Consider the following 124861-nt stretch of genomic DNA (forward strand, 5'->3'; position numbering starts at 1 on the left):
TCTTTTCTCCCCCAAACAACAACAAAAAACTAAGTGAGTGAACATGTATGCATTATTGTTTATATTTGTATGCTGTGTTTAGCCGTTTAGCTGCTGTAGCTAATGTTACATTCATCAAACTATCTAGAGAAGCTGAATAAAGCAATAAGCCCCGCGAAGCAGTGGGTTACCAGTGCATTTTATAGCACCTAAGGGGCGTTGTTAGGCACGACGTGAAGCGGAGCTGTTATAAAATGCACTGTAACCCCACTGCTTCGCGGGGGTTATTGCGTTTATAAAACGGCTATAAACATATGCATGACGTTAGCAGGATTTGATAAAATAAAACACAAATAAATTGTAATTATATTAGTACAAATATTACTCTTCCGCCAAACAAAGTAGTTCCTCAGAATCAAGTGTGACTGAAACAGAGCGCAGTTCCCAACCAACACAGACGCAGCAAAGACAAAATGAAAATATTATTTAAGACTGTGGTGTTTATTTTATAAATCAACATTTATATCGTGCAACTGTTGAAGTGATGATCAAATATGCTTGGAAGCATGCTGAACTCTTTCCTCGTCAGCGTTTTTTTTTTTTTAAGTTGCCACCCAGTTTTAGTTTAATGCCTTGCAGAAAAATTATCTTCTTTAAATAAACATAAAATATCAAATGAAAGAACAGACCATCCGCTTTCAAAAAAAAAAAAAAGTTTCATCCTACCTTCATTTGTTCTCTTATAACCTCTCAAATTTTCTGCTAAAAGCAGAGATAATTTCATTTTTGTGAAGAACTTTTGTAAGAGATCAGATTCAGAGCCTGATCAAAACACGCTGTTTTTAATGTTGAGTGAATGCGTCAGTGTTAAAGTTTGGTAAGATCGCCACCCAGTGGATAGCGGAAATATGAATTTGAGTTAGAAACTCCTCAGGAAGTGTTTTATCTTTATTGATGAAATGACTCAACAACATTTATTGGAATTTATATGGATATCGCCATAATTGTGCAATTGTATACAAATTAAAAATATGATTAAAGACTGTGGTGTTTATATTCATAAATCAGTACGCAGCAACATTGGCGCAGTGATACTTCTGTAATGTGGTCTGAACCGTGGGTTTACCGGGGTATTTTATCACGGCTTAGAACGCGTTTCAACCAATCAGAATGCAGAACTAGAAATGTCCGTTTTATAATACAGCAATATAAACTAAAGCTGTGCATGCTCTCTTCACGTCGTTCTTGTAAAATAATAATATGTAACGTTAACAAGCATACCACTCCCCCCACCCCCTCTGCATGTGCCTGGTATTTTTTCACATCTGTTTGATGACAAATAAAATGTCAAAATTTAACATATCCTTCATTTCATTAGTCTGTATTTGACAATGTGTTATTCAGTATGCATATAGGCAGTACTATGCAAACGCCACCATGCCACCATTAGATTTGCTGTTTTATTTAAGTTTTTTAAAAAATGAAATATAAGCTAAATTGTTAAAGGCGACATAGAATGATTGAACGGGTTGTTTATCCTTGTTCTGTGATGTGACATGTAGACAAAAATGTTTTTGTTTGGGTCTGTAATGCCTTAGAAGCTTCCTAAAAACCTCTCTCAGATAGCTCTATTAGGGTGGGGGAATTTAAACAAGTGGTTTTGCACATATTTGGCTCCCCCTACTGGCTTAACTTGCAATCTCATTACTGATTGGCTGACTTTGCTGCCACTCTAAAAATGTAGCCAATTATTTTAAAGTGAAGGGGCAGGGAGATGCCTGTGATGTCATAAGCATCAGTTTTTCAGATTGGGCTGTTTTCTGGCTGACATTTCTAAAAGAGGAATTTCTATAATACTGAGATGTTTAGAATGTCTAGAACTTTTTGTATGTTTGTGAATGCGGGTAGACTACCATTATTCAACAAAGACTATTATTCATTCTCTGTCCCCTTTAAGTATTTAGTTATCTCTTACACTTGAGCAATAGCAGATATCTGCAGACCCTCTTTAACCTAAATGAAATGAAATCCCAATTCTAATCTAATGACTTTAGGACTTGAAGAGTCTCCTCAAAAGAGTTCAAGATGAGTGCCAACAGAGATCACCCTAAATAGCACATATTTCCTATATTTATGTTTGTGAGCAAAAAAATACATAAAACAATACTGTACGTTCCAGATCAATAAGAAACCGTTGTGTAATTAAGAATGATTGGTGAACTGTGATTCATGCATTTAGGGGTTAAAGAAATTCATTTAAATCTTTCAATTCAACTTTTCACTCAAACTGTAATACTGAGAATACAAATTATCATGAAAGTTCTTGTAAAGTAGAAGCATGAAACGACCCCTATCCCCCATTACCCTGCTGGACATAATTAAACCCCTAATCAAATTTCACTCATACAGTGAAGAACAAGCTGACCAGGCTTTCAGCCTCAAACTAAAAGTATATTCTCGATATAATAATGAGTCAGATGCTGAGGTGGGCTGAAAATCTCACTTATAGCCTCATTCGATTACTTGCATTGCATCTCTGCATCGTGGCCACAAATTAATGATGCTATGAGACATGTTGACAACGCTACATTATAGCAATCTTTGCCCATTAGACCTCAATCATTTTAGGTTTATACAGTGCCAGAAAGTAAAGTACGCATCAAATCCTGTCATCTTCAAAGAAATTTACTCACAATGAAGTGAAATTAAAGTTTTCAAGGCAGTGTGCGGAGGACACACCTGGGTTATTTGTGCTTCGTCAAATCTGCAGGTTGGACTTGACTCTAAACGGGAAAAAAAAGATGTCCTGACATTTTGTTTTGTCAATGGTGCAGGCAGGAATCTCTGCTGGAGACGATTTTCCCGGATGACTCCAGCGAGCGTGAATAGCCGCCTCAGGCAAGGTCTCTGTGGAAGAGTGATAGCACCTACAGGCACACGGTTTGCCTTCAATGGACGTCTCTTTCCTGCCATCTTTTCCATGAGTGGGAAGATTAAGCTTTTTTTCTTCCTGTCACTCTGCTTTAGTTCTGAATAGGGACTGAGGTCAGATTCCTCAACCGTTAAGGGCAGAGTTTAACTCGATTTATCGAAAGATCTTGGCTTTCTGTTTGATTTTCTCCTCGGGCTCTGTTCAACAATTCCACCCGCACAGACACCACTGGGATGGTTCTAGATGGAGATTTTTACACATTTCATTCAAAGATCTCATGTAGTTACATGCAATAATGCCAGTTAATGTCATTGTAACTCAACACTTTTTTGTTCTATCTTTTCTTTTTACAGTCTGATAAATGTTTTTTAGCACAAACAGTAAGGTTCTGTTTGTTAAAGGTTCTTTACAGCTCGAAAACTAACATTTTAAAACTTTTTTTAAATTGTAACTATTAACTGATTCCCCGCCATTGACAAGTTATCTCGTCAATTAAGAGAAAACATTTGCATGAAAAAAATGAGTTCCTGATGAGTTGTTATGGTAATCTGTAATACCGCGATTATCCACTAGATTATCCATAAAAAAACTGAAGCTATTTTTTTATTTTTTTTATTTTACACTGTGTGTGTGTTTTGATAATTGTTCTGAATCGGATTTTTTTAATCCTTCACGAAAATGCAATTATTTCAGCTTTTTGCTAAAAAAATTATTTGGTAACACTTTATTTTACAGTGTCTTTGTTAAACATGTTACATGTAATTATTATAATAATAACAGATAATTATGCATAATTACATGCAACTTATCCTAAACCAAACCCTAACCCCAACCCTATAGTAGGTACATGTTGTTGATGATTATTACTTAGTTCTTAAATATACAATTACGCTGTAACAGTGACGCTGTAAAATAAAGTGTAACCAATTATTTTATTAAATATCCATATTTAAGAGAAAAAAATTAAGATAGGATGAAACATTTTTCCCGTTTTGTTTGTTTGTTTGTTTGTTTGTTGTTTGTTTGAAAGCAGAGGGTCTATTCTTTAATTTAATATATTTGTATGTTTATATAATTTTAGAAGAACATTTTCCTGGAAGGCATTTTGTGAAACTTTTGTGAAAATCAGGAAAAATGCTGGCAGGCAACTTTTCAAAAAAAGCTGGCGGGGAATGAGTTAATTCATTAAAACCACTGGCCTGTTAAATGCTTTACTCTGATTGGTTGAGAAATGTTCCATGAGTGTTGATGAGTGTTGATTATTTTTCTGTAAAACGCACACCTGACCTGTCAAATGTCTTAAAATAACCACCAGAGCATTTTTTGCGGTAACTGTGGTATAAGTGGAATAATTCACTAATGTCCTTTGAATTTTTTTGAAAATAATGCACACCCGTGATGTAATGGCACTTCGCTTTGCGTCGTGCCCATAGACTGTAAAAAATATGGATGTAGTGTCTGTGACATCACCCATAGGTTTGTAAAAAGCTTTTTTGAAGCCAGTAATTTGCGGGGCCTGCCGTTGCCATCTTGGCATTGCGTCACCACACATCACTCACGGATAACTGAAAATGGGTAAAAAGGTGGGACGTGGGTGAAGCTAAAGTGGCTGGTTGCTGAAACCATGCCCACCTAGCTTAACGGTAGTGACAGCAGTGGCATTTCACCTGTCACTCAAGTGGCCACGCCTTTAATTATGCAGAACTTAATATCATTTAAATGGATGAGTTACAAAAAATAAATCTCCCTCACAGTTGTCATGAAGGGCAAAATTAGTGATATAAGCACACTTTTTGAACAAGGCTGTAAACAAATTTATTTCTGCTGTAAAGTTGGGCATTTTAAGATGGGGGATCTATGGGGGTTGACTCTCTTTTGGAGCACCCCGTTGATAAATTACAATTTAAGTCACTTCCGTGTTGGCTTCATGATAGTGATTGGAAGGTTGCCACCTTGGGTGTGCATTATTTTTGAATATTTCAACAGCCCGTCATCAATTATTCTTTACATAACCCATCTGGTATGATATTAGTAGTGAATGAATGATTGTAATAAGACTTCTTTGGTATATCAAGTATCTTTTTCACACCAAAACACTCGACCTATTAAATTACCATATGCTTTTGTCTGGCTAATTCAAATCATTAATGTCTGCACTTACAACTTGATTTTATCCAGCATCAACAACTGTAATAAACTGAGGAGGTCCGGCACTTGACCTCAATGAAACTTCTTTCAACATTCTTTGAATAAATGTTAACACACTAAACTGTGAATATGCAGCCCACGCACACTTGCATAAAATACTATTTGTTATTAAAAAATCAACAGCAGACAGCAAATCACAAACATGTTTTATACAGCCGATGTTAGTCACATTGGTTGTCATTGCATATAAATGCTTTTAAATTGTGCAGAAAAGACAAACAGATTCTTAAATCAGTTCATAGTTTTTTTTTTCTCACTTTTGTTTAAATTTTGATTATTCTGCATTAACCTTCATGCATTGTTAAAATCAGGGGCGTTGCTAGACATAAAGCTCTACTGGGGCACGGGCCCCCCATTTTTTTTTTACTTTTTCTTGAAAGCCTGCGGTGTGCAAGATACAATTTCCTTTGCTTAACCCACTATTCCAACATTGCAACAAGTACTGGGAAAGACAAACATTTATTTAAAAATATTTAAGTATCATCATCTTCATATACATATATACAACATTATTAACATGTTTAAAGGCATAAAATGTTTGGAAATAATGGCCGGAGAGAAAAAAAAATTATGCACATTTGCATTTTACATAACAATGATTAATAACTTCTTTTGTTATTTTTAAGAATATTTTCATTTTATGACTGCTACTAAAAAATCGATCTTAGTTACTGCTAACTGTTTATGTAATGACCTAGAGCTAGTGAACTAAATATTTATTTCATATCTGAAAATACAGAACAGTATAACACCGTTTTTCTATGTGAACAATGCAATTTTATAGACTATTGACAGAGGTTTTCGCCTCAACTCATGTCCGCGTCTGCGCACCCATTCATGTCCGTGCGTGGACGCGGACATGAATTGAGGCGTGCACGCGTCAGTGCGACTGCTGCGTCGCTTTTTCAAACGTGAATTGGGTACTACATTGCATATAGATCCGTTTTGCCGCGATTGTCTTTGTAAAGGAATAAACTATTTCACTGCTAAAATGTAAACTTGAGATTTACACAGGGGCACAAAAGATTTACACTGGGGCACGTGCCCCAGTAAAAGGGGTCTAGCGATGCCCCTGGTTCAAATGTACTACTTTTTGTGTTGTTCTTGGATGAAAACATCCACTAAATTAAACAGCTGTAAAAATGTTTCTAGTGTATAAAAATGTATGTAAAAAAAAAACCTCTCTGATCAAAACCTCCAAATCTTTACAAAAACTCCATAATTTTAACTTAAGTTCAATTTAACTTTAAGTTCATGTGATTTGGAGGAAAACACATGAAATGACTGATTTTCAAAATAAAAATTGATTGTGGACTGGATTTTTTAAACTTTTTTTACAGTCTTAGGCATGTCAAACATTGAAAAAAACATTGATTTTGATTTTTAGCATCTTGCAGCATCTGATTTTATTTTTTTTCTCCCTCATTTATTGTTCATGGCTGTTTTTGCCCCATTAACTTCTATTATAACGAATTTTTTTTATTGCAAAGCCATGACATATAATCATGCATTCTTGATTGTTGGTGGTTTTTCCTTTTGCAAAGAGTTCAAGTTTGGCATTTTTACTGTTGATCCCATGTGGCACCATTAACCCTTTAGTATGCCTGTGCAAAAAGAGCTTAATTTCTGGCTTGTACTGTACATTGAGTTATATGGAGTATAACTCCATAATAAAAGCATATTATTGTGTTTGTGTGCGTGGATGTGTGTGTGTACATTATAAGCTGTGGAATTTACCTTTTATAACCACTAAAACAATAAAAAAACAAACATGAGACATATTAGGGCAGTTTTCCGGACAGGGCTTATCCTAGTCCCAGACTAAAATGCATGTTTCAGCAGCCTTAAAGCTCCCTTAACACAAGCTGTTTCTGCGTATCTGATGTTAATTTGGAGTAACTATAGAGAAATATTACATCCTTCTTATCTCCGAAGAGATATTTTATAAATAACATATTAGTATTTTAATCAGATTTATAAAAGACAGATCAGCTTTACAGATTCTTTCCAATAACGTACGAAAAAATTCAGAAAGGAAAGTTACGAGCTGCGGGAGGAGCAAGTCACGAGTCATGCAACACTTTATATAACACGGTTTAACTTATGATTCATTACATGTTCGTGTCATTTATATTATATTTCCAATATAACACAGAAGTCTTACTTACTGCATGCAATTCATGACCCAGTTGGGACTTTTCAATGAAATCCAGCGTTAAACAAACACACACGCACAATTCCGCTGCTACCCCGGATAAACAAACTATATCCATTGTTTCCATAATGCTGGCTTTCTTCTCCTTACATCCAAAAACACACTTCTTCTTTTATGCCATTGTTGAGTCTTGATATAAAACAAAGCTGTCGCGTGAAGTGATGCCGGTGAGTTCTAGCGTCCTTGGTTTTCGTTCTCCCGAGATTGACGTGTGGGCGTGGTTTTCCGAGGGAAGTTCCGATAAAAATAAATCAAACGTCAGCTGCTGGACCCATATTCGAAAAAAAAAAAACTTTCCGAAACTTGTACGAACCTTGGCGAAGTGCATTCGGCACAGAGATACAGTGTAAAATGTTCAACTGCTTTTTTGACACTTTGCCTATGTTTAGCATGAGAAAACTATGTTAATAAGCCAAAATGCATGAAATACAGTAAAAAAACCCATTTAATTTAAATGAAATTTATTTTTTAACTAAGTTCGGGAGGAGCAGGATCGCATAATCCAACCAATCAGCATGAAGAGGTCTCTATATATATGGTCTTTACAAATGTCTTTTTGCCATGCAAATTTGCAGTTCGAAGTTCAAAATTCATGACAAATGGTAAAGGATGAAGCTCGTGCATTCATTTCCACTCACTTGCATTTGAATCTGCAGCTGAAAGGAAATAAATATATTACAGTCTACACCTTTTTCAAATGAGGAAGCATTCACGCACAGCCATTTGCCACTATCTGCAAACACAGCTATTCGGTTCGTAAAGATGCACCCTCACCTGAGATGCAGTAAGATCTTCAAGTCAAGCGTGCTATTCTCAAAAACAGCAGAAAGACATTAAACACCTTTAACAAAGGCGCAGATTACACATCACTGTGTTTCAGAGCTCTCATTAGCCACCTGTGCACACACCTATACAGGCTGTATTAACATAAAACCAATTCCACACTCCAGGATTTTACTCTGACATAATATATTTTTGTAGTTATCAAACTTTTCTAATAAGAATGAAAAATAATCCAAAACAGGATCATTATCAGGGTTTTTCAAAAATAAAGTGAGCAACTAAATCCTTAAAGGGCATTTCCACGAGACAATTAGTAAAGTGTACATACAATGACCACCTAGATCATGTTGCCTTTTATCATCATGTAACGCTGGGCTGTGCATCCCTGCCATTGATTTTGAAATTTGAGGTAATCTATTTTTGATGTTACCTAGAATGTAAACCCCACAGGAAATATTCATTACACATCTTCACGTTTGTTTGTTTTCATCAAGCTCTACACAAGGAGACCGTACACACGATGAAGTTGAATTTAAATTCAAAAGCCTATATTGTGCGTGACCCTGCCTGTCAAATTCAAGATAAAGTCTCAATTGAATTATGAGGTTTGGAGAATCAAAGTTAGATGTTTACTTATTGATATCTCTGCCATGACCTTACTTAGTCAATATTAAAGATATCAAGGTTATGTTTTAAAACAATGTTCTTTAAAATATGTAGGATGATTTTATGCAGAATCGAACAAAAAATACTTTTGCTGGGTTTTCACAGGCAGGGTCACATATTTGACCCAAATGTTTTATTTTCTAACAATCTTAGCATGCACTTTTATAACCACGTGAAAATACTACAGTGTAGTATACTTATGCAGTGGTTCTCAAACTGGGGTCCGGGGCACCCAGGGGGGCCCCAGTTTTATGACATTTTTATAAAATGCATTAATTTATCATGAATTCTGTGAAATTAAACCTAAAAAAATAAGGCAGCACTACTTTGTATAATTTAATGTTTTGTTTAATTAAAATGTGAAGTTGTAGAACTGTTTGTTTTTGTCATAAATTTTCTTTGGGGTGCGGCCGCGAAGTAATGCACCGCACACAAAGGGGGCTGCACGCTGAAAAAGTTTGAAAACCACTGTACTAGAGCATTTACTAAAGTAAACTGTTGTATACTTTGAATAGTATATTGTATAGTGTATAGATTCAAAAACACTACTATAGTCTACTATAGTAAATACTGTAGTATTTTTTTTCAAACGTACAAATAAAGAAAGCAATGCCCTCCCACCCTTCAGAGTACTCATTTTAAAGTGCCTTTCCCTACAGAGAGCACAGGTCACGGTGACACTCACTTGCAAATGAAATTTGCCCATTGACATATTTAATGTGTCAATAGTCTTGCGAGGTGCAGCATCAGATTTGTGTGTGTTATCTAGTGTTAGGGAAGGTACAGATATTCTGGCGTTTAATTCAGTGCTCCCCCGGCAGGCCTGAAAGTATGACTGATGATGGCTGGACGCTATTAGCTTGTAATTGTGCAGCTCTGGCTGTAACTCACTCTCATCTTTTATGGGAACTGTAATCAAATGGTCACTCTATCGGCACAATAAATCACACGCTCTCCTCATGGCTTTCCGCTCGTTTTCATTTCATAACCCCATCTGTAGTCAGTGACGCACTGAATACGACAAACAACAATAAAAAAACAAAGGACGTGAAGTGATAAAAAAACTGAAAGAAGTAAAATCATTATTGACAAATTAATTCATGTTTTTAATTTTGCAATAAAAAAGATTTATAATTGCATGTATGCATCTGGCAGATGCTTTTATCCAAAACGACTAACAATCTATTTAAAGGGATAGTTCATCCAAAACAAAAAGATTATTTTCTCACCCTCATTGATTTGATTCCCCAATTTGTTTGTTCTTCAGATCCTAAATTCATATTTTTTTAAAAGTGTTGTTTCCGATATACTGGTTACTATGGGAGTGAATGGTGACCACCTCCTCCAGCTTTAAAATTAACCAAAAGCATTAAACAAAAAATTCCACTCGACTTGTGACATTTATTTTAAGTGTCCTAAAAGCATACAAAAAAGTTTGGTGAAAAAAAAACTAAAATCGAATCCATTATTTGATATGTCCTGCGCTGTATCCATCTTTTAGGATGTTAACGACTAAAAAAAAAACATATCCACAACAAGAAAGTAAAATGTCTTTAGGACACTTATATAAGTCGAGTGAAGTTATTTATTTAAAAAAGTGAAGCTTGAAATATTTAATTGTTATTATGAGAGTGGATGGTGACCACCTCGATCACCATGCATTCCCACAGTAACTGGAAAACAAAAACTTTTTTTCAAATCTGAAGAAGTGTGTTTTTAAGGAAAAGAACGCCTTGTTCAGCTTTCTAAGTAAGCCAGCTTTATGGAAACAATGGATATAGTTTGTTAATCCATGGTAGCAGCAAAGTTTTTGTGTGTGTTTGTTTAATTTTGGATTTCGTTAAAATAAGGGAAGTCTGAACCTTGTCTTGAGTCGCAGGTAGGGCTGTCACAATGATTAAATAAACGTTTCATCATGATTGTTTGACCTCACCGCAGTGATTGCATATCTTTTAAAAAAACACAAGGGGGAGTTGCAGTGCCTGTATAAACGTGACAGTATCATGCTGCGTTCAGACCAGCCGCGGTAGAGGCATCAAGCGCGAGTGATTGCAATGTTAAGTCAATGTAAAGACGCGATTCCGCCCCATTCGCGCTTCTAGTTCGTGCAAATGGCGTGAATTGAGCGTTGCCGCGACAAACGCACGAGTTGAACTTTGGTGGAAAAACGCACCACGTTAACCAATCAGGAGCTTGCTCTAGTTGCGACATGATTAAAGGAAGCGAGCGGAGTTGCAGAAGCCCCTCCTATGACACGAATTTCCATGTGAATGTCTCGATGCTTTTCCGAAAACAATCGCTATAGCTGATCTGTTTTTTATAAATTTTACAAAACTTAAGATGTCTTTGGAGATAAGAAAAATGTAATACTACTCTATAGGTACTCAAGATTAACGTGAGATGAGCATAAACAGTGTGTGTTATTTGAGCTTTAGTGATTTTGGCAAGATTTGCACAACCTATAACAACGATACACCTTTAAAAAAAAGTTGCCAGCCAGCAGCAGCATTTTTCATGATTTTCACAAATGTTTAATGCATTCCAGAAAATGTTCTTCTTTAATTATATAAACATACAATATATATTAGATTGTATATCAGATAACGAAAGAACAGATCCTCTGCTTTAAAAAAAATGTTTCATCCTACTTTGATATCTTCTTATTACTCATCAAATTTTCTAAGTTTCTTCAAAAACACCAAATTTTAAGCAAAAGCTGAGATAATTGCATTTTTGTGAAGGACTTTTGATAGAGATCAGTTTTAGAGCGATCCTTGAAACATACACAGAGTTTCTATTCTTCCACAAGAGTCGTTGCTTCTAGGTTTTATAAGTTGCAGAACCTGGTGGATAATTGCGGTATTGCGGATTGCCGGAAATACTCGTCCTTGGCAGGGAAGCATTTTCTCTTGGTGAGGAAACAGTTAAATGGCTGACTATGGGACCATTGACCATTGGAAAAATTTAATATGTAATGTGTTTGATCGATTTTCAAGGCGGATAAGTACTACTCACTACGTTAAACATTATTAGTCGTTCAACTTTCATTAGATAAGGATAACAACAGCTGATTGTCACAAAACTTTATTTCAACAGTCTTTAACTCAAACAATGCATGTATTGCCTCATCCTGTTTAAAAAGTAGTTGCCAAACAATGAAAATAATAACCTAACTTAAACTGAATATAATTACTGTGCAAATAATCTATTCTAACAGATGACTGTAACAGAAGATGAGTTATTGTTTTAAAATATGCACAACAATTGCAGGCTAAAGAGGTCATTACGTCTGAACCTGAATAATTGCTACTTGCAGCTATATTTAAAAGCTACTTTTGGTCCTAATCTATTCAGGGTCACCCAGAGATGTTTCAGTTATCAAATCCGCCCCGCCGGAGCACAGGATGGATGATGCCGAGCAGATTACCGTAGCATTACCGCAGCCACTCGCTGTTCTGCGCTCTGATTGGGGCCAATAAGCCAGCACCCGTTCAAGTATGGATATTCTGTCCTCTGGCAGTGGATTCCTTTTCCTGGTTGTAATTAGCTTTGATTTAAAGATGGGACACAGAACCTATTATTTAATATAACGACTGCTAATGGTGGCAAATTGTACCAATAATCTCACGGTGGGGAATATGAAGGTCGGATAGGCAGAAACCGATGATAGGAGAAGCTAGTGTGTCACTCAGGAAAGATATTGACACGCAGGCCCTTGAAACTGGAAAGCAATGACAAATCTAAAATGAAAAAGATCAGTAAAACAATGAGCTACGGCGTACATAAAACTACAGAAATGTACTCAAAGAATATTGAGGTACTGAGAATTATTATTCTTATTTCCTTTTTCATGCCGATGCGTAATGTTTTATGTTGTGTTTTTTATTCCTTTCAGAGAGAAATTGGGTTTAAAATAAGATGCTACACATGGAGCCATTACAGGCACAATAATGGAGAACAATTCGGAGAGCATTTTGGGATGCCATTCAGCGCCCTTGATTGAGCGCCGTTGTAAAGACTCAGGTGTGATTGCTTCAATAGCCACATTACTGCTGGAGAAACTCTCAACTGTTTATACAAGGACTTTTCACCACTCCAAGATCATACTGACCTTTTATTTCCCTCTTGATCTTACAAACTAAAGTCAATAAGATATTCATGAATGTACACCAAGGTGTATACATAAATAAATACATATATAATATACATAAAATAAATCTTTTTAGCATCATTTATCTGCAAAAAAAATATGTTTAATGCATTAATTATTTGTTTGTACTCTAGCTGAGTCTGTACAGGTATGCACTCTAAAATGCCTAGTTTATTTTTAAACGGGTAAATATTGGACCGAACACATGCTGGGTTAAAAATATCCAATGCTGGGTTAAAAATGACCCAATGTCAGGTTGTTGTTATGCAATCATGGTTTATAATAATACAGTAGTTGGATTAAAACAACCCAACATTGTCTAATATTTACCCAACATGACTAATTATAACCCAGCCATTTTAGAGTGTGTGACTTATCTGTCAATCATACACCATCTCTTTAAAGCCCCACCCCCCTAATAAACAACCCTGCTTCCCAAGTCGCTTCCTTACTATACAGAATGCAAAATGGATATTATGCATAAAAACTTAGTATGCGAGAAATACCTGGATGTCTACTACTTCCACCGAGATTCTTTTTGTATGCATCAGATGGACACTTTTCTAAGGAGCTAATGAGCCACCAACATTAAAAAGTGAATAAACTCAAGTAACCCCGTTCAAAGGTTTATGTATACTCCCTGGTGACGGTAAAGTATGTCTTAGGAAAATTACTACAAATAAAAAATTGTTATAAATGACTGAATTGCGCATAAAACGCTTAAAGGCAGGATAGGCAGGAATTATCTAAAAAACTTTTTTACAATTATTTTTAAACTGTCTTTAAATACCAATACATAAGTAAAATGTAGGTACTCTGAAAAAGAGAGTATAAAACTCGAGTGTCTGTAGTCCTTTCATGACTGTTTTAAACACAGCTAATTATTTCCATTCGGGATGAAACAAATGATTGGCTTGCGCGACTACCACTCTCTCGCGTGACCATGGCACCACCCCTGTTGCTACGGGATCTTTCCACACATGTGCACAGTCGATTGATTTGAACGTGCACGGGGCAAGAAATCTAGGAAGAGCAAAAGTACGGCAGAGAAAGAGCATTCAGAACTCACAGTACCTGCATATGCAGTCAGCAAAGGCAAACAAAGCAAAAAAAGGAATAAACGAAGAAATCAAACGAGAGTAAATATCGCGTGGCTTTTCCTTGAGTCGACGATGCGGTAGCAATATTGTCTCTGGAGTGTAGTCCTCATCAGAGTCAACAATGATTTCATCACGGAAACTCTTACATGCAAAACACCGTATATTTTATGAATCTTCCACGAAACTCACCTTCATCACAGTGTAACTTGATAATTGATATGCTAGGTTAATAGTGAGTACTAAAAGCCATCCTATTTGTTTATATTCATAGTGATAAATTATTATGACATGATGCTCCGCTCGTCTCAGGTAAATGCTTCTCCCAGCAGAGCCGGTCGGCGTCGTGCGTTCATGTGTTTTGGGGCGTGGCTTTAGAAGAAACCCAGAAGGGAGGGGGTGGAGTGAATGGAAAAATTAGCTGTCTACAGACCCTCATTTTTTATACTCTCTTTTTCAGAGTACTAACATTTTACTTATGTATTGGTATATACAAGTTTAAACAAATTTGGAAAAAAGTGTTTTAGACTTTTTTAGACTTAAACCTGCCTACTCTGCCTTTAATGTAACACCATGAGGTGAAGCCAACAAAGAGTTTGAGCGGCCATCTTGGAGGGCGTCATTGACTTACATTCAAAATCATGAACTAAAATTCACCCGGTTTACAGCGTTTTAGTCACACAAGGTTAATTTTTAGGATATGTGTACATAAATTAATTGTTACTTTTGCTGTTATTTGCCATGTTTATGTTTTAATCGGGCAGGATAAAGGATTTATAAAAAAACATTCAGGGTGAGCGTGTCTGCTGCATTCTGTTAATGACACATGTATAAATAAATTTTTTTGGCATTAAGCTACATGGTCAGCGTCAGTTTTCTGAATAAGTTTAGGTAACTTGTAAAGATAACATAATTACAAAACCAGCTAATTATTTCATGCACCTAAGTTACAAAGCATGATTATTTATTTAGATTTCAGAATGAGCACGTTTGTCATTAATAATAAAGTCTGTTGATTTAATAGAATGTTTGGGCATATCAATATGGCGGCGCAGTGGCTTTACAATTGTGACGTAATGAGCAATCCAGTCATTTATGTAGATCAGTGGTTTAAACATTTTTATTTGTTGTTACAACAAATCCTCTGCTTGTTACAATGAACCAAACCTATGGGGTAAGTTATAAGTTTTGCACTTTTGTCAAATTCGGTGTAATTGTATGATAACGGTAGGTCTCAGAAACAAACTTTAAGTGTTCATTTAGAGATGTGTGTGTGTGTGTTGAATTTTTTTTTTTTTTTTTGAATGATAGATCCATAGCCAAAAAAGCATTACTTTGTGGCCTGCTTCCCCCCACTTTGCTGCCTTCATTTATATAAGCATCCATTTATGTATATAATAGATATTATAATAACATACACTTTGCTATATCCAACACTATCCTATTACAAACAGCTGCAGGGACAATTCTTTGTAGTTTCCTTATTGTTCTGAAGTATTGTAGCGACAAGCTACACAAAACCAGCGGCCTCGCTGGTGTAATAGAATCTAAATGTAATGTGTGGGTCTTGACTCTTTTTGTGGAATCTAATATTGTAGTATGGATTCGGGGTATGCTAACAAGCACCTCTAGAAGTTGATATCTCTGGTTTAGTCCCCGAGTGGGCAGTTCATGTCCCACAGCAACAGTGTCATAATTCAAGGATGCGAGCATGTGTGTGTGGAGTGCTGCGTATGAACCTGATATCCTTTCATTTGCCGGTCTCTTCTCCTCTGAGCTAATATTTGTCCTGTTATGGTTGCTCGCTAAAAACTGTAAGGAAATTACAGTGCTAATAAAATCAATATTAAGCAGTTATTTACACTGAAAATCCATTACATTTCATCAACTTCCTAAGGGAAATCGGTGCACTATATATGAAATGCTTAAATTGCATGTGATGTTTTGACATCATGGGAAATGAAAAAGGAGAATTATACAAACGAGACGTCTAATATTTCAACTGTTCTTTTTAGTTTTTTATATAGACAGCAGTGAGATTTGATAGTGACTTATATCTCATATATCTCATATTTTAAGGAAAAAAATATTAAAGTAATCTCACATTAACTTTACAATTTCATCTACACTGTCAGAAATTTTTTTAAATAAAGAGTCCCAAGCTGTCACTGGGGCAGTGCCCTTTTAAAAATCATATGTATTATGTAGGTACAGATATGGTACTAGTATGCACCAATGAGCTACTAAAATGAACTATTTAGGTGCAAATGTGTACCTTTAAAGAGCGTGACAGAAAATTGTAAAATTTTATAAAATCTCAGCAATGTCTCAAGCAATGTCTGGTTATTTAAACCCAGCATCGGGTCAAAAAGGAACAAAGCCAATGTGGGTTGTAATTTAACCTAATCTATGCTGTGTTATTTTAACCCATTGTTAGGTCAAATATACAGTAAATCAATTTTCTGGACTAATTTAACCATAACACATTTTTTTAGGGTGTACATTTGCTAAAGTCTGCAATTAAAAGACTGTAAAAAAGTAGTTCACCAAATTATGAAACTTTTCTAATAATTTACCCTCCCTTAGGCCCAGATGTATGACTTTTATCTTCAGTTGAACAACAATTTTTGTATTAAAATGGGGCCCATCATGGCAAACCTCCAAAAAACCACATACATCATTATAGTAATCATTTAGTCATTTACCAGACACTTTTTATCCAAAGCGACTTACAGATGACTTACAAATCCAAAGTGTTTTAAAGCCAACAATATGTTTTGCAAAATATTCAAATATGGAGGTACGCTCATGACATCAAATCACAGTGAATTTTGCATGTTTCGAGATTAGTTGTCATATGCATGTTTAATCACATGACACGCAAGACCCATTGAGATATCCTGTCACGATAGCTATTTTTCATAAGTTGGTTAATTGCCCTAGAAATAATAGCGATAGTCGATAGTCTTTTAACTCATTCGCCGCCAGCCTTTTTTAAAAAGGTTGCCCGCCAGCATTTTTGGGATTTTCACAAAAGTATCACAAAATGCCTTCCAGGAAAATTTATTTTAAAAATATATAAACATAGAAATATATCAAATTAAAGAACAGACCCTCTGCTTTCATACAAACAATAAACAAACAAACAAAACGGAAAAAAGTGTTTCATCTTATCTATATTTTTCTCTGCTAATAAACTCTTAATTTTTTTATTAAAAAATAAAAAATAGCAAAAAGCTGAAATAATTGCATTTTTGTGAAGGCATTTTGTTAGAGATCAGATTAAGAATGATTATCAAAACATACACAGAGTTCAAAATTAGTAAAAAAAAAATTGCTTCATTTTTTTAATAAATTGGATAATTGTGGTATTACAGATTAACAGAAAAACTCATCATAAAGGTGATTTTTTTTCATGCAAATGTTTTCTCTTAATTGACGAGATAACTCATCAATGGCGGGGAAAGAGTTATGACCATTTTATGTCACTGATTATATGACAATAAAATAGCGTAATAATGCAAGTACATCCTTTATAAGAACACAACTTAAATTTTTAAGAATATTATGATGAAAAACATGAAATATGAATAAGAAAAAAAAAACATATTCTAAATATTTAAAACATAAATAAATATTATAAAATGCATTTTAAACATCTGATGGTCACTGTTCACTGTAAATCCCAGCTTCATGGGGTTTATTGCTTTAGTCAAGTGTTACTTTGATCGCACCTGTGAGTATCCGCCATTACGTGTGGTCACGTTTATAATAATAGCTACACCTCAGATCTAAACACTACACTGTAAAAAATACTTTGCTGCCTTAAATTTTTTTGTTGAATCAACTCGGATTTACAAGTCATTCAACGTACTATTATTTATCTCGACTAAAGATGAGTTGTTCTAACTACAGGTGAGTTGTTATAACCTATAAAATTAAGTTTACTTTTCTCAACTATATTTTATAAGTTATGACAACTCATCTCTGTTGACATGACTTGTAAATCTGAGTTGATTTAACAAAAAAATTTAAGGAAGCAAAGTATTTTGTTACAGTGTAGATGTTATGGTTATGTTTAAGATGACTTTTTATTTGTATAGCTCATTTTGTTGTCTCTATTTTTAAACCTCTTTAAAACAAATTCCAGGCAGATTTATTTCTTCTAACTGTATGTGTTCACCAAACCAGCTAAAATGCTAAAGACATTCATTTTTATGAAAACAAACACACATGTAAACAGCATTGCAATATACCATCTCTCTCAAAAAACAAAACGACACAAAAAACTACGAGGTCCTGTTCACTTAGCATGCGAAAAGTCGATAAAGTCATCATCACGACACGCTTATTAACAAGTAAATTATTTTCATAATATAATGAACGATTCCTTTAAATATGAACTTCTCAAGACCAAATTTTTATGAAAAGTCTCCTACAACAAGTTGATACATATCAATGGCTGAAATTAAATAAAGTTTGAACATTATGGTAATGATAGTAGTTCACATAGTGAAATGTACTAATGATGCAGTAATGTTAAGGAAAGGCCACCTTATTACCAGCGTATGTTCTCTCACAGACCTCCATCTCATTTAATTATCATTAGGGGACTGAAAGACCTACTCGTTACTGTTAACTTAATTATGGTTAATCAGCCTGCCAAGCCAGGCATACAGCCAAAGTCAGTCATTGATACCTGCCAAAAGCAGTGCAGTACTGGTTAATAAAGATGCCCTACAACCAACCACTCATTTTAGAGTCAAAAATAATGAGCTAGTAAAAAATATATACCAGTCCCTTCAGGCTCAGCATTTAAAAAACTGAGGTCTACACTTTTTCTGATTCTACAATCTGGAAAATGTATTTTGTATATATGATATTATCTCAAATTTGAAAATATCCTTGCCCTGTCCCATTAGGATTAAAAAGTAACAAATGAGAAAATATGTATTAAACATATAAAACTGTGTTGGGGCCAACATTAGACATCATCGAGCAATTAGTATATGGTTAGCTACATAAGAAAAACAAACAAAAGAGGAGTACAGAAAGAGGCTAAACATTTAACTCAAAAAGGATTTAAAGAATAAGAACAATACTTATGCAATACCAAAATGTTGATCTTGACTCATGTCTGCACACATTTAAGATCACTTTCTTTCTGTGCCAAAATGTAAATGTTGATATAAAATGGTTTAATAAACATTTATTGCAAAAGAAAACATTTAAATATACAGTACCGTATAATAAGTTATTCCCCTGGGTAAGTCTGCTGCATAATATTGAAATAGTCATAATAGTCTTCATTTGGAAAGTCTTTTAATGGTTCTGGAAAGGCATGTTTGAATGTGTTTACCGAATTCACATTCACTGTAACCTATTATTCTCCTAAACTTATTCCTGCCTATTTTGTGGCTCTGCGGTGGATCCCAACATTTACAATGGGCCGTAAAGAAAGGCAGTCTGTGTCATAAAATGCTGCAGTATTCTGGAAGGTAAATTATCACTTTGTCTGTTCAGGAAATATTGCACAGTTGTGGAGTAATAACCGCTGCTAAATTATCCATTCGTATTCTGCTCTCTGTGTTTTGCTTTCATTGTGCCTATGAAGTTATTAACGGTTCGCAGGACTTTGCAAATTTGCTTAAAGTGGAGATATAGGAAATAGGAAACATAATTGAGTATGGAGGAGATTTAGTGTAAACCACTTGGAGGTTCAAAGATGGAAAAAGTTAAAACACAAACATTTGAATTTCATTGCATTTAAAGTGTAAAATGAACACTTAGTATTTCATAACAGTGTGCTATAGTTTGTTGGAGAGGCACAGTTTATCTGAAACAAAATGAGTCTGTCGACAGAGTTCCAGCTGCTTCAAAGTAAATAAAACACTCCTATATAAATATCTCAATTTAAGCCTCCGAATTACCCTCAGAATACAATCCATCGCGTACATTGTGTTCGCCAAATTCTGGTCACTTAAATATTCCTACAATATCAAAAGTGTTTAAAGGTGGTAGATCCTTTTCCTACTTGGCCCCTAAGCTCTGGAATGATTACTCAACAATGTTCGAGAATCAGACACAGTTGATAAATTTAAAGTGCCCCTAACCTAGATTTTTCAGCCATATAAAAATAGATTCTGGTATGTGTCTGTAAAGTTTCAGCTCAAAATAAACAACAGATCTTTTATTATACGATGTTGAACATGACCATTTGTGGCTGCAATGAAAAATGCGATGTTCTTGTTTGTTTCTTTAAATGCAAAGAAAGCTTCTGTTCCCATCCCCGTATGCAAAGCTAGTGTTACCCATCACAATGATTGATCTTTACTACATTTTATGCTCCTATGTGCACTGGTCTTGCATAAATGTAATTGGCTAGGATCTGCACTAGGTTATTTGGATAAGGCAATCTGATTGGCTGATGCCTGTGCTGGCGTTTGACAAGTTGAGAGATTTTTAACTTCTTCCGCCAGCAAAGCCGCCGGATCAACAATTCAGTTCGGCGACGCATGACGTCACCCATAAAGTAAATGAGAAGCATTAACGCTGACACCCCGGGTGAATCAAGCGCAAGAGCCATTAGGGGGGATATAAACTTTTGAACATATTGTTCAACACTTTAAACTTATATATTTGTTTAATTTAGTAATGCCCTTTGAAAGCTATCTAAGATATTTACACATTTCCCAGAGGACAATTTTACACTGATCTGGATGAATACATCTGTTATGAAAAAATAGCTTGTTGAGAGCAAACCTTAATTTAAAAACACACTGTGTGATTTGTTTAAAAAATAAGACAGATACTGTGAAGGGTGTGTAAACTTAACTGTAAATGTATTTAATCAATACATACTGTCACAGTGCAGGATTTCATACACAGGGAAAGATATTACCAAACCAAACTGCACAAAATGACTTACAGGAAAAGAGCTTTTCCGATTGGCTAAAAAACTTTAATTATACTTACACATATAGGGCTGCTGCAGAGATGAGTGTGACTATTAATAAAATGCAAATGTATTTCTGTCAGGTTGTAGGGAATGGAGGTAATTTAAATGAAGAAAAACACTTTCAGCACTTCTTATTTTAAAAGACGATTTTAATCACGCAAGTTTGCTCTTAAAAATTGATTTTGGTCCGAGATGACCCAGCGATGGTTTTAATAATAACCACTGCGAGTAGTTTTAATGCATATTCTTCAGTTCTTCTGTCCAACATTAAGTAAAATATTAATTAACTGAATAATTATCTTGAATTTAAAAATGAATCAGTGTAATCCATATGGTGCGCAGTTGATTCACGCTAAGAAATAATGAGATCCATTTCTCAGCATTATGACAGTAGCTCAGCTGTTTTCAAAAGCTATTTTATATTAGTAGCGGTGTAACAGGACAAAAGTATGTCAGATGTGCACAATTTAGCATATACAGAGATGTAGAGTTTAATGTTTAAAAATATATGAAGAGTTAAGACATAGGTGGAGTTGGGGGGGGCAGGGGGGCATTGCCCCCCTCAGAACAGAGCCAGTTATGATTTTGTCTGAACTATTAATGAACTCGAAATATAAGAATTCATATTTTATTTATCTGCTCTAATAGATAGACAGAGTAAGTTAATAGTTTAATTAAGAGCAGTATGCTAGCTGGAGCCATTTACTTCCAGTCTTTGTGCTAAGCTAAGCTAGCGGTGGGTGCTTAACGTGCATCAGACAGAGTTACAGCATGCACGGGGATGAAAAAGGTATGTATGGACTTATCTAACTCTGGGGGTATGGTAAATAAGCTAAATTCCCAAAATGTGGGCGTGTTCCTTTAACAATACATTATAATATCTGATGAAGGTGTAGTTTAGCGTCTTTTGTATCTGAGCTCTTCACATACTGTACTGCCTTAAATAGCTTCAATTGAATTTGTTATTTTCTCAGTAACTTCTAATCTAGCTAACTATTTTTCTTGAGTAAGGTTTCACTAGTTTAAATTAGAAAATGTTTGTAGCTTTGGAAACACAGTTGTAAAGTATCTTTCCCCTACCCTAGGGTAAACATCCTCCCTAATAATCATTCATCCTGATTACAGTAACCACTTGATCGATCCTAGTAGAAAAAACCCAATTAAAGAACCAAACTCTTTCGCACCAGTGCAGATTTTAAACATACACAATGTTTGTCTTTACTTCTCTACTATCTCTATTAGTTGTAAGCATAAATCTGGCACACAGACATGCACATATATTGAGGGTCGACTGAATTACCTCTGTTCGCTTTTAGCCAACCACAGATATCAATACACAATAAATAATGTACCTCTGAACACAATGCTGCTAATTGTTTTCAGTGCATCTAAAATTTAGGGCCTGATCTGGAGCGCAGTTATGATTTCAGGCCCTGTTGGGAGTTTACTCACCTCTGCGGTTTCTGAGTACATCAGATAAGAAATCAAAATGAATAATTCATACGTTTTTTATATCAAGGAGTTGCCGATATCTTTCTGAATATTCAATATGCATGGTCAATAAACTTGACAGTCGGCATCTTGTGTGAGCACAAGTGACATTGTGGGTCACAATGAGAAGATGAGATAACCTAATCCACTTCCTTCCTGTAAGTACAGGAACTCCATGTCCATGAACGCGTCGATTGGATGTCAACATTTACTCAGAGCTTTGTTCCTACTTTCCTTCTTTTTTACCTCTCCTCTACCAGTTCTTCACAGATTGTAAGTAGTATTTTCATCATAAGCGGCAACAAGGGAAATAATCTGTCCATTGTCGTACCAGCGAGTCGCGGCAAATGAAGACGCAGTAATAAAGAAGGAAAACCTCACACGCTGGAAATTAGGTTTCTAATCAAAGGAGCCCACACACCTCACTATTGTTTGTTTAACTAAGCGTGTTAGATATAGAGAGCATGTGTGAGAGAGAGAGAGACTGGCACCAGAACATTACTGCCATTTTTAAATGCCACTCGAGTCATCTAACTCATTTCAGACCATTCTAGTAACTCTTATGTCTTCTGTAGGACACACATGAGAAAGTAGATGCAAACGTTTTACCGTCAGGCTTCAAAAAGTCAAACACGTTGTAAAAATATCCCCACTCTAGCACTGAAAACTCATTCGTAGGTACAGTAACATTCATTCAGACATTTACCACGGAGGTGTATGGTCCCAAACAAAATTGGGAAAAAAAAAACGTTTCATTATATATTTACTTTTTCCACTTAATTTAACCACTGAAATATGGATATTTCTCTTCAAAAATACAACATTTTGAGCAAAAAGCTTAAAAAATTCCGTTTTTGTAAAGGAATTTATGTTAGAGATCAGCCTCAGAATGACTATCAAACATAAAGGCAGTTAAAATCAATCATAAAATCTTTTTAATTTCCGCAATGTGGAAGGAATCACGAAATCCAAACATAAAAATGGGATTTACTGTATAACGTGGAATTTCACGGAATTTGGCAAAGTCATTTTTAAAAACCATTTTAATTTATTTTCAAATGCTAGTTTTTGTTTCATTAATCAGCAAATTGACAGAAATACACTGAAAATGTTTCCTTTTGTGTAATGTTTGACGTAACGAAAGGTACTTCCGTTTCTCGTTATACATTGCAAACAATGACAAGCGTTGACTTTATTCCCGTGTCCACCTTGCTCCCGCACACGTCCGCATGACGCAATGCTCTTCACATCTTTTTACCAGCGTGTATAGCTCGTATATGTTCCTTAGACATGAGGGCTCACATCCGAAGAGCGCATACAGGAGCATCGCCACCTGCAGTCAACACACGTGTGATTACTAAACAACATTTTCTTTCTTGTTTAAGTGAACATAAACAGCTGGATGTTTATCAGTATATTAAAACAGTCTTATACTATGTACACACCAAACGCGTAGCATCGCGTTGCTTGCTCTAGATTACTCTCCTGATTTAACTTTGTGTCATGCAAATTTTTCGTTTGAGTTAAATATTTTCAACTTGCGCGAAAGCACGTTTGAGGCAAATAGGACGTGTTTTCGCGGCAATCGTCCGCCCAATTCGCGTCATTCGCATCGCCACGTGTGAGGATGCGTCTGATCGTGTCTTTGCATTGACTTTGTATGTAATATACTTGCGCAAATCGTTGAACTGCGTTTGGTGTGTATGCCCCATTATTAAAGCTGTCTTGGGTCTAATGCTACGTACACACCAAACGCAGGGCATCGCGTTAAGGGCTCGTTATAGTCGTGTGTAGGTCCTACGGCGTAGCCGCGACGGCGTAGGTTCCGCGTCGGTTTTCATTTATACTTTTGCGTCGTCGTCCGCGTCGACGCGCAAACACGCGCGCAGGCCACTGTAGCAGCGCGAACGCCAAAGAAGAAGAAACTTTGCAAGTTAAGCCACAAACGAAGAAGAAACAGCAACTTGTTGTGTATAATTTCAGAAGACCAGCAATGATGGATGTAAATAATTTTGGCATTAAGGTATAATGCAAAATAAGTTAAAATAAGGTTTTTCAACCTAAGGCCATTGGGTTTTGTACAGATGCAAATTTGTGTGTATAGTATGTACAGTATGAGTGTGACTTATGAAATGTAGTTTTCACAGAGCTGTGTGTTTCACTAGTTTTCTTGCTAATTAATTAGTTTGTTTAGTTAATTTTAACACAATTATCAGCACTAAGGTTTAAAAAATATTATCCGGCCCTCGCCAGTCTTAAAATGTAAGGAATACTGGAGCTTGTTTGGGTTGGTGGTGGGACTGTTCGCGGTGGGCACGGAAAATTTCCCTTATTTTCAAATCCAAAACTTGACAGGTATGGCGAAGACACGTTTGAGGAGAATAGTGCATGTTTTTGCGGCAAACGCGCCGCACATATTGCGTTATTCACAAGGATGTAATTTACTCGCGCAAATCGTTGAACTCGCGTCTGGTGTGAACCCACAAATAAAGTGACAATATAGCCTGCTGTTTTCTGTATCAGTAATATTCATTACACACCAAAAATTTTAATCAGTCACTTCTCTAAACTGAACAACTTTCGCTGCTGTAAATTTAATTTAAACAGTGAGGACTGGGCAGTGTTTTATTTGTATTTATTGCTAATGTTAAATCAGATTGTTGACCGACTATTTTATAATTAATATATTTACAGATTACAGATGCCTGAAAAGTAAAGCAAGTCTTATGATTAAAAGAAAAAAAAACTAAACATTTGGTTGCTTGTGAATAGCATGGTTGTAGTACATTGCGGTTACTGTGACAGGAAAAATACATCGACCTATATGAAATTTTAATTAACACTTTCAATAAATTGCTGTTAACTTTGTTCGCTTAATGTTTTCAGTTGATAAGATATGCTATTTCATAACTGAAATTTAACTTAACCATTAAAACTAGAATCTAGAAAAATGAAAACGGAAAGAAGAAGAATAAAACGGAAAACACGGAATTAATAAAAAAATTAATAAAATGGAATTTGGGAAAAAATCAAACAGATTTCATATGGTCCTACAGTATGAACCTTTGAGGTTTTAATTTGAACTCATTAAGGTGTATTTTTGGAAATGATAGTGCCCCAAATGACAGCTAAGAATGAATCTATAATGAAATTTAAGTAAAGTAAAATTTATGTAAATTAATCTGGCCTGTTTTTATACTGAAGTACAAAGTAGATCAGCTAAAAAAATGTATTTATTAAATTAAAGTTCATTTCTATAATGCTCTGCATACAATATGTTTGAATTGTTGCAAAGCAGCTTTACTGTACATATTGGTAGACCACGGAGACAAAGAAAAATAAAAAAATAATATATATATATATATAAAAGCGCAATGTTATTGCATTTTTTTCATTAGATGTACATTAGCAATTCTACTTTAAATGCCAAAATAATTATCTGTGGGTTCGTAACCGGACCCTTATATTAATAAATCTATAGTATTTTTATAGTATAAACATAATTAAACATATTGATTAAAGTAAGCGAATCCACATCCACCATTTACATTTGAAAATACATTTAGAGCAACTTTTAGTGTTTGGGTGATGCATATTTACAGTAAGCCACTACAGCTACATTGCCCTTATGAAAATGACCTGGTTAGAAAAAGAAACAGGAAGAGAGAGAGAGAGAGACCAAGACAGAGACAGAGACAGAGAGAGAGAGAGAGGCGCCTTAAACCCTGATCTCTGACTTTTCCTTAATCAAAGGATACAGTAAACTTACAACCATCAGTCATAACCTTGCCATAAGTGTCAATTATTTTCCGGAGCAATCCTATGATTGCATACTATTTTAGAGGCCAGAGAGAGAGAGGATGAGAATAAAATGTAAATTTGACCTTTCTTCATTCTCCAAATCTGATCCGAGGTCAGTGGTTTCTCTCTTGTAACATTTATCTGCATTCAGTAATGACCTTCCCATCATGCTGAACCGGAATACTGATGGGACTTAAACTTCACTAGCTGTCAGAGGCCATGAATACTCGCACTTAACATGATCATGTCCTGCAGTATGTAAAGCTGTGAGAAAATCCCGACTAGCCCCCATTATGTCAGCCGGCACACTAGGCTGCATTAACAGTTCTCACCATGCGGTAGCCTAATCTTCAGCAATCTTTTCCGGTTCTCTTTATGAACACTAATGCTTCTGTTTCAGTTCATTGCAGATTTTGTCTTGAGGCTTATTCTCTTGTCATTTCATTCCCTCGCTTTTCTCTCTCTCCGAGTCCACTAGACTGTTTCTCATACTAAGGAATACTTTTCTGAATTATGTATGATATGCAATCTAAAGATGTGACACTTTGTGCAATACATTGAATTAGCTTCGTAAGAAAGTATTTCAGTGTCTGATTGGACAAAATCTCAGTAGTGCAAGATGAGCCGTTGATACTTTTGGTACATTTTTTTTTAAATAAAGAGAATTTTAAATGCAGTTATCTGCACAAAAGGGTTTAAAGAATAAATGACAAACTAAAAGCCATAAAACTCAAAATCTGTTTTCCTGTTAACCATTTCTGCACACAAATCTTCAAATTATAGTTATAGTTAAATTGTGGGTCATTTGGAAATGCACCAAAGCTAGCATTATGCACCTTAATGGTGTATAATCTACACTTCGGTCAAAATGAAAGTAAATTGGTAGTTAATTGAAACCGAGTGGATGACTGAAACCCATCCAATTACATCCTATTACTTCACAGCACTCATCATTTTCTCCTTGTTGGTGTGCAAATTAGACAATAATGATACGTTTTCGTATGGCAGGTATGTTTCAAAAAAGAAAACCAACATGGTTTATGGGAGTAACCTATGCAGTCAATCAAAAGTTGGATGTCTTGTAAACACAGTTGTGCTAGTTATATCAAATCCTTGGCTCCCATAGGACATGGTAATGCAGTGGATATGCTGTTACAAATTATCCATCATTGTTTTTCAATACCCTGAAGAGTACATTCCGGACACGTTATTTCCAAAATGTCCGTATGAAAATTTCCACGAGAGGCATTTCATCACAAAGCCGTGTCATTTTCCACAGGCTGGTTAGATTGTCGTTGATCCGTTCTGTCACAGCAAACTAATAGTGGTTGACAGACTCAATGAAAATAGATTTGTTTTTCTGGCCTTTCTAACCGATGATGGATGTCTGCCCCGTAACACACCTCTCTACCTGACATAACCGAAACTTTACATAAATGAGACTCAATGCTATAAATGACTTTCGTTTGCAAATACACTTACAGTACATGCCACAATTATGCAAGAGTTGTTGAGGCAATAGGCTAACAAACCATAATAACGTTATAACACATACAACAAATATAAGTAGGGTCCCCGTGAAAAACACAGACTGAATCACGGAATCCAAGCATAAAAAATGGAATTTACTGCACAATGCAGTACGGCACATACAGCATGCCGCTTTTCCACTGCATAGTACCCCACGGTTTGGTTTGGGTCAGGTTGGGTCGGTCAGCTCACCTCACTTTGACTTGGTTAGCTTTTCCATCGTTTAGTAACACTTCGGACTAATAGGCGTGTCGTTATATTTGCGCTGCCTACTGCTGTGACATCATACAAGTTCCCAAATTCCCTTGTGAGAGTGATGTTGGAATGCTATACATGTTGGAATGCTATACATCCCCATACATTCATTTAACTTTATTTCTTAGTCTGCCACAAAATAAAAATTGACCACCACAAATTGATGTTTACACATCGCGTTTATCACTACCTCTCTCTCACATGACAGTTTCTGTCCAAACACCGGTGGCATCAGTCGACGTGCTCCGCTGAGCCTCATTTAAGTTGCATTTAAGCATATATGCGGATGTGCGCGTTGCGAATGTACCGCCACAAACTGCAAGTCTGGAAAAAAACGGTTATTGGTGTTCCGTATTCCCAACCTGTGGATGTTTTTCATCGCTAAAAGGGAGTTTGGGAACTTACAGCAAAGCACAGATGAAGCTAGCATGAAGGTAAAGCTAATTTTTTACATTATAGCGATGATGCTGGTAGTGACGATTCTCTCAGACCAATCAGTGATCTACAATGTTTTCGCATCACGTTTTAGTATCAGCTCGGTTCGCTTGGAACCCCAACCGAGGTGGTACTAAAAAAAGTATTGGGTACTATGTACTGCACCCATTGGAAAAGCCCCCAAAAGTAAGCTGACCCGACCCAAACCAAACCGTGGGGTACTATGCCATGGAAAAGCGGCATTAGAAGTGTGTATAGCTCATATACATTATGTTCCTCAGACAATATGAGGGCTCACATCCGAAGCACACAGCTGCACACACAGGAGCTTCAGCACCGTCAGTCAACACACACGTATTAGCCGTGACACAACTGTCCCGTATTTGCCATGACGTCCCATATTTTTATCCTAATTTATTTGTCTACGCCGATCTAACCAGTGACTGATACAACAAGCTCATTTGACTTCATGTGGCGCCACAAGAACCAAGAGACAGATAGCATTAAAACTATCCCACAAGAGCGATCAAAATCCTCTCACGGTAATATGATGTCATCCACCTGTCAGGTCTTGCAGCACCACAAGCAGCAAGATCTTGATAATTATCTCAGACACCTTTCATCCAATCACAGACCCCTTGAAGCACAATCAGTATACGTTTAATCGGGTCAAATAATACGATTTTATGTTTTCTTTTAATGTAGTGGGTTATTTAGCTGTTTGTGCATGTGTAAGATCTGCATAGTTACAAAGCTCAGTTTGTGTTTTAATTACATTTTTTGGATGTTGACTCAGCTCACATAATCTATGTTAGTTTAGTTTGTCACACATCAGATTATCATGAATGGGATAACGTTTTATTTACCTTTAGTGCGGGAGTCACAAGTGACAGATATTAAAGGCAATGTATAAATTAAAGGACTGTGTAAAAAGTACCTATTGTAAATTAAAGGCAGGGTGCACAATATTTGAAAGCCAATGTTGACATTTGAAATCACCTAAACGTCACACCCCTACCCCAATAGAATCTGGACCTTCTTTTGATAGACCCGCCCCACACATACGGTCGGTTAGTAGACACGCCCCTTATTGCGGATTGGCTACAAGTGTGTTTTGGTAGTCGGCCCGACTCCCTTTTCCAAAGCGTTTTTCAAACATTGTGCACTCCGCCTTTAACAAACTATTAATAAACCTGTTGCCAAGGCATAAGAGTTATAAATTAATATTTAATTAAGAGATTAGCTATCATTTTGACAAATGGCTTAAATACACTGATACACAAACCATATTCGCACTGCTGTGGCAGGCCATCTTTTGTCCTGTAAAGTTGGCAACCCTACACGCATGATCACTGAACTAAGTTTTCTTTCCTGTTTAAGTGAACATAAACAGCTGGATGTTTATCAGTATATTGAAACTCTTAAAGTGACAATATAGACTTATGTGTCAGAAATATTCATTATACATCAACATTAAAATTCACCCACTACTCTTAACTGTGGGGCTGTCACGATTATGAAATTTGGCTGATGGTTAATTTTCTAATAAATTGTGGTGATTATTACGATTAATTGCCTGTTTTAGGGTTTTGACGATTATGGTGATTAATTGTCTGTTTTATTGCTTTGACATTTAATTCTTACAATTTAGTTTGTTTGTTCATGAAATAATTTTCGTGGTTATTTAAATTAAATATTTTGCCAGGTTACCTGGCAGTAGATATTAATACACATAACACATATTTAAAAGTAATTATTTAACAAATATATATTTAAAAAACGGCAAATTATTCATATAAAATAAACACAATAAAAATGAATTTTTTAATAAAAATAAAAACTGACTATACCAGAACAGGCCTTAAATAGTAGCCAATCCTACTAAGGTCATATTAGTACTGGACTACATGTCTGTAGGGGCTGCAAAAAATAATTTCTTACAGATCCTGAACTCATGCCCCGCCAGCCATTTTTTGAAAAGTTGCCCACCAGCATTTTTGTTATTTTCACAAAATGCCTTCCAGGAAAATTTTCTCTAAAAATGTATAAACAGACAAATGTCAAATGAAATAACAGATCATCTGCTTTCAAACAAACAATAAACAAACAAACAAAACTGGGAGGGGGGGGGGGGGCGTTTCATCCTATCTATATTTTGGTCTGCTTATAAACTCTTAAATATGGGTATTTTTAATAGTTTTAGCAAAAAGCTGAAATAATTGCATTTTTGTAAAGGAATTTTGTTGAGTTATTATCAAAACATACACAGAGTTTAAAATGAGTAAATAACGTTTTTGCTTCAGTTTGTAAATAAATAACTGCTTTTTTGCTTCAATTAGTAAATAATGATTTTTTTTATAAATTGGGTAAGCCATCTAGTGGATAATCACAGTATTGCAGATTAACTTAAAAATTCACCAGGAATACATTTTTTATGCAAATGTTTTCTCTTAATTAACGGGATAACTTGTCAATGGCGGGGAAAGAGTTAATAATAGCATCATTCACTTCCCTAAATTTGGAATTGCTGTTTTGGAAATGTATATTTTACCTGGCAGTTGATACTACTTATCAAAGTTTTACAGTATTTCTTTAAATTCACTGTATTAATTGGCTTTGTAATGTATTGCGTTACACTGTCAGTCAAGGAGCGCCATCTGATAGGGTCTCGTTTATACAGGCTCTGCAGCTCCCCCTTGTGTTTTTAAAGAGATGTGCAATCATTGCACTGATTTGAAATCATCGCGATGAAGTCAAACAATCTCAATGAGACGATTATTTAATCATTGTGACAGCCCTACTTAACTGAACAACTTTTGCAGCTGTACTTTTAATTCATACAGTGAGGACTGTGCAGTGTTGTTTTTGTATGTTTTGCTAATGTTAATCAAAGATTGTTGGCAGACAATTTTAGTACTCATCTTATTTTATTTTCAAGGCATCTGTATTAAATGTAAATATATTAAAATTTTATTAAAGGTGCAGTGTGTAAATTTTAGCGGCATCTAGTGGCAAGGTTGCGAATTGCAACCAAAGGCTTAGTCCACTGCTCACCTCTTGCTTTAGAAACACATAGAGAAGCTACGGTAGCCGCCATTGCACAAACATGTCATCACCAGAGACAACTTAGTAAAAAAAGTTTGTCCGTTAAGGGCTTCTGTAGAAACATGGCCGCCCAAAATGGAGACTTCCATGTAAGGGGACCCTCGGTGTAAGTAGATAAAAACGTCTCATTCTGAAGTAATAAACACATAACGGGTCATTACGAATGGTCTTTATACACCCCTGATAATATAGTTTTATATATTATTTTGCATTTCTGTCAAGAGATCATTCTAAAAATTACACATTGCACCTTTAAAAGAAAGAAAAAAGTAAATGTTTTGCTGATTGTCAGTAGCATGGTTCATAACTTTTCAGATTTCATAGGGCCCTATATAGGGTTTCAGCTTGCACCACCATAAGACTTGGATTGAAAATATCTCACTCTGAATAATATTTGAGTAAATGCAATTGGGTTTTTAATAGCTAAACATTATAAATGAAGAAAAACTGGATACATTTTATTTGCCTATAGCCATCTTGACTCATAATGCAATGCAAGCTTGAACTCCCCTGTAGTGAAAAATCAAGTTTTTAATGGTGTTTATATGCCTACATTGTGATTTAATATGCTTTAAGACAAACAATGTGCAAACGCAAAAAGGTCAACACCATTGCTGAGTATTTTGCAGTTTAGTAGACAGCCTCAAATAGTGATTTAAATCCGTTCCTGTTTTCTGTGTTACAAGCATGTGAGTGTGTTGATTAAATGGATCAGGTAATCCAAACTGGTGCGATTGGGTGGAGGCGGAGACTAATTTACATATTCATACATCGTGTTTATTATATGAAGCAAGAGTGTAAAGTTACATTCAAGCTATTTTTAGGCATAACTATATAAAATATGTCATTTCGATGATCGAAGATGAGGTTTAAGGGATACAACGATTGACTATGGGGTGAAACAAGACTCTGCCACTGTATTATTTGTTAGAAAGTTTCAGCTATGATGTGAAAGATCCTCACAGTCGCAGTAACAGTCATACTGGCTCCGTCCGCATGTGTGGCAAAATGATGAGAAGCCTCAAACCGGGTTATTTACAGGTAAACATGGCAGTGATGTACGAGCTCCATCTCACACACTCACGACTCTATTCCACATTATGATAGATCACCTCCTCTAGATTCACATTGTCCTGTCAGCTATGACAATAAAAAACGAGGCGCGCCGAAATAAAACAAACAAACCACAAAATCCACATATTCCAGTCAGCTATAACTGTAACAAATGTGCCGTGCCAGGAACACAGTCTCGATCCACAGTTCAAATGAAAATGTAAAAATACTGCCGATAATACGTTACTTTCTTTCTCTACCTCCCTTTGTCATTTTCTCCACGGCGTGGAAACGCAGACGAGAAGCTTTTTGTAATAATGACAGTTCAGAGACGGCTGTTATTAGGACTTTTGATTTGTGGTTGTAATCATAACTGTTGCTATCCACAACCCAGTGTTTGCTATGAAAATGTGTGTGGACATTTTTCATGCTCATTTATGCTCAGGATTTCACCGCACGGCAGCATAAAATAATGAAATAAACTTGACTTCGACATTTCGATGATTTTTAAGACACGTTACCCTATTAATACCATGTTTTCAGAGCAATTCTAAGGTGTTCTTTAAAGTACCTTACAGAAGTGCCATGGTCAAACTTCACCACTGACGCCATAGTATTTTATAAAAGGGACATTTCACATGTTCACTTTTCTTGTCATGCTCACTAGTTGCTCTGTGTCAAATCAGTCAATAAATATATAATTATTCTTGAGACCTTTTTAAGTAATTGTAGGGTTGAGAAGCTTTTAAAGAACTCAAAAGCCGAATTGAATTTTTCTAAGAGCAATTGTCCACTCTTCCATCTTTGCTTCAAATGCGTTTGATGTCCCTAAATAAGCCTATCGGTGCTGGAGTGACTCATTACGCAGTCAGACGTGATTCACAGTTAGGCAGGTGTGTGCCACTGCTTTCACTCATTGACTTTACGTGAATGCAAATTGACAATTCAGGGGAGGTTGAAACGTAACAACAGAGATGAGAGCGAATTGGTTCCTGTACTGTAAAGTCTGCCCTGCACACCTAATCATAGTAGGGTGTCATACAAGAATCAATAGACTGACATCCATTCCCTACCTTTAAATGAACATCTGAATGATTAAAGGCGGGGTACATGATTTCTGAAAGTCAATGTTGACATTTGAAATCATCTAAACAAACACACCTCTACCCCAATAAATCTGGACCTTCTTTTGATAGGCCCGCCCAAGTGTGCCGCACAAGCCCTGAAAAGGGAAGCCAAAACGTCTCTGGCACCCCGCAGTGACTGGTCTTAGTATAGGTCATAAACCCCGCCTCCCCCATGCTATTCAATGGGACTTGAGACCAACTAAACAATTAACTTACACTTCAATTATCTTTTTTCCAAAGCTGGTTTCGGTCATTTACTGTAGCTTTTATCACGCTGATGTAAATTCAAGTGTTTGTTTTTAACTCTTTCACCGCCAGCGTTTTTTTTTAAAAAGTTGCCAGCAAGCGCCAGCGTTTTTCATGATTTTCCCAAAAGTATAATGCCTTCCAGAAAATGTTCTTCTTCAAATATATAAACATACAATATACCAAATGAAAGAACAGACCCTCTGCTTTCAAACAAAAAAAAGTTTCATCCTACCTTCAGTAGTTCTTTTGTAATCAGCTTTTGGATATGGGTAGGTTTCTGCAAAAACACCACATTTTGAGCAAAAAGCAGAGATACTTCCATTTTTGTGACGGACTTTTCATAGAGATCCCATTCAGAGCGATCTTTAAAACAGACACGGACATGCAGCAGCTTGCCATAATACTTCCGATTTTAAAAAGTTGCGGAAGGGCGCCACCTAGTGGATAATAGCGGTATTGCGGAAAGACGGAAATACTCGTCATTGGCGGGGAAGCGTTTTCTCTTGATTGACGAGGTATCTCGTCAATGGCGGGGAAAGAGTAAAAATAAGTTTGTTTTTAGTTAGTTATTTAATACTATAAAAACAGTGGTGTCATGTCATGATTGACAGCTGTGATATGCGCATTCTTTACTTCTTGCTAACTACTGCGCAGAACTGGTCCAGAAATCCCTACTGCGCAGACTCAAGACCCAAGATGTCAGCGCCGTGTCGTAACACTGGCAGTTTCACTTTTCACCAATGGAAGAGAGCGAATGGGTGTCGTCCATCTTTTTTTTACAGTCTATGGACCCGCCCCACACATATGCAACCCAAGCAATGATGTCGGTTAGTAGACATGCCCCTTACTGCTGATTGGCTAAAAGTGTGTTTTGGTACTCTGCCCGACTCCCTTTTCCAAAGAGTTTTCAAAAATCCTACACCCCGCCTTTAAAGCAACAAATATTTAACTTTGCAGCATTAAAACATCGCTCTGGTGACATATGAACCTGTTTTCGGAAGACCCCTGCTTGTGCGCATTTGCATTTTGCTATCGGGGAAACTATCAACCAAACGTTTTACACTGTTTAATACAACATGCAACTTGACACTACTAGCACACGTCATACTTCGCCACCCAATTACACTTCCTCAGTCGGACCGATGGCTGCTTCAGAAGAGAAAAACTGCAAAAACCAGAATAAAACATTTATCTGCTTTTCGTTCAATTAAAGGCTGGACAGTGATCTGATCTGAGCGAAAGCATAAGTGTTCTGTTTGAATGCAGAGAAAGCATCTAAAATAGGAAATAGCTCTTCTGTGACTGACTGTAAAAATAGGTTTTAAAAGAATTTGTAACTGAAAGCTCCAAAAATAAAAGAAGGAAATGGTGCGCTGCAATTCGCAGAAACGACTGCAATCCAAGAATCAAAACATGGATTTTTTTTAGTTTCCATCCTGTGTCAGTATGTTAAGTTTTATGGTAAAATCAAAATGATGACAACAGCTTTACAGTTGCAACAAATAATTTGTTGTTGTATAGGGGGGAGCAGGGGTGAAAGTACCATTTTTCAGAAAAAAAAAAATATTTTAAAAGATAATGTTTTAGACAGAGATATATTTTTGCTGTGGTCAATAACTCACAAGTGTGGTCTATCAATACAGGTGGGTCAAAAGTACCACAAAATAACAAAATAGATTTTTGTGTTACACTTGTTTTTAGTAATATATACATGACTATGACCTTGTTAATATGTAACTGCAAACATATTTTGTTTATTTTTCCAGAAAAAAAATGAAATTACATTTTCATTCTAAATGTCAGTTTCATCAAATGTTTCAAAAACAACCCAACAGTATAGACCCCTTCACGGTTCATGTCACAGGCGGTTCCCACTGCGCATGTCGGGGTCAGAAAAGCCATTACAGCAGATTGAGTTGCGTATTATTCGGTATCGTCAAAAATGCCTACTTACCGCGTGGGCTGTGAAAATCGCACCAGGTCTTCTGTTAAGTTTTCGCGATTCATGCAGAATCTCAAAGCAAAAAATACAACATCTGCGGTTGCAAGCAATTAACGTGCAGACTGGAACAATGCAAATATCAAAGAGGCTTGTGTTTGTAGTGCTCACTTTATTTGAGGTAAGTCATCATTTTTCAGCCCTGTTAGATTAAATTATAAAGCCTGGATGGTATGAACAAATTGACCCCATGCTGCGCGTGCACCCGATAGTCATTCAATGTTTGCAAACCTTGAAGGAGTCTATAGATGGTTTCATCGGACGCACGTGCGGTGACGCAATACGCGTCTAGTCGGAACCTTACTGCCGGTTTCAGTTTTTTAATGGTCTGATTAGTTGCTAAACTGAACTCATGAACAAATACCTCGTCAAAATAACAAATGTTTTGGTTTCCTAGGTAATCTATGTGTTGTTCATCTTGCTTGTTATATAAATAAACTACGTTTAAAGTACTTTGTTGTTATTTATTCTTGGCGGAGTTTACCGGAAGTTTCTGGTTCACCACAAAAGCCGCTTGTTTATGTTGTTACTGCTGAACGGTCCATAAACTTAATTTGTTGAGAATAAAACATTTTTCAACAGTATGAACACTATAAAAATTGAATATGCAACAGTATTTGCAACGGGACAAAAATAGCAAGTGTTACTTCTGTTCCGACAGGATCTCCACACATTTAGCCTAGTCCCATTCATTCATTAGGATCCAAACAGGGATGAATTTAGAAGCCACCAAAAAACATGTTTTCCCTAAGACTATTTAAAAAATGTACAGCCTGGTACAAAAAGTGTTTGTGGTCTATATAGCAAATTTTCCCTTCATGACAACCGTGAGGGGGACAATGTATTGTAACTCATCCATTTAAATTATATTAAGCCTTAAAGTTCTACATAATTAAGGGTGTGGTCATTTGAGTGAAGGGTGAACGTCACTGCTGTCACTAGAGTCGAGCTAGGTAGGCTTGGTTTTAGCAATCAGCCACTTTAGCTAACCCACATCTGTCAACAGAAGGTCCAGATTCTATTGGGGTAGGGGCGTGTTTGTTTAGGTGATTTCAAATGTCAACATTGGCTTTCAAACATCATGGACTCCGCCTTTAATGGCATTTTAAGGAAAATTATATTTGTACCACTGTAGTTGAGGTCAAGAAAAATATTCATGACTCTGTTATAAAACTATTTGACAGAGTATTAGCGCTTAATGGCATTTTAATCACTGGTAAAAAAGTGGTCAGTTATGTTGTCTGTGTAATGTCAAGTTGTCATAACAAAGACATCTCAAACAGTGTCATCTTTGTATTAAAAAGGACATAAATCAACGTATGACACTTAATGCCAGTTGTCATAAACATGCATACAATCTCCTTCATGTTCATGGCACGTGTCATGTCATGAATATAAAGTAGTCATGCCAGTCTAATGAACACCCCTTCAAGTAAAGTGTTACTCATTTTTAATTTTGGACTGTTTAGGTGGCGTTCATATAAATGCTGGTCAAGTAGCATTTCCTTAAGAGTGTTGGCGAGTCAAAATATGTTTTTTTCTTTCTGTTTTCCTGTACCTGTTGTTCTCTCCGACTCAGTGTTCCAATATTGATGTCACCAGGTGACTATGGTAGGGCGGGAACCAAAAGTGGCAGAGAAGAGTTCCGCTTGGACATGGTTTCCGCCCGGACCTGATTTTTAATCATTTGTACTTCCTGATCTCCCTAGCAACACAATCGGGGTTTTATTGGAAACAGGTGCGCAGGATTAAGGGAGCGATCCATGATTGGAAGAGGACATGAGGACGGGCCAAATAAATAGGGCTGAAGCAACGCACAGAGAGAGGTTGTTTCGGGCACGAGTTGCTTTACTGCCTAGGGCAGACCCGATCACACGCTCCGTCCTTAGAGGAGCCGGAGGGCGCCGCTGATCCACGGGAGCGCTTATAGCGCATGGAAAGAGTGCGGCAGCCAAGAAAGGCAAAAAGGACGGAGCGGTGGATTTTTAAAGGAACACTGCACCGGAGTGTGCTTGTGGCCTATGTTGTGTACGTTGTGTTGCTGCTTTGCAGACGGACCACGCTGGTCGGATCGCTCTCCTGGAGAAGAGAGTAAGAGACAGTCAGCGGACGGAGGAATATCTTGGAGCTTACGTGAGGAAGAGTGGACACAGAGCTATCGAGAGCACAGTGAACAGTGGTTATTGGCAACCAAGCGTGAGTAACCGCTATGATACTTCTCTGTACATGACTTGTGTGAAGAGTCGTCCGGGTGTGGGTTCTTGTGTTTCGTGAGGTCCCTGGCCCCACTGGAGAGGAGAGCGTGGGTGAGCCGCGGGTCGACCGGAAGCACGGACGAAGCACCGCCCGCCAGTAAGCCAGTGGCCCTGTGGGAAAGAGGAAGTGCAGGTGAGCCAGGGAAGTGATAACCGACACGCCGGGCCTGTGAATACCACACATCTCTCCCTCATTTGTGATTCAGTTGTTGCCCAACCCGTCTCTCGAGGTCGTCGTGGTCAGGTGGCAGGGACGATCTAAAATTCACGTGACGTGGTATAAGAGTGCTGTGGGTGAGTTTCACTGATTGATGGTGTTTACGCTTGACTTGCTGTGTGTATGCTGTGCTTGTAGCGTTCAAACTGCCCAGCCTCTGACGAGACACGAGATGATGACATCTGTTGTGGCCTGAGTCCTATAGAGAGAGAAAATCAAGCCCTGTGCCCGGGGTGTGACAACGAGAGCTTCGTCTATACACGGTAGCGCAACCAGTAAAGCTCTGTGTGGGAACGAGGATCCCCCGGCTCTGTGAGTAACGCAGCCTGTGAAATAACCTGTTCTGTGCTTATAGCAACTACCTACCTGAACCAGTAAAGCTCTGTGTGGGACCGAGGATCCCCCGGCTCTGTGAGTAACGCAGCCTGTGAAATAACCTGTTCTGTGCTTATAGCAACTACCTACCTGAACCAGTGAAGCTCTGTGTGGGAACGAGGATCCCCCGGCACTGTGAGTAACGCAACCTGTGAAATAACCTGTTCTGTGCTTATAGCAACTACCTACCTGAACCAGTGAAGCTCTGTGTGGGAACGAGGATCCCCCGGCACTGTGAGTAATGCAACCTGTGGAATAAATCTGTGCTGTGCTTATAGCAACTACCTGCCTGCATCAGTGAAGCTCTGTGTGGGAACGAGGATCCCCCAGTACTGTGAGTATCGGCGAAGTATTTACCCTGGTCTGACTGTGTGTGATTCTGCCTCCAGGAGAAGCGGAGCGCGCCACGGATCACTGGGCCAGAGCCCCGGTCCCCAGTCTTTTCCCCAAGTGGCCCTGGAGGCAAAGAAGAGCCACATTAGTTTTAAGTTGCCCTTTCCCCTTTCCCCCTTTTCTTTTAAATATTTAATAAAGTTTATTTTAATTATAGTACACTGGTCTGTCTGGTCATTGGGGTGGTCTTGGGAACCTCCTCGAGGTGGAAGAACTGAGAGGGGTGTGGCCTTTAGTTTATTCGGGTCCGCCCCCGGCCGTGACAGATTTGGCGTAGTCGGCAGTCCACCTCGGGTTGAGACCAAGGTCCCCCAATGACCTACCACGTTTTTTTAAAAGTAAAGTTCCCATCAACCCACTACCAGTCCCCAAACAACGCGTTCTCGGGACGAGAACGGATTGGCGGGGGAGGATGTCACAAGGTGACGATCTTTCTAAGGGCGGAACCAAAGTTAGGGAAGTTTTGGTTCCGCCCGGAAGGTTTCCCCACCGGGCTATATAGGAAGACGGACCTTTTTACTTCCTGGTTACCAGGGCAACGCTGTCAGGGCTTTACGAGCCACAGGTGTGAGGCAGTGATTAAGCAAAGTGTGATTGGAGGCTGGGACACAATGAAGCACTTAAATAGCTCTGTTGGAACGCAGAGAGGAGAAGCGATTGACACGGAGCGATGTACACGAGAGGCGGCTGACACGGGGGAGCTCCTTTGCCAAAGGCAACACAAAGACACGCACCTTCTGAAGAGCCCGAAGGCTCTGTTGATCCGGGGATCGCTAAAGCGAGCGGAAAGAGGACAGAGCCACAGGAGGCGAAAGGAAGGAGAGCCGTGGATCTTTTAAAAGGAGCACCCCGAAGAGTGCATGTTGAGGCTGATGTTATCCACTGTTGTGTTGATCGATGGAAATGAGGACATCGAAGACCTTATAGGTGAAGTACTAGACGGACACTGACATTGGTTGAGAGAAACGGAAGGAGAGGAAAACTTACCGCTGTGAGTATATAGCTGTGGGAAAAGTGGTGTTGGTGGCTGGAAAGCGCCCCGTCTAGATACCTGGAGTTGCTATTGGCATGAAGACAACCTAGGACGAAGAAAGACAGAGATCGTGAGTAACCATATCCCTTGAAGTGAGTGTTTGTATATATTCGACTGATACATTGTTTGAGTGCTCTTAAGAGAGATCGAGTGGCCCTACCCCTGTACCAGCGTGGTGGGCGAGCCGAAGGTTTCGTGGGAAAGCAGCTACAGCAACGATAGCAAACAAACGCTAGGCCATCTACCATCTCCCTATTCTCGCCCAGAGAGACGTGGAAGAGGACGGGTGTCTATTGTGTGCACTGAGCGTGGTGGGGTGAGTCTTTGGAAATTTTCACTTGAAGTGGTGCTGTGTAATGCCGTGTATTGCAGTGTGAGTGCTGTGTCCTGTTTGACGTAATCCCGTCTCCAGTCACTCGTCCCGGGACGATGAAGAGGAAAGAACGGCTCTAGGAAAAACCTGTACAATATTGCTGTAGTGTGCTTTCAGTTCCACAGAATTACGGAGTGGGGGCGAAGAACTGTGGGAGTGGCAGTGTGTGTGAGTATTGCACCCACTATTGTTACCTTACTTGTGTTCTTTCATCGTCACAGAGTAGAGGCAAGAGAGATCCGCTGGCCCGAGGTCTCGACGAAAGGGCGCCCCGGTCCAGCTTTCGATTGACCAACGGGTCTCGAGGAACGGGCAGCGCTCGACCCGGTGTGCCGGCGTGGCCTCCTCGCCCCTCTGTTCATCAACGAGTTTGCCGAGAGGGTCTTGGCCCCCGGCGTCCCCTTTTCAAAGCATTGCTAAATCGCCGCATTGCTGTAATCAGCGCAGAGGTGAGCAAACGTCTTGAGAACGATTCACTGTGTCCCTGTATCCTAGCAGCCATCTGTGGAGAGAAAGAGAGCCAACATGGACACTGAGATATTGAGTTTCGGAGAGAGAGCCATACCTACCTAGAAGCTGTAATCAACGCAGAGGTGAGCAAACGTCTTGAGAACGATTCACTGTGTCCCTGTATCCTAGCAGCCATCTGTGGAGAGAAAGAGAGCCAACGTGAATACTGAGATATTGAGTTTTGGAGAGAGAGCCATACCTACCTAGAAGCTGTAACCAGCGCCGAGGTGAGCGAACGTCTTAAGAACGATTCACTGTGTCCCTGTATCCCAGCAGCCGTCTGTGGAGAGAAAGAGAGCCAACGTGAGCACCGAGATGCCGAGCTGTGAAGAGAGCCTAGAGGGGCCGTTATTTTAAGTTCCCCCTTTTTCCCTGCCCTATTTATTATTTTTAAATAAATTAAATAAAGTACATTTTAATTTATGCCTACCTTGTGTGTCTGGTCATTGGGGTGGCTTTGGGAATCTCCTCGAGGTGGAAAAAGGGGCGTGACCTTATTTACATCTGGGTCCACCCCGACTTGTGACATTTATTTCTAATTTTGTTTTCTTGACCAAATAGAAAGCACAGGAAGTGCAAGCTAAATGACTGATGCTAATAAACAACTGAATATCACACAAGAACTCTAAAATACTCCATTTAGCATTAGGCACGTCATTAGCAACTCTGAAATAACACAGCAAAATAGCAAAACAGACGCATTAGCGGTATTTTAGAACACAACTCTGTGTCAGAGCCTTGTAGTGCCGATTCTTGTAGTGATACTTGGATAGTTTTTTAAAACCACCCCCGTACCAAGACAAGATGATGCAAACATGCATCACAAATAAACCCCTTAAAAAGTTTTAACACGCACATTTTATTTTAAGCCTGAATCATGCAGTACTCATTTTTAGTCTTTGAACCCCCCTGGAGCACTTGACAGCCATGGAAGCATCTGGTGATGAGCCACCAAAACTCTCACATGTAGCCAACAAAGATAGAGGATGTGCTTTAGGGTCTATCGCCATGCCAACCGTGTCTTTTGCAGGATTATCTCAGCATCTGGGTTGGTTTACTCACATGGAGGCAAATCTCTCCATTAATCCACAGAAGCTGAGCTAACCAAAGGTTAAATGTCTAACCACATACTCACTAGATGTTTTTCGCAAATATACGTGTGCTGACTTACAATCCATTATTAAAATATCGAATTGGATTTTATCGCAATAATTGCTTTGAACTGTTTGCACTAAACAACAACATTATTTGGTAACATAAATGCACCAGCAATTTTGTAAATCAAAGTACCATTTATTCCAACAAAACATTTGCATTTTTGCGTTTGGCAGATGCTTTTATCCACAGTGACTTACAGTGCATTCAAGCTATTTTTTATTGTTTTTAATCAATGCGCGTTCCCTAGGGGTTCGAATCCCATGACCTTTGCGGTGCGAACACAATGCTCCACCAATTAAGCAACAGGAAACTCGGTCTTCAATGTGTATCTTAAACAACACACAGTTATATAAACAAAACAGTCACAGCCTCTGCACAATCTGTTTCGGTAGCGTTGTTACTCACACCTACTCCAGATAAACCGAATCTTGTGAGAGTCATCCCAGAAGAGCAAGTTAAGAGACAATGGAGGCTCAAAGCGAGAAATACACAGACAAATCTCAGGATCAGGATGGCTTAGGGCCTACATATAGATGGAGAATAACTAAATAAACAAATTAATAAATGCATAATGAAATAGACTACTTATTGCTGGTGGCTTTGTCCTTTAAAGAGGTGGTTTAATGGTATTTCATGCATTCTGACTTATTAACCCTGTAAATATACATGTACATGTTTTTTTCTCTCTTTAAAACCACATTTACACAACTAAAAAGTCCTAATGTTTAACCCTTCAATGATTTTAAATGTTAGACTTTGTAAATAGGTTTGTTTTCCTGGCCATGAACTTACAAAACCTGCAAACCTGCCTTAAAGAACATGACCTTTTTTACTGGACTAAATAAATCAACAATCACGTAAGTAAAATGCCTAAAATATTTTTTTCTGTGATAAATTATGTGTCTAGATCATCTAGATTTTAAGATACAGCTGAATGTTTTGATTATATCAGATTTTGAGCTTGTTATGTCAATTTTGCAATTTTATAACGTTGGGTCTGAAGGGTAGCAAAATTGACCTGTGCACTTTGCATATTACATGAATTTGCTGTACTTCTAAACTGTTAACAATTTACTTTTTTACTTTTTTTTGCAACAAAAAATAATATTGATGTTAAATGTATTTGATACTATTTTGAGTTTTAATCTAAGTTTTAAGATTATTAAATATGTTTATAGTAAATAAATTATTTATTTCAGAGTTTGAAATATTTATGTGGCAATATTTGAATCTATCTGTATCTTTTTGTTTATAAAATATTCTTAGCTGGTCCTGTTTTCTTGTCTGGGCTTTGTTTGCTCAAATATCTATTTGCTGCACAAGGGACAGGTGATAATGTTCTGGAATGTGGGGTGGGGGGTAAAGGTGATGTTAGTATTATAAATAGAGGACAATAATTACGGGTCCAGCTGACGTTTCAGGGGTTTCTATATGCATCACTTCTTTTCATGGAAACTTCCCCCGGAAAACCCCACCCACCCGTCAATCAGCGGGAGATGCTAGAACTTACAAACATCACATCACGCGACACAGCTGTGTTTAATTTCAAAACTCAACAATGACATGAATGAAGAAGTGTGTTTTTGGATGTAAGGAGAAGAAAGCCAGCCTTATGGAAACAATGGATCTAGTTTATTTATCCGGGGTAGCAGTGGAGTTTGCATGTGTGTTTGATGCGCTGGATTTCATCGAAAAGTCCCTCATGAAGGTCATCAGTTGCATGCAGTAAGTTAGACTTCTGTCTTATGTTGGAAATAGGCACATGCATATTATATAAATGACATGAACATGTAGAGAATCATAAGTTAAACAGTGTTGTATAGTGTTGCATGACTCGTACTCGCTCCTCCCGCGGTAGTAACTCCTCCTTCTTCATTTTTTCGTACGTTATCAAAAAGATTCGCTAAAGCTAATCTTTCTTTTATAAATCTGATTAAACTAAAGACTCTTTGGAGATATAAAGGATGTAATATTACTCTATAGGTACTCCAGATTAACATCAGAAATGCAGAAACAGCATGTGTTATGTGAGCTTTAAATACAATTTTAACAAAGAAAACATAAAAAAGGTTGTGCAGTTCAACCTATGGCGCGCTTGACAGATGATGAAGATCTTGAAAGTTTTATGTAGGGCTGCGGTATATCACAATTTGGTAATATAGTGCTATTTTTTCCCATTGGGATACGGGATAAATATCGATGTGGTCTGATATGACCCTTCATCTTTGCGACAGAAGCTTTGCCAGAAAAGTACACTGAGGTCAGACGTATAATCTTTCCAACCAGCTTGCATGTTGTACAGCTGAATATTTTCAAATGGAGAGGAAAACTCTGTCTTTGAATATTACGCTGTTTTAATAAAACTGATTGTGAGATCTCACACAAGGCTTCGACTTGCATTTATTCCACTTAGGCTAAATTACCGAGATATGAATTCCGATCGATATCGCCCAGCCCTAAAATCTTGGATTGTTGGAGTCAGGAATCTGCTGTTAAAGCCCTTTTCCACATCTTGATGTTTGGTGTGGATCACCGCTGTGCCACTGACATCACCGCGTATGAGTTTCACTCGTATCACATCACTGTCTTGTGGCTGTGATCAATACTACTCATCCGTGGTTGGCCACTTCAGCATAAATAAATAAAGAAATACATAAAGCAGAGAACATAAAACAGCCAAACGCACAGCAGGATTTGGCCTTCGCTGCGGTGTTTACCGGCCTGTTGACTAAAACTAACTTTGACATTTCCACACTGGCAAATACAAGCTTTGTTTGCTTAGAACAACAAGCATTCTTGAGAAGTTAATAATAACCCGACCGTCAAGCCGTAAGAATACAGGTATAAAATGAGACAAACATGGCAAGCAGTAATAAAATGTACTTTTGTGTGAACTGTACATTAGTCCACCATTTCTTGGTAATATATATAATCTTCACTCCTACTGTCTCACTTTCTCATGGGCTTCTGGCGTAACACGGGCTTTGCTTGCGGCATAGCTTCTCTGTTATGGATAAATATATTTTACTTATCTATTAATTGTTGATAAAACCTAATAATGTGTCATTATTAGGAAATGAGTGAATTTGAGACGTTCTTAAAAAAACTTTGACCCAATAGTGCCCCCAACTGGAGATTTGGATATGTCTTCTACAGACAAAGTTGTAATTGATGAACTTGAAGGAAAGGATAAGAAGGTCTAGTTTAAAAAAAGAAAACTTAAAGACTCGACATCAAACAGCAGAAGCATCCCATATAGAGATATAAACGCATGATACACCGGTATGGTTTTATTTCTTTTTCAGTATTTTTCTCCAACCCCAGCCAAACCTGTTAATATATTACAGTAGCAATGATGATGAAGATGGCGGATAAAACAAATAACAATACCCCTGCTAAAAGTGCAGACACAAGCCGAGTTGCAAGAAAGCCAAACCACTACATTAAAAAGAACCGTGTATATAAAAATCAGGAGAGAAATCCAGTTCTGCACAAATAATCTCTGGAGCTGTACGGTTTTCGAACATTTCCCATGGGGTGAATATAAACCTCGTGTTTACAGTATCTCGGCAAAAAACACATCCAGAAAGGTTTATCTTTCTTTTATTGGTGTGCTGTTTTTTACTCGTGCATATACCCACATCAAGAGTGTGTATTACACAGGAAAAGCAATTGGCAATGTAACAAAGCAGTGTGTAAAAGCCCACAGACTGTGTTAATTGGGCCCATCACTGCTCTGAGACAAACATCCATTCGATTGCTTTCTTTTCACTTATTTTTTCATTCAGGTTTATGCAACTGCTTCATGCTTTTATCCGAGCAACATTTAGTTACAGACCATGCGTTGTATTTATCTTAATGATGTATCTGTTTGTTTCAAACCTGTTCATTTCACACATTGCATGTGTCCCTTATTAAGTTGTCATACCTGCTTCTCAGTCATTTCAGTGTTTCCAACACATCATTTATCAAAATAGATTTTTGCACAGCATGTTTTTCACTATCCGTCTCTCACATGACAGGTACACACTTTTATGTAGAGTTGCCGCGCTCAGATGTGACTCTGAAGCTTGGTTTCTACTTGATGTGTCCAGTGTTGGGGTGTGAATCGTCGCTGGTCTCACGAATCAGTTCTACAACTAATATTATGATTGATTTAATTCAATCCAATATCTTGATGCATCACGATGCGTTGTATCCTCAATTTTTTATATCACTGCACAGGTAAGTCTTCCTCACAGTTGTACTGTTGCGTCTGTTTCTCGTCTTTCTTGTCAAAGCTCATTAAAACTCCAAAAATGCTCCAGAGGTGTGTGCTTCATTAAGGAGGCACATATCGCCGCAATGTGAAATCTTTAACGTGTCGCGCGCGTGAGAGAGAAAGAGAGAGATGGGCATGCGAGCACAACTTTTTTAAGAATCGATTATTTGTTTTTATGCATCGATGCAGCAAATCACATTTACATCAAGATGCATCAGTGAGAAAAATGACGTCATTGCGGAGTGGGCGATCTTGCGTGCCCAGTGCAAGACCCCAATTTGCATGGTGGTGTGCACAGGATTAGTTCACTTTGTGCGCAGCTCCACATCCGAAAATTACCAACCTGGCCAAATATTAGTGACCCATTATTCACCCATCTGCCCTGCCGGGTAGTCTTTGAGAAACACAGCACTTTTATTTTTAGGTACCGATTAACCAAAATGGGTTTTCAATGGCTGATATCTGTAGCAGGCTGTATATGGAAGATGTCACATATATCAATAAAAAACCGTTGGGACGACCCACATGGATTGGTCATCTCCACTTTTTTTGAAATTTTCCAACTCCCCTAAAGTGAAAATTTCATTTTTACCATTTGGGAATCCATTTAGCCGATCTCCGGGTCTGGCGGTACCACTTTTAGCATAGCTTAGCATAATCTCTTCTGTAGTTACATCTTGTACAGCGCCCGGAAATAGTCCCCTTGGTTACTTTCAATAGCAGGGGACTATTTTCGATCACTGCGTAATATCATTGCGCCTGCTGCAGTCATGTTACGGCAGCAAAGTCCTTGATTATTACGCCAGAATGAGAGTAGTCCACATATCAGCCTAGAAAATCGAAACTTTTAATTTTCCGTAAGTCGTACACAATGTAACTACAGAAGAGTCAAGTTCTAAATAGGAAAAATATTGAAACTCTTTGATTATTTTTTTTAGCGTGATGCTAATGGTCTAATCAGATTCAATGGATTGTGCTAAGCTATGCTAAAAGTGCTAGCGCCAGACCCGGAGTTCAGCTGAATGGATTTCATATATAGTTAATGCATTTACTTATGTTAACTATTACCACCTTATTGTAAAGTGTAACCAATTTTTGTTCAAAATAAAAATAAATAAATAAACTTCCTTTAGTTTCTTTAAATCAGCAATGCTACAGAAAAAAAAAAAACATTTTGCTCTCTAAAAAACAGTCAAATGTTCATGACATTTTATACAGGTAGCCTGAAGAACTTTTTCACTACAAATTACTTTAGAAAGGTTTTGTAGATGTTGAATGTTCTCCTATGGCATCGCTGCGGAGAACCTGATTTTTTTCCAAAAATGGGCAGATAAAATGCTCCAAGCCGACATATCGGTCTATCACTACTTCTTTAAAAGTCAAATGCATCAGGAATCTTTTCAATTTGTCTTTGCACCATTAGAAAACTCCATCACTTTTCTCCATTGGTTTGATCTATGATGAGAAGATGAAGCGATATGAACTGAAGAAGAGCGCTAGTAATGATAGACTCCTGTAGAGTGCCTGGACATCATCCACCCCACCTCCCACCTCTCTCTCCCGGTGTTGATTTACTTATTATGGGCTCTTTCTCCTTCATTCCACTGTCATTGAACCCTGATTAGATCAAGCTCGGATCGTTTTGGACGGTTAGCATCGATGCGTCCATCTATCATGGTACGTCCATTAGCAGTGGATCGCTACTGCCATCTATAGCCTGTGGTCTAATGCCTGTGGCCCTCATCTCCTTGACCTCTTCCTTCTCGCTTTCCATTCATCTCTCTTTCTCTCTCTCTCTCCTTGGCAGTGTCTTTTTATGCACCCCAACGATCTGGCAAGCCAAGTCAAAAGCGCAGCTCCAGGGGAGTTAAGCCTCTCTCTCTCTCTTTTTATCAATCCTTTCTCCGCCGTCTTTCATCTGCGACACCTAATCATGGGCTCATCACCCTCACACTTAAAGAAAAGTGAAAGAGCGATAAAATGAAAAATAATACTTGGATTGACCAAACAAACAAAAAATGAAAAGGTACGGTGACCAAATACAGTTTGAAATGATTTAAAACAAAGAAGAGAAGACAGGCAGGGGTGAAATGAGAAATGGATATCAAAGGCAGCGGAGAGCCGTCACTCAGGCAGACAGCTGCTTACTCTCTCACACACACACAAAGTAAGCCTGAGGACAATGTTCAGTCTGAAACAGAGAGACGGTGACAACCTTATGCTCATGAGATACACCACTATACCCAAAACACACCAAAAAAGCAATGGAAAATTGAAAATGAAGGTATACTCTCCCTCTCTCACTCTCCCTCTCTCGCTCGCTCTCTCTGTCCCTCCCTCTCTGGCTCCGTGGCTCTTGTGCGCCGTCGGTCCTCCACTCTCTCTCAGACGGATGAGCAGAGTCCGGAAAGAGAGCAGTCACGTACGTAATTCTCCCTCTCGCTCGCCCAATCTAAAGGTTATCGTTACTGTCCCGTTTGGAACGGTTCCCGTGGAGAACATTTTACGCTGGGGGAAATATCTGATTAAAGTACGCCAGAGTCGGATTTTAAACAACTGATAAAGACGCAGAAGAGGGATGGAAAGAGTGTGAGTAGATGATTTATTAGTTTCATTTCACAGGTGGCTGAATGCAGAAGCTCACTAAAGACGGCTATAAGCTCATTCAGTTTCTTTCTGTGAATGTCTCTCTTTGTGATGTTGGCTTTCAAGGACCTTCTGAACTGTGCGTATTGAGGGAGAATCACTAAAGTGTGTTGGTTTTAAAGTGACTGAGATGAATAGACAGAGCATCCTGGTTGGACTTCGAGCTTTATTTAATGTTGTTTTGGTGGTGATATGAGAATGATGAGAAGTCTTCTTGGGTCGGATTGGCAGGTGGTTTGTTTCTACTTTTATAAATGATGTCTGTTCTTGGCTACTGTAGGCTATATGAATTGTTTGTGGAATTGTTTCTCATAAAATAATTAAAACAGCAACTCTATTGTTTCGTCCAGGTACTGATATTCTGGTAAGGGATGAGGGATGTGATTAAAATCATTAATGTTACCAACAAAATACAGTCTGTGAACTTCAGGCTCGGCTGTAATTTGATTTGAATATCACTCTGATATGATTTCTCCAATTATACAAATGCTTTGCTTGATTCTGATAAGCAGATTATTGCCTTGACCTGTGTGTCATTTGGCAGCGGTTTTAACAGTGTAGCTCAGTCCAAAGATAAACTCTCCTTCTCTCGGTGTGTGCGTGTGCATTGGAGAAAGAGATGCTGAAATATTTCATAAATATGTATTGAATTGGACAAGGAAAGATCCTACCCCACATCTCCTACAGTACCTAGTCACTTACTCACTCTTCACAAACATAACACACACACACACACACACACGCACACACGCAGTGTTGCTTTCTTAATACGTCTGATAAAGTGAATCTCTATATTGGAGGGCATTAGTGAACAGTCATTATTGTCCAACACAGATTAACCTCTAAAGTGCCTGTTACATTTCCTCAGCATTTAATGGCTGTTTCTAAATTAGTCGCAGTTATAACATCTCTCCATGCAAAACGATTCACTTGGAAACACACGCTGAAGCTCGTGAACACCGAATCCATCACTGACAACACATGCACCAATAGGCACACATACAGTACGCACACTTGTCTAGATAATTACAGACCTATATAAAAAAAGAGAGTTTTTTATATTTGTGTTTTATACTTCACCAACCAAAATTGGTCTTTATCCTTCTAAGACCCAAGCTTTGGTTTGTCTTTTTTTCCAGATTTCTACAAGCTATTTTGGGGTTAGGAAGAACCAATACATGTAATAACCAAATATTTTTCAAAGAACATGAAGCAGTGTATTTGTCCATGTTTGTGTATAAGAGGATCCAGTTACACAGAATTAAGTATTATGGTGCAAACAACAAAAAAATGTGATGTCCACGTATGTGGACATCCAGGTCCTAGGAGGTTAAAGGAGATAATGTTTATAGATTTTTGGCTAAATTAACCATAGGAAAGATATAAGCAAGTATATAAATTAGATCTCCTAAAATATCTATATTTTCTATATTGAGACTGCAAATTAAAGTTCTGCTCTTCGTATTTTTGAGAGAAGCAACATCACATAACTCCTCATGAGACAAAACAGTCACGAGTGCTTCTTTTGATTTCTTACCAAATTGATCCAAGGCCAAATAATCTGAGCTATGCTATACACATTCATATAAAACAGCGCTTTCAATTTTATAATGTTACTGTATGACAAGAATTTAAATTACTTGGTGAAAGGCCAGATTAAAAAAATATCAAATTCAGATTGTATGATATTTCAACATAAGTCATTATGTCACATTTCCTAAACCATGTCATCGTGCGTTTTCTTAATCAGTATATTTATCTTGTTTTCCAGCACAAATATATAAAGAAATAAAACAAATTTCTGTATAACTCAATATTTTTTCTACTGGCAAATTATTTTGTCTCGAGGCAAAGCTTTATGCCTATAGATTTTTTAATGTAGCCTACACTAAAAACAATATTTTGTGATTTTTCATGTAAATTGACTGTTTTTTATGTTGTTTTTTATTTATTAAAGGGATAGTTCACTTTAAAATGAAATTCCTGTCATCATTTACTCCCTGTATGAATTTATTTTTTTCTGATGAACACAAAAGAAGATATTTTGAGAAATGATGGTAAACACACAGCAGATAGTGACCATTGACTTCCATAGTAGGAAAAAAAAATCTGATGGAATTTAATGGGTACTGTCAACTGTGTGCTTACCATCATTTATCAAAATATTTTCTTAGTCATTTATCACAATACTTCCAAAATATATTTTTCCTACTATGGAAGTCAATGGTCACTTACTGCTGTATGTTTACCATCATTTCTCAAAATATCTTCTTTTGTGTTCATCAGAAAAAAGAAATTCATACAGATTTAGAACAACATGAGGATGAGTATATGAATTTTCATTTTAAAGTGAACTATCCCTTTAATGGACAAAATACAAATTACACATTTAAGAAAATCTTTAAAGTGCAATAGAAAACCATATATATAATTTTGTTTTAGATGAAGACACATGAGAATATACATGAGACAGAGACAGAAAAATAGATAGAAAGAGAGACTTATACTGTACTGTATTCTCTGAGAGAGAGTTAGCTCCACCAAGTGGCACAAAATTCGATGCTAAGCAGCTATGAAGCTGAATGATCTTAACCCTTTAAAACCCCAATAAATCCACAAACACACACACCTGCTTACAGATGTATACAGATGTATGCATTGGCAAAAGTCCAAGCAGATGTTTAAAATAATTTTATTATCAAGTGATGGATGAGGTTTGTTACCATACAGTTCATCTTTAAAACAAACCGTGCATCCCTATCTGACTGCAGCAAAGCCTGTGTTGCCTTGCCAGAATGCTGTCAGATGGTTGTGTAAAATGCATATCAGACTATACTGTGCCTGCATTGACGTTTTCCTAAGGATCTCCACGTAGTAATGAAGTCCTATTCCTTCAAAGCTCTAGGTCTCAAAGATTTCAAGGTCACATAAAACAGAAGCAGAACAAAAAAACTTTCCTCCAGCAATAAGTAAAACAGATGCACAGAGATGAGCTGCTGTACCCCAAATATGGCTTCAGACATTCATCAGAACACAGTCAGGTGTAGACAGAAATAACCCAGATTCCCTAAATGATCCGTGTCTGATATGGTCTAAGGGGGAATATACAAGGGAGCGAGTGGGCGAGGAAGTGAGCAAGAGCGAGAGAGGTGTTTGGAACCAGATAGCATGAGTGAACGAGGCCGAGTTGAACTCCGGCAGATGTATTCCCTAAAGACAACGCTGCCCCAGACTGCTTTTATAAATCTCAGGAGAAATACAGCGGTACCTTGCAGACAGGACTACGCCAATTACATAGACTGACTGTCACGGGCCTGTGTTGTGTGTGTGTGTAGCGGTCTGATCCTGCAGACTTGAGCGGTGTATCACTGTCCATCAGGATGGCAAATTACGAAAATCCTCTTTGCTGAACTTTTGTCATTCGTCCATTGCCACTAGAACAGTGTGAAATGTTTTTCAGTGTCGCGCGGATCAAGAGGTCAGCCGTGCAGAGTTTTCACCGGCACTTTCTACCAATTAATTCATAATTACATACCATTACCCCATTATGCATCAACTGGCTCGCCCAAATTCACATATACACACTAATTAGATGCCCTTCATAGGACATGTGAGAAGATTCCCTGGTTGCATCCCTCCTCATTCGATTAAATGATCCTCCCTCTATGCGTCTCACAAACAACTTATGATGCGCTAATCAAAGTGATATAATGAAGTGACGGTCCTAAACATCTGGCAAAATGTTTGCTCTTTTTTTTCGGTAAGAGGCATTTTAAAAATAAGATACGCTGGACCAATGCTTAACAGGCACGAAGCATCAAAGATTAATATCCAGAATGCTATTAAATCTCAAGGACAGCCTTGAATGATAATTAGAAAATGCAATCATGAGAATCACCACGCATAAATTGGCGTGCACATTTTTGGGCTATTTTTTCCAGAATGTTGTTGATGTGAACAGGCTAAACTAACAGCGCAAGTGATAACAGGAGAAAAATAAACATATCTGGCTTACTGTCAATCTGTAAACCAAAACATCATCACTAAAATACACAATTTCCTTTCTCGGCAAGTCTCAACACTTCAGTGTGAATGTCTCCACGGATATATAAGCAGTGCCTCGCACTCCATTATTATGTAAAAATCTTGTACTGAGTGTGATTTGATAACGCAGATCTCCGGGCTAAATAAAACAAAAGCACCCTAAGGAACAGATTGTCAGTTCTCAAACAGATCGTTTGAGTAGACTTTGCATGGTTGGACAATGAATGAATGCATGGACAACCCCGGTTTCCCACTGCATGCAAAGCAGCGCATATTTTTTCGGCGCCAATGTCAACAAGTTATGGTACATGTCCACTGGTGCTAAATGGGTTTAGGTTAGCAAGGATTTTCAATTCATTCATATGGAAGGAGTACTTCAAGCTCACCGTGTTGCATTGTGGGACTGACAGTGGAATGGAAAAATCGTTAGGGGTAGGCCAGAACTTAAAAAAGTTTGGTAGTGTTGGCGGTGATAGCTCTGTGGTTAGTGCACCGACATTTACCCCCGCAGTTTGATTCCCATCTCTGCGGTCCTTAGCCGTTCCCGCTCCCCTATCTCCATCCAACACTTACCTGTCAACTCTCTTCTACTATACTATCCAGTATCCAAATAAAGGCATACAAAGCCCCTAAAATATGACTTTAACAAAAAGTTTGGTAATTTCTCTACTTTATGCAAATATCAAGGGAAAAAACGTTAGGTGGCAGCCAATCATTGGAAAGAGTAGTCAAGCCAAGATTGTTCATTTGGAAGACATCATATCCAAAGCAATGTACTGTGAATTCAATCTATACATGTCTTTATCAGTATGTGTGGTCTGTTGGGTTCAAGCTCATGACCTTTGCCTTGCACTGGTTTAGCTACAAGAACACGGATGTTTCTCCTAAGAGCACTTGAATTCCCACATGTGCGAATCTTTGGAGTTTCAAGATAAAGAGATCAAGACAATGTTTTAAACTGCTCCCAAGTCTGTAGTTTATACTATAAATGTTATAGCCTTATATTCTTACTGTTTATCAACAAATGTCTGGAAGAAATATGAAAAGAAACACCTGAGACAAAATTGATACAGCTGAGAACTCCAATAAATCGCCTGTGCTATGAAACAGCTACTAGTGAGACGAATGTCAATCGTGAACAATCTGAACCACCAATCATTTGAGCAGGTTTCATCAATGTTGGAAAAAGTTTGGATAAGCACGCACAAATCTCGATTTTATTTCTCCGTCGTCCATGCTCGCCCTTGAGGCAAGACTGCAGATGCAAGACGTGTCATAGAAACCATTAAATCAATCAACACGGTTGTGGACCATGACACTGGCAGATGGATGTTTATCTGGTTCTGTCGGTCAAGGTCACGGCAGAGACTTGAGCAGATTTTTAAAAGCCAGCTGTTGATTACATGCATCTGTGTGGTCAGTAACGTCAGCATGACCATCAGGCCAGACCAAAACGTGGGCGGAGCTTTCCATACACAACCTACCAGTCCCAATCTAAATAAGTGCCAGAGTGTGATTCATACCGGATACCGAAGTCAAAGCCTGTTTCACTCATGTTTCATTCATGAAGACTCGCGGACCTTCTGACTGTCAAAGTTCCCCTACTCGCCACCCCCGATCTGCATTGAAACATGCGCCTAAATGGAAGATTGTGGCACAAAAGACCTCCTCAGCCACGGCTGACAGGATTCATTAGCGCCATTAGCAGAGCCGGCGATTCCAGCGGTAGTCGGCACACTTACGAACGTTGCCTAGTGAATAATTCCTAACTTCTTCCATCTCTCATTAAGTAAATTATTTGATTCGTATTCACAAGATAATGTTCATTTACATGCATAGCTTCAGTCACATCAAACAGAACCAAAGCCCTAATTTGCTCATAGACAAAGAATGGAATCGCTTTGTTCTCTCAGATGGCCCCACTGACACATTGTGTGTTTTATTTCTTTCGTTTTCGCTTCTCCCCTGCCGCCCCTTTCTTTCTTCCCTTTGATTCGGATCGTTAAACAAAAAACGGCGCAACATTATGAATCTGCTCCTCGTTTGCTTGTGAAGCCCCTGGAGATGAGGACCGTAATGAATGCCTGTCAGGCTAACCTGACTCTGTGGCCTTTCCAACAGACTCCTGCAAAATGGGTTCTCGTCAAATGAGGGAGGAAAGATTTATTAGGATTAACTTCCAAAGCCAATAAATTATGCATACACCCTCCAAATTACCTATCAGAACTACTCCTAGAGGACAGACTGTTTTAGCAAGCGGCGCTTTTCCTTTTATTACGCGAGTTTGTGCCGGCAAGGTTTGCGTAATTAGCATTTCGCGCACACGGGGTTCTCTATTGACTCTTTGACTATCCCTGCGTTCTGGGATCCTCCGGGCAAACCACAAATCTAGATCTAAGCAAGGAAAGCAAATGTTTAAAGATGTTCAGGCTAATAAAGTCCATCAATTAAAGACCACCCAGCGTCTGGGGGCTCTTTACAGAGCTCGGGGTCTGCGCAAATTGCTAGCTACTCTTAATTTTGAGTCACTCAAGCCAAGCGTGCACGCTACGACACTAAAGCTAATCGGCCTGCGCCAAAAAAGCCCTGGTGCTTGTCACAGACGCTTAAGAAATGCGCTGCAACTAGATGCAGACTTCTCGTGAAGTGTGCCACAACTGGAAAGAAAGCATAACGTGCAAATGAAACATCTTAGACGTTTCTAAGCAGTTTGTGAGTCTTTCAAATATATGCTGGCCAACACCTTTTGTCTTTGCATCCTTGGCCTTTCCTTTGTGTATGCTATTCAATCAATATTATCGACTCTTTTTCTAGTTAGCCAGAATGACTTTTGTCAGCCACCATGAAAGTATAAAGTGTTGTGCTAATCTGTGCAACTCCACCCCTAAGGCAAACTAGACAAGACAAACTATGCCTTTAATGAAGCTTGCAGTTAATATTGCATCTTAATGTTTTTCCTCTTTCTTTCGCAGGCCTGACAGAATTGAAGCAAATTAAGGATAAGATGTCCCATTTTGTCTGCTCCACCATTCAGCAGTATCTTCAACACCCAGCTCTGTTCCTTAATTGATTCCTTATCGTGAACTCTCCAGGAGTGATCGGATACAATGCTAATCAATCAACTTACTTTCCTCTTGCTGTTCTGCTTGCCGGGCTGGAGCGGTGCACTGATCCGTCCCGTGCCTGGAATTAGCACGTCGGATCGGGATGGACGGACTCTGCAACGCACTAAACGAGGATGGATGTGGAATAGTTTCTTTCTCTTAGAGGAGTGGACAGGAACAGGAAAGCAGTATGTCGGAAAGGTAAGGGCCTTTCTATAAAACAATAAAGATTGAGGGCTATTACGAGGGCTTTTTTACAAAGGCTGCAAGGAAGTTAACATCCTGATTTATAAATTATGATATACATAAAAACTAATTTTAAAAGAACAGTATGTAGGATTGTGGCCCAAACTGATAATGCAATCACAAAACTTGTGGCTAACACTGGTACTGCAATCACACAACTGGTGGCCAAAACACAAAATGACAATATAAACATCAGTTGAGGGCTGTAACTCCACTTTTTAAATGACAATATCCTGGCCAGACCACTGTTGTGAGTGATAAGTATTTGAAATGAAAATGATTTCTTAATGTCTAGTGACATATCAGGGCCATTTTATGATTAATTAATATACATTTCTTACATACTGTTCCTTTAAATTACGATACACACACACACATCCATGTTTCACCAAAGCAACTTCCACAGCATTTTTTCATCAGTACTTTATGTGTTCCCTGCCAATCGAATTCACGACCTTTCGTGTTGCGAAAACCACGCTCGAATTAGTTGCACACCAACATAAAGTGAAAGAGTAAAATGTCTGTTGGACTTCCATTAAAGCAAAATAAGCAATAATGAGCCAAGGGTTAGTTATGAATTTGAATCACAAACATCAAATAAACTCATACCTAGCTGATGATGCTTTTAACATTATAACAAATAATGTATTACAACAAAATCAATAAAGATGTAAGCTATTAGTATTAATCAATGTGTGGGATACAAAGTGCAATAATAACCCTTAATGACACTGATGGTCTAAAATTGAAATGGTTGCGATGGATTAACTCAGAAGCTTACAACCATGACCTGATAACAAGGACTGTAATGTGCATGCTTCCAATATGCGTACACCACACAATTTAGCTGAAAAAAAAAACACTGAAAGGTTCTTAGACAAAGCAATAAAATGGTTAAGGGTTTTGTAGTCTGGCTAGAACAACACCACCAAAGAAGCAATTGATGGGTGTGGTCAAATGGGGTCTTATTTATAAAGCGTGCGTACGCAGAAAATGCGGCTATAAGCCAGTTTCCGCGCAAAGGTTGTGATTTACAAAAAACAAACTTAATGGGAGAATGTGCTTGGAGGGTGGGATCTGAGGATGATTCATGTAGGCACACTTGTAGGTGATCTTTGATTTATAAAGGGAATATTGCTTTGTTTTATAAGTCTTAATATTTTTTGGCGTATGCCATTTTTGGCTTTTGTGCGTACGTAGACTTTTAGTAAGGATCTTATGCAGGTTTTATAAATGAGACCCATGGAGTTTAAAATCCAAAGTCAAATCTGATTTGGTGAAATGTGAGTGGTAAGAGGGGATTTAATTGGTCTTTTAAGACCTGACACATTCGTGATGTCATATAAAGTGTGCAATATTATCTAAAGCATTTTATGCAAAATTTTGGAAAAAAATTATCGAGATATGAATGTTGGTCAATATCGACCAGCCAGCCCTATGTAAAATGTTTATTATTAGTATCCAAGTATATGCTGAAGGGTTTGGGGGCTCAGATTGCCGTACATGTAGCGGTGAGCTGGGCACAAACTAGGGCGGGGTTAATTGTAACACGGCTACTTTACATATTTATTCAGGGCCGAGCAATTTGTGCTTTTGGTTTTACTATCAGAAGATGATTTCCTGTGAATTTGTGAAAGGTTTTTATGTGTTTTGGTTAAGATATTAAACAAAGAGAGTTTTGGAGGCATGGAAGTAAATATCTTCATCTTGTTTTTTTTTTTTCAATTTCTGAGTAGGGTGTGTAAGTCACCAAATCCAACATTTTAGACATTTTAATCAATGTTTTGTTACCTAAAACATAAAACCATTTGAAACTTGTCATCAACTCGTAGTAGCTTACAGCTGGGATTGAAAACATTTTGACACAGTGGGGTTAGTTGTCACACAGTGTAACAATTAAGCCTCAGGTATACAATGATAATGAAATTCAAACAATGTAAATTGTATTAATCAAAATTAAACTGTTAATACAATATCAGAGGAAATAACTCACAATTAATATATTTTTTGTGCAACCTTTAAAAAAACTATTTATATGCATCAATGCATAAAACAATGATGGTTAGATGAAGGATAATGGATGGATGAATGTGTGGATATCTATCTATTATAGATATATAAACAATATTCCCCTTTCAGATAGACATTTAGAATTTTATTGTACTATTTGTGTTTAAACAACATTTTCTAGCAGGTGTTACAACAAACCCTCTGTTTGTTACAATTAACCTAACATATTATGGGGTAAGCTGTAACTTTTGCAATCCCGTTACTTTCGCTGTAATTTTACAATAACGGTAGGTCCCACAAACAAACTTCAAGTGTTCATTTGTAACAGAGATATTTTTGTTGATTGTGTCATGAAATTATTAAACAAACAAATTTTTGGAATAATACAGCCAAAGCCAGTTGCGGATTTAGCAAATTGGGGGCCCAAGGCGAAGGTATGTATGGGGCCCCCTATCCGATCTATAAAAGAGGATGAAAAAAATACTCCAAAAGAAAGCAGAGAACACACGAAGTGTAGCACTACACAAACCAATAGAGAATAAGTTAATGGGGCAAAAACAGCCACGAACAGTAAATGAGGGAGAATTTTTTTTAAATCTGATGCTGCACAGACACTAGCAATGCATCAAACCCAATGTTGTTACTAATCTTTCACATGCCCAAGACTGTGATAAAAGGTTTAAAAAATCCAGTCTACAATCACTTTTTATATTGAAAATGTGTTTTTTGGATGTTTTCTTCACGAACATAACGAAAGGGTTGTGAATTTGCCCACAGTGTATTGTTGAGTTTTTGAAAAATGTTCAAAGCATTTTCCCAAAATATGTGTCAAAATAAGATGTTTCACCAAAAATCATTCCATTTGCTGACACACAGAGAAAGTTGTGGCCAAATAAAGACTCAACAGCACCCCATAGCGAACAAAAACATCCCTAACATAACATTAGAGAGGGCTCCAGGTGGGTGTACTTGAACATTTGAGAGAGGTTGGATTGGAAAAAGGTTGGGAACCACTGAACTAAGCTGAGCCCAATTTTTAGACTAAAGCAAATATTTTCTACAATGCCAGTTTAGAGTTTTTAATCAACGGTGTTACTGTCCTCTCTTCCCAATGCCTGTAATCAAAAGTCAGATACAATATAATAAACAAATCTATGAAATATACTCAAATATACAAATCAAATCCCACCAAAACTGAAGTATCTGACCAATGCTAATCACATTCATTTATCTTAACCTACTTTCTGTTGAAGTATTCTTAGTTTATGTTAGCTCATGCATTACCTAACGTTAACAAAACAAACTTATTGTAAAGCGTTACATATTTTTTAGAAAATGCTAAGACAAAATCGATGACCATTAAAATGATTCATAGCTGAAAACTTTTAAATCCCCTGAGCTCTGAAAGATCAACCTCTGAGAAGTACAACCAGTCCCAATGATCGGGTGCAAAGCAAAACAAATGCTCCTCCCTGTGTCGAGAGTCAAACCTCTACACGTCAAGTACTGTAGCTCGCTTCTGTGCAACATGCTGTTTTAAAGGTGGGCCTGCCGGCGAGACGAGATTCGGTTAAAATCAAGACAAGTGAACCGCTCTTCACAGTTTGCGTCAGATCAGAGGAGAACGCTTGTCAAGTGCACAGACAGCAGTAGTTTACAGCGGCAGCTACAATTCTGCTACGCGGGTGGGGGGGGGTCTGCAAAGGCTGTCGACGGCCAATTTTACGACAAAAATACTGGCTTTCATTGCTGCCTTTATCTTGTGCAAGTAAACAAGTGTCATGTGAGAGAGGGGTTGTAGAGAGCACTGTAGACAGATCAACATCTCTTCTTTATGTATGTTGACTGACTGTGGAGAATTTTGTTCAGAAATTCAACTTACCTAAGACTGTGATACTAGAAAAAAGGATGGGAATCTAAAGGATTTCTGCTTCAATAATTATGGGTTATTTTTACAATTCAAGTTTTTAATAATTATTTTAATGATTTTGATGGAAATTTCTCATTGCCATCAACAGCCTTTAGCCAAATTGGTTTAAAGAGGACATTTTGCAAGACTTTTTTAAGATGTCAAATAAATTGTTGGTGTCCCCAAAGTACGTATGTGAAGTTCTAGCTCAAAATATAGTTAATTTATTAATGTGTTAAAATTGCCACTTTGTAGGTGTGAGCAAAAATGTGCCATTTTGGGTGTGTCCTTTAAAATGCAAATGAGCTGATCTCTGCACTAAATAGCAGTGTCGTGGTTGGATAGTATAGATTGAGGGCAAGTATTTTCCCCTTCTGACATCACAAGGGGAACCAAATTTCAATGACCCATTTTTTCACATGCTTGCAGAGAATGGTTTACCAAAACTAAGTTACTGGGTTGTTCTTTTTCACATTTTCTAAGTTGATAGAAGCAATGGGGACCCAATTGTAGCACTTTAACATGGAAAAGTCAGATTTTCATGACATGTCCCCTTTATTCTTACATGCTTGTATCTAAAGTGACAATATAAGTAAGTACATTCCTGAGAAATAGGGATGCACCGATCTTAGAGTTTTCCACCAGTAGCTAATTATTCAGATTGATATCTACCAATAACAATAGTTTGGTGCATTAACTGAATTCTAAAGATTATATTTTCTGAATTTTATTAATCTATATAATGACCATTAATATCGAACATTAAACTTCTGACTTTTCTTTACATTTTCTATACACAGAGCTCAAATTCATTGCATTATACAGTACATATCGCCAGATACCGATATCGATGGATATCTACTAGTAGTCGACCCATATTGGGGGGGGGGGGGGTAAGAGACACACCGAAAATTGGTTAAACTAAATAAACATTTGTTATGCATAACATTTATGATTATACCCTTTTAGACATAATTGTATATTTTTGTAAGGTGACCTTGGGTGTTCTGAAAGGCGCCATGAAATAAATTATGATTATTATTATTATTATTATTATTAATGTGGATCTGACATCTTACTGTTTGAATTGTGCTGAACTATAGTGTTGTGTGTGACACAACATCACTTTGTTAAAAAGGAAATAATTTTTGATCATTTTACTGTCTGCCAGACTTTGGCTTTGAGTCACACTTTGAGTGTCTTTTAATTACAAACATCAAATTTTAGTAATAGCGACATTTACTGGCCGACTGAAAATATTTATCGTCCGATGCCGTTACTAAAACAAATCCAAATATTGGCCGATATATCGGCCTCTGCAATATATTGACATATCACTAATCTCTACTGAGGAATCAAGCCAATGACCTTGATGTAACTAGTGTCATGCTTTCAGCTACAGAAAAATTAAAACATTTTTGCAATTAAATGCTGTACATGATTAAAACTTCACTATGAATATTTGCTGTAGCTTTTAATAGCAGCATCAAAAATAGCACTGAGTATTTTTAGTACAACATTTCCCATGCATGTTTGAGAGACCGGAACCAAAAGTCATAATAATCAAGATACTATAATATATATATATATATTTTTTTTAAATAAACAATGAGAATGACATCAATACATCAAAAGGCCTGTAATTCAGGCCTCTCGAAGCGTCAAGTTGACGTGACAAGGCAACAAAACAGCCTTGACTGCAAAGAGTCTGCTGGTTAAGAAAGTGTCAAAATCAGCAGATATCTGGATCTCTTCCCAGCTTTCATGCTTCTTTCTCTTTCTATCCCTTCTTCTTTTCCTGGCTGCTGTGTTTCTCTGGCATGACAGCTATCACATGGTTTTGGCCCTCTTCTCATCCAGCGTCCATTCTCGCTCCCAATTAAAGTGCCAGAAAGACACAGGGCTCCCATAAATACTGCAGGAGGCCGAGGGGGAGCAAACGGCCACATGCTGTTTTGGGTAGAGCACTATGGAGCGACTTGATCATTTTTTGTATTCCTTTCCCCTATTTCTTACTACTGCGTATGTGTGAGAGAGATAGTGTGGCTTGTGAAAACTTGTGCAACCCGACGGATGAGTACTTAAAGCCCCAGCGAGAGGCCATCAAGTCCATTGATGGTTCTCCTCATAAAGATAATACAGCACCTTTACAGAGCCTTGTGGGACATCGTATTTATTTTTAACCAGCCACGACCTCCACTGCCCTCTTGTCAAAGACAAGCCCTTAAAGAGGATTTATTTTCCAGGGTAAGGCTAGAAATAATTCATAAAATAGAAAGAATATTTTCAATAAAACAACAGCCCCACAAGGCGTTTATAGTGTGTAGTTTGCGTTTAGAAATAAGGTGCTTAAAGTCAAAACGTTGGACACACTTGAATTGATCTTTCTTGTGATCCTAAATTTTGATCTGAAGTGCGGTTTTGCAGACAAATATTTATGAATGGGGGCTTTATTCTTCTTTAGTGAATCTAAATTAACAAATATAAAAGTAGTAGAGAGACATTGCCCAGCATACATTTAAAACTATTTTAAATGCATCCAATCTACAGTAATTTGTAAACTATATATTTTCTATACTTCTATTTGTGATATTGCATAGTTTTTAAGACTCCACTGTTATTCTGAAACATGTAAAATAGTTAAACTGGGGTTTGTCAACACTTGTGAGGGAATTGCAGGGGGTGTCAGGGTTCCCACAGGTCCTTAAAATCCTTGAACGTTTGTGAATACGGGGAAAAATCAAGGCCGTGGGAAGTTTTTGAAAATATACATACCTATATACAGGTCATTAAAGTGCTTGAATCTATTTCATGCAAAAAGTTTTCTGGGAAAAATCCATATTATTCCCCGTGTAGTGTAGGATAATATCATAAAAATTCTAGACTTTTTTTTTTTTTAAGCACATGTGCTAAACTGTGCGTTTTAAATGGTTATATCTTCTTTATGCGAATTTTTATTAATACCAAAATGATTTTTTGCATGTTTGTGTTTGAAACATGAAAACGTCTCGGGTTACGTATGTAATTGTTGTTCCCTGAGAAGGGAACGAGACGCTGCGTCTCCCTTGCAATACTTCATGCGTCCCTGTAACACCATCTTTGGCAATATTTCAGATAGCGATATACTTCCTGGCTCCTGCGTCACCCTGTCTTTGTCATTGAGCCTCACCATTGGTTGAATTTGATATACACATTCAGACGCACTTACCCCTAGGGGCGTCCCCAAAGTGTCACCACAGTGACGCAGCGTGAGTTCCCTCAAAAGGGAACTGTAGGAATGTATCTTAAAAGGTAACATGATGTAATCTTGCGCTCACTTGAAATGTATCCAAACATTTAGTCCTTGAATTTGAGGGTATTGGACCTGGAATGTCCTTGAAAGGTCCTTGAATTGGTGAAAATGGCTTAATGTGTAGAGTACAGTAGATGTGTCCAACGTTTTGACTAATGTGGTTTGTGTATTTCGCAAGAAACATTATGGTACAACCGAAACATAAATTAATATAAAAAATAAGAAATCTGCAAAAAGAGCAAAGTACACCATCATATATAATTCAGTTAGTTCATGTCATGTGAGAAACAGCTACTGCTTTGATTTAACATGAACCAGCACAAGGCACGAATGCAAAACAAGAAGGATTAAAGAAACAGATTTCTAACAGATTTTTTTATGACTCAAGCTTAATAAACTCATATTTGAACTGCGTGAACATTTATCTATTAATAAAAGAGAAAAACAAAAACCCATTAAGTACTTGTGGCCATCCACCGTTTTTTAGGGTCGTTTAGGAGTCTCAGCTCCGTTATACATAGAGACTCCGACGTCCAGAAAGGCCTTCATGCATTTCGTCAGGAGTTTGATGTGAGGACAGAGACTCACGTGGCGCTACATCAGCTCTATTGATGTGAATAAAATCCTATTAACCTTCTTTGTGCCCCGTAATGCATTGTGCAAATAAACCCGCAAATACTGTCCTTTTTTCTCTCCGTGTTCACTTCCTTTCTCTGCATCGGCCTTTTGATCCCTTTCACGTAAATACTCTCGCTTAATGGAAAGAAATAAACAGACTGACATGATCTCGGTCGTTTCGTGAGCATCAATAAAAAAGCGGAAAATGATGGCTCACATTTGAGTGTTTAAATATTTAGCACAGGTTCATTAGAGCTCGCCAGAATAATGAAGTCATTTGAGCGAAGAACCATGCGATGAAGTGAGAAAGTGAAAACTGCGGAGACTGCGTGCTAATCTGAGAGTGTGGCACTTTTGCAAATGTCAACTAATTACACGATTTGAAACACCATTTCTAAATGATAAATGAAGTAAAATATTTCTTCTTTAAAGCTAAAAGAGACAAGAGACATTTTAAAGTTCAGGTAAGCTTTATTGTCATTTCACCAGATGTGGTGACATACAAATGAATACAAAACATAAAAACTCTCCGTAAGCTTTAATCTAAACTTTAAAGGGGACATATCATGAAAATCTGACTTTTTTCAATGTTCAAGGGCTATAATTGGGTCCCTAGTGCTTCTATCAACCTAGAAAATATGAAAAGATCAACCCAGTAACTTAGTTTTAGTAAACCATTCTCTGCAAGCATGTGAAAAAATAGGTCATTTAAATTTGGCTTCCCTTGTGATGTCAGAAGGGGATAATACCGCCCCTTATTCTGCACTATCCAACCACAGCACTGCCATTTAGTGCAGAGATCAGCTCATTTGAATTTAAAAAAACACACCCAAAAACGGCTCATTTTTGCTCACACCTACAAAGTGGCAATTTTAACATGCTATAATAAATTATCTATATGACATTTAGTGCTAGAACTTTACATATGTATTCTGGGGAAACCAAATATTTATTTGACATCTTAAAAAAGTCTTGTGAAATGTCCCCATTAACTAAAACTGAAATTAACTATGCATGTATACACACCCAATATACACACGTTTAATGCAGTTGTACATGAAAACAGTGCAAAAAGAAAAATTCAGGCAAACAGCACAGATGTAAACAATGCAAAAATGACACAAGGGTATGATGGAAAAACACACAGGCTGTGGTGTACGTAATGTATGTAAATGCAGACATGTTTCCTGCTGAGTCTGTGTAGCAGTGGGGATGGTAAAGTGCCCAGTGCACATAGAGAAAGAACGTTGGACTGCATGCACATTAGATATCTAGTATGCTAATGTCTCAATAAATTGTAATATATCTCAAAAAAATGGGTCATTGTACTTTCAAAAAGTACAGCTTTGCACATAGAGTTCATATTAGTACCTAAAAGGGACATATTGGCACACATATCTGTACCTAAATGGTGCATATTAGGGCATTTTAAAGGGTACTGCCCCATGGCAGCTTGGGACCATTAATGCCTATTTTTACTGACAATGTAGAGAGCTTGCAAGAAAAAAGACATCAGTAATGGCTCCTCTACTTATTTCACAGTTCAAACGAGGTATCATCAATGTGTCAAACTAACTGGATATCAAAGTCTATTGAAAGTCATAGGGGCAGTTTCCCAGACAGGGTTTAGATTAATCCAGGACTAGGCATTAGTTATATTAGGACATTTCAGTAGTTTTTGCGAACATACAGATCTTTTCACACTGCGTGACTATCTGGGGTAGCGTTCAGTCGCTGCTGTTTTCAGACTGCATGATGGATCGGCGACAGGGGGTTTCACGCTGCATGACTTTACCATAGGAAGAATAGCAGACAACTTTGTCCCGGTCCACAAACTACGTCTCACAACCAAATGTACGCGAGAAGTGACGCGAAGGAAACAACGCGAGGTCACGCGTGCAAGACCTGAGTTCTCACGTGAGACTGGGATTATTATTCAAAATGGTAGCCAGCAAGAAGCTTGCCATACAAATTGCTTGTGTGCTAATTTGCAGCAGAAAGAAAAAAGAAAGATTATGATGGAGGAAATGGTTGGAGAGACTCCTCCCCTAACTTCCAGCTGCCCTGTATGTTGCTCTCTCATTGGCTGTAGGTCATCGCCAATGTTATTTTCGGTTAAAACACATTTCACACAGCATGATTTTGAATCGCCGACAGATATCTAGCATGCCAGATATCTCACGCGAATCATCAGCGATTCTCTCAAATCACGTCTTTGATAATTCACACTGTGTGATTGTCACTCGCGTACATGAGCATCGATTTGCCTGTGATTTCGGGCATTTGTCTGCGATTTCTCAAAACCTGTCGGCGAGTCAAAATAAGGGGTTAAAATCGTGCAGTCTGAACTGGGCAAAAGGCAGCTCAAACATGCATTTTAGTCTAGGACTAGGATAAACCCTGTCCGGGTAACCGCCCCATGGGTTTATACATAACCTCAACCAATGGTCTTTACTTAACAATTGTCTAATTTGTGTATTTTACCTAACGAATATTATCTCATTCCCTGTCAGCCTTTTTTTTAATTTTCCCACCAGCATTTTTTTTTTTTTTCACAAGTTGAAAAATGCCTTTGAGGAAATTTTTCTTCTATAAATATATAAACATACACATATATTAAAATGGAAGGGCAGGCCCTCTGCTTTCAAACAAATAAAATGGAAAAAAGTTTCATCCTATCTTTATTTGTTCTCTTTTTATAACCTCTATACGGAGCCGCTAAGGGGACACGCAGCAAAAAATAAATAAAGTTTAGTGTCGCATGCACACGTGAAACTATCGCGTTTAAACTTTTAAACAAAAAAAAATTCTGCACATTAAGGTTTCGTGTAAGCACATGAAAGTTTCATGTGAGCACGCAAAAGTTTCACGTGAGCACATGAAACTAAACTTCATATTTTTTTAAATACAATGTCACTTTAGGGGCTCGGTAACTCTAAAATATGGGTTAGTTTCTTAAAAAATAAAAAAATTTGAGCAAAAAGCTGAAATTATTGCATTTTTCCAAAGCTATTTTGTTAGAGATCAGATTCTGAACGATGATCAAAACATACACAGAGTTTAAAATGTTGTTAAATTAGTTTTTGCTTCAGTTTTTTTTTATAAATTGGGTAAGAGCGCCCTCTAGAGGATAAGAGCGGATTACAGATTATCATAAAAACTCATCAGGAAAGCATCATTGGTAGGGAAATGTATTCTCTTAATTGACAAGATCAATGGTGGGGAAAGAGTTAAATAAAACATCTGACACAAAGTTAATACTTAATTATAAAACAGTTTGTTTATTTAATTTAACTCCATTAAGCTATGAATAGTACGGAGCCCCTAAGGGGACATGGAGCAAAAGTACGTGAAACTACTGTGTTTAGTTTCGCGTACGCAAGTGAAACTATCGCATGCGCATGTGAAATTAAACTTAAAAATAAATTCTGCACATGAAGGTTTCACGTGAGCACATGAACCTAAACTTTATATATTTTTTACTCCAATTTCACCTTAGGAGCTCGGTAGAATAGCAACATACTGGCATTAAAATTCTTATCTAGACAGCCCCAAATGGTAAAGAGGTACAATGGCACACAAAGTTATTACACAAAATGATTCGAATATACAAATCTGTTACAACAATTTCTCTTAGCAGCCGTTCATTGCGAAATCACTGCAAACATTTTCTTAAAACCAGGGGCAAAGACGATATAAGCAAAGACAGCAACGCTCCCCGCGGCAACGTCCCCATCGACAGACGCACACTCCAGTTCTCTACAGCTCATCTGCAACAGGGCTTGAATGATTGTTTTATACCATTCAAATACAGTGCAGAAAATCTGCCGAGGAACACGCAAAAACGTGTCTGCCAAAACACGATAAACATCTTGCAGATGTTTCTTTCTTTCCGTCACAGCAAAGTCAGGCCTCACAGGAACATCCGGCTATGGAAGCAGTTCCACTACGTGTCCTTATCCACTCGGAGTCCACAGCCAGCGGAGGAGATTAGAGAGAGAGAGAGCGTGATAGAGAGAGCTCTGCTGATTCTGAGTTCACGAGCTTTTCAACTCTGTAGAGAGTCTGCATGCGATGAAATCTGTTGTAAACCTCGACATGTGACAGTAAAAAGCTGGCAAGCGAACCGTGCAGGCCTTATGATTAACGCAAAACAGCGAGACGGCAAAAAGGGTTGGGATTTTTGGAGTGACTGCGCGTTCGTGTTGAGTTAGTCAACTTGAGTGTGTCTTTTTTATACTCGGAGTGCACACAAGATATACACAAAGAAATAAACGGGAGGGGGACATAATTATTCTGTATTCATTCTGGGCTTGGGCTCTCATTTCCACAATCTTCTCTCTGCAGCAGTAAGCAAGTGTTCACTACCGACCTGACAAGAATTGTCAATGATTTCTCTCCTGCTCGCCTGACAATCCCACTGTGTGTGTGCAGGGGATTTAATTCCTAAAGCTGCTCTGAGTCAAAGGCTAATTTTGTGCTACGCGAATTAGCAAAGGCAAATGAAAGCAAGGCCGGGATAAACCCACACTGACTTTATATTCAACCATTCTAGCTCATTATAATCAAGAACATCCTTAAAAAAAGAAAGTACAAATAAAGTACGCTTTTGCCTAGAACGCTGGCACGCGTCACACATTTTCCATGTTTCCTCTTTAGGGAGCTGGTCGAATTTTTGACTGGCAGAGATTATTTAGGCAACCTCACACCGGAGAAATGTTCCTGCCAATAAACAAAGGGTATCTGTGCAGGATTGCTGATGCCGCCGAGCGTGGGGTCTTGTGCCAAAAAGTGCTCCCCGAGTAAATGAGCGGGCGATCAGTATTCCCAGCCACGCGGCATTCTCCCTGTAGTGCATTTGAAATGAACAGAGGGACTGTTGAATCAGGACGTCTATAAGGACGAATCAAATCGCTGATATTTTTCATGAGTCACTGTAAAAGGCCTCTGCACGGTCCGACAGACGTGTTATTCTGAAATGGCTTTTAATTTGTCCCTAGAGGGTTTCTTTCATTTTTCTCTATTCCCATTTTTTGTTGTTTTCCTCATTTCTTTTTTTTTTTTGAGCTGGCAGTAATTAGGACACCCCGTGTCTTCCAGTGAGCTTCCAATGAGCAGCCAAATGGAAAGCATTGGCTACGCAGTGGAAAAAACACATCTGGCGTATTGTGATACAGACCTGTTGGAAAATAAATAAATAAATATATAAACGGGGTTTACAATCAATTAGGCAAGTTACTAATGTGCCTGTAGCAATAAAAAATTGTATGTGTGTGGTTCGTACATGACATGCAATGAATTGCGTCCAAAGCTGAAAAACAACCAACAAAGCAATTACTTTGAGTACCTCGCAATGCTGTAGTCGTTTCTCATTTTTAGATTCAATGAAATTTTGATGTGTTAATTGAACTGTAATGTACTGTTTCTTGATAAAAAAACTGTATTCTCAAGGGTACAGTTTGCTTTTAACAAGTCTGCCTGAATTTGTTTGCACTTTGTAACAAGAAAGCGCACAATCCGCATGGCAAAAATTGATATTTTTACGCTTTATATTTAGAATTGTGTTAAATGTGTTAATGATATTAACAGCGTGGGTATATAGTGTATAATGTATATCGCTTCATGCTCTGAAAAACTGCAGATTTAGAAGCATAGTTGAAAAAATGATAAGTTACATATTCAACCTAGCATTGAGTCAAAAAGAGATAAACTCAACCCGTCGGTTTGTAATTTAACCTGTGTTGGGTTGTTTCAATAAAAATGCTGGGTTGTTTTAACCCATTGTTGGATTGTCCAATATTTTTTATTTGGACCGATACAGGTATTAGGGAGTAAAAACGTTGATATTTTATGAATATATTATAGTACAGTACACATATACTACAGTACTGTACATAAAATACACTATATACATTAACATAATATACTGTATATAAATGGATAATTTTTTTTGCAATGATTCCTCAAATCTGGTGATCAAACACTTATAATAATGTGACAAAGATATGTTATATAGGCAGGGTGTTAACAATTTAACAATACGTTATTGTCCAATATTAGTCTGACATCAGTGCACTAAACAGTAACTTTCACTTATTATAAATAACAAAAAAAAAAAATATATATATATATATGTATATAACAATATATACAGTATATACTTTAAAGGAGTAGTTCACCCAAAAATTGTCCCCATTGACTATATAGTAATTATTTTAATTCTACGTCAATGGGCCTCATTTTTAGGGCGGACTACTCCTTTTATTAAATTTTTATTGAATTATTGGCAGTTTTAAGGGAATAACGTTGTATTTGACATATGTTGAATAGATGAAACTTATGGAGTCATTGCTTGACTAAAAATATACTGATCTAATGTGTAATGTACTGCACAACGTTTTTATATCAGTCCTGACTTCTAACATTATAAAACGTTATAAAACTAAAAGTGCCTGCTCTCAGGTGCCTCTTTTCATTTTTGATTCAATATTGCGAGGGTGTGAAAGTTGCGAGAGCTTATTTAGGGGCTGTCCACACGGAGACGCATATCACTGTATACGTTTAAATTTGTTATCGTATTGCGTTTCGTCCAGACGGATCCGGCGTTTTGAGAGAGTGAAACCGCTATTTTTTGAAACCGGGTCCTAAAGTGGATAAATCTGAAATCGACACCCTTGCAGTTTCGTGTGTACAGCCAATCCGTATATTTTGTGAAGCGAAAACGTCATCACATCACGTGTAAGAAGCGTCACACGTAACAGCAACAACAATAACGGCGGACTACGTGATTGTGTTCGTGCTACAGAAGCTACTAAAGCCTACTAGCTTTATTACAGCAAAATCTATTGCTTCTATGCAATTGTGGTGACCAACAAGCGATAATGGACAACACCATACGTTGGTTATGTGCATGCTCAAAGTCTTCTTCTCCGTGTACAGTGTATATCTGTGGCAGAATTACAGCGCCCCATACTGGTCCGGCATATATACTACACCGCTTTCAGTCGGTTTCAGTGGTTTCGTGTTTACGGATTATTTTTTTAGAACAAGGAAAAAAAAAGATCGGATAGAGAATTAGCCTTAATCAATTGGTCCAGTGTTTCCCACGGGATTTTGAGAGACTGTGGCGGTGATGATGTCACACGCCGATTAGCATACATGTGATGTCATTGCGTTGTGTTTTACTCTTTGATCTGTAACATTATATTGCATTTTAACACAACTGAATGCTATTTTTACATATTATTTGTTCTGTTGTCTATAAAATGGTGACTAAACCGGACCCAGTAATGACCCACAACCCAGTAACTCCTTGTTTAATCCAATCAGCTCTTTTTTAACTGCTGCTAAAAACGTGACATCTGACAAAATCATCATACATTTACAATGAGGCTGTACTGATGTTGCTCTTCTCATCAGTGTTGTTGCGTTATGAGCGCTTTTTTATTTTAAATACGAGTGGTAGTTTTATTGTATATCGCGTATAGCGCAGACAATTTGGTGCAAATTCAGAAATATGAGATAATACATGGTTGCTTACACAGAGTTGCCAAAAAGAGAAAGTACACAGAGGAACGCGGAGTTAATATACTTTTCACTGCTATGTGAGAGAGGTGCACTCCTCAGAGGGGAGGGGGCGCACGCTGTTGAGGAGCTGCACGCAACGAGAGAGAGAGGGGGGAGGCACGTTGAGTGCATTTTTGTGATTTTAACAAAATTTTCACAAAATTCCTTGAAGGAAAAATTATTTTCTATAAATATATAAACATACAAATTATATCAAATTAAAGAACACACCCTCTGCTTTCAAAGAAACAATAAACAAACAAACAAACAAACAAAATGGGGAAAAAAACGTTTCATTATATATTTACTATTTCTGAAATATGGACATTTCTCTTCAAAAATACAACATTTGGAGCAAAAAGCTTAAAAAATTGCGTTTTTGTAAAGGAATTTATGTTAGAGATCAGACTCAGAATGACTATCAAACATAAAGGCAGTTAAAATAAATCATTAAATCTTTTTAACTTCCGTTTTTGATAAATTCGGTATTACACTTTTCACTTTGAAATTCGTCCAGAAAGGCATATTTATTAGTTAAATATGAACTCATAAATGACGAGATAACTCGTCAATGGCGGTGAATGAGTTAATTAAGCCATTTTAAATAGTAAATAAAAATGTAAATGGGAATTATGAAAAATCTATTTGTGGCAGCCAGTGTTGATTCTGGCGGGCGGCCACAGATAAATCAATGTATGGGAAACACTATGTCTAATCTGGAAAGCCCCTTACATTTGCATGAATGTGTGCGAAATGAGCATGCTAGTAACAACACAAGCAGTTGTACTCTTACATACTGTAATATTAGTGTGCGTCATTTCTCTCGCTCGCGTTTTAAAAACTCGCAAGTGGACAAATGAGACCAAGTGTAAACAGAAATGTGTCTCTCTCGTCTGCTTATAATCCGATCGACCAAAACACATCTTAAAACCAGGTGTAAATAACCGCTTGACTGCCTGAGCAAGAGACCCTGAAGTGAAGGGCTGGCTAGAGTTACTACCCAGTGACCTAGGTCACTAGTAGCAAACAATGGAGCGCCCTCTGCAGGACAAACTTAAATAATTTAAGCATATCTGTGTTCTGTAAAAACTTTCATAGCGTCTGAATGTCTGCGTCATATATACAATTTCAGCAGTAACAACATAAACAAGCGTATTTCGTGGTCAACACGTAACTTCCGGTAAACTCAGCTAAGAATAAATAACAACAAAGTCCTTTTAAAGTAGTTTATTTATATAACAAGCAAAATAAACATCACATAGATTGCCTAGAAAACCAAAACAGTTTTTTTTTTTTTTGACAAGGTATTTGTTGAATAAAAAAACTGTAACCGGAAGTAAAGTTCCGACCAGACATGTAGTCGCGTCACGGCACGTGCGTCCGATGAAACGTCTATACACCGATACAGATATATCTGCATGGGTTCATATCTGCCGATAAAATCGTCAAAGCTATAAATCCGTCGGGCTCTAGTTTATTTAACCCAAAAGGGTATGTCCCTTTTGACCGAACGCTAGGTTGAAAATAACCCAGCATTTTTTTTAAAGTGTAAGAATTTATCTTATCAGATACATAAGATCTGGCCAAAACAGGCCAAAAAAAACATATTTCATGCATCACCTTCCGTTCCTGCGGAGAATTTCATCTCCACCACAGTTCACCTCAAATTAATGACCTAACGAAGCCCGTCGTTGTGGTTCGAGCGTGTGTTTACCTCATATATTAATGTGATGCTTTTATGTGTCCCCTTTAAGCGAGAGCAGACACTCGCCTGACAAATACCAATTAGCCCGGAGAAGCCGGGGTTTGTATTGCCTTTATGCGGCTGTCTGCTTTCATTGCATGTCTCTGTCTCAGATGTCTTTTTATGGATTTCAAACTCTCATCTGTGTGGGCCATGACAGTGCTGAAGGATTTCTTCACAATAAAGGACGTAGAGAGACTAATTATGGTGCTGTCAAGGGATTTTATACATAGCCGGGACGAAAATGGAATCTACATCTTCATACCGGCTGCTCTGGTCAACACCAACATGAAAGCGAGGTGTTTTATTGATAAAAAGCTTTGTAGGTACGGTATGCTTTGTTCTCGCATGAAATAAAAGGAATTACGCACTGCCTCTTTATTATAATGTGTGATAAATGCGCACATTGTTTATCACAGACACAGCTGAGGGTATAGCAAACATTGACATTCAACGTAAAGGCCTCCAGCTGTTCATTTGTCAGTACGTAAAGACATCAAGGTTATACAAGGGTAGATTTCAGACTGTGGCCAATGTCATCAGTCACAGCTTTCTGTCTGTCTTAAATGTTAGCCTAACAGCACAGTCCTAAAGCAATGACCAAATCATTTCCTTGATTCTGTATTCTTGTTTTGTTTTTAAACCTCCTTTAAACAAGAAGCATTTGCTTATTAGCAATTTTATGTTCGCTGCTTTTCTAACCCCGCTTCAGTTTTAAACTTCAAACCTTAAAAAAAAACTTGCGAAAACAGAATCTCAGTTCAAGATATATTTGACAACCAGTTGCATCATCACAAGCAAACATGCAATCTCTCTCTTATTCTCTCTTAAAGTATGTTTCAACCTTTTTTTACTGCAAAATTAGGCATGTACCAAATGTTCGCCAACAAAAACTATGAACTCTTTCCCCGCCACTGACGAGTTCTCTCGTCAATTAAAAGAAAACATTTGCATAAAAAACGTGTTCCTGATAAGGTTTTATGTTAATCTGTAATACCGTGATTATCCACTAGATGACACACTTACCCAATTTATAAAAAACTGAAGCAAAAACTTATTTACTAATTTTTAAACTCTGCGTTTGTTTTCGTAATTGTTCTAAATCTGATCTCTAACAAAATTCCTTCATAAAAATGCATTATTTCAGCTTTTTGCTATTTATTTATTTATTTTTTAAATACCCATATTAAAGAGTTTATAAGCAGAGATAAAAAATAGATAGGATGAAATGTTTTTTTTTGTTTTGTTTTGTTTTGTTTGTTTGTTTATTGTTTGTTTGAAAGCAGAGTTTCTGTTATTTCACTTGATATATTTGTATGTTTGTATATTTTTAGAAGAAAATGTTCCTGGAAGGCATTTTGTGAAACTTTTGTGAAAATCACAAAAAATGCTGACGGGCAACCTTTAAAAAATGGCTAGATTAAAAAATTTGTTTTGGTGTTTGGAAAGAATGAATAAATTTTATTAAATAATGAGGCAAATCAAGTAGCTACCAACATAGAGTTAGAGGCGCGTACATTTTAATAACACAGCAAACTTCAAAATAAACTATATTGTCAATTCTGCTGTATGTACAAAACATACAGAGTATCGAAATGACGTTCCCTCAACCCAGCAGTGTACAACAACAACAACGTTACACAAAAACAAGTGTCGGAGGTATGGAAGTAAGTGTCAGAGAAAAATGGTTTGGTGCATCCATATACAAAACAAGACAAAATAAAGCAATAAGCCCCGCAAAGCAGTGGGTTACCAGTGCATTATAACAGCTAAGGAGCTTTGTTAGGCACAACATGAAGCAGAGTGCCTAAAACCCCCTTAGCTGTTATAAAATGCACTGTAACCCCACAGCTTTGCGGGGCTTATTGCTTTTATAAAACGGATACTTCATATGCATAGCAGGATTTCATAAAATAAAACACAAATAAGTGATAATTAATTATAATAATACAAATATTACTCTTCTGCCAAACAAAATATTTCCTCAAAATCAAGTGTGGCTGATACAGAGCGTAGGTCCCCAACCAACACAGACGCGGCAAAGACACAATGAAAATACGATTAAAGACTGTGGTGTTTATTTTTATAAATCAACATTCATCTAATTTGTACATTAACATTTATATCGTGCAACTGTTGAAGTGATGATCAAATATGCTTGGAAGCATGATTAACTCTTTCCTCGTTTTTTTTTTTTTAAGTTGCCACCCAGTTTTAGTCTAATGCCTTACAGAAAAATTATCTTATTTAAATAAACATACAATATCAAATGAAAGAACAGACCATCCGCTTTCAAACAACCAAAGTTTCATCCTACCTTCATTTGTGCTCTTATCACATCCCAAATTTTCAGCTAAAAGCGGAGATAATTCCATTTTTGTGAAAAACTTTTGTAAGAGATCAGATTCAGAGCCTGATCAAAGCACAGTGTTTTTAGTGTTGAGTGAATGCGTCAGTGTTTAAGTTGGGTAAGATCGCGACCCAGTGGATACCTGAAATATGAATTAAAGGTAGAAACTCCCCAGGGAACGTTTTCTCTTTATTGACAAGATGACTCAACAATATTTATTGACATTTATCTGGATATCGCCATTAATTGTGCAATTGTAGACACATTAAAATATGATTAAAGACTGTGATGTTAACAGTGGTGCAGTGATACTTATGTAATGCGGTCTGAACTGTGGGTTTATCAGGGTATTTTATCACGCGTTTCAACCAATCAGAATGAAGAACCAGAACTGCCCATTTTATAATACAGATTTTTTTCAATAAATAATGTATAATCGTATGTCTAACAACTGGGAGCATAAAGACTGAGAATAAAGAAAATTATTCATTGTTTATTCCTACTGTATGTTATATCTGAGTGTGATCTTGGCTTTTCATTAAACAAACAATTCTACATACTGACCTAAAACCAATTTGACATTTTCATCATCAAATAAATTAACAAAATGCAGCTTGTGCTGTCATTTTATTCCAAATACAGTCTGTTCCCCTCACATCAGTTGGGTCTGAAGTTATTTTCTGTAAATATGTGGAAAATAATTAGATCTTATCTTGAGCTATTTATATCTAGTTTGGCTTTACGGCATGCTGTGTCCCTCAGTCGCGTTGTCACTCAGGAGGACGTGGACCCGCGAGATAGAAACGCACAAACATTTCATTAACCACATGCTAATGATCCGCATGCTAATGTTTGCATAGATTAGTGGCTTTGAGCCGAATGCAGACACTCCCCCAACCCATTTCCTTTCTGTGACTGACAAATTCTGGATGTATTTATTTGGAGTTTTCTGTCGTTCTCTCAGTGATGGTAAACACTGTGGCTTTGTCACAGCATTCATAGGGTTGATTAAAAACACTGGCTTCACAGCTATAAAGTCCACGCCACTAGAGAGACAAAGGCTGTTGTCATAAAGTGCGCCATGCTATTTTCATTTAACATTTTATATTGCTATGAGGCCTCATAGTAATAACGTTTCAACATTTCATAGTCTATCTACAGCAAAACCATATACAAGCAACATGTTCTTTTCTATTCAGTGAGTCCACAAAAGCTGGGTGAAGTAGGATTTATAAAGAAAGATACGGAGGAGAAAATATTCTTTAAATAGACCGAGTGAACAGCATGTCTATGAATCATGTGCCCATGAACTAGTATTACAATGAACACTGACTTGAGTGATCTAAAATGTAACGCATGTTTTTTTTTTGTGATTGACTTCTTCATAAAATCATCCATAATCTAAAGAACATTTTGTGAAAATATAACCTTGATATATTTAATATTGACTGAGTAAGGTCATGCCAAAGATTAAAATTAATATAAAATTAATGAAATCAAAAAGCTTCAGTTTCATCATAAGGTTATGAGACTTTAAACTGGATTTCACAGACAGGGTCAAATATGCACTTTGTTTGGACTTTAAAGGTTGTATGTGTTAACATGCATTCTGAACCAACATGAACTAGCAGTATATTTGTGACCAAGACTAATTCAATGCATATTAAAAATATTATTTATTATTATTATTATTATTGATACCTAGTGCAATAAATAATTTTAATGTAACTTACCGTGAAGTGTTGGGAATGACAAAACAGCGCTGTCTAATGAACACATATTGTTATAATGATATGTAAACCTACAAATATGTATGAGCACAGTAAAATGTTTTTAAAAATATCTGGGCAAACAAAGTTGGTCTGAAATTGAATCTGAACTTCAAGCTTTCATGGTACTCCTACAAGGCAGGCTATACAAATTTTCGCTCATGAAAAGTTATAATTTACATGACTGGGAAGTCCAGAAAGGTTGTCTAGCAGCATAAGCATGACTTTATTAATATATAAGAGACAGACCACCTGATGTGATGTCACAAAAAGTCCATCACCACAATTTTATGCGCATTTTGAAGTAACGCATAAAAAGTGACGTAAAAATTTCGGATAAAAGTTTTCACGCTTGGTTGAGGTTGTTTTGACTTAAATGCGAATAATGGGAGATGGTAAATGCATTTGTCGAATACATTTTGATGTAGCGAAATTATACCCATTGGACAGTCAAGCTGTTTCTGCTGAAGTTGTCTTTTCCATATATGTGGCTCGACAACGTCTTTATGCCCTTGCTGCTAGTGCCTGCATCAAAAATGCTGCGTTCCTTCTACTGTGCACAGCATTCAGTTTGACAATTAGAAGGTAATAAAGTAATATCTTGCCCCATTTTGACTACATGCAGTTCTGTCTGCATTTTCCACATGTGCCTTATTTTGTTTACTATTGGGTACTAGATTACAAGTACCACCATCATTCGCTAAAACAACTTGATGGGAACGCACCTAATTCACATTAGTTTGTTTTTATTTTTTTGCGAATTTTGAAAAGATTAACTACACGTTTGGATGAAAACCAAGCCACTACCTAAAATAATTTACAAGTTTTTAATGCAGCGAAATTACAAATTCTTAAATAAAATACATTTCTGCAATATTTGGATTTGACTCACTGGTAAAAACAGCAAAGACAGACATAACTTTGCCCTATTAAATACGACAACCATTTGTCTTTCACCTACCATAAAACAACATAAACCAACCCAGCAAGCAATAGCCATCATTTCACCATCTAGGTTCACTATAGATCCATCCAAAACAGTCCAGCTATGAGTAAGCCACTTCTAGTCAAAATAAACTTGAATTAGATTACATGTCGTTTTTATAGAAACAGCTAGCATATTTGAGGTGTATGAAAATCCATCATGTAGACAACAGTGATTACAAGATGTTTGGTTTCATATATTAATTTATTTTGGGCTATATGGTTGGATGGAGAATTTTGCCTTGTTTTAGCATAGATGTTTGGATGGCTACTGGAAGTCTTTTAAACCCAAAATTGCTTGCTGGGAAATATTCTACACTGATGTTAATAAACGTACGCCTGTCAGTTGTCAAATGCAGGCTCTTCAAAATGTATTAGATTTCTGCCGAATATGTTATGAAAACCACAAAACAAACTCTGATCTAGCTTTTAATAACACTGGAACAAAATATGTGGATTTTTCATATACACCATCTGGACGCACACATGTTAAACCTGCCACATGTTGCAGAAACAGTTGTTTTGTACATATTTCAAAGCTGTTTCTCAAAGATATTTAGTTCCATGCAGTATGAAGTGGGCACCAGCAACAAAAACTGTAATAAACTATTTGTCCATGCAGGAAATATTTGCATTTATGCATTTGGCAGATGCTTTTATCCTAGGATGCATATCAGTATGTGCGATCCCTAGGGCTCAAACCCATGACCTCTGCGCTGGTAACGCAATGCTTTACCTCCTTCAATTCATTGCCAAAACACTTGAAAGAGCAGTTTTCAATTCATCTTCCTTTCTATCATTGAAAAACCTACTTGATGACAAGCAATCAGGCTTTCAATGCAACCACTCCACCGAAACAGCACTGCTGTTGGTCATGGAAACATTAAGGCTAGCGAAGGCAGAATCCAAATCCTTGGTTCTAATTCTGCTAGACCTGTCGCCCAGCCTTTGACACAGTTAACCATCAGATCCTACTAGCCATCCTATCGTTGTTAGGGATCATAGGTACTCCTCTTCAATGGTTTAGATCTTATCTCTCCGATAGATCCTTTAGGGTGTCATGGAGGGGCACGTTGTCCATAGCCCACCAGATGGTCTCTGGGGTCCCTCAGGGATCAGTGCTTGGTCCACTCCTTTTCTCCATCTACACAACATCCGTAGGACCTATCATACAGGCACATAACTTATATATATATATATATTTATTTATTAGGGCCGGGACTCAATAAAAAAAATCTAATTAATTAGAGGCTTTGTAATTAATTAATCGAAATTAATCAAATTTTAATCGCATATAAATATTTGCAGTGGACTTAGTTACCCTGGCCCTTAAATCAGTCATCTGGTGAAGTGTTGGTCGGGTGTGGGTCCTTGTACTCGGAGTTGGGCTAACATCCACGCTAGCTGCTTTATGTTTTGCATTGAGATGATACTTGAGGCTCGATGTGCTGCAGTGATATGCAAATTCCAAAGATCTGATTGGATCGTTTGAAGTTGGGTCGTGTTGCTAATTGCAGTGATCTTCTCCTGGGCCCTGCCCACCTGCCATACCATGTGTCCGGAAGACAGATCTTTTGAGGAGGGGGGAGAATTGTGTTTTTGATTAAAGCAACACTATGTAGTTTCCATGTAAAAATGACTTACAGCTCCCCCATGTGGTTGAAAAGTGCAACAGTGCCTGGTATCAGACACTCTTCTACAGGCAGGGGGAGGGGCGGGGCTGTGTGCTCTACCCTCCACCGCCACTTTCAGAGTGTGCTTGTAGCAGCTAGGAGGCTGCTCAGGTTGCAGCAACAGTTCAATTTGTCCAGTTAAAAGTTGGTCTATCACTGAAATAATTTTAGAGACATTATTTAAGGGTAAAAAAACTACACAATGTTGCTTTAAAGATTATGAGGGCACATACATTTTTTAAAAATAATGAAGCTCACAGATAAGTAATTTGTAAAAAAAAAATACCACAATATTCCTAAACAAATTACAGTTTTTCATTTTATTTTCATGGCGACTTTAATTTTCAGTCTCTGTTTGGCTAGTGGCTAAACTGAACTCTGGAACAAATATCTTGTAGAAAATAACAAATGTTTTGGCTTCCTAAATACGAAATGAGACGACAATTATGGGTCACCGCTATGTGAAGGGAGGTTTGGGGGCCGATCTATAGATAACATTGTATACATTAATTTTACACTGTAATGTTAGCTCAGTATCGTTTTTGATACTGTTTATGCTGTTACTGCTGAAACCATTTAATAAAACCACTTTAATAAAAAAGATCTAATCTTCTTTGCTTTCTCTGATGTGGTTTCCTGGAATCCTGTCGAGTCATTGCTTTGATGTTGCTTGATCATTTCTGAATCTGAAAAATGTACAGTCTCTAAACTGATTGGATATTTTGTCCGGTGTTGTATGAGCTGTCACAGGTTTGGCCTCTTCAGGTAAAATCCTCATCAGGAAAAAAGGAAGTCAATCAGATGAAGAGTGCTGCCTGGCCTCCTCCTGTTGCTAAGAGACAGGTGTAAAATGAAAGTTCTGCTCTGAAGTAGTGTTTTGCGTAATTGTAACTGTTCTGAAGAAAAACATCTTTCCTCCACAGTCTGGAAGTACAGGATTCTATTGACAGTTTTAAGAGATATCTGGCATATGCTATCAACCATAGCAAACACGGGCCTTTCTGCTTTTTCTCGAGTCTGCGCTCTGCAGATAATGACTTGATCACCATTCGGTGCTGTGTTTGCCGTTCAAAAGAAAGAAAACCCATGTAGACAGCCAGAAGAATTTTGAAGTTATTACTGATGCCGATCCAAATGAAACACTAGTTTTACGCACAAAGAAAATTAAACCGTCCAGGCCTTTGAGCAAATTCATATTCACATATTCATAACTCATTTAAAAACATTGCTCACGACACACATTCTGACTTCCACCAGAAAGGATTTAAGTGTGTTTAGCAAATGGTTTAACTGCTTCTGTTTGCACAAGATTTAAGGCCGGTAGCTGAACATTTCGACTACACAGACTGAGCATATTTGTGAACAATTTGCCAGTCACACGCTAAGAAAACAGTAGATTTAGGAACTGTTCATTCCACTGTAATGATTATGTCGATTTTTACGTCCTCTCTTTTTGTTTTTTCAAGCTTCACTCAGACATGGATACTGAAGATGGTAGCGTAAAGTACGTGCTGACCGGAGACGGGGCTGGAACTGTTTTTGAGATCGATGAGAATTCGGGTGATATCCATGCGACTAGAAGACTGGACAGGGAAGAAAAGTCTTCGTACACTCTTAGCGCCAAAGCCGTTAACAAAACATCTGGACGGGATCTTGAAAAGGCCTCGGAATTTGTCATCAAAATTCACGACATTAATGACAACGAGCCAAAGTTTGCCAAGGACACGTTTGTGGCCAGTGTATCAGAGATGTCTAATGTTGGTGAGTGGAATTTTTTTTTTGCATATTGGTTCAAGTAGTCATTGCTTTTCTCAAATTTTGTGTGTATTATTAAATACATTTTCTAGAAATGCTTATTGTTATAGGATTAGGAATAGACACTAGGCTTTTCGGTATGAAAGATTTCCTTAACAGTTACATTAACATAAACTTAAAACAACTTGGTTTTGCAAGTCAACTTCACCTACTATTTTAAGTGTTGACCTGTGATAAGTTGACATAACAAGTTGAAATCATTTAAAAAGTAATTAAACCCTAAACCAACTTTTTTTAGTTAATGATCTGTAAGAATGTGGCTTTATTAGTGCTGTTTATTGATTTAAGTAGTTTTTTTGACATTTGAATATAAAGTGTTTCAATACTATAATATATGGTGTAAAAACGTCTGAGTACTGCCCTCTTCAAGTTAAACGGTGGCTACTGCAGTTGAATTTTCCTATTGGATGTTGGGTCCAAAAAATAACTTGTGACGTAAGCAGGTTCAAGCTCACCGCGCCCTTGTTACGAGCTTAGTTCGTCCCATCTATCTCCGTTGGGATTTTTCAAATATTGCCAGTGGGTGGAGTCAAATATTAATCGGGATTAATCGCATACAAAATAAGTGATTTTTTTTTGCATAATATATCTGTGTGTACTATGTGTAATTATTATGTATATTTAACCACAAACACATACATACATTAATATAAAAATCTCAAATTAATGTATGTATGTGTTTGTGGTTAAATATACAATATAGAATATATAAAAATATAAATAAATATATATACACATGTAAATGTCTCTTTAATACATACATGAATGTGTTTGTATTTATATATACATAATAATTACACACAGCACACACTCATATATTATGCCAAAAATCACTTTTATTTTGTATGCGATTAATCGCGATTAATCTTTGCCCAGCACTAAAAAGTATATGTTGATTTAACAAAAATTGTGAATTTTTACAGTTTAGAGGATAGCTTACATAAAGTGTCTTCTTAAAGGGCACTTATGGTCCGATTCGCGATTGTACATGTCTTTTGTCATGTAAGTGTGTATCAGTAAATATAAATGATATGCAAAAGGTACAAACCCCAAAGTAAACGATGACGCGAGTTATCGTCTCCAACGTAAATCTTTTTTCTTGGACTACAACAAACACACGGATTGTAGGCAACAGTTTACGTCCTAGGATTGGTGATGTAGACAAGACCGACATTATCATAATTCCTCTCGCTTCGGACTCAGACTGTAAGTTAACTCCTGTTAGCACTGCAATGTGACCGAATCTTTCAAACATGGTAAGGAGCGTCACATTCCCGGCTGATGTCAGAGGTATTCAGGTCAATCACAATGTACAGATTAGCTGGCCAATCAGGGACACAGTGCTTTTCAAATCGAGTTTTGTACAAAATCCGTGCATTTCGGGAAGACAGGGAAATCTGGAGGTACAAAAATGTACGGTATGTGGAAAATAATGTGTTTTCAAACCATAAACCACACAAACACATTGTATTATACCAAAATACACAAAATAACATTAACAATTAAATGGGTGCACTTTAAATATATAGTTCACCCAAAAAATAAAAGTCTGTCTTCATTTACTCACTTTCATGGTGTTGCAAACCTGTATACATGTCTTTGTTCTGATTAATACAAATGGAGACATTTTGAGGAATGTTTGTAACCAACTTCCTTTGTATTCTTTTTCCCTACTATGGAAGTCAGTGGGGCCTCTGATCGGTTTGGCTACAAACATTCCTCAAAATATCTTCATTCGTGTTTATCAGAACAAAGACGTTTATACAGGTTGTAACAACATGAGAGTGAGTAAATGATGACAGACTTTTGATTTTAGGGGAAAGCAATCCCTTTAATGACAATTTGCATCTATTACAAACAACATTTTGTGTTTTTATGTCGATTTTCACCGCCATTTGCAAGTTATTTTTGCAAGTGTACTGCATCATTAACATCAATCAGACCCTCACTCACACAAGAACCCAAATTATGCCACGTAAACATCCAGGCCAAATAGAAGTAGCTCTGGACAAACCGGGCTGAAAAACAAAAGCTTGCACAGAGGATAATTCACAATGATTGCGTGTTGAGTAGAAAACTTTACCCAGCCACTTAATCAGCGCTGATTAAAACTATGACAAACGTACAACTTCAAATGATTTGCAGAAAGGATAAAGATCTTGCAATATTTCGTTTAAATTCGTTCAATTATCTGCGCATTTATCCCCATTTAGAGAAGCAGAGAGAATCAGTAGCGAAAGTAAATGAACGGGATGTTGCGAGTAAAAATCAATTACTCTTCACGGAGCAACAAATTAACCCGCAGGTTTATCTCAAATGAATCAAAACTCATTTGCGGCTCCGACAAAAACAAGGCAGCCGGTTTTGATTAAAGATTTTGTGCTATGATAAGATAATCATTGTGGATCTTAATCATTTTGACCGGCAAATGAATCAAAGACTAATCACAAGGAAATTGTGCTTCAAGTGCTTGTGTATGTCTTGGTGAACCTTTCTGTGTTTGTCAGTTCGAGAACGTTTTACGCTTGACACAAAGCCTGTGTGAAACATTGGCCAAGATAAAATTAATATGTTCAGATACTTTCAATTATTGAGTTTGTTGCTAGATTTATTTGGTGAATTATCAAATTGGATTTCTACCCGCAGATCAGCACTGTTTACACTTTCTGGGGAAATCAAATAGACTTTTGATTTCACACGTCCCCTTTAAAACCAAGAGGTATTTATAATTCAATTAATTCTCTTTTTGGAGAGTAGATCTTATTGCTGTCGTTTTTGTCGAAAGATAGATCCCTCAGGCTTGAAACACTAGCAGTCATCTTTTCAGACCCCTCAAGCTTCAGGGACTTTCTGTTTGGTTCTTACATTACAGCATCCGATCTCCTCTGCTGGGTTTCTTAAAGTACCCGTGTCTTACAAGCTGACTACATGCAGTGTTGTTTTCAGATTCTTATCATGATAAATGGCAGATTTATTCCTGCACTGTCACTACTGATTCTCATTTTCCTCCAATGTAAAAGCGTGGAGTATTACTGCATCTTCGACTCTGGGTAGAGGCGTTATTTATTCAACACAATCTAGAAAAAGAAGGCTTGTAAACGGACCACAGTTCCCCCCAAGGCTTTTGAAACCCAAGCTACGTCTTTATTTTCCGGAAGGCTTGTTCTTCCTTTCATTGCTCAGTTGGGTTCAAAGTTACATCATCCACGGTCCTCAAACATAAATGGGACGCTGTGCTCATTTGACACTTTGCCTCTTTCTTTCTCCCGGCTGTGTATGATTTCGCGAATGCCTCTGCTTGCCAAACCGAGGGGTCACGGTGGTACTCACGTTTAAACCGAACAAACCGGCCATGTGTTGTGAACGTGCCTGCCGTTAATCAGGTCTGGCCATCCATGAAGACAGAGACTCCGTTTCTCTCCGTGTTTTCTAAATGGGATCGGAGGGCGACAGATGTTTCCTCATTCATTAGTATTCTCAGAGTTGTTCGGAGAGCGAACGTCGCTCGTCTGAGGTCTTGTCGATGCCAAGGACGCCACTGATCCATGGCAGAAACAACACGGGCGTTCGGTCCACCTTCAAAAGGTGAGACTGAGAAAACGTAAAGTCACCTCTAAAGTGAATCAGAAGGCCGAACAGTAAGATGTCAGTAGTACAAAAATGAAATAAAGAGTGACCTCGGAGGAAGCGACCCGAGAAAGCCGTGATTGTAATGGAAAGCGTGGCTGTTGGCAAACAAGAATGCAGAGTGATTTTGTCCTTGACGTTGCTGGACAAATGTTCTTCTATCTATATTCAGCACAAGATCAAACTGCTGTTGTTGTTAATGGTACACAACACCTAAACATCATTAAAGATTTTTTGATGCCTTAGGAGTTATACTCTAAAGCCACATTTCAAGAGATCTCTGATTGGATGGATCAGATTAATTACCTATGACCTCACAGTGTCCCAACAAGTATTTTACCGTCTAGGTCAGTGGCGAGCAGAGAGTCTATGGCTGTTTCTCAAAATGCGTTCTTTAGCGATCTTGCGTCCTTGTGTTCTCACTCTACGTCATCAATAACCACCGAAGTTCAATTTGAATTCTCAAGAACGCAAGTACAGAGAACGCATGCAAATACTCACAAGTGCGTTCTGTGTTCTCGTGACTTTCTGAGTTCGTTCTTTCAAGGTCGCCTGGCAAGACCGACCTCCACGAGAACGCAAGTCCGTTTTTTGCGTTCTTGGAATTGAGAAACAGCCTATGAGTGGCACATTATATTAAAAGCCTCAATTTTAATATGTATTACATATTTTTTTATATTAGCTCTGCTTTTTTGTATGTTAACATTTTAAACAACGATAAAACATATCAACAAGTAAAATAAATTCAGCAGGTAAAAAAATGTTTTGAGTAGACTATATAAAAAGTAGCCCTCCTGATTGTTTTATCCATTGTAGTAGACCTTTCTCACAAAAAAAATGGAGACCCCTGGTTTAGGTTAATTGTAGACCAGATATAGTCTGGCTATGAGTAACACAGCCAAAATAAACTTAAATGTCGTTTTTGCCAAAATACCTTGCGAGATGTACGATATTCCAGCATGTAAGTAAAGTCAACAGTGATTACAAGCTGTTTGCTTTCATTTATTTATTTAATTTATTTTTGTGCTATGGTTTGACGTATAAAACTTACGTCTAATAATTTTCACTGGCAGCCCAAATTTTGCCTTGTTCCTAGACGTCTGGGCTGTGTTTGGACATTAATTAGACATCTATTAAATGCAAAATTGTTTGGTGGGGTAACACTTCAAGTTTACTGGAACTGATTACTTTAAACAGCAAATAGATATTAATGCCATTTATTAATGAACACTAGTGAACGTTTATTAATAATAATCATTATGGCATTTATCTGTTATAAAACCTATATATAAGTTGTTCCCTTTAGGACTGTAATGGCGCATTTAAACATTACATCTTAACTGAAGTAAAATTTGGAAGAACATTTTATAATCACAGACAAAGAATCCTACAGCAGCCCAGAGTAGTCTTGACCTGAAAACAACCCCCTCCTCCTCCTAAATTCATGTTAGTTTTGGATTAAATTGTGTAATTATAGTGTGTTTTGAGGGGATTATTAGCTTGAAGTTTCTTTGTAACATACGGTAGATTCCATCAGAGCGTAAAATGAATGGGATGACCCAACGAGCGAGCCAGCGGAAGAAAACCTACAATTAAAGACGCATCCATCCCACCGTGGTGCTGGAGTAATTATGAGACAGGATTTAGATAAGAACTACGCTAAGATAAGGAAGATGAAAGCGCATGGAGTGATCATGCATTCCCCTTGATCCCATTGGGGGTTTTGGGGGATGGCGATGTACGATATATAGTGTGTGTGTGTGTATATATATATATATATATATATTTATAGTAGTGTATTTTACAACGCATATTTTAGATACATGTGGTTCATGGTGCACCGTTAGGATGCATTGCTTTAATCAAGGTTCAGGTTTTAATATTGAATCATGTATGAATCATGTTTTACAGATTTGTTGGGGCCCACTGGTGCTGAAAATCCAGGAATGTTTGTGCATAACTCAAATCTATCTCTATAATTCTCTGTCTCTTTCATTTTTAAGGTGCATTTGTAATAAGAGTCACTGCCACTGATGCAGACGATGAAGCATACGGAAACAGTGCCAAGCTGGTTTACAGCATACTGCAGGGCCAGCCCTATTTCTCAATTGAACCTGAAACTGGTAAGTTGAGCAGATATTAGAGAGCAAGTATACTAAAAAATGACAAAAAACTGGATCTAATACACAAGACATATGTAGAGGACATAAGTCATATCTAGAGACCAAAATATTATAAAGATTTTGGCGTTGTTGACCTTTATAAGGTCAACCTGCAACAGGCTAACAGTACATTCACACGGGATGAAAGTGTTAACGCTTGACCGAAGCTTGTTTGAAGCGTGGCCAACTGCCAATCACAGTGGCCGCAACACATGCTTCGGTCTTCCATAAACGTAATTGGCTGGCTCTGTCTAGGTTATTTTCATAACGCGATCTGACTGGCTGATGCATGTGTTGCCGCTTGAAAAGTTGAGAAATTTTCTACTTCTGCCGCGATGCAGACGGATCCACAATTCAGCACCCATTAAATGTGAATGGGAAGCATTACTGCTTACGCCCCGTCTGAATGTACCGTAACTGCATCTGAAATGGCGTACTGTTTAGATGAAGTACCTACACATTGACTGTTAAAAAACAGTAGGTACTATATAATATGTATATGGATAGAATGAATTCGGATGTATTACATCCACCATGTTGATACATAACGTGACATACGTCGTCATAACAAATTAGTCGTAAACTGGAATGACGTTAAACAAGCGCAATTTAAACACAAGCTGTTAAATATACAGCATATTTGCATTTGAATAGATCTGTTTTACTGCTTTCGGGCATTTTTAAATAAAACAACATCCCTCCGTCTTCTTCTTTGTTGGATAACTTCTCTACTGGGGGATCACGTTATATCAAAGTGAGAATCGAATTAACACTTCAGGGTCTTGCCGGAAGTTGTAGGTCATCCGAGTACCTTTCGCCTATTGTTTATCGAATACATTTACATTCATTCATTTAGTCATTTTGTCCAAAGGAACTTACAAATGAGGTAACAATAGAAGCAATTAGAGCAACACAAGAACCGCAATACATACGTGCTCATTAAGTCTAACACATTATACATAGCCAATGGTACGTAATTTTTTTTTACAGAGAATGTAAAGATGAGGATATAAAAAAGAAAAGATATTAGGAGGTAAGGTGTTGGCGGAAGAGATGGGTTTTTAGCCGATTGTTATCAATCTGGTATTAGTATTGGTGGTGAATTATTATTTTTTTAGCATGCCGGAGTGTAGATTTGTGATGTCATTTACACCAATAACCTTATCACAACACGATTTAAAGATTGACATCCTACTCAATTAAAAGTCTGTCTTTAAAATACCCCAAGGCATAGAATTAATTTCTGTGGTTTAGCTTTTTTCCCTCATTCAACTGACTTTTTTTGCGTGACATTAACATATAAATAATGAAGCCTGAAAACTCATTAATTTGTACCTAACAAACCTGTGTCCATCTGTTTTATCAGGTGTCATAAGGACGGCCCTTCCAAACATGATTCGAGAAAATCGTGAGTACTATCAGGTGGTCATTCAGGCTAAGGACATGGCCGGACAGATGGGGGGTCTCTCTGGGACCGCTACAGTCAACATCACCCTGCTGGATGTCAACAACAGTCCTCCTCGATTTCCCCATAGTAAGAAAGCCTTTCGATTCATGTGCATGTTGGACATTAGGGGGTATAACTTTTTTTTTTTTACATTTACACTGTTGGCAAGCACATTTATCAAAAGCGACTGGCTGTCACGAGTTCCCTGGGATTTGAACCCATTGGTAACTTTTGAACCCATTTTTTTATAAAAGTATTAAGACATTGTCAGATAAGAAAACTATCAAAAACATAAAACATGGCTGCTTTAAAACAAGGTCTATATCAAATGTGTCAAACTATTGATAATGTATACAGACAAGATGTGAATGAACTCCACAACGCTTGCAAATAGACATCAAATCAATATGATCTGCATATGGAATTAAGTTGTTCGAATGTTTTGCATTTCTGTGTGATTTTTCAAAGGCCACAGTACAGCGCAAACTCATCTAATATGTACGGCCATTACTCCGTCTGACTCACAACATGAATCCAGAACAACATTTCTACAGAAAGAGGCTTTAGAATTGAAGAGGAGGCTGAAAACTAGAAAGAGATGAAGAGAGAGCGAGCTCACAACAGGAGCTTCGTTTGGGGTGATAATCCCTCTTTTTGCCACAGTCTCAAATCCAATACAAGAGCCACATCAGAAACAGTTTGGGTTTGAAAGGAACCTTCTCCAATGCCTCATCGGAGCTGAAATTCTATTAAAGAATAACCGCCGAGAGGCAGCTTTGCTTTTCCCCCGAGAGACGGATAAATAAATAGACAAATACACACCGAAACGCATCTGCTGAGAACAAAGAGTTCAGGCAAACACCTGACTGTTTACTCAATTGATCAATTTTTCTCCTCGTCTCCAGGTACTTACCATCTCACCACTCCCGAGTCGGCCGATATCGGCTCGCCGGTGGGCCGGATTAAAGCGTACGACGCGGACATCGGAGAGAATGCGGAAATGTGGTACTCCATCCTGGATGGAGATGGGCAAGATGTCTTCAACGTAATCACAGACGGAACCAGTCAAGAAGGGGTTATAACTGTAAAACGGGTAAATAGGCCTCTATTTCATGTTTTATACATCAAATTCTTCAGCTTAAAATAAAATCTGTACCATTCTACGTCGTTTTCTTTTTCTTATTTTTCATTCTTCCCAAACACACACTTTGCACCGGTACGGAGCGACGTGCTTAAAAACGTAATCCCCTAAATCGAAGCCTTCGTGTCCTATCAACTTTACAAAGGTGCTTAATTCTATTCACCTCCGAAAAGTCCCTTTTGTGTTGTGCCGGGATCTATTTGCCAGCTGAAATCTGCCTATAGCTTTATATCCACAATCTGTTGGGTCAGGCTTTGATGAGACTTAGGCAATTATGCAAATCTTATTGCTCAAACTGGAATGAAAGAGAGCTGTGGAAGCAGGTCTGAATGGACGAGAGGTAAAAGATCACACCTTGAGTCTTTAATCGTTTCATAATTAAAAGGCTGCATTAAATGGACGATGCTCTGCCTTTATTAAAAAGACATTCACCTCGAAAGAAAAGGGGCTGCGATAAGCGCTCTTCAATAAAAGTATCGAAAACGGATGGGGTTTAGATTCAGCAAAGTTTAGCCAGAGCCCGTTGTTAATCCGGGAGCGAATAGAAACAGATCTGAAATGTAAGCCTTTCTTTTATTCAAAGAGGACACGAGGACCTGCCTAACATCTTATCTTTTCTCGTGTGACCTTCTGTCATTCAGCCACTGGATTACGAAAGTAAGAGGTTATACTCGCTGCGGGTGCAGGTGACCAACACCCACATAGATCGGCGCTTCGAGCACCTGGGCCCTTTCAGCGACACGGCGGTGGTCAGAATCACAGTCACGGACGTGGACGAACCTCCGGTCTTCAGTCGAGCCCTATACATTTTTGAGGTCGATGAGGACACCCCTGCCGGCAGCTCGGTTGGCACTGTAATGGCCCGAGACCCTGATATGGTCAATCACTTAGTTAAGTAAGTAACCATTGGTTGATTTGATGAAAATTATGTTATTAACTGAAATAGATATTGATGTTTATGGGTTTATAGCATACTTTTTTTGCCAAACAGGTTTTATTATAGTTTTTTATTTATTTATTTTTTTCAGTCAGTTTAGTTTTGGCAACATGCAGGCAAAAGCGATGGCCAAGTGTAGACATTTACATTTATGCATTTGGCAGATGCTTATCCAACAAAATTTACAGTGCATTCAAGGTACATTGGGATACATGGGATCGAACCCATTACCTTTATGAAGCTAACGCAAAGCTTTACACGGTCCAAAAAGTACAACCAGGGCTGGTAACCTTTCAAAAAGGAAACATTTTGTTTTTAAAGAGTGTGTATTAGTACCTCACAGATACATATGTGTACCTAAGAAGACTTTTTAAAGGGGACATATCATGAAAATCTGACTTTTTGTTTAAGTGCTATAATTGGGTCCCCAGTACTTTTATCAACCTAGAAAATCTGAAACAGATGAACCTAGTAATGTGAAAAAATACATAATTGAAATTTGTCTCCCCTTGTGATGTCAGAAGGGAATAATACTGTCCCTTAATCTGCACTATCCAACCATGACACTGCAGAGATCAGCTCATTTGCATTTCAAAGGACACCCAAAAACGGCACATTTTTGCTCACACCAACAAAGTGGCAATTTTAACATGTTATAATAAATTATCTATATGGTATTTTGAGCTGGAACTTCATATACGTACTTGTCTTGTGAAATGTCCCCTTTAAAGGGTACCGTCCCAGTGACAGCTTTTGCACTTTTTTTCTAACCGTGGGTTTACACCAGCCGTGTCAAAATCGCATCTACCGCGGCTAGTTTGCGGCTTGAACAGTTTGAGTGTACTTGCTTCATTTGCGCGTGAAATTCGCGTCATGGGAGGGGCTTCTGCGACTCCTCTCGCTTTCTGTAATCACGTCACTACTAAAGCAAGCTCCTGATTGGTTAACGCGGCGTGTTTTTCCGCCAAAGTTCAAATTTCTGTAACTCGCGCGTTTGCCGTAACAACGCTCAATTTGCGGCATTCATGCGAATGAGGCGGAATCGCGAGACCTCCAGACGCGTGTCAATGCTTTTTCACATTGACATTACATTGAAATCACTCGCACTTGACACAGGGTGGCCATTTGTGCCAGTTTCGCCGGAACATCCCGAAATCGCGTTGGTCGACCGCATACGTCATCAAGGTTTAATATTTCGGGTTCAATTTCAGAAAAGCAACCATTACATTTCAACGTAAGAATGAAAGTACAATGATTGTATGTCTTAAAAGAAATAAATCTTAATTTTCTAATGTATTTTAACTGAAATGTGAGAACCTCAATGACGTATGCGTTCGACCAACACGACTTCCGAAGAACGCACCCGAAAACATGTTCGGGACGTGTCCGGCAGGACTGGCACGAATGGCCACCCTAGCTTGACGCCTCGTGGCTGGTGTAAAGGCAGCATAAAAGTGTACTGAGCTACAGGAACATTTTTGAGCTACAGAGATATGTTGAAAAAGTGTTTACATTTTATTTTTGCAAGAAGCATATAAAGCCCCAATTTTTTTTTTCAATATTAGTTTTCTTTTTACAGTAAAAGAATATCATTTTTATGGCTCACATATTGCAGCTCGGTTTCAGTAAATACTCAATTACACTGGGGAAGAAGTAAAGAAAGTTAGTGAATGTTTTTATAGATCAATGATTTTGAAAGATCAAGGATATAACTCCTTTAATGTTTCATGTTGTGAAATTGATAGGTTTATTCCAGTTTCGTGTTGCACTCGCTTTCAATGTTATTGCACTCATTATATTAGTTTCATTACCAACTCCAGGCTGGTTTAGCTAATAAGGAAGCTTCTGTCAACAGATAATCATGGCTATTGTAACAGCAAATTTAACGGTCCAGTAGAGATTTAAACACAGGGACACGCTAATTAAATGCTTTTGAATATCAAGCTAACAAAACAAATGGCTCTTTTCTCCACGAGGGCAAATAAAAATGTGAGACAGTCAAACAAAACAGGAAAACAGGAAAATTAAACTCAAAGATGAGCTGTTAGTTTGCAGTCTGACCTAAATGTAATGAAAGGGGAAGATTAGATGCTGCAAAAGAAGACAGACGCAAACAAATGAGCTTAATAAAGCCGCACAGATTCTTGATAAATCAAGGAATCCTTTTTATAAACAGCCTAAATAGGCTTAAGTTACATAACAGCAACGAGTCGTGATTTGCTACCTGCTTGTCGGTGGTTTAAAGGAGATGCTGTCCTATTTATTTATTTATTTTTTAAGAACAAAGGGAGCTAAAAAAAATCTGTGTGTGGATTTCCCTTGTCTATAACAATACTTTTTCATCCTGCAGCTGTTGAAGATTATCTGGATGTGCGTACTTTTCTCTTTAATTATTTAAAGGTGCCGTAGAACGTAAAACTGTATTTACATTGGCATAGATGAATAATAAGAGCTCTGTAGCCTACATGGTAATGACATATTATGAGCCTCAAACAGGTTTGTTTCCTCCTTATGTAAACCTCGTTCATGCAAGACAAAAAACTGGAAAACAGGCCAATCTCAACATAATCCCAACTGTGACGTTGCAGTCGAGATGTACGCCCCCAACATTAAATAGCACATTAAATTAACCTTCTAAGAGATGGATGACCACACACTTCTTTATGTTCAAAGAAAAATATTTGTTTATTATATTTATTTGTTCTTTCTAACCCCAAAATAGCTGGAAATAAAGAAAAAGAAAGAAAGAAATCTAACAAAAGACAACCAAAGCCCTAGTCTTACTGTGGGTTCACAACAGCCGCGTTTGAGGCATCAAATTTGCGTCTACCACATCTAGTTTGTCGCTTGAACATATTGAGTTTACGCACTTCATTCACGCGTGAAATTCTAGTTATCGAGACATTCACGCTGAAATTCACATCATGGGAGTGGCTTCTGCAACTCCACTCGCTTTCTGTAATCACGTCACCACTAGAGCAAGTGGTAGAGCCATATGCGCGAACTAGACACGCGAATGAGGCGGAATCATGTCTACCGCGCCACGCTAAACGCCTCAGTCAACGCGTCTTTAAATTGACTTAACATTGAAATCACTGGCGCTTGATGCCTCTACCGTGGCTGGTCTGAACGCAGCATTAGAGGTTAAGTACAATGTTGTTACAATGCTAAAAGCAAAGTATGCTAGCTATATGCTAGTTAATGCTATATGCTAGCATATAGGCTGCCAAGTTCAACCACTCAGAAACGTCCATTTCCAATATTCGAATAGTTGATTATTCCTCAAAATCTGTATCTTCGTCTGATACAGGCTCAAACATAACATACACACACAAAGAGCTACTGAACTGCTCTGAGAAAGGAGCTGCTCTGAGAAACACCCAATCATAGCAGAGCTCCACATTATTATTCATGACCTTTTAAATAAGGTAATAATAGACCTTTCATTCTAAGGTCAAATCTTAGGTCATATATATATGAGTGTGTTTTAAATGTGCTTATGTGTTAGTACACTAGCGTAGCATATAGATGCTAAAACCCAGCAAGCAATGGCTGTCATTTTACCATCTAGGTTAACTATAGACCTGTCATAGTCTGTCTATGAGTAACCAATTTTAGCCAAAATGAACTGTATGGTATATGATATTTTTTTTTTTTTTGCACTATGGTTAGACATCTGTTCAATTTTCACTGACAGCCTACATTTTGCCTTGTTTTATCCTAGACGTCTGGTCTGTGTTTGGATGGCTATAAGACATCTTTTAAAGGCAAAATTAATTGCTGAGGATCATTGTATTACCAACGAAAATGTCATGGTTTTGATTCAACACACAATGCACTGTAATCACCTTGGATAAATGCGTATGTAAATGTATATAAAGTAGATAACCTCATAGCTAACATAAACGGACTTGAAATATTTAATTTACGCTTTTCTATCAAACATAATCAAAGAATTCCTCGCGATTCACGTCTCTATTCATCCTAGTATGAGAATCAAGCATAACGCATCTTCTCCTTTTACATTTTGGTTGCTGATCAGATGTTTTGTGCTCGGTTAAATCTAATCCATCAACATGTCCCCAAAAGTGCAAGTGTGTGTGTGTGTGTATGTGTATAAGCAGGGGGAAGCAAATTATTCATGTGGCCTCAGTTGGTGATTTCCCTGTGGAAGTTTGGCAAGATGAATACAAGCGCTGTTTTACACCCCCTCCCCACCCGTTCTCAATTCTGATTTCTATAAGTCAAAATCTTGATGCGAAAGACTCTGCCTTGTCTCTCATCTCCTGTCCGCATTCGCGCTATGAGCGATCGTCGTCCGCCTGGCTCCCTCAAGCACACCGTACTCAGTTGCATATTTAAATGTCAGTGGAATATGTAAGTTGACATTGATAAATGGGTTTAATAGGAAAGATTTCCTTTTCTTATTTCGTGAAAACAAAAGGCAGGGATCAACAGAGCGATTAGCATTCAGCCTCTTTCAAATCAACCACTTCAGCATTCACAACACGCAATGTGCGGTTATAGATAATTGATAGTTGCTTGAGCTAAGACGCGGTTCGCCGCAGCTGGCTGTTCGATGTATAACGCATAATTGATTACTTAAAAACTGGCACTTATTGCCATTGATGTACCCTGCCGGAGATACACTTTTAGGTCCGGGTTCTTGTGCTTGCCGGGTCACCGACCTCAATACATTTGATGAAGTTGCAAACCTATTAATAATGTCGAAATCAGTCCGCAGGCCCAGTAAACCGCTCTGTGCTAATTTATATGGTTGTCTGATCAGGTTGTGTTCTGTGCCCTTTATTATCGGGTGTGCAGAGTACCCGTTTTTACTGCCTGGGTGCGTGTTTACAACGTCTTATAACACAGAACGCTCCGTCCTTGTTTCTTGGCATAATCAGCTCTCTATTGTCTCGCATTCATTACAGTCATTCTCGTTTCAGATACACCATTGATCGGCACACAGACCTGGAAAGGCTGTTTAACATCGATTCCAACAATGGAACCATCAGCACACTCCAGGCTCTGGACAGAGAGACATCCAAATGGCACAACATCTCCGTTCTGGCCACAGAGCTCAGTAAGTTTGTATTGTGAGCTTTTGTTGGATCAGTAGGAATAACTGCTGATTTGAAATGAGACAATGTTCACCCTTGATTGGGTAGTAATCTGCGTTTAAATGCAGCCAAATTGTTCTCTCTTTGTTCCCTTTGTAGCAAAGCATACTTTTAGCAATGCCAAGAGATCTTTCCCTTTCAGCGTTTTATGAATTTAGATCATGAAATCGGGCCTGATAAATAAAGGCCTGAATTGCATTTTCAATGATTTATACTCAAAGCTGTTAAATCTCTTGTTCTGCTCAGATTAGTTGTACTGTTTTCTTGTCTGGAGTCCAGGAAATGCACTTTTTAAAATAATGCTAAATTCAAAATTAACTTTTTATTATTCCTTGTATGTTACTCTGAACCAAGGTAGATAATATTGAAGCAAACTAATATTGAGTAGACAAACACTAGTTTAGAAATGTGACCGAATCAATTCAAGTAGTGTTATGGGTCAATTTAATCCCAAATGTAGCGCAAATATAACTACAAAACATAAATAAATAAATAAACAAATGTGAGGAGTACATCTCTACACTACACAAGTAAAGATTCATCGCATCGCATGTTTTGTCTCCCTGTATGCAATAGTAAGGGATTTTAAATCGAAATCGATCGAAATTAAGTCACAACCACGAACTTCAAATTAAAATATGGAATCGTCGATGCTGCCACACCCCCATGTCCGGTCGCCTTGCCAAGCTTTTGTAGTGTAAACGCACATTGGTTGAATGTGTTTGACCAGCCACAGGAGACTGCCTTCTCCGCCCATTTATCTAATCTGAGGTACTGAACACAATGTTTTACGTCTTTTCTGACTTCTGGCGAACACACGATGTACAGTGCTATTTTTAGCCTTTCATTGATAAAACTAAAGCAGCTGATCTCCGCAGTTTCATTTTGCAACCGTGTGAAAGTTGCGCGATCTTATTTCACCAAATGCGCTGAAAATTCAGAGAAAGCTCTAGCATGAATGTAAAAAACACTGTGTTTACTTACAACAGAAGCAGCGGACTCTGACATAATATTAGTTCGCGTCCATATAAACTTGTCACTACTCCCAATCGCGTTTAAATGACAAGGTGCAAAGTACTGACAGGAATGTTCATCTGACAGAAAGTTTCATTTTATCAGGTATGTGCGTGTACCATATTTTTCCACTGGCAGCACAACTAACATGGCAGGGCATCTCCGGGTTTGCTTTAAAGGACAAGTTTGGTATTTTACACTTAAAGCCCTGTTTTCAGATTGTTTGTGATGAAATAAAACGGTTTTGACTAAAATTTTGACATATGCGGCTGCCCCGAGAATTTTTGGGTGTTTGTTCTATCACCTCCCACCTCTACAATGAGTGTATAGGTGCACAGGAACAATCCTTCCTAAAATGCATTAAACTTTCGTTTACAAAGTCGTGAAACTCACCGAGTGGTCGGGGGTGTTCACTGGTATGCTCACACGGAAATCGCTGCAAAAGATGCTTTCCAACAGGTGTTTTAGCATTCGTTGTAAACTGGTGGACCTATTTTTCCAAACGCCTCACACCCGCACATTCTTCCGTTGAGAGCTTGAATAATAGACACTACAGCTCAGTTGGTGGAGATAATCTGCCTTTGCCAATTGCAAGAATACTCCGGCGCGGAGTAATACCATACATCACAGCATATCTAATACAAGTAAATGGAGTTGGACAAAACTACGATAAAACCTGTTGGAGTGCGTCTTTTGCGGCGATTTTTGTGTGGGCGTGTCGGTGAACGCCCCTGACCACTCGGTGGGTTTCACGTCTTTGTAAATGAAATCCAAATTTCTGTCAAAACCGTTCTATTTCATCATAAACAATCTGAAAACAGGGCTTTAAGTGTAAAATACCGAACTTGTCGTTTAAAAAATAAAAAGTAAAAAACCAAGAATCGAATCGAAACGTGACCTTAGAATCCAAAATGTAATCGAATCGAGGATTTGGAGAATCGTGACCCCCCTATGCAATAGTAAAGCTTGCAACGTTGCTTATACTGTAATATGGCTATACGATTACAAAGTCGTGAAGGTACATAAACCCAGATACATAAATGTGAGGTAAATCTTTCAAGCTTGTAAAATGGCCTTCGGGTCTCTGAGAAGGGTTAAAAACAATGCGATAACTTTATCCTAGATGGACTAAAACTTCTAAAGCCTCGAGACGTTCGGCTGAAATCTCAGCATGGCTGTAAATGACTGATGACAGAAATCAAACTGTCATCATGGTTGTGGTTTAATTCATGTTTTCTACGTTCTGTGTAGACGAATACATGCCTGAGGTAAAGAGCTGACAGACAAACTTAGAGACGTGAAATTAGTCTCTTGAATGCAAACTGAATATCTCCCACGATTGCTGAAACACATTCATCATTGGCGTCTAGGTACTGCCCTGCAAACCAGAGTGCCGGTGTTTATCAAAGTACGAGATGTGAATGACAACGCGCCCGAGTTCGCCATGTACTACGAGACCTTTGTGTGCGAGAACGTCAGAGCCGGTCAGGTATATACGCTTATTCGTTGTTTCATAGGCCGTTGTTTGAAATATGAAAAATAAAAGGAAAATATAAATAAATCACTGTCTGTAATTTGTTTCTAGCTCATCCAGACTATAAGTGCTGTGGATACGGATGAACCTCTCGTCGGCCACAAGTTTGTCTTCAGCCTTAGCACCGTCAATCCAAACTTCACCGTCTTCGACAATGAAGGTACTTCAGCAGGAATACACGTAATGAAATGTGACATGTGTAATTTGCCAATGTTAAATTACTTTCCCCCATCTCAGCTTAAAGAACAGACTGTGAGTCATCAATCAATGCTTTTAAACTATTGCGCTGTTTGCATTCTAACTAGTAAGGATAAGCAACATTGACTCAACCAATGGCATAGAGCCCTGCTAAAAAAAACAATAGACACCATCACAGAAATTCTATTGGTTTTATTGGGAATTTTATTGGTTCTAATGAAAAATGGCCCAAAACACACTACAGTGTATTGGTTTTTGTTGGTCTCTAATGGTATGTATTGGTTTTATTGGTTCTATGTTTTGGTTCTAATGGAATATGGCCCATAGTAAAAGCTGGTAAAAGCTAATGGTTCCTATTGGTATTTTAATGGAAACCATTCAAATTTTCTGTAATGGTTTTATTGTTTTTTTTTCAGCAGGGAGGTCTTCTCTGGTTTAAAGAAATATACTGTAAATGGCACCGAGATGTGTGCAGTCAGTAGCCCTCATGCACCAGTCAGACAGAAAGAAACCCAGGGGCCTCCCAACCAATTTTGCCCGCTTCTGCAAAAACAATTTCAAATGCTAATATTATACACGACTCATGTCCGAGGCACACATAAAACCTTTAGACCCGAATCCGCTTGGGTCGGACCTTGGGTTTTTAGATCTAAGTGGACATGGGAAGACCTCTACCTCAGATTTACATATTGCTACAAAATGTATACATGCATACCTAAATGGTACTTATTAGGACCTTTATTAAAGGGTACTGCCTTAGTGACAGCTAGGGACCTTTATTGATAATTATTTATGTGTACTTTGTGACAATAGCTGCACAGAAATGTCATACGTTTGTATTAGACACAACTGGTGTCTGGTACAGTAAGGACATATATCATGTGGTTTGATGGACAACGGACAGATGATACATAAATTTGGTGCTTTCCAAATGTACATACTGTTATTTTCATGGCGGTGGTGCAATTGCTATCATAAATGTGTATTAATATCTCCTTGGTTCATCTCCTAATGTAATAAAGACCCAGATACAATTTTGCATTTACATTTTAATATATATTTCAACTACCTAGTTATTCCAAGGCAAGCAGCATGTTTTTACCTGTCCCATGCACACATTACTGAGAAATAATTATATCTTACCTAAAAAAACAAATAACACAATCAATCACAGACCAGTTTCAGTATCTGAAGTATTCGCCTCATTTTCGTTTTAGATAACACAGCAAGGATCCTGACCCGCAGGGGTGGCTTCAACAGAAGAGAGATGAGCTCGTACCTGCTGCCCGTCGTCATCTCGGACAATGATTATCCTATCCAGAGCAGCACCAGCACGCTGACGGTCAGGGTCTGCGCCTGCGACAGCGGTGGAAACGTGCAGACGTGCAGCACAGAAGCCCTGCTGCTATCTGCCGGTCTCAGCACAGGAGCGCTGGTGGCCATATTGCTCTGCATTATGATACTTCTTAGTAAGTATTGACTAAACCACGATTGCATGTTATAATTAACTCTGTTTTGTTTCTATGTTAAGCCTTTTCTAACTTGCTGTATGGTTATTTTTTAGAAGCAATCTTTTGTATGACCTTTGATCTTACAGCACTGTTTGCATGCATTAGCTTTTGTGGTTTGAAACCTCCAACCACATTTTGCACAATTTCTCCCATTATATATATATATATATATATATATATATATATATATATATATATATATATATATATATATATATATATATATATATATATATATATATATATATACACATACATTATATAATTTTTCAGAAATCTCGTTTTTTGGTTGTGCATTCCAATTAATATCAATTCAACTGCAGTTGGTTTGTTTTGATTTAAACCTTTAACTTAAAAAATACCGCTAAGTAGTACCATAAAACAAAATAATAACATGATAACATAATAATAAACATGTTTTGACAAAAATGTAAAAAAATGGATTTATCTCGTTTTGCAACGAAACTCTTCACATATATACATATACATATACATATATAGTAAGTGAATTTCTAAAAGCACATTGCTTTTAACATTGCAGGGTCTCTGTGCAGGGTCTTTCTGATTGACTATAGGCTGACTTTGATATGAGGTTGCAGTTTTGGGTGGGTAAATAAAGCCTGTCACGTGAATGGCGTAAGGGCGGGGCTATTGGGAAAAGATCGCGGAAATTAGCCATTAGCAACATGGCCCAACTTCCAACATTCCAATCAGTTCCCAATACCTCACAATATATAAAATGAAACGGAAGTAGCCATTGTATTCTTTTTTATATTTCATGAAAAGAAAACAATCACTACTTCCGTTTCATGGTTACTTTGAAGGGATAGTTCACCCAAAAATGAAAATTGTGTCATCATTCATTCACTCTCATGTTGTTACAAACCTAACAAAAGATGACGCTGACAACCAGTGTATGGTCAGTTTGGGAGGCCTTTGGTGGAAACACAATTACCGTATTTTCCGGACATCAAGTTGCCCCAGAGTATATGTCGCATTAGTCAAAAATGCCTTTTGAAGAGGAAAAAAACAGATATAAGTCGCACTGGACTATACATTACGTTTATTACGAAAATGATTTCACAAAATCCAAGCCGAAAAACAGACATTTAATCTGGAATGGCAAGTTACTCAACTAAACAATAGCACACCGAACAACAGGCTGAATAGGTGTCCGTACATGTTAATGTAATATTACCATTAATTCACCAAACACAATAGCATATCGAACACACCTGGGAGGCTGAATAGGCTAAATTAACACAACAAGCCAAATCAAGTTCAAAAAGGTCCCGAAGTCATTTCGCATCACTGAATCCATTGAATTACATAAATACAGGAGCAGGATAGAGCCGACTCTTGCGGCTGTAGACGGTAATGGTTTCTCTTGGTTCATATTAAATAATTTTGATGTATAAGTCACACCTGCCTATAGGTTCCAGTACCCGCCAAACTATAAAAAAAAATGTGACTTATAGTCCGGAAAATACGGTAATGGTTGGAGATTTACACTGGTACTGGGGAGATTGACTGTAAAACCAGCAGTAGCACCATGTTGGTGGAAAAGGGTTATATAAAGGTGGTAGTGCTGTTGGTCTCAATTGAATATGACAGGTGTTTGTTAGCCTGCAGAAATTTGATCACACCCAAGCGCATCTTTAGCACAACACAGCAATGGTTAAAAAAGAAATCTGTCTGAATGTAACTAAAGGTAAGAATATGTTAGTAACTCCAGCTGAGCCCTACACTACATCATGTAGCCTTGAGAAGTAAAGTTTTGGAAAAATTTGGAGGCGTACTCTTTCAAAGAGAGTGACACGTTGGATAATAATGATTTATTTTCTAGGCCAACATGGATTGTTTGCACTCCCAGTTCTTATATTTGGTCATGATAGGATCTCAGAACCACACACAAAGATACAGCAAATACATTTTTGAAGCAGTGAACCAAAAATAAACACTGTACATTGTACAGCGTTGAGCGAGCCGGGCGTAACGCGTTTTGACCTCAAGTCCTGCTTTTGTGATGATACAGCACAGTGTGGGCTGCGCATCATCCTTTCTGTTGTTTATTTTGTTACTTATTCATTTTTCCTTGCTAAAATTGTCCAAATATTTCCTCCAGACAATCAAAAGTAGGCCACTCCATTAAGACATTACTGTAGGTGCTCTCTTTGCCTCTTTGCTCAGAAAGTGCAGCGATGGGGAAAAATAGCTTTCATTATTAAATGTATGCAATTGACAAAAAGGCCTTTGTGTTCTTCTGAGGTTTAAGTAGGTCGCTCGCTTCTTCCTGACGTCGTAAACGCCACTTGTGCTTCTTTGTAAAGTAATGCGCTTTCAAAAACGGCCGGTCACAAACAGTGTGCGTCTGAGGAAAGGAAAAATATGTTGTGCTTAAGTTAAAACATTCATCAATAAGTAATTTTTGAAACTGCTGAGTGCATCTCTCGTGTCCCCAATCTAACCCGAGGCAATCCGTTAACATTTTCGCCTGTCTGCCTCCTTATGAATCACCTAAACGGCATGATTTTTAGGAAGTTTAGAAACATGTGGCGGTTCATTATTTATGTTGGCCAAAGCGTTTCTGTTTGTTTGATTTGTGGCCTTCAAGGTATTTATGGGGACAATTGTGATTTACTTTTTTGTACATAAAATCATCCGATAGGCTTTAATGTAAAGAAGATTCTGTGAAAATATAACCTTGATATCTTAAACAAATAGACTGAGTGTGAAATCAATGTGTGAAATTAAACTTTGATGCCCTAATCTCATTATTTTATTATAAGGCTTTAGCCAGGATTTCACAGTCAGGGTCAAATATTATGGGTTTAAATGCATAAGATTTAAATAATGTTTTGCTCTTTTGTGATATCCAAGCATAACGCAGTTAATTTACATATGCTAATCTTCCTCACATCAACCATAGTTACAACAGTGGCGGTCGGTGACTTCTTTTTTCGAGGGAGCTCGATGTGAAGTTCGTCACAACGTGTATGTATCCAATCATGTGTGTGGTTCGTAATTTCAAAATATGCGTTCTGCACATCGAGTGATCCTATGTGCATCACGTGTCCTGTCAAAGTAAGTGCCTGCCGCAGACGCGTCCAAAGGGCTTATGACAAAGGAGACGCTCGTGTTTGCCAGACACTCACATAATCTCATGCGTAATCAGAGTTTACCGTTAAGGGAGTGTCTTGAACGTGAGCTTTTATCATAAACGGTTTTGACGCGTGTGCAGCAGGCACAGATTTTGACAAAACACGTGATGCACATGGTTCACATGACGCAACAAACATATTTTGAATTTGCACCCCTCAGATGAGCAGTCACGAGCCGCCACTGGTTTACAATTCATTTTACTTCCGCAAGTGTCACAGGACATCAAATGAGAAAAAAAAATTGGGACGGTACTTGATTTTGTCTATCACAACCTGAATAGTACAATAAAAACTATTATTATAGAAAATATTATTTAATTCTAAGAAAATAATGGTCAAAAGTAGTCATGTAAAACTAAATTGTGACTGTTTTCGTTCACAAAACCTTGACTTACATTTAAAACGATATGCAAAGATGGCTCCTGTCGGACTGGTTTTGATGATGTCTACAAAAATGAATTTAAGTACGCCTATGCTTTAGTTTCTGCCTATTACACAGTGTAGACTACTGTTCGCCGTGTGTCAGACCGCTTCAGCCATCTCATATTCCGCTGTTCACCCCTCAGGCACCATCTAGTCCACCACTGATCCTCTCTTTAGCAAACTGAGACAAGACACCCTACCCCGTCCCCTTCTCCACTTTCAATTTCTTCCCCTAAACCCATCTACCGGCGCTGAGTTGACAGCTTATAATACAGTCGACCAAACCTTTCCAGCTATGCTTGCTGAACAAAATATCACATGTTTCTGTTGTTCTTTTCTTTTTTGTTTCTTTCTCTGTTTACTCATCTTTTTTACATTGTTTCTGCTGCACCGTTTTTTTTCGAACCCCACTGTACGCACTGAAACAGGACATTTCGAGGTTTACATCCAGACTCTTCAACCAGCATTAGTCTTCCTGATCACAGAATGAGCCCTGCTCGCACCGCAGGCCCCGGGTTGGGCAGAACACAGCGTGTTGCCCCCCCGTTGTGTCTTCTTCATAATTAACACCTGAGTGGGAGGCTGGGTCGAGCTTTCTCACCTGCTGGGAAGAGACAGCAGTCACTGAACAGGAAAAACAAGCTGCAAACTACAGCACCTGTTCCCTTTTTATGGACATAATTTTCTCTTCTCGCCACCCTCTAGTTCAAAATATGAACATTGGGGACTTCATGGTCTGGCTGATCTCCATTAACCATCCCCATGCTTTTTGGTAAAGATACAAAGGAGAGATTAGGCCCAGGCAGCAGACGACTCAGGACCTGATCCGCACTGTATCCATTCCGGACCTGTCAACTTTTGCCCAGGTCCAGTGCAGATCCGGTCTGGAGCTGTCTGGGGGGATTTTTAAACCTTTTTATACCTATATAATTATTTCTTTAATATGTCATTTTAGTAACACTTTACAATAAGTTTGTATTAGTTAACAATAGTAAATGCATAAGCTAACATGAACTAACAAAAGTTTTCAGCATTTATTAACGGGATAGTTCACCCAAAAATAATGTCATTAATGACTCATTCCAAACTTGTAAGACCTCCGTTCATCTTCCGAACACAGTTTAAGATGTTTTATATTTAGTCAGAGAGCTTGTTGACCCTTCATTGAAAATCTATGTACGGTATACTGTCCATGTCCAGAAAGGTAATAAAAACATCATCAAAGTAGTCCATGTGACATCAGTGGGTCAGTTAGAATGTGTTGAAGCATCGAAAATACATTTTGGTCCAAAAATAACAAAAATTGCGACTTTATTCAGCATTGTCTTCTCTTCCACGTCTGTTGTGAAGCGCCTGCGCGAGACTAAAGTCACATGATTGCAGTGACGAGGATGATGTGTTATCCTCAGACATGTTTGCAAAGATTTTTTTTTCAAACTTACAGCGTGCGTCTCCCTCCCTGTAAACGACGCCCCGGCGCACAAAAAATACAAAAATCACCTGGGGCGCACCAGATAACACGTCAGCCGCGTTGTATGTCATCCGTGTCACTGCAGTCGCGTGACTTTAGTCTCGCACATGCACTTCACATAACCCTCAAAAAACACCTCTCAAACGAATAAAATCATTGCTTTTAAACTATAAATGAGGTTAAAATAATGTTTGAACAAAAACATAATCGTAGTCTTAGTTGAAAATAGCACATGGTTGTTAGGTTATGTTGTTTAAAGAAGTATATATAGCTTTTATATTAACTCATTTGTTTAGCTGTCAAAAATAATATTTGTTTAAAGCACATGTCCAAGTGGAACCTACATTGTTATTATTTGAAATTATTCAAAGCGTTTTTATAAAAAAACTCAGTTAGCTGTCAAGGTTTTCCACTGAATAATTAATGTGGTAACCCTTTGCTGTAAGTTTCCATTTAACGTCGACAACAAACAATACTTTAACAGCATGAATTAATACATATTTTGTTAATGTTAATTTCAGTGTTTACTAATACATTAAGATAAATTGTGTCTGTTAACATTAATTAATGAACCCACAACATGAACACACAATTAACAATTATATTGTTTTTAACAAAGAATAATAAATACAGTAATAATATAGCTAATGCAATTTCTGATGTTAACAAATACAACCTAATTGTAAAGTCTTAAAGGGATTGTTCACCCAAAAAATGAAAAATCTGTCATTTTCTAATCCTCATGTTGTATGAATTTCTTTTTTCTGATGAATGCAAAATAAGATATTTTGATAAATGATTGTATGCACACAGCTGATTGTAACTATTGATTTCTATAGTAGGCAAAAAATACAATGGAATCCAATGAGTACTGTCAACTAGTGATGCGCGGGTCAGCATTTTTTCCAACCCGCGGATCCCGCTTTTATGAAATATTTTTAGCTTTTATTTCTCTGTTTGTTTTGTTGCTGTGGCTGGCAGCGGGAGCTACTTGGCGCTTCCGTAATGTGACGCCAAAGGTTTGGGGATATCAAGTTACGTTGCGGAGGTTACATTGCTACGTAGGCCTGCGTAATTTAACCTTATCAAGGAACTTAATAAAATATAAATATATATATTCCCAAATATTTAATATATGCTACAGGGAATTAGACGCAACATATCTGTTTTTTTATTTTGTTTTTAAAGTCCCGCCCCAACCTGCCCCGCATTAAAGTTACAAATTCTTTACCCGCCCCAAAATCACTTTGGATAAAAGCATGCACTAAAAGCATATATCAAGTCCATTCATAAAAATCAAAGTCTTACAATTCACAGCTATGATGAAATCTTGTATTGTGGCTACTAGTGACCATGTAAAAAAGATTAAAAAAATGTATTAATGAAACCTTTTGTGGTGCTTTGGATATATACAGTATGTACATCCCCTTTGAAGCCCTGCCAATTTGTATCGCGTGAGAGAAGAAACGAAGAACCTTTTTTGATTACTTTCACAGTTTTAAAACTGCAAGGTGATCGCTCCAGGCACCATGAAGCCTTTATCTACATTACAGAGCGTCTTTCTTCTCTGTATTCATGAGTATCCTAAGCGCATGACACCTTTTGAAACATTGCTTAGTATCTTCAGCTAAGCTCTCTGTGGTGCTGTGCAGTTTTTACTGGGCGTCTTATCTGTGCTCTGCTTTAGCCATCCAAGAACAGCCTGTGATTTAGCAACGGCTCTTTCTTCTCTGCAGTGATTGAGATTATGCACGCTTTCTTTCGCCGTCTCTATCTGCTTCTCTGAGCACCGTGAAAACTAGCACATCCAAAGCGTTTGCCCGGCCGTTCGTGGGTTTTTTTCAGCTGACTCTGCGCTTCTGTTTTTGTCAACTTCATTGTCAATAAGCATCGATTGCCTGACCACTCATTGAGCAAATTAACTAAAACTTAATCATAAAGTCTTTTCGGTTTCTCGGTGTGCACCTTGCTTGTTGCCACAGCAGCATAACAAAATGATGTTTATCAAATTTATGACTTCTAATTTAAAACCGTAGCTTTCAGGTGATTTAACTTACAGTAGTTAGAATATAGTTGAGCTACTAGTTGAAGCAACAACAAAAAAATCGAAAAAGTAATAGACTGGAATTCCCCATGCCCAAATACACAATACACAAAACAATGCTTTCAGACTAGATTTACCATGCTATTGGGTGTCTCGCTGGCCTTGAGGATGCATGACTATGACATAGCTTTGTTCTGTCTTATTTACACCAAGGTTGATAATGTCATTTTGTTCGTCCATCTCTGTTTCCATAGTGATCGTGGTATTGTTTGCGGCCCTCCGGCGACAAAAGAAGAAGGAGCCTTTGATCATCTCCAAAGAGGACGTGAGGGACAACGTGGTAAGCTACAACGACGAGGGCGGCGGAGAGGAAGACACGCAGGCGTTCGACATCGGAACCCTACGCAACCCCGAGGTCATCGATACCAACAAACTCCGTCGGGATATAATGCCCGAAATGCTGTTTCCGTTTCGCCGCACGTCCCCCCTGAAGGACAACACGGATGTTAGAGACTTTATCAACGGACGTCTACAAGAAAACGACTCGGACCCCACCGCGCCCCCTTATGACTCCTTGGCTACCTACGCCTACGAAGGCAACGGCTCTTTGGCCGAATCTCTCAGCTCTTTGGAATCGGCCGCCACCGAAGGGGACCAGGACTTTGAATATCTGAGTCACTGGGGGCCACAGTTCAAAAAACTGGCGGATATGTATATAGGCCAAGAAACCCAGAGAGAGACTTAATACTGGATATGCAACACAGCGCACTTAAAGATCTCAGAGCACTAACTAAAAACACGTACATACCGAAATCTCCCCGTTCTCCGCTGTGTGACGCATATAAAGTCAACAAAACTTGAAATACTGGGAACCTTTCACATAAACATGCCCTTTTTTCTCCTACTGGTCCTACATTCTATGTCTTTTTTAACTTCTGGTCTATCTCTTCTTCTTTCCCCCATCAAAAGAATCAGTAAAGATGCCTTTTACGAGTAGGGATTTGTTGTAATCAATGGTGTGGACAATGTGTTTTTTAACCAAGGTGACTGGTAGTAGCTTTCTACACTATCGATGTTTATGGCAAAAAAAAATAAATCTTAAGAAAATGTTAAAAAAAGCTAAGCTTTTATTACAGACCAAGTCTAAAATAGGTGCAGTATGTGTATAATATGTTTTACAAGTATGATCATTATGTAAACTACTTGATATCTCTGTTTAAGAGGCGGTTTTCCTGTGGAAGGTTTATATGAGTTCTGTCAAACCGTGGATTCATTTCAGCTCATAGCGTTAGAAGTGTACAACGAATTGTGTATTTGTAGATTATCTGTCATTATGTTCATGTTGTTTGAATGATGTTGCATTGTTTTATACAGTATTTATATTTTTATACTTATTTTGATAATAAAGTTTGTAAAATCTTTTCTCTTTATGGCATGTTCTCAATTTTAAGAAAACACTGGGTTTTTACTGGTCTTTACTGTGTTCCTGTAGCTCAATGGGTAGAGCATTATGTAAGCAAAGAATAAAGCTCATGGGTTCGATCCCAGAGAACACAAGTACTTGCAATGCATTGTAAGTTGCTTTTGGATAAAGCATCTGCCAAATGCATAAAATTCCAGTTTTTGAGCCCAGTTTTTGCATTCTTTCCTTATCAATGTATAATTTATATTCAAAATGTATCATTTATAGATAAGGATAATGTATACGGCATGCATAATTATGCAAAGTGGCTATTAATTTTATAGTATTCAAATAGGTTTTATCTTTATTACTCAAATTAAAAACATGGTTATCACACCCACCCAATATAATCCCAGTGTTAAAATGACTTTAACCAACAGATTCTCAATAGCAGTTTCAATGCTTAAAGTGACACTTTGTAGTTTCTCAACCTTCATAATATATTTTCAAGACCCTTGTGATGGTGCATCGACTTAAAATAGGTTGAATGACATGTCCATCATAGCCTGACGGGGTCTGTATCGCTTTTACTGGTACTTTTAAACTTGGGGTTTCGGGTAGTAACCCGAGCACAAAACAAAAAACTACAAAAATCTGCTTTACGGCATACGTCACTTCCCCCACTTCCTCAAATTCGGACGTGAGATCGCATCTATTTATTTTCTTGATGTTTTTGTCATGGACGAAGCAGCAACTAAGAAAAAGAAACCCAAGGTTTTGTCTGAGGAGACCAGAAAGAGAAAAGGGGAGAGTGACAGAATAAAAAGAACGGCGAGGATCAATTATATCGGGCCAGCGTTTGCTCGCTGGCGTGAACTAAAGTGCTTTTGTACTAGTAAGTAATGTTATATTGCTTGCATATACAAGTCCTGTCTGGCACCCGAACACTATTTTTTACGTGAATTTTACTGGAGGCTACTTGGAGAGTTTAAAGAGAGACTAATATCACATGACATTGTCGCGTTGTGGTAGTGTCATGGACCTACAACATGGGCGATCCGGGTTCGATTCCCCTTAAGGGCAATATTTTTTTAAATATGAACTTTAACCAAGCGACCACCGTTACAACTGGCTTGTAAACATGAGCTACGTGATTTTTTTTGCCGTTTGATAAAAATAAAACCCGTGAAATTATATTATATGACACATGACATGCTGGAGGGACCTAAAGAGTTGTCTTCTTTTCCTTTACGACGGTGCTGCGGCGCTTGTGGGCTCTAGGGGCGCTAGATGTGAGAAATACATGTCTAGCACCCCCTAGTGGCCAAAAAGTTCCATGGTGTGCCTTTAAATTCAGTTTAAAGTTATACAATTAAATCTTAATATACTTTAGCATGTTGCATTTACTGTAAGTGCTTGGCATAAGACATACGAATTCTCAAAATGTTGCTAAAGTTGATTATTTTTCTAAAAAAGGCGATCACACCAAATGCATTTTAAACACTTGAAAACGCATGTCAGACAGCACTGCCTTTATTTGATTGACTTCAGAAAAGAGCAATGCGGTGCGTTTTTTATATTGTTAGGCAACCACAGATGCACCTGCCATGTCAATCAAATACTGAAGCACGAGGGCTCTTGAAACTTGTGTTTGCTGTCAACTGGCAGACTTACATTCAAAATCACGATCTAAATTCACCCTGTTTACAGCGCATCAGTCACACAAGATACATTTTTATGATATGTGTACGTAAATTAATTGTTACTTCTGATGTTATTTGCTAAAAATAAAGAGACAGACAAAATAAGTGTCGTTCCCTTGGTGTATCTGTTTACTTCTGAAATCATCAAACTTTAGTAACTGTAAACATTTATTGAGTTACATACAAAAATAACTTCATCTGCACATTAAATGATATATAACTCACACATGTACTCAACCTATTTGGATACATACACACCTGAATCCCCTAACCTGTTTCACATAAAGGCAATATATGATTTATACATAAAATGTCCTGTTTCACATAAAGGCAATATATGATTTATACATATAATGTATAAAGAAGAGTGTGTACAGAAAATAATAATTAATAAAGATTCACATAAAGGTCACTTTTGTTACTCACATAACTAGAAAGATGACAACTGTGTCACTTAACACACAGAATGCATAAACTAATAATACATTTAAAACCCTAAAGCCATTTTACATACACCAGTTTACACTCATTGACTCATATCACTTCTTAAGCACGTGCACAAAAGCACTCAAAATGGCGGATGGATTGTTAATGCAACAGATATACTTAACTACTCACTTAAAACACAAAAATATCAGTCAACCTTGAATTGCCAATGCACTCAAACATCACAACAATGCTGTATAACTTAATACTTTTGAATGCATTTACTAAACAATAAATCGTTTGCATTTGTGACCCTCTAGATAATTAAATTTGTATAAAACACCTTAGAACATGAAAGTTACTCAAAACACTTCCCAAATACGTTCTTAAACCTTCATATCATCATATAAACAATCAGAGAAATGTTTAAAGTGCATATTATTTTACCTGTGAAATAATAAAGAGACAGACAAAATAAGTGTCGTTCCCTTGGTGTATCTGTTTACTTCTGAGATCACACCCGGGGAAAAGCTAGTCTCTATAGTGTGCTTCACAGGAGCGCTCAAGCGCCACCCGCTGGTGTGGCGGTGAACTGATTCTGAACTATTGGTGTTCACATTAAAAAAAATAGAGGGGGTGTCAAATTTCAATTAATTATTGTATAAACATTTATTAACCCTTTACATATGTCCAAAACAGTTACTTTTCAGGAAGTAAAAAACACCATATTTCAAAAGCAGTTGAATGTAGCGTTGTCATACTTGGTACGGCATCTTTACATGTAACCATATTCTTGCCAGTGTAATGATATAATCCACATTTGACCAAAATTGAGTTTAAATGGACATGCGTGCATATTTTACAGTAACGGTGGTCGATACGCGTTCTTCCGATCAATAATTAGAATGGCCAAGTCGCGTTTCATAGATGAATACGTTCAGTTTATTAAATAGCCTAAGTCTTAGTTTATTAAATATGCTTAGTTTATTTAATATTAATTATACATTTATTAAATGTCTCTTGCAAACTATGAAAGGACAATAAATCAATACACTGACATGGTAATGCTAGACAAATACTTTGTTTGCACAGTCCTACCTTAATTTTGTCACTTCTAGACGTACGTCTGGCGTCAGCGGGGAAACGTTTACCTTGATGAAGGAAAGTCATTGTCTCATCAGGCTATGTTTATTCGCCTATCCAGTGCTGAGCTTCGATGAAACTTCACGAGACCAGCGAGATGCTTCCACCCGACGGGAGATATGCGGCGTGATTGACAGCTTTGACACCAAATGGATATAAGTGAAAATCAGATGACATGATTTTACAACTTTTTATTGGCCATTTAGATATGTGAAGCATACTGTATACGGAAATTAATCTGGACATTCAGTCCGTCGAAAAATCTCAAAATCGGCAAAATGGACATATACGTGGTTTTCATCGGACAGCGACGATATAAATTCTTGTGAGATCAGGCTGGATTATTAGGCTACATAATTTGTTAAAAATTGCCCCGCCCCCAAACCCAATTTCTTGGGGGCGAAAGCAAATCGTACAAAAGCTAATTTATTCACATGAATTCATACAAATTAGAAACCTCAAAATATGTACAAATTGCCGTAAGATCATTTTGAATGATGAAATGAAAGATTGGGTTTGTGATATGAGTTTATCCACAGGCAAAGCTCCAGCATGTCCATTCTCATTGGTGTGTAAAGACCTCTGACTGCAGTCACGCCCGAGCCGAGGCAGAATATAATTGGCATTTTATTTCATTAACTTTAGACCGCTATTACACGGGTAAGGTTAACAGAGAAATAAGCATCTATTAGAACCAGTGCTGCCCTATTCTCCATTCTGACCTTGAATGGTTCAATAATAAAAAAATTCTTTTGACAATGTAACTTACAATCTTTTTGTAATGCCAAAGCATTTCCCACATTCAGCTTTTCCCTCAGAGGAACTGTAAAATTTGTGACCTTCACGTCTATTTGGTAGGCGGCAATTCCCAGTGTATAGAAATCTTTGCTGAAAAGTAAAAAATTTAAATGCCCCATTTGTGTGCGGTCAAATGCATAATGAAATGACACAAAGCTTCCACTTTCTTAAACGTAGTTTGCAGGTTCATAGTATACATGTGCAAGTAACTTCAGAACATGACAAATAAGAAACAAGCAAAGCAATACTAAACAAACCAAAAACCGAATTGAAGGACAAAAGCTACGCCACAGTCCGTGTGATAAACTAATTATGAAAGCACAGAAAGCCTAAAACTGCTGAGAGAAGCAGCAGCAGAAATAAAGACATTCTGCTTGCGCTTGCACATAATAGTGTAGCAGAGCCACACGCTTTTATCTTTTCATACCAAAACATTGTTCACCGAGTTCACCTCCCCGATCTCCTATTGGTGAAACTACTTGCTCTCTTCAAATACAAGGAGGATTGCTTAAAAGGCAGAAAAGCATTATTATACATCAAAAGCTTTTAAGACAGAAAGCATGTTCTGTAAAGGTCAATGATATTATTTAAGTTCACCACAATGTTTAGAGTCCATCATGGATTTATGTCATTTGATTGGGGTGGTACAGTAAAAGCACAACAAAAGCATTGATTCTGAATAATGACGACCATTTGGGTATTAAAATGAAAGGGTTAATCTAGATTAGTATCTTGTTCACATGATGTCAATGTGCATTCTCAGAAAAAAGTACAAACGTCACTGGGGTGCTAGACTTTAACTACACCTTTTTACCTATAGAGTTCATATTAGTACCTCAAATGTACATTTTGGTACCAAATGTATACAGATCTGTACCTAAATGGTACATGGATAGGACATTTTAAAGGTTACTGCCCCAGTGACACCATATACTTTTTTATATGAATATTTGGATTAAAATTCAATGGTTATGACTAACATCCCCAAAACTAATGCTGATTTTATTTCAGTCTAATGTAGGTGACCCAAAATCAGAAGGGTTACTTACATTGGCACACAGATCTCAATTGAGATGGAGTACCCTAAAAACTCGTTGTTGGCTAAATTATTGTGTTATTCTAAACAAGATACAGGTAATACAGCACATTTAGGACATTTAAAGTGGGAGCTCATAAAAAAACACAGTTAATATAAAAAATATATTTTGCTCTTCCCGGTCACTATTCTTAGATGACATGCTGTGCATGCTTGCAGGTGCACTGAGGTTTATGCAGGTGCGAAGCAGCACATCTTTACTCCTGCCTCACATACGGTGAAAAGATTTAGGAGGCGCGATAATCATTTACCTCTTATACTCTCTCCACAACTCAATTCTGGCAGAAGATGTAAATCTAGCCTCACTTCACTTACAGTAATGCATCAAAAGCGTGATATCACTAAACAAGATCAACTTTTTATTTGATCAATAACTCTTGACTGGCCATTTGTGAACATATTTTCTCTGCAAAATCACAGAGCGGCTCTACCATTTTAGTTTTAAAGTGTTCTTGTGTTTCTGCAGTCTCTTGAAGAAAAAAACAATCTACCCTGCAGTCGTAACTGAACAGAAATGCAGAAATATATCCATTTCACAGAAAGAGCCACTTACAACATCCATTGTATAGAATTACGTCTCTCTCAGAGACGTGCGTGATATATTGCATTCACACACACACGTGTACATGAATCGCAGAAATCCTGGGTTATTTTCAAGAATACAGAAGCCCAACTTAACCTACAGTATGCTGGGTTGTTTTAAACCAAAATTCTGGGTTATTTTAAACCATTGTTGTGTCAAATATAATCTGGGTTTTCTGGGTTAATTTAACCCAACGGCTGGGTTTATCTTTTTAACCAAAAGTTTTATTTAGAGTAAATGCATAAATAGGGCCCTATTTTATAGATCTAAGCACATTGTCTAAAGCGCACTGCGCACGTTCTAAACGGGCGTGCCTGATGCCACTTTTGCTAATTTAACGACTGGAAAAATGGTTTGTGCGCCAAGCGCACGATCGAAAAGGGTTGTTCATATTTTCCTAATGAGTAATGGGTGTGTTTTGGGCGTAACGTGCAATAAACCAATGAGAGTCTTGTCTCTCATCCCCTTTAAAAGCCAGCTAAGTTGGTGCTATGTCTAATCCCAATTTAGATGACGGACTTTGTAAACTGAAAAACTAAGCGGAGGAAGAAGACCCCCAGTTTAAGAATAATGTTCAAAAAAATTTGTTGTTTTCATTTTTATTGAAATTTTATTTTTTGTATTAAAACCTTTAATAAATGTATTTTAAATGCTACCCTATGGATTTATTGTATATGATGACTCTGTACCTGTGGATACCAGGCTACAGGTGAAGCAGCTCTTTACGCCTTCTAACGTCTCATAATCGGTCCTCATTTATGTCCTAGAGACTCAATAATAATCTTTTACATTTTAATCCTTTAATTTTTCATATTTAAAAGCATTTTGTGCTGCTGCGCATTTATGTATGTGATAAGCAAACCCGCGTTGTCGTTTTGTTTATAGGCGCATATTACTAACGCGCTCTTTAAATAACAAAAAAAAAACATATTGCGCCATTGACTTTAGACTAGGTTTTTGTTGGTCAATGGCGTAGGCTATTTTAGTTGCCTCAAAATAGCAACACACCTCGTTTTCAGACCAGAACGCCCATGGGCGCAACATTGAGCGCAAATGCATTTGCTATTTAAACAACGTGGCGCTAAACGTGAAAATGATCATTGCACGGGTTGAAACTAGCAAAAGCCACTTGCGTTGCGCATTGCGCTGGATTGCGCCGGGTATATGATAGAGCCCATAGGCTGCGTCTGAAATCACATACTGTGACATTAGCGACCGATCTCACGGAAAGTCGTGTTATAGTCACGCAAAATTTGATTAATTTATTTGTGTCTACGAGTGACATGAAAAAGACATTCGTGCTCAAGACATGAAAAAAGCTGAATTTGTGCCTTGAGCATGAATGTCTTTTTCATGTCAGTCGCACAAATTTCTATTAAAAAATTTTTGTGTAAGTTGCACAACTTTCTTTATAGTTTCATTTTATGTATTGTTTTCTTTTTGTTTTTCCTATTTTCTTACCATTGTCACTTTGGGTTGGGCTTAGAAGCACTTTCACATTTTTAGACATCCTAACTCAAACCCCTACTCCAGGCGAGAATAGTTTTAAAAGCAAAAGAAAAACATGTAGAAACCAATACATAAAAGTACATTCTAACCCAAACTCCAAATCTAACCCCAAGCGACAATTATTTAAAAATATATGTAAAACAATATATAAAATGTATTTTGCGTGAGTGCCGCACGCGTGAGCAAATTAACAAAGTTATTGTTCGCTAATGTGGATGCTAATATAGTTATCGTTATAGCTAACGTTAAAATGTGAACAGCCCTTAACTGTTTTGAAACGTTCCGAAAAATCTGATTGTTCACAACTAGGGGGATTTGATCACAAATGTGAACTCGGTTCTGTTATGCATCTTCATAAATCATTTATCTTTTTGACTGATAACGCTACCATCCAGCCTACTTTTTTATTTATAGACAGATTTAATGACAAACATATTCATAATTAGAAGGGGAGTTAGAGTGTTAATGATCTGTTTTCACTAGATACAACTTAAAACACAAAATGCACTTTTATGTAGTTTATGCACGTTTATGTAAGTAAAATAATTATTTAAAAAAAAAAACATATTTTTAGAAATGTCTTCTGAATTACATTATAAAAAGTGTAAAATGTTCGGACTGAGATCTGGTGGCACCATATTTAGGTGTTTCGAGCGCTTCGAAATAGTGAATCATTTTTCGAAGCAATTGGTTCAATTGATTTGAAGCTTTGAAAAGCTTTGTTTCTCCCATCACTAATGAATCAGATGTCATTTAAACATAAACCGGAACATTAGAGCATGACGCAATCGTTCACGACAACCAATAGCGTTTCACATTCTTATCTAACCTAATGATGCCAATGCTACACAATTAAATATGGCGTATCATCACTTCTTCTGCTGAAGTTTTTGAACAAATATCAGCCTACCCTGGATCTGATATTTACAGCAGATTGTAATTAGGTTTGAGTCTTTTTTTTCATATAAATCGATAATTTGACCTTGGTAAACTTGAAATACTTTAAGTAATTAAAAAAAAAGCTGTGACCGTTTCATATCATATAATAAATAAATGGGTACATTATTTGCCCTAAATGCCTGAGTAGTATAATATGTGATATAAATACAATGAATCTTGGTGGTTTAAATTGAAAATCATATCCCAATGCATGTCGTTATTCCAAAATTATATTCAAATATTTTATACCCTTAAATATTCACATGCTGCTGTATTTGGGGGAATGGATTAACTAAAACTGTCATATGGGTTGGAGGATAGGTTGTGTCAAAATATTTCCTAAAGGATCTGCAAACTACAGTAGTTCTTAGTGTATATCTATTTTTTTGCTGCTTCCATAGTTGATCACCTGCGTTTCCACCCTGAAAATTATTTACTGGAGTAAAAAAAATGTGACAACTTGCCCCGGTCCCTGTCTCCACTATCCTCGCCGAGATCTTCAACTCATTAATGTAATCATTAAACACTATCAAACTATTAACCCCACTGGACATCTCCGAATTGGATGTCTCAGTGTGCTTCTTAACCCGTGAAAAGGCAAGCAGGCTTTAAACACAATCATACTAATGGAGGCCATTTAATCAAATCACATGATATCATTGCAATTTAATGTTCTGACTCAAATACCAATGCAACGTTAATCCGCCCGCAAAACATTTGTCCATTTGAATGCTGTAGAAGGTTCACGATTATCATTGTAATAATGAAGCCGTATATCCGCATTAAAAAACACAGCATGCCTGACCCTTGCAAAACATTTGAATGTGACCAATGAGTCACGAGAGAGCCGTCACACCTGGAGGGTTTGTTGGTGCATTCTGCTTGTGTGGTTGAACTGTATTTTGTGCTCGTAAAGGGCATACGGCGACCTGACGGGACCGTATCTGTAAATTAAACCCGAGGTCAAGGTGAACGCAAACCAGACAGGCTGTCAGCGAAGATTACCCTCGACCGATGATCTAAGAGCGTTCCCCAGCTATCGGGCAGTCTGGTGCCAGAAATGTGTCGTTAAAATCTGAAATGACCAAGCAACATCCTCCTTCTTGTGCCCTTATCTTTCAAAGAGGTACAGCCATTCTCCGCAGCGCTCCAAGGTAATGTGCTTATAATGGATGTTGGAATGTGACTCTCTGCTCACGCCGACCGTGTCTATTTCTCATGAACCCCTAATCATCGAACAGTCTAGTGCCAGAATAAGACTCGAGACCATTTTAACGTAATGACAACAGGGAAAGTTCTGCAGTCGTAAATTTTGTGTCTAATTGAGATCATTTGTCTTCGATAACGTTTCAAATGAGCCTTAATGATATCGAGCAGCAGACAGTGTCACATTAAAAGCTTTTAAAACACATGTGGTGGAATCATTAATTCTTCAATCACAAGAGAAAGACGCTAGGCAGAACGCCGCCGTTAGGCTACGTCACGTGAATGCCTGTCAAAGTCACGACTTTTTGATTTCTCTGGATATTTGCCACCGACCGGGTAAAACTCGACGTCTTATTGTGTTAGAAACTCTTTAATCGTGGTGTTTATTGTGAGCGGGGAACCGAGCCTCACACGGGGAGCTATTTGGAAAGACCAATGACCCATAGACTGCAATGAACTGTGGGAAAGCGCCTCCGGTCCAAAGGGACCCTGCGTGGTCTCCAAAACGTAGCATGAAAGATCCTCACACACATCAATCATTTCGACGCTAGAGAGCGCTGGGAGAGATCGCGCTAGAACAAAGCTAGCTGGCTTGTATATTGTTTGTTCCCGAGAGGCACATCATGTGGAATAAAACATCAAGACGTTTCATTCATGTGGCATCGGCAGTCCCAGAGTTAAAGACGGTCAAACGCGTTCAATAAGATGTCAATTACGGCACCCCGTAATCTGATTGGAGGATTAGATTTAATGTAGGTTTCCATTACTGGAGGCCGTTTCGGAGTTCTGCTATAACTTGTTCAGTCAGCAAGGACAGAAACGTGTGAAGCGAATATCGTCTCTGCTCAGTTACGGGATTCGGTGCCGTCAGCTTTCTTTTCGAAATAAGCATGTCTGAAACGACAGGTGTGCGGTCGTGAACCATCAGGCTATAAAGAGATCGATTGACATGTATCTCTTTGATATAGCTTGAGTTTAAAAACACTGTCATCAGCATTTCACATACAGGGTCTTTTCTCATCTCAAAGGCTTCAGGCTCTGATGTAAGATGTATCTGCTACCGTTTTGAGGATTTTCTCTTTGGTGCGTTAAATACAACTATTCTGCTGAATATGAATATTTCACTGTAGTTGGCGAGATCCAATTTCTAAACTTTTCACTGCCTAAATTATGAAAGGACTGTTTAAAAACACTTTTCTTGTATAATGGCTGAAAAAACCTGCAGGAGACACTATGTGACAATGGAAAGAAATTAATCAAAGATGTGTTTTTTAATATTTAAGTGACTTTTACAGGTTTCTTTCTAGGAAAATATAAAACCCACTGATATCACATCATGTGTGTCCTCGAGAGTTTCAAAAGAGACTGCAGTGTCTAACACTGTGCTTACATTTGCCAATATACTAGTCTTCATTGTCTACAAGTCATATTGAGATTAGGGATGTTCGTTTCAGTTACTTTTTTCCGACTGCATCTTGTTAACTGAACATTATCTGTTAAAGGGGACATTTTATTTAAATGTAAAATACATTTTGGTATCCCCAGAGTACGTATGTGAAGTTTTAGCTCAAAAAAACACATATACCCCATTCACATAGACCTTTGGTCACAGAAAATACCCCATAAAATTGCCAGACAAGCTTCTGTGTGAACGCGAACTCGTCCCGTAAATCTTCTGGAATCGTTGCTGGAAAGAGGACCTAGTAAGATACACGGAAAACCCTCTGTGTGAACAAAAAGCCAAAGCAATGCCGTAATGGGCATGTCGTAGTGAGGACACGCTTGTCATCACAACAAAAGTTATGGTTCAGTTCTTTAAAACGAGAGATTTACATGCAGATCAACATTCATGACGAGAAATGTCGCAAACTAGACTGAAGCAGTTATCAGGAAATGATAAATGAGATGCATAAACAATGACGCACGTGGCGTAGTGAGGATGCGCGTGTCATGGCAACATGAAGTTGGTTCAACTCTTTAAAATGAGGGATTTACATGCAGATCAACATTCACAACGAGAAATGTCAACAAACTGGACTGAAGCAGATATCAGGTAAGTTAGCTTGCCACTTACCGCACTGGAGCGAAGATCATTCAGCAGCACAAAAGAATATCACGTCACATGCTCATGTGAGCTTATAATAAACAAAAATGCTGTCCGTCATACCAAAAATATATATAGTTCAGCTCATCAAAAGGGGTGTTTTGAATGCATATTAACAATTACAATGAGAAATGTCTGAAAACTGGATTAAAGCAGAGATCAGGGAGCTCGTCAAATCTGAAGCTGAGATCATTCACGAGCATTGAACGACACGTCACGTGCTCCTTTATAGTCTTATCATAAACAAAAATGCAAGTGAGTGGTTTCTGGAGAGAGAAATAATAAATAATATGCAAACTTCAGATGCTGCGTAGAAGAAAGTGCAGGACTTTAAACAGGTCACGTTTCTTCCGGGACCTTGCAGATTCCGGAAAATCATTGGCAGTGTGAAAGAACAAAAAAATCTAACGATCCCGGAAAAATCCAGGGTACATTTTCAGTGTATTTTCCGGAATGTCTGTGTGAAAATGCTATAGATAATGTATTATACCAAGTTAAAATTGCCACTTTGAAGGTGTGAGCAAAAATGTGTGTCCTTTAAAATGCATGCGCTGATGAAATGCAAACACTGATCACAATAATGGTGGTTTGTTGAAATTAAAACAATTGTGCTGTCCATTATTTTTTCTCTCCTTTCTCTCTGCACTAAATGGCAGTGCCATTGTTGGATAGTGCAGATTAAGAGGCGGTATTATTCCCCCTCTGACATCACAAGAGGAGCCACATTTCAATGATCTATTTTTCACATGCTTACAGAAAATGGTTTCTGGGTTGATCTTTTTTACATTTTCTAGCACTGGGGACCCAATTATAGCACTTAAACATGGAAAAGTCCAGAGCAGCACCAGATCAACAACAGAACCAGGATTCATACATTATCAAAGAGCAATCAGTCCAGAGGATTAATATCTAGAGCGGGTTGTCTCTTTTTTATCTACGTACCACAGTGGCCATTTCTAATGCAGGACACATTTCAAAAAGTTTTGCTTTTTGCGTCTTCTTTCTCTATTTGTGCAAAAAGAGAGATGTTTATGGTCAGGGTCTAGGACAGAGCCGATCAACGAAGGTCTGTCCGGACGTGCGCGAGACAGAGACGGAGCGTATCATCTTGCGCACACACCAGTTTCCAAACCATACTCAATATATGCAGAACAAATGACAAATTGTTACTTTACGAGACCGTTAGGGCAGCAATTATTCACATCACTTAGAGTCCATTCACAAAGGAAGGACAGAAAAGTGGAGAAAAGTCTAGGCACGTGTCGACACGTGCCTAGACACTAACAATACTTTTTTCTTTGAACTGATAATATGAATCAGTCATAAAGTCTTACCTTTGGTTAACAGTTAACCGGTCAATAAGAACTTTTCTAATTGAAATATCAGACCATCATACCAAATCATCTGTTTTCACATTAACTTATCTTCTTATTGTATTATATGTCCATTCGTTTTTTCTCCTAAAATGATTTTTCTCTTAATCTGATTCTTCAAAGAGACAAATGAAAGCCCCATTACGTCTCTCCCGAGTTACGAAAAGAGCAACATTTGAGCAATACAGTCTTTCTTTAGGATATTTTTGAAAAATCAATAACAATGCTGTTCTGAGGGCGGTTCTCAAGAGCAAAAATATGCAGCCTCCACATGCAGCACCACGCCAGAAAATGATTAAAATGATGCCAGAATGCAGCGTGCCCAACACAAAAGCTTTTTACGGATCTACCCAGACTTAATCCTTGTTAAAAATTGCAATCTTATTTGCATCAGGTACACAGCAAACTAAATGAGATTGTTACCCAACACCTTACAGTAAAAGGTGCACATGTTGCTAAACACCACTGCACATGTTGCTGGATGGTCTTAAATATGCATGTTACCACACAATGACTGAGAAGGCAGATTACAGATTACAAATAAATAATGCAAGTCTTATTTAATGTGTCATGACAGTCAAGTCGCCCAAGACGAAAAGGGGATCTTTAAGAGAGTAAATGAAAGATTAAAAAAGTGATTGTGACGTTTACAGGGTCGTGCCACAGGCAGTAAACAGGTACTCAGTTTGAGCTCAAGAAGACGTGATGACTGAAATAACACCCAGATGTACGATTAATCATTTAAGTCACAGGCACAAATGTCCCACAGGATGTGCTTATTGCTGTCTTAAAATCTTTCTTAAAAGCAGCGCAGGTCTCCAGAGACCGTGAGGGAAATAGTCAGGTAGGGGCTCTGGAGGTGTTGTGATATGAAGATAGCAGCCTAACAAGCTACACAGGGCACTGCAGGTTGCGGTGATGCCGTTGTGGGATTCTGAACCAATTTGGGATAACAGCTTGATGGATTTTCAGACTCTCAAAAAGGTCTAGCGGTTATACATTTATATCAGACTGTTACGTTTTTTTCATCTTGGCACTAAGTAGCGGTTTTGTTGTGGGTACTGCTAAGAGTTGTCGACTTATAAGTGATACGTTTAAAACATGTAAAATAAAACTAAATGCAATAGAACGCCTTTGAAGACATAACGTTACAACAATATCGTATCGCGGCCACTTTTAAATGCAATTTACTCCATAAAAGTCCCTAAATTGAATTTACAGAGAACTTGGCAATTACTCAGCGGATGCAGACCCTTTGAGAGCACTGGCGAAAATGCATTCTGATAAAGCACTCAGCGTCTCCATAAAACGTGCGGTTGAACCGCTTGCCAAAGTGAGAAAGCATTGTAACTTTATCTGGCTTAGCACATAAAAAGAGTTTATATTTGGCACTTTAGTAGATTTGTGAGGTCTCGCAGACCTTGACGTAGCTACTCGATTCTGACCTACTCCGTGGATGAAAGTACTGTCTAAAAATATGTATGAGAAAACCTGTATTTCAGTTTTTAAGAGCGTACCATCTTCCCCAACCTTGGCAAGTCTTAGTCACACACAGCACTTATGTTATCACAAGCTTTATTATAAAAATGGAAAAAAAGAGCCACATGAGCATCAAAACATCATTTTATGTGAAAGCAATCGCATGACCCCAAAATGACTTTGAAACATTAAAATCGGAGGCGTACACCCCTCTATATAATTGTAAGGGCCATTTTAGACAAAATTCGGGTAAGTCTTAATGGTTGCGCAAATTGTTGTATATTTTGTCTCCATCTGGGTGAATTTCTTGGGGGAAAACTGTAATTGCCTTTTTTGAATGCGGGTTGCCTGCCTCTTTTGAGCAGCAGTAATACGCATCCATCATATCTCTCCCGTGATTACGAGAGCTGCAGGTGCCAGTCATGTCAGTCCCAGTTCACCGCTGATGGCACGTTCTCCTCCATGCGTAATTTGGGAGGTTTAGGAAGGAGAAGACTGTGGTATGGTCTGATTCGGATAATTGCAGTCTCGGTTGCCAAACCGAAGCCTCGCATTAGTGTCTTACGCACATGCGGAGGCTTTGCAAACAGCAGAAGGTAAATAGCTCTGAGATGACAAAGCTTGTTTTTATTTTGATACACCTTTGCGGGATTTAAACGGATGGCAAAACGGATCCGAGGCTGAAGATTCATAAATGAAACATCAGGGTCTTAAGTAAAAGTGCTTACACAGTCTACAACAGGTTAAAAGCCTTAAGCATCTTAAATAATGGATTAGATGTCATGGAAGTCAAACTATTATGTTGATACCTGCTTTATGAACACACAGAGAACGTGCTGGAATATTTGTTTTTGACAAAATTTCCACTTAGATAATACAGACACGTCTTTGTTTGTTATATGTGTGTGTCAATGTAAAGACACAAAGTC

The 124861-nt window shown here is 37.9% G+C and overlaps 1 protein-coding gene across 1 annotated transcript; it reads left to right on the forward strand.

Annotated features, from left to right (window-relative positions):
- Positions 1-48953: 48953 nt before the first annotated feature.
- On the forward strand, positions 48954-109593 carry cdh10b (cadherin 10, type 2b (T2-cadherin)). Its single transcript, XM_055176386.2, has 12 exons — positions 48954-49197; positions 56271-56603; positions 82030-82324; positions 88009-88128; positions 89534-89701; positions 90520-90707; positions 91397-91650; positions 96642-96778; positions 99200-99318; positions 99415-99523; positions 100779-101030; positions 108426-109593. Exons 2-12 carry the CDS (start codon positions 56406-56408, stop codon positions 108914-108916), a joined length of 2331 nt encoding a protein of 776 aa, XP_055032361.1. The 5' UTR covers positions 48954-49197; positions 56271-56405; the 3' UTR covers positions 108917-109593.
- Positions 109594-124861: the final 15268 nt, after the last annotated feature.

The sequence above is a fragment of the Misgurnus anguillicaudatus genome, chromosome 4 (genome assembly GCF_027580225.2).
Source record: "Misgurnus anguillicaudatus chromosome 4, ASM2758022v2, whole genome shotgun sequence".
In the NCBI taxonomy this organism is placed as follows: domain Eukaryota; kingdom Metazoa; phylum Chordata; class Actinopteri; order Cypriniformes; family Cobitidae; genus Misgurnus; species Misgurnus anguillicaudatus.

Coding starts and splice junctions, on each gene's coding strand:
- cdh10b (XM_055176386.2), top strand. CDS start 56,406: ATGCTAATCAATCAACTTACTTTCCTCTTGCTGTTCTGCTTGCCGGGC. Junction 89,702..90,519: donor TCCTCCTCGATTTCCCCATA/GTAAGAAAGCCT, acceptor CCTCGTCTCCAG/GTACTTACCATCTCACCACT. Junction 91,651..96,641: donor ATGGTCAATCACTTAGTTAA/GTAAGTAACCAT, acceptor TTCTCGTTTCAG/ATACACCATTGATCGGCACA.